Source organism: Asterias rubens, chromosome 10 (assembly GCF_902459465.1).
Source record: "Asterias rubens chromosome 10, eAstRub1.3, whole genome shotgun sequence".
Taxonomy (NCBI): Eukaryota; Metazoa; Echinodermata; class Asteroidea; order Forcipulatida; family Asteriidae; genus Asterias; species Asterias rubens.
Genome location: NC_047071.1, coordinates 9106339 through 9249001, shown reverse-complemented (window position 1 = coordinate 9249001; position 142663 = coordinate 9106339). Strand labels below are relative to the sequence as shown.

Genomic DNA, 142663 nt, shown 5'->3' with positions numbered 1-142663 from the left:
GAGCTCAATCTGTCATCAAAGTTGCGAGATAATAATGAAAGAAGAAAACACCCTTGTCACACGAAGTTGTGTGCGTTTAGATGGTTGATTTCGAGACCTCAAGTTCTAAACCTGAGGTATCGAAATCAAATCCATGGAAAATTATTTCTTTCTCGAAAACTATGGCACTTCAGAGGGAGCCGTTTCACAATGTTTTATACCACCAACCTCTCCCCAGTACTCGTCACCAAGAAAGGTTTTATGCTAATAATTATTTTGAGTAATTTCCAATAGTGTTCACTGCCTTTAAGGTCGTTTTATATACCCGGATCCGGCTTCGGAACCGGCTACGATTCCAGCTACAGCTTAATTTTTCTTTTTGAAATGTACACTGTCTGTATTGTAATTGGATTCAAGTAGACGCGAAGTCCCAAGCCGGATCCGGAACCTCAACGCCGTGGTTTCGTAAAGGACCCGGGACGCAACCATCTATATACGTTTTTGTAAGGATTTGCAAAATTATCTCAATAAGTAGTTCTTATATAGCACTTTTCACATTAAATGTATCGATGCGCTTTACATTTTAATAGTGCACTGGGCCCAATTTCATAGAGCTGCTTAAGCACAACATTTTGCTCAAGCAAAAAAATCATTGCTTAGTAAAATCAGATAACCGGCCAAGACTCTACTTAATTGTTATGTTAAGTAAGCAACAGCTAAATACCAGTCACAAGCAATGTATATGGCATGAAATTTTTGCCAGTAACATGTGTAAAATAAGCAAGCTATATTCATGCTTAAGCAGCTCCATGAAATTCGCCCCTGGTCATTGGGCCAATAACATTCATTTAATCAGTCCTCTGGGGAGTATACAACCAAGGCAACCGTAGTGCTCTAAAGGTTGTTTCCATACACAAAAATCAAGCTCTACCCTCACATGTAATCATTAATACCCCCTGGGTACAGGGAAGTAGTATAGTCAATCTTGCTCAGGGACCCAAGTGTCCAGACCGAGATTCGAACCCACGCTCTGATGACTTAACCATCATAACTTGAATTCGGTGCTCTGCACAACCCAGCCATAACACCCAATATGTTACATTTGTACACGTCCGATTTCAAATACGGAGGAGGTTGTGATTTAAGCCGAGTCTTGGCACGTCTCTATTTTGTTGTGTTAGTAATACGAGCATTTAACTCAAGGTGGTTAACAAAAACCGCAAAATAGCCAAATATAACCGATATTATGCCGTATTAAGCTGAAAACATTGTGTTCCAAGGTGTATGAAGAAAGCAAGTCGTGTACTTAAAAGGGTCCCAAAATATCGAAAGTACATTATACTTTAGTGTCAATCGGCCACGAACTTGTTAGTTGTAGGCCTATACCCTTGGCCAACGCGTTACAATATTTAAATGCGCATATTTGACTAACGTCCAGAGTCAAGACTAAGAAGCAACATAGAGTGCTAAGGTGCATCAGACTGTTTCAGGCGGTGGTCAGTATAATTGTCCATTCGGATAGTTGGCCACGTATTGAAATTCGCCAGGGTGGATAGTTGGTATCAAGTTTGTAGTTGACAATCTGTGGGCAAGTTGCAAGTTAACCGTTGGCCATGAGTGTGCAGTATGTCGTGTTTGAACAGTTGGTGACTGGATAGTCGGCCAAAGTGGACCGGCGACTCTTTTATGGTTGAGAGTCCACAGTCGGGAAGAGCGGACAGGTTTCTATATTTTGCCAGATATGAGGAAGTTGTCGTGAGTAGAGAGTTGATTATGAGTTGCTGACAGTTGGTGCTGAGTGGACAGTTGGGGTTGGGTGGATAATACGTTGTGAGTTGCCATTTTGGTCATGAGTGGACAGTTGGTTATGAGTGGACAGTTGGTCAAAGGTGGACAGTTGGTCATGAATGGACAGTTGGGGGTAGGTGGACAGTTGGTCATGAGTGGACAGTTGGGGGTAGGTGGACAGCTGGTCATGAGTGGATAGTTGGTCTAAGGTGGATAGCTGGTCATGAGTGGACAGTTGGGGGTAGGTGGACAGTTGGTCATGAGTGGACAGTTGATTATGAATGGACAGTTGGTCATAGATGGACAATTGGTGGTGCGTGGATATTTGTTTGTGAGTGGACAGTTGGTTATGCGTGGACAGTTGGTGGCAAGTCGATTGCTGGTCATAGGTAAATAGTTGGTAGTGAGTGAACAGTTGGTGGTGAGTGGACAGTTGATTATGAGTGAACAGTTCGTCATATGGACAGTTGGTGGTAAGTGGATATTTTGTTTGTGAGCGGACTGTTGATCATTGGTGGACAGTTGGTGGCGAGTCGATTGCTGGTGAATAGTTGGTGGTGAGTGAACAGTTGGTGGTGAGTGGACAGTTGATTATGAGTGGACAAGTTGGTCATATGGACAGTTGGTGGTGAGTGGATATTAGTTTGTGAGTGGACAGTTGATTATGAGTAAACAGTTGGTCATAGATGGACAGTTGGTGGTGAGTGGACTATAGACTGGTTATAGACATTTTGTCATGAGAGGGCAGTCGGTCGTTTGAACAGTTGGTGAGTGGATAGTCGGACAAAGTGGAAAATTATCTGCCAGGTAGACAACAGTTTGGCTGTTTGCGGGTAGTCTACCTGATAAAGTCTTCCCATTGGGTTTGCTGCATTTGGACAAATAAATTGCACCAGCAACGAGACCGAAGAAAATTGGTCCATTTAGTCGTCACTCTCTCAATAATACAGCTCTCTGCTGGTCTAACCACTATTCACCAATCAGTGACCAGCAATTGCTCTGGATTTGTAATTCCCAGTACAGATTATATACAGTCCACCTGTTTGTGTTTATAATAAAAAGACGTGAATATTTACTTAAATGTCCATAAAGTCGACGTAAAGAAGTTGTCTTTCTCCCGGTGCACTTTATGCATACCATCGTATAAAGTAGCGGATAAACGCAAAATAGAATATGAAACTGAACTTAAGCAATGTCATCCAGAAAATGTTAGGGCCTGAAACTAACAAGGAAGTTAGATTAATTACACGGTTATTATATGACCCCTTTGAACTTCCGTGTGTCTAGGTAGCCAGTCAGTGTAAAAAGACATGATACGTATGGCGTGTTCTGGCTGAGATGTTAAGAGCACCAGACTCAAGCATTGGTGTTTCTGATCAGAAGAGTGTGGGTTCGATACCTGGTTGAAGCACCTTTGTCCTAAAAGTTTGCGGGAAGCCTCTATTCTCAAGCCCATCACAACACCCTCTCCCCCAGCTCCATTAACCACAAGCTTCACGGCAGTATTATTGTTTTGGTTCTATTATAATTATTGTCCAACTACGTAAAGCCGGCCTCAGGTCGACCCTGCGTCAACAAAATACAGTCGGCGACTGACTTTTCAGGATCACAGTGCGCCTGAGCTAAGACCATCGGAAACCTTTCAGTCGGCAATTATTAACGACCTGAGCGTAAAACTGCGATGAAACAGTCACCGCTCGAAAAAAAAAACCAACAACAGTCGCAAGAGTAGAACAATTTTAACTAGTACGACGTGATCCCGACGGTCGAGAACCAATCGCAGGCGCACGATTTCTCAGTGTTGCTGTTGTAACCTGAGCTAAATTTGACGGTTTGTTATGCGGGCGCCAGAAAATTGTAGCTCGACCTGAGGCCGGCTTTACGGCCCGGTCCCACTACAGCGATAACGAGAACAGAACGAGAACGACGCAAAGAGAACGCATGCGGTGTGACTCGGCCTTTAGATTTTGCAACCACCCTGATCTGAGCTTCTTATGATTCCCAGCCTCGAAAAAGTGATGTTTGTTTCATATTTGCCGGCGCAGCCATTTTGATTTGTTGTTGTTGTGATTTACACTAACAACAATTAACAATCCGAAGGGTTCATATTTATGTTAATACTGTTTAATGCCTTGAGGGTGCCTCATGCCAAAATTTGTTTTTCTTTCTTATACGCCGAGCAACTGTACTGTAACCTCTTTTACACTGCGAAGCCATCTGACTAACAAAAGAAACTCTAGTGAAACTCGTTCCAATTATTCAGACATCACTCGCATTATGTTAGACTCAGTTTAGTTAAAATTCTCTGACATTGCCATGTCTGACAGTCATCACTTGTACACACTCCATTACGAGCATCCTCCTAAAACAATTCACATGACAGCTACTATGTTTAAGCAAGATTATTGGTGCGTTCGATAAGCTTCCCTGGGTCGACCCCGCAGTGCCCACTCGGGGGACCCCCAGACAAGAGCTAATCGAGCGATTACACTCGCCCTCTCGTGGTGACGCCATGCACCTCGGGTTACCCCCAAGTGACCCACTCCACAAGTAGGGCGCTTAGGGCTGACCCGAGTGAGCCCCGTCAAAGCTATTCGAACGTACCGGGGGCAGGCAGACCGGGGTCGACACAGGGAAGCTAAAGAACCCACCCATACTTTGCTATAATTGCCTTGTCTTTCGGACGGGACATCATCAATCCGTAAGTCCCGTGGTCTATAGGGTTTGGTAGTGTACGCGAAAGAACACACAACACTTGTGGCTGGGTGGCAGAGTAGGGGCTTATATGCGAGCTCAGACATTATATCTATCATTGCATCTGCAGTCTGCTTTTTGTTTTGCATTACCTGTTGTCTTTACTTGTCTCCATGTTTGTAGTTCAACTCTGTCTAGGCTGTTTTCAACAAGCCTTGGATTTATCAGACAGCCTCATACTCTCTTATATGGCAAGCTATACACATTAATGTACCCTTTCCCCCAATTTTCTGTGCTTACCATTCGCATATCCACACTGTGCACATGTGTTGACTGGAGAAGGATAGTAAGAATTAATATTGAATTGAATTGAATTTCGTTTTAAGCCATTGGACCCTTTCGGTAAACAGTGTTGTCCAAGGCCCACACTTTGTGTACCACAACTTCTATATCATTAATAACAAACCTATGAAAATTTAGGTTCAATCGGTCATCGGAGTCGGGAGAAGACAACGGAAAAACCCACCCTTGTTTCCGCGCGTTTCGCCGTGTCATGACATGTGTTTAAAATAAATCCGTAATTCTCGTTAACGAACATTTATATTGTTTCGCTGTTTTCTCAAAAAGTAAAGCATTTCATGAATAAATATTTCAAGAGAAGTCTTTCACCATTGCCTTCTGTAAACCCTGTAAGTTATTTGTAAATCTGTGAACTTTTTTTTTTCTGAACCGAAAGGTTCCACTGGCTTTAAAGACACTGGACACTCTTGGTAATAATTTTCAAAGACCAGTCTTCTCCTCACTTGGTGGATCTCAACATATGCATAAAACAACAAACCTGTGAAAATTTGAGCTTAATTATTGGTCGTTGAAGTTGCGAGATAACAATGAAAGAAAAAACACACCCTTGTCACACTTTATAGTCGTGTGCTTTCAGATGCTTGATTTTGAGACCTCAAATTCTAAACTTGAGGTCTCGAAATCAAATTCGTGGAAAATTACTTCTTTCTCGAAAACTACGTCATTTTAGAGACAGCCGTTTCTCACAATGTTTTGTATTATCAACAGCTCTCCATTACTTGTGACCAAGAAAGTTTTTATGAGTAATTACCAATAGTGTCCACTGCCTCTAACTGAATTGAAGTACCTTGGTGGTTCTGGTTCCAAGGCAAACAACCTTCCCTGTAGGTTGCTAGGCTTGAGAGCTACAGTGATTACGTTCAATTATGAAGCATACTTAATATGGACAATAAAAGACGCATCGATATAGCCGATATACTTAAAAGGCACTGGACATTATTGGTAATAGGTAACTTTTAAACGATAGGTGCCGGGCAGCAGACTTACCGGATAGATTCCCAGTGTTTACATAGTTATGAGCATGCACACATTACTAAGAACATTGGATTTTACCTGGTAAGTCTGCTGCCACCAAGCGTCCCGAAAGTCTCCCATTACTATCAATAATTGTTAGCATAAAAACTTTCTTGGTAACAAGCAATGGAGAGCTATTGATATCGTAAAGCATTGTGAGAAACGGCTCCGTCTAAAGTAAAGTAGTTTTTTGAGAAGAGTTTAATCTCTCACTCAAGTGTTAACGACTTCAAGCCTGAAGCTTATTCTAGGCATCTTAAAAAGCACACATTTTTTGCAACGAGGTTTTTTTTCTTCTCGGAATATTCTCTTGCATTTTCGATGATAAAATTGAGTCCAAATTTTCACAGATTTACTATTGTGTGCATATTTTAATTTAATTTAATTTTAAATCTTTAGACATACACAATAGTTACAAGTTGTACAGGGGCTGTCAAGGTTAAAACAAAAGTATAAAACTGTCATCAAAAGATGTGTAAAACCAGACCCCTATTATACCATATAAAAAGGAGATTACGCTGAAACATTTTAGAATCACACAATAGAAATCATTAAAACACAAGCAAAACCAGACTATTGAAAACAAAAATTACACCCACAACAAAACACCGCAGCGATAAGAGGAAGGGACAACAATTGAAAGTAAAAAAACATAGAATGGACTAAAAACCCTCAGAAAAATAAAATGAAAAACAGCAAATAATAATAATGGAAACTTTTATTGCTCAGGGTGTACATGCCAGCACACTTCCATTGTTGGAAGATAGTAGGGTATGAGTAGCCCATCAGTAAACTATAACAATAGCAATCATAGCGTTATACCAAGAGCAACCATTGTAACCATAGCAACCAGTGAGCTATGCACATAGCAACAGTAGCTTATTGTAGAAGTCCAATACATGTAACTTTGCATGCTGGGAAAAATATATGGAAAGGTTTGCGGTAACATCATGTACATGTAATGACCATCTCTAAAGAATGCTCTGATCGTTAAACTCTCTTGCCCTAACAAGGAAAGTTCAGAAGACGATCAGAGCATACTGATCGAAAAGTCAAGTTGTAACCAACGGTTCTTTTAAGAAACACCCCAACTCATTTTGAGATAGTCATTACATGGTGTTTATCACAAAACTTTCCATATAGAAGAAGTGTACGTACACATTGAATGTTATCGTAAGGGGATAACATAGTAATCAATTATCTGTACACTAATCAAGCTCAGCCTTGATACTTCAGACGGAGGCAATTGCCCACAAATTAACAATTTCCTTCATGAGTTTGCCCTTTAAAGGCAGTGGCGCTATTGGTAATTACTCAAAAATAATTATTAGCATAAAACCTTATTTGGTAACGAGTAATGAGGAGAGGTTGATAGTATAAAACATTGTGAGAAACTAGCTCCCTCTGAAGTAACATAGTTTTCAAGAAAGAAGTAATTTTCCTCGAATTTGATTTCAAGACCTCAGATTTAAAATTTGAGGTCTCGAAATCAAGCCTCAGAAAGCAAATTTTCAAAGGTTTGTTATTTCATGCATATGATGAGATACACTAAGTGAGAAGACTGGTCTTTGACAATTACCAATAGTGTCCACTGTCTTTAAGCTATGTTAAACTCTCTTGCCCTATACAAGAAGGTACTATACAAAAATCTAGATTATAATTATGTCTGGATACAAAGTGGAGATAATGGTTTTGTTAATGGACCCTTCCCATGAAATATGCATTTACGCATGCATACATACCCTATTGGTTGGCTAACGCCACACGCTTTTCTTAATATTAATGCATGAAGTACGTCACGATGCTAATCCAAAACGAGGCGATGGGCGCAGCAACTGCAAGTGATGGGGAACGTGCGCCCATAGCCTCATTTTGGGTAAGAATTATGACGTTTTGCATAAATATTGGCACTAAGCAGACGCGCAATCGCGTCTGGATCGGGCAGCCATAAGCCGTGTACAAAACAGTATGACGTTCCCCCTTTTTGCAAACCAAACTGTTAGTGCGCATGCGCTGTGTGCAGTTTACATATTCATGGGAAGGATATTACCAAAGGTGTCCAGTGCCCCTAGCAAAGGTTACATATTAACATCTCATGTCGTCATGGACATATCCAGTATCCTTTTACATTTATTGTTGTGACCTGGCCTGGGCTCAAGCTCATGGAGCTGCATGCTTGTCTGCCGATTTTGTGCTTACTGTCTTATTTCCATTTCATAGCGCTGATAACCGTATAAGCACTTGACAAGGCATGCTTACCTTCCCGTGCTTACTGCACGAACATGAACGACGTCACAATGCAAATCCATTGTGAACGTGTATGACTGCCTTCTTTTCTTGCTAACCTGTGAAAAGTTGTCGCACCTCAGCAAATTGTTCTGCTACAGTAAGCACGGAAATTTGCTTACTGGATCGCTTAGTTGGCGAGGCTTACTGAATCGGTGTATTGTGCCCAGACGGACGCGGAGGGCGTCTACCGTATATGACGCGCTTCCCTCTCTGACGTCATAGAGCATAACCTAAATCAAAGACCGTTGGGAAAGCAAAGGCTCCCATGTGTTGCGTCTTTGTCTCCGATTGATCCATGATCTAACAAACACAGGTAGGCAGAAATATGATCTTACAGCTGCAACGGAACAACTCTCTCATCAACATTTTGAATATTGTACTCTACTGTCTGGTATCCGCCCTTGATTCCATGCTCCTTTTCTAAAGTACTGGCTTTATGTTTCTTGTTCAGCCCGCCTGAGCTTGACGTCTTAAGGAAGTTAAACCGTCTTGCGTCCAATCTAAGACTAGACGCAGCCTAGCCCAATTCTGTCTGGATTGATCGCACTCGTCAGTTCAGCAATTTTATCGTAGTGAGCCTTAAAAAAAAAAAAAAATGCATTTATAAAGCGCATTAATCAGGGTTTCTAAGCGCTGAAACGTACTAAAACAAAACAATTATAATGTTAAGTGGGATGAAATAGCTGAAACTGAACAAGCTTAGATGAATTTAAATAGGTGGGTTGTGGGAGCGGTTTTAAAAAAGTCCATTGTAGTTAATGCACAGATGTGGACGGGAAGATTGTTCAAAAGAGTGGACTATAGCCAGTATAAGAACGGATAATTGGATCTGCCCTCACAGAGACCTATTTACTCCTGGCTGAATAGAAGCCCGTTAGACACAAGAGTCATAACCGGGACCTGAACCCCATACCCATGTTACAGGATCCAGAACTGGTCCACTGGTCCCGGTTGTTACACATTACGAGCGTATAAATGAGGAAATAAAAGGGTAGCGACGAGTTCTTCTTTCTATGACTCAGACGACGGTTTTCGGACCCGTTCGTTTGCGTAGTCTTGGTACAAGACGTGTCTCGTTTTCCTTTCACACACAGCGCGAGCAACTCACCGACAGCGCCCGCATCACCCGTAACGGGAAACGTCTTGTACCAAAACTAGCGCGCAGTATCCGAAAACAACAGGTTCTCCAGAGAACCAGCTGGTCATTGTCAACCGTGTGAATGCGTAGGCAAGGCGGGAAATAAATATTAAAATGTCTTACTTAAAGACTTCTGGTCTTTTAAACACATCTCTTTACTATTCAATAGTGAGAAATGCTAAGTGTGACACACTTTTAGTTGTAATATTTGTTTAACCACGCCCTTAGCAATGACTGGCAGCTGCCATCCAGATGATTAAACTGTCTACATTGTTCTTTGAGAATGACGTCAGTGTTTCTGTGATCACCCTGCCTCGTGGGAGTGAACGTGAAAGTCCCGGAAACTTTCAAATCACTTGAGCTTGGCATTGACAGACAAATGCGCACAGCTCAAGCAGATAAGTTTGGAGGAACCGTTTACAAGTTTCTTTAAGAAAGCATAAGCTGGTGACAAGATTGCTGTAGTAAATGCTAATAAACCACAGACGATTGATTTTAATGCATGTACCTCCAACCACAAACACATTGAACATCAGTTTTACGGGACTTGGAAATCTGTACAGTTATTTTAATAATGCTATAGGTTTTCTCAGTCAAATTCGGCAAATGAGCAGCCAATTTCATTTTCATGCGTTCGAATTAAAGCTGCTTTGCCCCTCCAGTTGTTACTGCGTTTCAAATTCAGAATTCGGCCATTCAATTTCGTTTTGAGTCGAGTCAAATTCCTTTAGCACTATGTTCAATTTAGTGTATCGTCATTCTTTTTCGAGACACACACGCCTCAAGAAGCGACGGCGAATTTGACTGCTGCTTTGATGACGTTAAATTGAATGATTATTTTGTTAAATCGAATGATGCAACATAACATTTGACTAGTCATAAAACGAAATCGAATGACCCATTTCAGTAGCATTCGATTTCGCGTGAAATAGAATAGCTTGACGGTTAAATGGGCTGCTCTTTTTCCGAAATTGGCCGAGAAAATCTATATTATTAACTTTCTTGGCTATAGTAAACATCACGTTTGTAAATACACGCGATAAAACTTGTTAGTGAGAAAGCTAATAATTTAATAATTAGCTAATAAACATTCTAATTTTGATACATTATCACAAATTTGTAAAGCTTGAGTTTCGATGGCATTCGTCATTACGCTTTTTTTTTGTTCTGGTGTTTTTTATTAACACTCCTCGGAAGATTTGAATCGATGACCTCTTCCGTAAACAAACTAATGTGGAACGTACCATTGTAAGTTGTACCCCATTACAACAATTCGATACAATTTTGTTTGTGTAAGTTATCCTTTCATGTAGAGACCATGAGTGTGGGCATGTCTACTATTGACAACCGATGACCTTAACAAACGGGATCCGGGAAAAAGTCACACCGGGGACAGTCCTCGGAAAATTTTGTGTACAAAACCAATGGGGACGTCTGAAGAACTATGTCCAAATAATGGGAGAACAACGATAAGTCCTCAGTCTGCACCATAAACATGGCGGGGTGTGCGTGCGTGTGTGTGTGCGGGGGGGGGGGGGGTAGTAGGCTGGTTGCGGTTTCTAAAACCAAATTCATTCACACATTTTATTTTAGCCTTCAAAAAGACTCGGTTGGTCGAAACGTCAGGCTTTTATTTTTTGTTTGCATTTGCGCATTTTTTTGTAATCTAATTAGCTAATTATAGTTTCGCAAAGATATCTTAAAGTTAGAGATGCTATGTCAGATGTTTGGCTCCAAACATTAAAAAATAGATTTTTTTTTAGTAAATGGTATTTCAAAGAGTATCACCCGCTCTAACGAAAACAAGTTTAACTTTTACTTTTAATGGCCAGGAACCATGACAAAAGTTTAAAACGTTTCTTATAAAACACATACGAGTTGGTCACGTGACATATTGTCGGGATCCCGACAAAAACTAATTTGGAGCACTTGATTTCACTGCTACTAATAATTGGCGGACTTTTTCGAGCAATGGCTCAAATGAAAGCTTGTAACTTTCTCGACCCCCATCAAAATACCTATTGAATTTTAAATCTAAATGTTTAGGTCAAATCGGCCAAAAATCTGACATAGCATCTTTAATAATTAAATCCGCATTTCCGATCATGCCTCGCAGAAAATGACGCACCTCTTTCACCAAACATTTTTGATGAATTTCCGGGTAATTTTCCTACCTTGAATCAACCGACGTTTGTGGTTGACAATTGATCATGATTCTAAAAACAACCGCCAGTTAGCAAACCCTAAATATAGACCATGACAAACCAGCAATTCAGTTGTTGAAATAATTAAACATGATGTCAACTTCCTAGTATATAACCTCGAAACGTATAATGCCGACTTTGTTGGCGTGACGTGGCCGAACAGCCAAGCACTCAAGCAATGGTATTTCTGTTCTGCATGGTGAGGGTTCGAGTCCCCGTCTTGGCACTTGTGTTCATCAGCAAAACATTAGAAAATTAGCCACTTTGAAATAATTTCTTCACAGTTTTTGTTTTTTATATACAGATAATGTTTACCCAAACGTATCGGTGCATTGTGTAAAGTTAAAGACACTGGACAATAAAGGTTATTATAATAACTCCCCGTTACAAATATTCTGCCTTTTAATTGGTTAAGAGCGCGTCACATGATATGTCTTAGTTTTACTAGACGGCGGCCGTGTGTGATAGTGCATCGTTTGCCGTGTGATAGGGCATCGTTCGCCGTGCACTGATATACCGACGACTATCACACCGCGTGCAGTACCCAGACGTCTTTTTACCCACCTTGAACCCAATCAGTTGTGCACCTGTGTATCTGAAACGTGCGTACGAACGTTACGTGTAAGAAAATGATGATATGAATAGTCTGTTGGGGTGTTATAAAACAAATATTGACTGATTTAACTCGTGCTACGGTTAAAACTACGACTCCCGCGGTGATCCCTAGAGCGTTTCATTTTCCCTCCGCCTCGAGAAAATAGAACGCTCCGGGGATCACCTCGGGAGTCGTAGTTTTAACCATAGCACTCGAATAGAGTTGCCGGCAACAGTGGTTAGGCAGGTGCCTTGACTATCCGTCAGACCATCAGGCACTGACCATAAAACAAACATGAGGAAAGAAATATGTCTCTGGTGGATAAGTTTAAACTTGACATTGGATTCGCAACAGACGTCTGCCAACTACCAATAATTGATTCAAATCTTTACCAGAAAGGTACTAGACTATTTAAAGTAGCCACTCTACAATATTGTACTCATTGTAAACCACGCCCTCTAGTGTACAATAAACAACAATTAAACGTGTCATTGCATAGACTACTCCCAAAATTACAGGCAATGGTTTAATTGCATACAATGATTTCATTGGATAAACGTTTAGTGACGTAAGATTTCCATATGTTTGGACCGATTGATGTGTGTCAGCTTGTCTCTCAGTCGTTTGTATGCAGCGTGCATAATGTTTGGCATGTAATCTTTTTGTTATTAATTGTACGTAGGATTTGAATGCGAATCTCCATGCAAAATGGTTGCGAAGTCAAAGGTACATTTTTAAGGATCCAAACAGCCGCTCAAGGCGGGCCGGGTATAAGGCGTTATTCGCGAGCCTCGAAGTGTCAAGTCAGATGTTCAGGCTTTCTCTATAGTTAGTATCGGCCGAGCAGCCTAGTGCACCCGGTGTCAAGTTCTGTTGGCCAAGTCATCGGACTGTGAGTTTTAATCTCGGTCATGACACTTGTGTCCTTTTAGCGAGACAGGTATCGCTTATATTCACCCATGCAGGGGTATGCGTACCTGCGGTTACCCCCTCCCCCATAACACACAGTACTGTCACTGTCAGTCTGCTACAGACACAGTCTGCCCAGAACCTCATCATCCCATGAACAACTTTGCCATCTTTGTACCGAAACACTTACAAGAACGGGTTCAAATTCTACTGAAGAGGGTGTGATCATTTCCCATCACGTTGATTCACTTTGATTTAATTCACGGAACAAAATGTATGCACCGATCTTTAGGTACACAGGTGAGATCACGCCTTCAGAACTTTGATCACGCTACAAAAGGTGTTTCTTTTTAAGAGCCAATAAATTGATAACTTCCCCACGCTGACGGTAATCCAACAATTGACGTAAGATTTATATGAACGGGCTCCAGGCAGCACCAACGGTTCTGAGTCTGATGACTCAATCGCCCTTCAGCGAAGTTCCGTATACGGTAAAAATATACTACCGCTGAATGTAAGGTTTCATTTCTTGAAGTAGGGTCTACTCAACCCGATTTAGAGGTCCGATAACCTACAAAAACGGAGATTGTCAGAGGTGGTACTCTATTTGTGTATTGCACGATCCTGTGGGTTGGACGGTGTCATGCTGGACGGGTTTCACAATTCCGTTTTTGGCGTCTGAATTATTTCGGGTCTTTTCAGGAATGCTGTGATGGATTATAAAAACACCAGGACGGTAACTGTCAAAAAAACAATTTTCTCACTTGGTGTATCTCGACATAATATGCATCATACAATAACAAACCCGTAAGATAATATTGAAAGAAAATTAACCCCTGTCACACGAAGTTGTGTGCTGTTAGATGCTTGATTTAGAGACCTCGAATTTAAATCTGAGGTCTCGAAATCAAGTTCGTGGAAAATTACTTCTTTCTCGAAAACTACGTTACTTCAGAAGGATCCGTTTGTCACAATGTTTTATACTATCAACAGCTCTCTACAATTCGTGACCAAGTATAAGTTTTGCTGAACATTATTTTTGAGTTATTACCAATAGTGTCCACTACCTTAAAAAAACACAAAAAAAAAACAAAAAAAACATGTGGTACTGATAATGGTTCTTGGAGTTGTAAACTGTCACCCAGTCATTGCACGCGTTTGCCCTCCCCGTATCAAGTCTACGGAGAGCGCCCACTCACTTTGTAGTAAGGTAAGCGTTTAAAATAGAACGCCTTGCATAGAGCTCTATAGCGGTGCAGCCATCTTGAATTTCTCACATTGATATCAGTGTTACCAAACCGAGGCTGCGGACACGCGGAACATGGCCACGATGTATGCAGCATGATAAGGTATTTTGGCCTGAATCGTTGATGAAGACTCACGCCTGAAATGCTATAGACCTTTGTCATGATGCCTCCATTTTGGCCATGTCCATCATATCAAATAACAATCAAGTTTAAGACAGTGGACACTATGGATAATTGTCAAAGACTATAGTCTTCACACTTGGTGTATCTCAACATATGCATAAAATAACAAACCTGTGAAAATTTGAGCTCAATCGGTCGTCGAAGTTGCGAGATAAAAATAAAACAAAAGAACACCTTGTCACATGCTTGATTTCGAGACCTCAAATTCTAAACTTGAGGTCTCAAAATCAAATTCGTGGACAATTACTTCTTTCTCGAAAACTACGTCACTTCAGAGGGAGCCGTTTCTCATGTTTCATACTATCAACCTCTCCCCATTACTCGTTACCAAGTGAGGTTTTATGCTAATAATTATTTTGAGTAATAATTACCAATAGTGTCCACTGCCTCTAATTCAACATTAACTGTTATTTCAACATTTCTCAAAAAATATTCCTTGAAATTGATGGATCATCTTTTTAAACATTAAACTGGAACTTAAATGCTGACTGATAACTTTAAAATGCTGGATTTCAAATATAAAATGCTGGATCAAACAAAGTGTATAGTGTTGTCACTAACCGAAGTCATGCAAGTGTTGGGTTCAACTCTTAAGCTTTTAGAGTGAACGTGACCAGCAGTACACGATATTCAGAGCTGCAAATCTCCGTATCAGGCTGTAAAACGAGTTAAAAATTGCACCGTTAGATTATCTTGAATAAGTGGCGAGACGTTTGCTGTTTGAACCATAAATACATTGCACAAACAAACCCACCAGCCGTAATTGAATCTGCCATTTCCTAAAAGTTTCTTAAATCCAACCGTCGTTTTCACTTTTTGTCTAATGTGCATAATTCACGATTGAAAGCTTCAATTTCTGTTTCCGATGATAGCAGCACCGTATCTAATTTCCTTAATGGTTGGCCTTAACTGAGTACACAGCGCCCTCAGTGGCCGAAAATGTTTGCTCAAACATTTTGGATGAATATTTTGAAGAATTCACAACCCGTCCTTCAACAGAGTCACAAAACGCGATACTTGCGCCCTCTATCGACATTAAACTAAACTTCAGAGTCGACGCAGTGACAACATTTTCAACATTAACATGACGTTGTTCAATGGCTTATCCCAAACCCCATTAAGTGTACGGAATATTGGAAAACATACCAAGTGCCGGCGAGTGTTGCTCGTGTAATAGTGCACTCGTAACATTAGTTTACCGGAAAAAAAAATCAGAATTCAAAATAGTCGCAGGATTTTACAGGCAGACTTAAACACATCAGGGCCCAAACTCATAGAGCTGCTAAGTACACCGTTTGCTTAGCATGACATCTTTGCCTTGATAAAAACAGGATTACCAACCAAATTTCCACTTGACTTTCAGGATTTGCAAACAACAACAACATGCAACAACTGGAAATTTGGTTGGTTATCCTGTTATTACAAAGGAAACAATTTCATGCTAAGCAAATTTTGTGCTTATATGAAATTGGGCCGAGTTATGTCAAACGGTAATATTTGGCTTTTCCTCTCCCTATGCAACCATGCATGTATATATTAGGTAAGACGTTTCTGTTGATAACATCCATCCCATTAACTAAAAATGTCGCCCAGGCATGCGTATAACAAAAATGTATGCAATGTGCAGTCAATTAATGGATCTATGGTCACTGGTACCTGCAACGCCACAGCCCGGGGCTTTTGCCAAACCTGGTTGGAAAACTATGGAAACCTAGACAGGTAGATCGAAAACAGATCGCTAGTGTTTGTAACAATTTTTACCCAACAAATATTATAATTGTGTTGATTTTGTTGAACACAAATCAACTCATTATGTGAGGTACTTTTTGTTTCATTGAAAGTTTGTAGAATTTTGGTGACAAGATCTGTTCATACGGGTGTTTTACTAACATTCGGCCGACCATGACAACCGATGTGGTTTGTTTATTAACAAAACAAAGCTCTATACGGAGGGCCACTTCAGGGTGTGAGCTACAATTATTTTATTCCAGAGGCTGTTGCCACTTACTTCTAGGGCTAAAACAGGGTTACAGTCCATACGGATGTAGGCTTGGGTATCATCAATTCGAAGCCTGGCCGGTAGAGCAGAAAGCACTACCTCTACAATTTTACGTAGCAAGTGTCACGACCGGCGGGGACTCGAACCCACTCCCTGATAATCAGAAACACCAAAGCTTGAATCCGGTGCTCTTTAACCGCTCGTCAATGACACGCCACACTTGAGGGTATCCAGTGCATTTATTATAGCAGAAGGGAACATTATTGCAAACTTAAATACGCCATGTTTAGGTTATTTTCTGCAGAGTCAACGCATAGCCGGTGTTTCACTTTAACATCACTCTCCGTTTTGTTGTTTCACGGGTTGACTTCGAGTTATTTGTATGATATTGTTTCAGACTTCATGCAATTTTGAGATTCGAACATCAGTTAAAGCCACTGGACACTGGTGGTAATTGTCAATGCAAGTCTTCTCACTTGGAAATCTCAACATATGCATAAAATAACAAACCTGTGAAAATTTGAGCTCAATATTGGTCGTCGAAGTTACGAGATAATAATTAAAAATAAAAATAAAAAACCCTTAAAGTCACCTGGAAGTGGTATTTTTTCAAAATAAAGCTATTGTCACTAATATATGTGTTTTGATGAGTGGAATGTGAATAAACAGTTAACTAAGGTTTTACAAAATCAGTTCTTATTTTATTTACAAATTTACGAGTAGACCCCGATCCGAGAGGGCGCTGTTCGTGACGTCAATCGAGGCATACTTTGCCTGTAATGCGTAGAGTAAACACAAGTACATGTACGGACCAAATTTTTTTTTCGGCAATGCCGACCAGGTGTATTGCCGCTGAATGCAGAAAAACACTTTTTGAAATGTACCAACTCACGACTGGGACGTACATGTTCTTTGCACGTGTGTTTACTTTACGCATTGCAGGCAAAGTCTGCCTTGATTGACGTCACAAAAGGGGCAGGCGGAGTCAGCCCCCAAACAACTTTATATATTTTTTAAACATATAAATCGTGACAAACAATTACTAAAAAAATTGTTTTATTGTTCGTAAGCATATACTCCTATGTTTGAAAGAAAACCATTATATTTCCAGGTGACTTTAACACGAAGTTGTGTTCTTTCAGATGCAAGTTGATTTCGATACCTCATATCTGAGGTCTCGAAATCAAATTCGTGGAAAATTACTTCTTTCGCGAAAACTACGTTAATTCAGCGGGAGCCGTTTCTCACAATGTTTTATACTATCAACCGCTCTCCAGTACTTGTTACCAAGTAAGGTTTTATGCTAATAAATATTTTGAGTAATTACCAATAGTGTCCACTGCCTTAAAAAAACAAAAAAGGTTAAGCCCCCAAACAACCCATAATAAACCATATTGAGCTTCCTGTCTGGCTGATTGTTTTATGTTGTCGAAAGGCATTTTGGGAAGGAAAAGGGGTCTTTGCAGTAGCGATCTTAAAGAAAGCAAACGTAAATTGAAACACAAGATAATAAAGTCATAGAAACAATTATTTTCCTCCAATAAAATATTTCATTTACTTTTTATTAGCATGTATTTAAAACTATTATATTACAGATCTACATTTTTATAAATGAAAACAGATTTAAGACAGGAAGTGTCAACACTCAAGGCGCTGAAGAAATCCATTAATTATGACTCGCGGTTACTATTGAATTTTCAGTTAGTGCAACTTAAATGGAACATAGGCCCTTTTCGAAACCACGATTGTTTTGACATTAATTGCGCGTGCTTGGCGGTGGCGCTCGTTTTTTTTTTTAGACGAGAGAACGGAGCCTGAAGCCGAATCCAAAGCCGAAGCCGTGGATTCGAAAAGGGCCACACTCTCACTGCATAGTTTGTTTGGGCGTCATATCATTGAGATGTGCATCAGTAAATTATTACCAACTAGCCTATGAACTTATGCCAACAATATTCGCAATGTGCACGGAGTCTTGCGAAAACGGAAAAGATGGCTCATTTTGTCAGAATTATTAAGGGAAAATTGTCACCGGGGCCAGGCCTCGATCGGGCCAGCTTGGCGGGCTGTACGGGTCATCATGACATGGAAAATTGAGTCAAAGACCACTGATCCGGATGCCTTGGGGAGTTTCCAAATTCGGCCTGGGCTTTGGTTCCGGCTCCTGGCTCCATTTGATCGTAGGACACACCGTAACAAAATAATGTACACTGTTCCAGAGATGATGACGGAGCCAGACCCGGAACTGGAGCCCAGACCGACGTTTGGAAAAGGCCCCATGTCATTTGGACCCAGGAAATGAGTCACCCTGACCACAAAATGGCTACAGTGGTCACCTGTTTTTCTTTCACGGGTAGATTCTGACTATTCAATAAGTTGAGTCAAGAATAATCTCCGTTTCAGGACACAAAGGCTACGAAAAAAGTCACTGGTTCCAGACCCAACAGTTCTACCACGAGAAATTTTTAAAATGAGAGACTTTTGAACGCTAGGTGGCAGCAGACTCATCAGGTAAATTTCAATTTTGTTGTTGTTCTGAACATGCGCACATTAACGAGGACAATAATCTTACCGGGTGAGTCTGCTGCCACCTAGCGACACAAATCTCTCCATTATGATGTACCCGCTTAGCAAATGCAGAGTCCTCACATGAAACACGAATTGAATTGAAACTCGTCAATATGATACTATGAGAAACGCTGCTTGAAGCTTAGACAAACACCAATGATGTGCTGTTGCACAAAGTGTAATATTCGGGAGTTTTTAAAAGCGAGTTGAAGAGGGTTTTGTTTATCATCTACACGAATACCTATTCCTAGGACTGGATTATGTACAATCGAAACGTCTTGGCCTGCAGACGTAATATATAACTATATCGTATTGTTATTGATATTCTGCTGAGTGTCCAATGTAAGGATTTGTAGGATATGAGTGTTATAAACAAATTTATTTCTAAAACTAAGAAATAAAAGCTAAGCGGAAAGAAAGGAACTTGAGCATTCGATGTTTATTTTGAAATGACAAACAAATTTAAGCGACATGTTTGAACGTACCTCAACTTTAGTGTACGTTTAACTGCAGCTATACTTCTAGAAAAAAAAAAATGGGATAAGAAATTGCTGTGTACTGAAATGTAACAGGACAACAAGACGATGTCGGATCAAATTCATACATAAACAAATTCAGGCAAATCATAATTTGCATAACATACAAATCTGTGAAATGTTCAATTATTACAAAAAATACTGATTACAATAGAATTGGTCTCCATTCGGTTATCTGAGGAAAGAACGTGACTCTTCGACGACTATTCTCCCGGGAGCGTCTGCAAGTTCTCGATGCTCCTAAACCATCAACAATTCAATTCCTCCTCTTGATGACGAAGATTGCTACACCAGCAGCAACACCTACGAGGGCTACGACACCGATCACGATACCGACCGTAGTGCCTGTGGACCCGGCACTGCCGACGATCTGTCCGGGGTTCTTTGCCTTCTCCTCTCGTGTGTTGGGGCTGTTCACGGAGTCTCCTGCTCCGTATGGTCTAGCTGGTCTCTGCTCGACTCTGGGCCTGTAGGATCCATCACCGCCTGCCCCGTAGCCGCCAGTACCGTACCTCCTACCATACCCGCCAGTGCCGTACCCGCCACCGCCTGGGTTGGTACCGTAACCATCGAAGCGGCCGGTACCTCTGTAGCCATCACGGCCTCCTCCATAACCATGGCTAGTGCCTGAACGTCCGGCATAACCATTATACCCTCCGTAGCCTCCGTATGTACCGGGGTCAGCACCGTCCGGTGTGTCGCCACCACCGTCGTTAGCGTTACCGCCGCCGGCTGCTGCTGCAGCGTTGCCTCCCGCACCGATGACTGGACTTCCCATACCGTCTCCGTTATTGGAGGTGCCGCCTGCATCGAAGAACGGGTCCCCCAATGCGGCTTGTTTTTCACCAGAGCTTTGTTTCAAAACTCCAGCCTCAAGGAACGCCATGCAACCTGCAACATAAAAAAAAAAAAAATATTTAAGGCGCTATATTAATGTTTCCTATTATCATTAGTATTCCTTGAAGATTTGGCATCTTATAAGCCTCCGGTGTCGTGATCAGTTGAGAGTTGATTTGGAGTACTTGAATTTAAACGTATGCCAGTATTAGTAATGTTATGGTTACATTTAAGTTGTAAGAAACATTTTCATTTAAGTAAAACAATTTGAAAAGCTGAAGACAAACATCAACGTTGGTGGTGGTTAAGGGGAGGGGAGGGGGGGGGGGCGACCCTCAATAAATACAACAGATGACGTGAGTGTTCTGAGTTCGATCTGGTTGTGCGCATGTGCAGCCAAAGCGCCCCGAACAGGAAATGCTGACACATTCCGATGTGCGCATTTCCTTCTAATTAGCTAAAAGGTCAGGTTTAAAGTTCACAGACTGAAGAATCAATGAGTTTACCACTGTTGCTATGCGATCAATCAATGTTCATTAGTCTAGTTTTCATTTGGTCTCATGATGGGTGGGGCTGGTCGGGTTAGGGGTTTGGATTAGGGTTTGAGCCAACGAGGCACATTACATCAAGTGAGATTAGAGAGAAGCAGTTTGGATTCTGAACCATGAGTTAGCCTTCTCTAGACACAAAGAGGACCTTCGCCTGAAGAAAAACGAAGTAGAAAACGATTTAAATCACCCTTTAGCTGGGTGAGGCGGGGTACTTATTTGACAGATAAGCAGGCCACATGTGACCGCTCTTGGACAGACAGCGGATGTAAGTTATTAGCGGGACTCTGTGAGTCAACCAAATCACGGACGATGGCAGAAACATATGCTTTTTAGAAAGTTATCTGGGTTTGTTTTATTGTCGATGTTTCTGTCAGAAAACTTGGTTGAATATGAAGCAACTGCCGCCCGCATATGACTGATCTAATTTAGGGTGGTATAACAAAGCTTTTTAGTTCCATTATTAAAAAGCTCAGTAAGAATATGTTTGAGGTGGACCCCATTCTTCACATAATAATAATCGAAGTCTTATAATAAAGTGCCGGTATCTGCCATTGCAGGCGCTTATCCTGACGCTTGCTAAAAACAAACGCACTCTAGTAAGCTGAGCTCCAACTGCTCTTGAAATACCTCACCCCTCCTTTCAATCCAAATACGATGACAGACCCTCATTATACAGTTGAGTTATACAATTTTCCTCAAGAAATTGCACAGTGGCGATTTGAATATGTTTGCTGCTGAAATAACACTGTGTCCAGTCTATAGGCACCCGTTGATTTGTAAGCCAAAATTCCCCAAATGCAAAAAGAGGTACCTAAGAACAAAACCTCCCGGCACGTAGTGAGGTAAATCAGACTTTACCTCTTTTGTATGGGGAAAGACACTTGTCTTGTTTCAGGTTGGGGGTAAGTACTCCCAAAGACATTTTGTAAAAAAAATTCAATTCTAACTAAATTTTCATGGTAACTTTTTAACGGTTAAAGACTCCCTGATATCAAACGAAGTAACAAGAAACGTGTGTGTTATAAGTGGAGCTTTTGCATGTGTCACAATTATCTTTAAAGCGTATAGATTTCGACAATGATTACTGCTGATGCATTCTGCTCTTTGAGAAAACATACTTTGCTCTTTCCTACCCAATAGTATACGAGCAAACAAAGCATAATATGGCCTGGCATTTCAACCGAGGCAGAGTCTTTCTTGAAGACTAACTCGAGAAAGACTCTGAGGGTCGAAACGTCAAACCATTAACTAATTTTGCCCTTTATTCCCCTCTAAGAAGTTATCAAAGGACACAATAAGAAAATTCATAAAGACTCCTCACTAACATTCAAAGGGTTAAACCTAACCAGACTTACCCATGATAATGGTGATTGCTAGAAAAGACTTCATCTTGCTGTCTTCTGTCGCTACTACTAGCCAGAGAGTGAAGTTCAGACTGACAGCGGGAGACAAGTGTGAAACCGTTCGGCTGAGATTCAAAAACGATGACTGAACTCCTGAGATACCGTCAACTATAAACATTACCCGTTGGTGAACGGGAGGAGGGTTCTCATTGGCTAGAAAGTCTCCTTGACTTCCCAGGGATGTTGAAAAATGCTAGGCACCTATATTTGGGGTGGTGACTTGTGACGGCTTTGTAACTTTGGAGATTGCGTTTTCATGTTTAGACAACGAGCAACCGAGAATGTATTTATTTTCGGAGACTTTATGAATGTATCCTGAATTAAAGCAAGGGATGTGTTTTATGTTGATTGAGCCGCATTGGAACTTGGATTGGATCAGATAAGAGTTTCCAGATATGGAGGAGGTTTTATTTAATGCCATTATAACATTGAGAAGCAATTCAATCATGATGCTTCCCTTACACTATGGAACTTGTTTCATCATCACATCATCTCAGGCCACGATGAACCCAAAATTGAGCTTTAACGAAAAAAAAAAAAAAGACAAAAAACGAAATTGAGAACGCGGGGAAAACGTAACAACATAGTTGGGGTGATTCCCGATAAATGAAATAAAAATCCCGGAAATATAGCTTGTTGATAAATAATTTTGTTTTGATTTGTTGTTAAAATTTCAAACATCTCTAACTGGTTTAAAACTTAAATTTTTATACTGTTTATTATTATTTTTTTCCCTCGAAAACTGTCATCCTCATTTCAAATTTGACTTTTAATATTGTACTTTATTTTGTCTTAAAGACATTGGACACTTTCCGTAAACAGTGTTGTCCAAAGGCCCACACTTCGTGTATCACAACTTATATATAAAATAACAAACCTGTGAAAATTTAGGCTCAATCGGTCATCGGAGTCGGGAGAAGTTAACGCGAAAACCCACCCTTGTTTCCGCACGTTTCGCCTTGTCATGACATGCGTTTAAAATAAAATCGTAATTCTCGATGTTTTCTCAAAAAGTAAAGCGTTTCATGGAATAATATTTCATGCAAGTCTTTCACCATTTCTTTTTGTAAACCCCTGTAAGTTATTTGTAAATCTGTGTTTTTGTTTTTGGGTTTTTTTTAATACTTTTTAAAACTTTTTTTTCTGTTCCGAAAATGTCCAATGGCTGTACCTGGATGGACAATGTTAATGACTGTACATTAGACTTTGGTTGAAACCAATGAGTAATCATCTCATGTCACACTTATTCAATTCAGATTCAAGGCCATAAATTAATAATCATCGATGACATGGTTTTCTTACGGCAGAAATTATGCGTGTATTATAAACGCAAATAATTTAGCTGAGCGCGTGGATGGGGTATAAAGTTGTCCCATACAACATTTTTTTTCTTTCTGTTCCGTCATTTAGACTCTCTCTAACATGGGTAATCATAGTTGTAAATTATTGTGCTGAAATATTATGATCCTTTCATTTGTGAAATAATATAAACCGTGTTCGTTTCAGTGGTAAGGTTAGATGTTCGTTTTCCCCATTTTAAGATCGGAATGATAAGCTTTAGAGTCACAGTGGTTAGGTTCACTTTTATAAATCCGGCCGTCGATTTCACAAAACTCTTCCTAACTTAAGACTAATCTTATGACTTAGGACCCTGCACTGTAGCATGCAGACCTTAATATTAATCCTAAGTTAGGAAGAGTTACTCGTCCTAACTCGAGATAAGACGAGTCCTAACTCTTTGTGAAAACGACGGCGGGCCATCTTAGAATGGGCTTGTCCTGTCTGCTTTTATAATTGTCTTGCTTGATTGCCAGTGCTCTGTCTCATTCAATCATTGGTTTACACTTGTTCTATGTGTCATAAGTTTACACTCATTGTTTCTTACACTGTTATATTTCTTTAGTACGGTAATATTATATTTTGTACTGTTTGTTGAAATCTTGGCCGAAAAAATAAAAATAATAACAACAATAATAACAACCATTTTGGACGCAACTAATTAGTCGTTAGTTGAGACGCATAATGAGATATGGCTTAAGTCAAGGCCAGTTAAGTATTCGTAAAAGGCCTTGTTAAACGCATAAATCAATGTTTACTTATAAAGCCAGCACGGCCACCTGCAAGTTCATGTAATTATGGAGTCGGAAGCTGTTCATTAAGTAAGGCGTAGAACTGAAGCAAATCTATGTCCTTCATGTTTCCCGTTGTCACTTATCCTTGTGGCATCATCAATGCCATTAATTATAATTGTACAAACTTTACTTTTTTAATCGGACATGATAAGGGGAGTCTGGGGGCTCATTTTTGAAAGATCTGATTAATATAGCCCAAGCTTTGCATTTGCCTTGTTTTGGCGCAAAAGTTACCTTTTTACTGAATCCACATTGAGCACATTTGAAAAAGATTAAAAATTAACTGAACATGGACGTTTACCACTTTACGAGTGTTTCGGGCTGTATTGACTATTAATATTTTTATGGAGTTTTGTATTTGCCAACAGAGGGCAGTAGTTGCACTCATTGAGTAGCACAATGTGTATTAAAAAAGACGTAAGATTGGATTCATTTGAAAAACAAAACATGAATGATTGTGATTCGTGCATAAGTTTTTGCTTTTACAAGTCTTCCCTTAAAAAACAGACCCGTCTGAAATACCAACGATGTTACGGAGACTTCTATGCAATTTTGTTATTTATGGTATTTCAAAAAATCAACTTTATAAGAAAATTCAAAAAGTAGATACTAATATTGGGTGTTTTCAATTTTCACTGAATTGTTTGTATGGTGTTAAAAAAAGTCAACTTTATAAGGAAAGCCAACTCGTTCTACAAAATAATCTTTTACACACAAAATGTAGACAGTAATTGGGTGTTTTCTATTTTCGCTGCATTGTTTTAATTAATCCAAATAATAATTGCAAAATAGATCTTTCCCTATGAGATGGTGGTTCTGAAAAGACCGAGTGGAGTTCAGCACATAATCTATGTGTATCACCACCTTTAACATTAAGACATTTTCAAATCCTATCCAGTATTGTTTCAGATGTTTAATGTGTTGTACAAACCACTGGTAATTAAAACAATGAACCCGCACAGAGCAAACAGTAACACAAACAGAATTCATACTTTTAACTGAAGCCTTTTTTTTAAAAGCCGCATCTGCAATTAAAGGAACACGTTGCCTTGGATCGGTCGAGTTGGTCTTTGAAAAGCGTCCTATATACTTGATATGGTTAGAAAGATGTTGTAAAAGTAGAATACAATGATCTACACAAATATGCCTCGAAATTACGTGGTTTTCGTATTACCTCGTCGACAAACACGGTCGGCCATTTGACTCCCATAAATGGCCGACCGTGTTAGTTCGCGACGTAAAAGGAAAACCGTGCAATTTTGAGTGATACTTGTGTGGATCATTATATTCTACTTTTAAAACATTTTTCTAACCATATGCATTTCATAACAAACTGTTTCAAACGCTTTTCATAGACCAACTCGTCCGATCCAAGGCAACGTGTTCCTTCAACACATAGTGATCACATGAACAATTTAGTGATTTTGGGGGGTAATATTTTTACGTGTGAAAAGCAGACGCTTTGGCAGAGTGTTATAGCTTCGAATCCTGGTCATTTAATGTGTGCCCTTGCGCCAAGGTACTTTTAAATGGTTCTGGAATGGCCCAAAGAGTAGGTGACAGGTGCCACTGGTGGCAGTTATTTTGGGCCAATATAACCCACATTGGTTCAGTGCAGTCCTCATCTTGAAGTGTTAATAGGCGACCTATCTTTGTCTCAAAAGGTTTGATGTTTTGCTTACTATAAAACAACCTGTTACACACCTGTGGAAATGAAGCTTCAAACTATTTCTACGAATAGTGTTAATCCGTGTCAAGTCCCACCTAGCACCGCCAACACTTTGACTGGATATGCTGTTAAAGCTCTTAATGAATTGGATTGCTTTGGACCCTTTTAAAGTTTTTTCCGTCCGAATACTTCTTATCTGTACATGCTGCTTAAAAAAAAATCGTACACGAAAATAGCGACCGTGGAAATTGAAGCAAGGTTCAGCTGTCGCATTTTAGACTTCTTAATTTCAGTGTAATTGACATTGAGAAAGCTTCCTACCTTTTCCCTTTTGCTCAATCATGGCAGAAACGCCGCCCCAAAATACAGATCATTGCACATCCCCTGCATGGTAAGAAGGGAACTGCAAAGATGTATAACATCTAACATGTTAGCTGCTACAAGTAATTTTACTTCACTAACTTTTATTTTTTATTTTTTTTTAAATGAAGAACTTAAGTAGTCCGGTCCTTGATGTAGCTCCAAGCATTTAAAGTATTGCAACTATTATATTAGCTAAATGTGGGTCAAGGGTTTATGCATGTATTCGGGGTTTAAACCGCTGTGATCTAAGTAAAAGAAACAGTGGTATATAAATGCATTTTGTATTGTATTTGATTTAGGTACATATTTCAGTTGGGGCTACATTTAAAGGCAGTGGACACTGTTGGTAATTACTCAAAAATAATGATTAGCATAATATAACCTTTGTGGGAAATGGCTCCCGCTGCGGTGATGTAGTTTTCGAGAAAGAAGTAATTTTCAACGAATTGGATTTCGAGACCTCATATTATATTTAGAATTGAGGTCTAGAAATCAAGCATCTGAAAGCACACAACTTCGTGTGACAAGGGTATTTTTTCTTTCATTAACATCTCCCAACTGCGACGACCGATGGAGCTCAATAATGTTCACAGGTTTGTTATCTTATGCATACAGTATTATGTTGAGATACACCAAGTGAGAAGACTGTTGTTTGACAATTACCAATAGTGTCCACTGTCTTTAAACATCCCAGCGTCTTCAAGTTAGGGTTACATTAGTGTACTTCAGGCTACGTGACAAAGCCTTCAGAAGCACATTCGGTACGTCAACAATTACTTAATGCCAATATTTATGTTTACCACTGGTATTCCCTCCCACCCTAAGAATGTATTATAGGCCTACAAATAGTTTTTTTTTTTTTTATATCCTTCTAGTGAAAATGTTCTCAAAGACCTAAAACGTCAACACATTAACGTCATGGGTCAGCACATTTTTGTTAAGGAAAAGTTTAATTTCATTCCCGATTTATTTATCACATTCAGTCAAAAAGGCATTAGACTTTGCCTCTGGACTGGACATTTTCATTTTGTTGCAGATTTTCAATGGCGTCATGTTTCAAAAAAAGTGGTCAAAAAGAGTAAAAAACATTTTGAATAATATTGTTAGATTTTGAATACTATCCTACTCCTTTAAGTACTCTGTATATTATATACTGAGTGCATATATGAAACATTAGTTTGACAATGGAACATTATAATGAAACAATTTCCGACATCCTTCAACCTTCATATGCCCTTAATCCAAAACTTTTGTAGGTAACAAGGGGGAACTTCTACATGGCTGCTCGACGTCCTCAACCTGAGTCCTATATCAACCCTCTCCGTCCGCTGGCTCTTCCTGTTCCCACCGCAATTCTCTGACTCACTCGAGGGTCACCGTGTGAACAGGGGGATGAACCCATCGAGCTGTTGGAATGACACCCATGGATGATTGAAGCTCAATACACCATCAAAATCCCATTACCCCAGTTTTTTTTTTTTTTTTTTTTTTTTTTTTTTAAGGATGTCTTCGTCATTGGAAACATTCTTGACAGGGTGAAGAGTTCTCAAGCCCAAAGAGGGACAAATTCTGCTAATGCCAGTTTTTTGATAGTATTTGAGGGTAGCGGCACGTTACTTCATATTGTTTTGTTATATGGTGTCCAATGTGTTTTATTTGTTTCGCATAAATTGGTACACTTTTGGCTGGAGATTTGCATCAGCCTACAGCTTTATCCAGCTGTCTGTGATAATCTACTGTCATAGAAAGTTACCTTAAAAAAATAAATATAATTCACAGAACTACTTTGTCATCCTTGACTTGTTATATATTGGACTGGTAGTTCTGTCAGAGTGTCGCTTCATCAAAACAAACCAAGAGCTTTGGACAACGTGCTTCCTTTTCTGAACAACAGTAATCATTGCCAGCATAAACAAAATATAGTAATGTTTCTAAAAATGCTCTCTGCAAAGTGTTTTTATTGCAATTAGTCTCAAGGGTGATTACCTAACGTATACTTTCCCTTTAAGTTAACGACTGAGAGGAAACACTCAAATTGACAAGTTGTCTTTAAACATGTTTAAGTTTGGAAATTGTCCAAGATTCATCACACTTTTGACCGTGAATCATGCGCCCCGGGAACTATATATGGAAACAATTGCATGGATACAATCAAGGGACATGGTGTCACATTTTGATTATAGGTGCTTGAAAGATATAAACAGTGCTTAGTATTTTAAAGAAATATATTACATAGTTGTTGTTGTTTTGCAAACAAAACAGTTGCGGGCATTGTAAGCACTTTTTGTTATCCACTATCATTCATAAACGTACAAACTTGTATAAGTTTGAGTTTGATCGGCCATCTGGGTCACGAGAAAATTATAGTGAACAACCGATCTTACACATTTTGCATGACATCGATGCAAAACAAAAATGAATATATTACGTTTTTATTGATAATTCTTAATTTTACTGCGCTTGGTTTCGAAACCAAAAGATCAACACAAAGCAACAACCAGAACAAATAATTGAAATGAAAAACCGTCAGTAGGGCCTACATTAACAAATCTCAAAATAGACGTACACAAAATTCGAAGTAACTGTGTCTTTTTTTAACATTTCAATTCTTGGCTGCAACATTTAAGTTGTAGATACCTTGGCAACTATCCATATACTTCAGTAGGAATCCATTAATAATCATGTCAGTTTGGCTATAAATAGAGCTCGTAGCAAGAAATGCGGAGCCGGTTGGGGGGGTCAATGTAGGTAATGCCTCATTATATTATTTTTTAATAGAAATGTAAAATAGATTTTCATGGTTTCGAAATAGGCTAACACGTCTACCCCCCCCCCCCTCTCAACTCGGCGTTTGAAATGGAAAATTTTATCACTATCTGATCACAATGCTTAGAGTTTGTAAACCTTTCAGGTGAATCTGGTTGACGACAGTTATTTCAGTAGAATTAGAGAAACTTGTCAAACTAGTAAGACCACCTTTTCAATAAGTATTTTTGTTTGTAGTGTGGGGCAGCGCGTGACCGTGTCAACAGCTTACTGAAGAGTTTCGTAACTCTAAGATAACTTTTATTGGGTTTACATTTTGTTGGTAGAATGTCAACATCAATTTATATATTTCTCTCGGGAGGGTGGACTTTTTTTTCTTCATGACATTTGATTCCCGAGATACTAATCTTGGAACGAAGCCAATTTATTTTCTCTCTGTAGGATGACTTCCCCGTGATTGGGATTTCAACAATTAAGTCTTACAGCACTTCTAGGCTTCCGTAGTTTCAATCTCAAAGCTGTAACATATGTTTCTGCAAGATCTCTCTAAGATCGCAACTTTTAATTTTGTAAATATAACAAACAAGGAAAACAGGTGTTCATTAGTTACAAATTGGGTGCATCCATTAGCCTTGACCATGTAACAGGTTTCTTTAAAGAGTGTTTACAATGTTTGTTGTCGTTTGTTTTGTTTATGTTTTTAAATATGTTTATGTTTATGTTTATGTTGCTGTTGTTGTTGTTGTTGTTGTTGTTGTTGCTGTTGTTGTTGTTGTTGTTGTTGTTGTTGTTGTTGTTAATGTTGATGTTGTAATGTTGATGTTGTTAATGTTGTTGCTCTTTTTTTATGTTTTCGTTCATATCAGTTCTTAAATTAAACAAAACTATTATAATCCCAAATTATAGAAACAAACAAGTTTTACAAATAATATAAATAATATGTCTGAAAAGATTTCATTTTGCCCAAATCGTGAGCAAAGTTGGACAAGTTTCAAGTCCTCACCGTGTTTAGCGATGAATCACCTTGAGGGACCGGATGATATAAAGAAAGGCTTTCAAGTGGGACCTGGACAGGAACTGGTGCTTTGAAACAACCCTTGTTGGGTTTTGTAGCCAAACTAATCAGGGACACTGTTTTGGAAAGAGTTAACGCTCGGTTTTAGTTTTTGGCACAGCACATAAATACTAGCTTGAGTAGTAATTTTGGAGGAAATGCACTCTGTTTGCATGCTAGAGCAGCCTTTATTTTCATAGGATCTCCCTGCATCAGAAAAACAAACTGTAAATGCATATGGCGCCATCTTTAGACCGGAAAAGGGGCAATTATTTCGAATGCGTCTCAAAAGCATCTTCAGTCAGAAATTAAAAACAGATTTTACCGTCCGCATGATAATGGTTCACAATATTTATATTGAACATATTTTACAAAATATTGTGTCCGACCATAGTTGTAAGTACTGAGTATGCGACAAGTAAACAGCAAAATATACTAAACTTCATTTTCGGATTATGAATCAAAATAAATGGCACAGAGTTATTTAAAACAGAAAGGAAAGCAAAAAAAAAGAAGAGATTTGAGAGTTCCACATCTCCTGAAGATTACGAGATAAATAATCTCGCAAAAATCGACTTACCGTGATGATTTGTCTCGAAACGTCGACTTACTGGCGATGTCGACTTACTTTGGTAATTTATTTTACAAATTAAATTGACTGAATGATGATTAAAATGTGGAACTAATAATATCGGACTTTGAGGTATTGCATGGTTAGGTATCATTGTATAGGTATTGTGTATGTTGAACCAACCCTGCCGTCGATTTCACAAAGAGTTAGGACTCGTCTTATCTCGAGTTAGGACGAGTAACTCGTCCTAACTTAAGATTAATCTTAAGGTCTGCATGCTACAGTGCAGGGTTGGGACTCGTCCTTAGGCATAAGATTAATCCTAAGTTAGGATGAGTTTTGTGAAATCGACGGCTGAACATTTATCTTGCAAAGTCGATTACTGAGGTGAAAATGATCACATGTGAATCCCTCAAACTTATAAGTTTACATATACCAACGAACTTCATAAGTCGATTTTTAAGTAAAAAAAAAACAACAATAACGATTGTATTTTTGAAACAGAGGACTTGAAATCACTACCACAAAGACAACCCAAGTGGGTGATTCATCCGGGACATGGTGTGGCTGAGTAAGGGTGTGGGTGGAGTGAAGATGGGAGTCATTGCGAGTCATTTAGTGGTAACAAGTTTGAAAAACCACAAGACGCACATTATTGAAAAGGTCAATTTAGAGATGCTCTCTAAATCTCAAAATTATGACAGACGGTACTTTGAAGAAGTCCCCTTTATCATACGTGTCAGGTTGATTAGATCTCTCTCCTTCTCACACGTATGACATGGTGTACTGTCGGAATTAGAGATCGAGGTTGTAAAATTACCGGAAGTTTTTGATCGAATGTATATCTTCTGAATGCACAAACAAAGAAAACATTAGGATCATGTAAACCTTTTCTTTTGTCGAACATATTTGGAAACCTAATACCGCTGCGGCTATCGAACATGTCTAGAAACGTAGGATTTTAAACTTTGCATGGTGGAAATACAAGACATAAAGGTTTTTGGTGACACCAAGTATTGATAACCTCTAAACGAGTTGGGGTGGTTCTTCAAACAAACGTTGCTTTCAGCTCGACGTTTCGATCAGTATGCTCTGATCGTCTTCTGGAGCAAGCTGTTTAGAAATATTTAGACACCTTCCACGAATTAATTTAACTGCATGCTTTAATTTTGTAGAGCACTGTGAAAAGCCACTTTTATGTTTACACACTTTTTTACTGCCCAATTTCTCAGAACCACTGATGTCGCCGTTATCTCTTGTTGTTGTTTTAATTGCTACGGTTCATCTGCCATTTTCAATAACTGTATTTAAATGTGCAAAACGAGAAAGTGATTTTCATGCTGGGCATGACGAATAAAGAATTGAATTGAATTTTATTGATCTCAGTGTTGTTTTATATATCAATACCAACAATCGCTGTGGTGTTAAAGCTGGATAAAAAAATTATATAATTGCGTTTATTCAATAAAATATATCAAAGAGTTACTCGATATTTATATGTTGTTCATTTTGGTGTCTTTGAAACAGCAACCTGGAGGTCACAGGTTTGTGTTGTGGTGTCTTGCCTCCCCTCCAACCTATGGGACCCTGGCTCGAATCCCACCATGGGTCATTATGTGTACCCACGGTTGTAGCAGTGCACACATGAAGTTTACACCGTCTATGACCTCTCATCAATCAACTCGTCTGTACACAAAGTCAAAGCCAACACAGACTTCACTGTACACGTTTGGTAATTGTCAAAGAACAGTGTTCCCAGTTGGTGTTTCCCACAGTAAGCATTAAATAACAAGCCTGTGAAAATTTGAGCTCAATTGTTCATCGAAGTTGCGAGAAAATGATGAAAGAAAAAACACACTTGTTGGACGAATTTGTGTGCTTTCAGATAGGAATAAAATACTTCTAGCTAGAAGTCTTTTAATATTTAAGTGAGAAATAACCTCTTTCTCAAAAACTACATTACTTCAGAGGGAGTCGTTTCCAACAATGTTTTATACTACCAATAGCTCTCCAATGGTCAATCGGTCCTAAGTCAGTTTTTAAGCTAATATTTCTTTTGAGTAATTACCAAACGTGTACCTTCCCTTTAAAACGTCTAAGATTTCTCAGACAAACTTAGGGGAAATGCAATCGTTATTAGGGCGTGCACTTTACACACGATTACAAACTTATCTGCTCAGTCAATTAACAATCTTAGAGAGCCTACATGGATAAACATCCTGAAACACGCATGTAACATCTTATATATATCTCCGGCCGGTGATCAATCTGGTCTGATACAGGAACTGCACTATACTGTTACCTTGGAAACGTCACATCAATACGAACTGAAGATCTCACATGGGTTAGTGTTTTTAATTTGGAAATGCTACAGACAGAATGGAGTTGAGATAAGGGCATGTACTATGATATTAAAATGCATAGCAAGCACTTTTAGAACCGCTCGATTCATCTAATCAAAATCCTTTCTAACATTTAATTTAAAAAGGTGGTCGCTTTTTGTTGTTGTAAAAATAATTTGCCGAAAAACCTGAATGCGGTAATGCTTCTCAGATTCTTATTTACAAAAAAAATCTGAAATCTCTCTACATAAAACGAGACATTATTTCAAAGTGAATTGATTCTCAAAATGCTTTTTACTATCAAATACTGCCGTGTATCTTTTCTAAAAGTCTTTTGTAATGTTGTGTAATTTGTAAGTGGTTACAACATGTGTAGGTTCCCTCTAAGACGAGGTGAAAGGGTGACCACCATAGACCTTATCGCAAATACCAATGCGCAAGCGCAGACTGTTGAATGAGGTGCATTGTGGGATAGATATGGATCAAATTTGGATACCAGCTAGACCACAATGCACCTAATTCCAAGCTTTACGCGCGCGCCCCAGTATTTGCGAAAAGGTCTATGCACTAACGGGCAGAAGAACTAAATACCTTACGGACAGTCGAAATAAAGGACATAGCGATGACTTAGACTGAGCTTGCAGGGTCAGACTGACTGTGGTAAGAGACAAAGCCTTCGGGGACGGTCTTATTCAATAGCTTGGGATGGTGATATTCCACCCGAAATTGTTCCTTTACACAATTAGGTAATGTCAGCCGTAAGGACGTTATAAGGTAAGGGTTTTCTTTTTCCGATCTTCGGATGACGCTTTTGAAATCACTTAAGTCCACAAATAAATATGAAATTACTATAAAGAACAAGGGTGAGGAGGTAGACTGGCGGGGTGACGGTGTGAACAACGGGTGGGCCTAGAGCGACTTTGATCTGATATCGAAAAGCACTGCCTCATTAGGGATTGTTCCCTTTGACAATATTAACAATCACGTCCACCTTTAAGATTGATTTATATAACCGATGATGGGACATGTCGTAGCAACATGAATACCATGGTGGGCATTTGGGCAATTTCGTAGTTACTTCATCTGGATATTCCTTCTGACACATGGGACTTCACTATATAGGGACTTTTAATTCACAGGATCCGTTGCACTGACATTCAAATCCAGACGTGAGACGGTACAGAATGGTATTTGCAAACGGGAAAAAGGTGGGGTCTAACATTTTAGTAAACCCCTTAAAAGCTGAATTATGTGCAAGACTGGTTTATTGGTTTCTATGACTGATCTGAGATGTTTAGGTATCAGAGATGTTTTTATATTCATCATCAGTGCGAACATTTACTGTGAAAAAGAACCCTTATTTGCATAATGAAGAATTCATAATTGATTCAAAAAATCTAACCACATCCACAGTTGGTCAAACCTTTTACTTTAAGAAGAACACAAAACCAGTCATCACCCTTTTTGTATGCACTGTTCTTTATTTATAATTAGTCTTTTACATTATTTAATATTTCATTTATTTTAATTAGCAGGCAGACCTCAATAACGTTATATACAAATAAATTCTGTTTAATTATTGACCATTAGAATGAGATTATGAGGGACCCAAACCACACCAAACTTGAACAAATCGCAGTGGTCCTTTACCATGATAAAGCCATTGGACACTTTCGGTAAACAGTATTGTCCAACGCCCACACTTCGTGTATCACAATTTCTATATAAAATAACAAACCTGTGAAAATTTAGGCTCAATCGGTCATCAGAGTCGGGAGAAAATAATGGAAAAACACCCTTGTTTCCGCACGTTTCGCCGTGTCATGACATGTGTTTAAAATAAATCCGTAATTCCCGATATCGATAATTGATATTGTTTTAATGTTTTCTCAAAAAGTAAAGCATTTCATGAAATAATATTTCAAGAGAAGTCTTTCACCATTACCTTCTGTAAACCCTGTAAGTTATTTGTGATTTTTTGTTTGGTTTCTGTACCGAAAGCGTCCAATGGCTTTAAATGATCAGCCGTCGATTTCACAAAACTCTTTCTAACTTTAGACTAATCGTATGACTTAGAACTAGTCTCAACCCTACACTGTAGCATGCAGACCTTAAGATTAATCCTAAGTTAGGACGAGTTACTCGTCCTAACTCGAGATAAGACGAGTCCTAACTCTTTGTGAAATCGACCCCAGTAAATATTGATTAGTACAAAATGATTTTACACTCGACTTTCATATAATGTTTATAAGGAGTATACTATTATTTCAAATAATCTGAATGTGGAATTGTTGTAAGATGTCTGGGTCTGAACCCTGGGTGATCCGTGGGGGGATTCCTGGGTGATCCCTGTGTGATCCGTGTGTGAGCCATGTGCGATCCCTGTGTGATCCCCGGGTAATCACTGGGTTATCCCTGGGTGATCCCTGTGTGACCCCCGGGTAATTATTGGGTTTATCCCTGGGTGATCCCTGTGTGATCCCCGGGTAATCACTGGGTTATCCCTGTGTATTCAGCAGTTTCAGATAGATTGGCTTCTGACTGGCACCCAAACAATCATTGGCAAAGTAAAACAAATGTCAACTATTTGGACAAGATAGCTCAGTTGGTTGAGCACTGACACGTTAATTTGGAGGTCACAGGCTAAAATCCAGCTCCAGAAGTTCCAATAAACAAACTACGTGTTTTAAATTAATTGTCTTGTATACACTAAGATGGGACGATAAGGACACTTATTTCATTTATAATTATTTTACGTTGAGTGCTGTTGTTAAAAGATATCGTTAATTTATGTTCAACGCCAAGAATTTATTTGTGTATCCTGCACAAAAAAATACAATATGTAAATCGTTCCTCTGTACAAAACAATTAGCGTATTTTAGTACATCACATTTTTTTTTTTTTTTTTTTTTTTTAGGAATAAGAAAAAGCTGAAGTTGGTTGCAGCGCACGATGATCAATCAATCAATCCAAGTGAAACAACAAATAAGAATAAAATGAAAATAACGAGATAGACCTAAGTGCAGCATTTACTGTAATGGTTTGTTGTCCTTTTTTTTAAGTTCAGTTTTTTTTTTCAAATTATTTACAGGTATTAAAAAAAGTTGCTTTGCCAAAAACTGGCTTCGATCTTTATTTTCTTTGAAGGCATCCTGCGCAGCTTCCAAAAAGTTTCTTGCATTTTTTTTTTCTTGTCTTCTTTTTTCCGTTCTTGCAGACTGTTTAAAGTTTCTCAGCATTATAAAGCTTTCATTGAAATGTTGTTGTTAAAAAGGCACGCACAGCTTGTAGGAATGTCAATAATGTCTGGTTAACATTGTTTTGAGATTATTAGCGTTCATTAATATAGGTCTATAGCTCACTGCTAGCCTGGGTGTAGAACCTCATAAACCCGTCTCTCTTCTTTCGGATAGCGAAGATGATACCGACGGTCGACACGGACACCAGGGCGAGCACTCCGATGGCAATGCCCACAGATTGCCCAGCACTTCCCGTGTGCAGCTGGGTATTGCCATTAGGTCGTGCCTGGATTTTGGAGAGGAAGGATGGGTCGTCTTGCAGCGAGCCTCCTGGCTTCTGCTCACCGCTGTTCTGGTCGGTGGATCCGGCGTTACCGCCCCCTTGCCCTCCACCCTGCGCACCGCCTCCCTGTACCCCTGCACCGGCTGCTTCGTTACCCGCCGCACCAGCACCGACGACCGGACTTCCGCCTGCGCCTGCCGTACCGGAGGGGACGCTACCGACAGGCACGCTAGAGCCCATGTCTGTGTCGCTCCCTTCCTCCTCGCTACTGGAGCTGCTTGCGCTATCTGCCTCAGTGGGGACGAAGTACGAGCTTCCAGCTTGAGGGTTGCCCTGGGGGTTGACGTTGGCACCTTGTCCGTCATCCTGGTCGTCTGGGGTGTCAATATTCAGAGGGTCTTGGAAGTTGTCCATCGTCCCTTGCGGGAAGCCTGTTGCCATGACAACTAAGAATTTCAAACAGGGAGATGTAAACAGTTAGAACCATTCTTTCAATCCATCTGTACATGTTACGTTTAATGTAATTATACACGATTTGCATTTTCTATTGTTTTGTAAACTAGAGGATTTTGGGGGTAATGTTGTAGAGTGTACTACACTGTGACAAGGTCCTGTTAACATTTTGTGTTCAACGATCACGGTGCAAAGATGGTGGATAAAACAAACAAAGGGATTTTGTTCTGTTTGTCTAGTCGTCTGGTACACTGAGCATGATGCCGGCAACACCGACCAATTATAAAAAAGATGAAGGTCGATATTTATGTGGTATAAACAAAAATGTATTTTTCTCAAAATTGAAAGCACACTAAATGCCATGGTTTTACTGGATGCAATGTTTGCAAATAAGGTATAATAAATACTACCTGAGAAAAAAACAAAATCACAACCGAACAAAATCACACCGTCAGTACAAAACCTTGGTCATTATTGATCCAGGTTCTGTGTCCTGTGGTCTGACCCTATTTGGGTCAGCCTGTTGAGGAAAGTGATTAAAATGAAACATTAGCTCGGAAACCAAGGTATTATGCGCAGATAAATTAGTTTTAATAAGGAGACACTCTTTAAACAAGCTAGCACCTGCTTTTGCCTCGTGGTAAAGGAAGCTAATTGCAAAGGCAGGCAGGAAAATGTCTGCCATCAAAAGGAAGCTTGGAAAGCCTCAGATTAACATAGCATTCTTAAAAAAGAAAATAAATGTGGCAATCTTCTCCTACGGTTAACTATAGGCTGATAATTAAGTTAAAATTAAAACGCACCGTAAAAGTTAAATGTAATATTTAACAAAATTGTTCACAACAGGAAGCCCAAAATAGCCAAGAAAAAACATGTTATGTTCCATCTTTATTAAAAAACGTGTTTGAGCTTGTGAAACCATTAGCTTTTATTGTCCATGACATAATGACTATCAATAAACTTGTCGATGGAGTCATGACCTTTAAACGGTTTATTTCAAGTTTATCTCGGTAAGCCCACTTGGGTTTTTAAAAGTTTGCTTATAGTTACTTGCACATCCTAGAGCCCGGGGGCCGAGCACGTGGTGACAAGTAAATCCCCAAAATAAATGTATAGCTATCTTTCAAAAGTACAAAATATTAATTTTGCGAAAATGATTGTTAACATTATTGGCACTTTGAAGGCACTGGACACTGTTGGTAACACTTAAATAATGGTTAGCTTGACATTTGATATGGTTATGAGTATGAAGAGAACTGTTGATAGTATGCAAAATTGTGAGAAACAGCTCCCTCTTATGTTTTTTGGTAAGAAGATATTTGTCTCTATCATAGTACATCAAACTTTAGGTATAAAGTCTTCAGTGGACATTTGGCAGCACAGGAGTGATACGAGTGTTTGTTCTTTCATAATGACCATTTGAGTTCAAATGTTCACAGATTTGTTTATTGTATGAGTATGTTGGCATAATCACACTGAGAATTATCAGTATTTGACAATTATTACCGAAGGTGTCAAGTGCCTTGCGAAATGTCATTCGTACCGAATCAGAACGTTAAAAAAGCGACCGTGACGTATTAAAGACACTGGACACTATTGGTGATTGTCAAAGACAGGTCTTCTCACTTGGTGTATCTCAACATATGCATAAACTAACCAACCTGTGAAAATTTCAACTCAATTGGTAGTCGAACTTGCGAGCTATGAAAGAAAAACACACCCTTGACACACAAAGTTGTGTGCTTCCAGATGCTTGATTTCGAAACCTCAAGTTGTAAATCTGAGGTCTCGAAATCAAATTCGTGGAAAATTACTTCTTTCTCAAAAACTATGTCACTTCAGAGGGAGCCCTTTCTCTCAATGTTTTTTACTATCATTCTCTTCCCATTACTCGTTACCAAGTAAGGTTCTATGCTAATAATTATTTTGAGTACTTACCAATAGTATCCAGTGCCTTTAACATTGTGCAATGGTTTGTCATAACCACACTTCGCAAATTAAAACATTCTCAATTTAATTCTAGTTTAAAAATAAAAGCGAGGCAGCAATAAGTCATGTTTAACATTGACAGTTCAAAGCATGTGGAAGTGCATCAATTACAGTGAGCACCCAGACACCTGCGCTTCTAGCATACTCGGGCAAAGGAAATAAGTTAACATGCAGTAACGTTTCTCTTATTTGTTAGCTGTAACGATATATCTCCAGCAACATAGCTGAAAGTGTAGCTTTATAAACATCGCCCTGAGAGCATTAAACGCATAAGTCAGCCTTTATTATTGCACTTACAAGATGCAACAAAAATGCATGAGCTGATCAAACATAACCTGTTTGCATTGCCAAGTGACTGTCTCAATTGCACGAAAACTTGACCAGAAAGGTAGAATACTGATTGTTTGTATGGTCTAAGTGACATTGGTTTTGCAGGGGGTGTTGGCGATTTTTAATGCACCTCAACCACAAAACGTCATCCACCAAAACCGGTTCTTCCACCGCAAACGCGCTGCACAATAGCTCAAGCAAAAAGTTGTACATACCCAAAGACAGGATGCAGCACAACATTAGTCTCATTTTCAGTCAATCTTATGCAAGTCCAGGAAGAAAAATGAGAGAGAATTCTCGAAGTTGCAGTTGTGTGATACTCTTCACCAGCACACCGTTTAAACTGATATAGATGAGAGTAGGTTTATAAGTGAGGGCTGGATACAGTTAATGCAGCCAAGGGGTTTTATTTTACTCGGGACGTCATACCTCCCTAGACATTCGGGATGTACTATTTGGCTAGCGCGCCCAGGGTCGTCATAAAACGAACTTGTCAGCTTCTTGACTCTAGTTGGATAACAACGAAAAAAAAAACCATGAGGTCACAACTCAGGGGAAATGTACGATACCGCTAGATTTTCGTAGCCCACAAGTTCATGATTGTTAGGTTATTTATTTCTAGTTTTCGTTTACATGTCTTCTTCATCGATGTCATTTTCAAAGGGAAACTGGGTCACAACTCTTGAGTTTTGTAAGTCAAAGTGACCTTGGGAAACATTTGTGTCCCTGTACAATAATTTTAAATAACTTTATGTTTTAAATTATGTATTACATGAACCATTACAGTATGAAATGCCTAGAAAAAAAAAGATATATTTTTTCATGGAACAATAAAACCTGAGTTAGCCTTGAAGTTTGTGCGCAGGTCTTTGGGAAACAAATCAGCATAATAGACCAATTTGAAGTGTCTGGCGACAATTCTGGATTTTATTTTGGCCGTCTTCCCGATAATAACATCGAACTTGGCTTCGTATCGAGAGAGTGTCAGAAGGTCAATCATTTCCATCGTGCCAAACTTCCTGCGTATACTGATAAAAAGTACAATCCTGCTATTTTGTTCGGAATCTGCAGGATACATTTTTTAAGAAACAAATGAAAAAGACAGGTACTTTCTCATCCCGTTTTTGGCGCAAAAAACCCATGTAGTTTCACGAACTTTGCTAACACCTTACTGGTCCCTTTTTTTTTTTAAACAAACTCTTAAAGCAAACATAACAACATTTTCTAAACATAGTATGAAGAGTCACTTTGTACCAACACAATGAGCTCAACCATTTACACAAATGTCAACACCAAGAGCCCTCTTGTTCAACATAAACAACCTCATGATCAAAACTGGGAACCTCATTGTCAACACCGAGAGCCTCGTGAACAACACACATAGTCTCCACTACCAATCACTAAACATCAACACCAACAGCTTCATAATAAAATACAGGAACCTCCCGTTTAACAAAACTAGCCTCGTTATCAACACCAAGAGCCTCATGATCAACAAAAATTGCCTCATGATCAACACCAGGAGGAATTATGATCAACACCAAGAGCCTCGTGATTAACACCAAGAGCTTTATGATCAACACTAAGAGCCTCCCGTGATTAACACCAAGAGCCTAGTGATCAAGCCCAAAAGCCTCACGATCAACACCAAAGCCTCGTGATCAACACCAAGAGTCCTATAATCAACACCAAGAGCCTCATGATCGACACCAAGGGCCTCGTGATCATCACCAAGAGTCTTGTGATCAACACCAAAAGCATGGTGATCAACACCAAGAGCATGGTGATCAACACCAATAGCCCCATGATCAACACCATGAGCCTCATGATTAACAACAAGAGCCTCGTTTTTAAAACCAAGAGCCTCGTTGTTAAAACCAAGAGCCTCGTGACCAACACCAAGAGCCTCGTGACCAACACCAAGAGCCTCGTGACCAACACCAAGAGCTTTATGATCAGCACTTAGACCCCGATGGTCAACACCATTAGCCTCGTCAGCCTCTTGAACAACACCAAGAGCATGGTGATCAACACCAAGAGCCTCGTGATCAACACCAAGAGCCTCGTGATCAACACCAAGAGCGTGGTGATCAACACCAAGAGCCACATGATCAACACCAAGAGCATGGTGATCAACACTGTCAGCCTCGTGATCAACACCAACAGCCTCGTAATCTACACCATGAGCCTCGTGATCAACAACAAGAGCCTCATGATCAACACCAAGAGGCTCATGATCAACACCAAGAGCCTAGTGATAAACACCAAGAGCCTCATGATCAACACCAAGAGGCTCATGATCAACACCAATATAATTTTGATCACCAGCAAAGCCTCTTGATCAGGACAGCCAACAGTAAACACCAGCGTTTTAAAACACCGTCAGCACAACCACTGGAGCACCAAAAACACCATCTCTATCAACCAATCGACCATTCAACATAGCACTCTTGTTATCACCACACAGAGTGCAACCACCGGTATTAGCATCGATCATCACAACTTCTGTACTCAACACCATCAACACAACTCCCTTAAAAACCACCAACACCACCGCTATCAACACCATCAACCAACCAAACACCATCAAAATCATCGCTATCAACACAGAGGGAAACCACTGGTCTCATCGTCAACAACACTTCTATCAACACATAACTAAACACATTCAACTCCTACACAAAAAAACAGTGACTACCATCGGCATTGGTATCAGTACCTCAACTCTGAGACTCGTCAACACATGTGCCTACCTGTACGACCAGCAATTCCACCGCAATCAACCAACTAAATCAAGCAACATTGCCGCTACCAACACCAACACAACATCCATGAACACTATCAGCACCACCACCAAGAAGGGCAATGGCATTAATGTGACGGGACTCGGCACCATAGGACAACCAGTGGTAACACCACAACCACCCTTTTTTAGCATCATCAGCAGACATTTCCACAGTCACTAGCACAGCAAATATCACCACTCAACATGCGTTGATGGTTCATCTCCCTACCACAAGGGACCTGCATCTGCTTAGCTACATCCAGTGACGCCATTTTGCTCCAGATACCACAATCCCAACAGCAACTGTGAAAACCTAAATGCCGCCAATTCTCACAAACGTAACCACCACAAACATGATAACCAACCAAAACCTTCACAGCCAATATAATTAATTGCGCTTGTTATAACTTCCACTGCCGCAACCGCTTTCGCCACAACATGTAACTGTTGAATCTCCACCCGAAAAACAATGGCCATCATCAACATCAACCATCAACACCATCATCCTCAGCCCCCCCCCCCCGCCAAAATCACCATCATCATAAACAAAAAAACTCCCAATCATTAGCACACTCCCCATCACCACCATCAACCCATCGACCACCAACATGCCCCTTCTCATCCACCACCACTGCTTTATTTCTCTTTCTTCAGGACCACGCCCCACCCCACAGTTCATGCGTATTGTTACATCAACCCAAAACCAATTACTCATGCTTCATCACCCATCATAAGGTACTTCAAATTCCTTGGAGGTTGCTCCTGCGGTAGATCTTTAGATTAAACACATTATGTTCTTGACTTTCTCTCCGTTGATATCGACTTCTGCACGTCACTTTACCCCAGTTAACTTTGTTGGCAGTGAGTCAAGTCATGTTTCCGTCATAATTGAATCCGATCCCCAGAAAGGCTTCAACTACTTCACATTACTGTCTTGCACAATATATATTATTCTCTGTAAATTTTAACATTTATGTGACGTAGACTTTGTTATGAAAAGTTTTACAAATAAACGCTCTGTACAATGATCGTGTATGTTCCTTTACCATAGACGTTAAGACGCATTGTCGAACCCACACTAGGTTTTTGAGATTGGATGCTGGCCTTGACCACATTAAAGGAACACGTTGCCTTGGATCAGACGAGTTGGTCAATAAAAAGCGTTTGTAACCGTGTTTTGTAAAATGCATATGGTTGGAAAGATGTTTTAAAAATAGAATACAATTATCCACACAAATTTGCCTCGAAATTGCGTGGTTTTCTTTTTACTGTGCTTACTAACACGGTCGGCCATTTATGGGAGTCAAAAATTTGACTCCCATAAATGGCCGACCGTATTAGTCGACGAGGTAAAAGGAAAACCGTGCATTTTCGAGGCATGTTTGTGTGGATCATTATATTCTACTTTTACAAGATCTTTCTACCCATAATTATGCATTTTATAACAAACGGTTACATATGCTTTTCAAAGACCAACTCGACAAATCCAAGGCAACGTGTTCCTTTACATATCAATGTAGGTTGTTGTCCGACAGACGAAACTCTGCTTTTCAAACTCGAGCTATTACACGGGTGTGCGGCACCTAAATGTAGCCTGAGCCCTAAATGTAGCCTGACCTTAATGTAGCACCAAACATAGAAGTGAAGTTGACCCAACACCATCCCCCATATATCTGTAACAGCATTGCTTTCATACAGTTTCATCTTATGCTGTATTTGCTCTTCACAAAGCATTATCAAGATGTTTCCTTTTGCATTTTTGAATTTTCCAGCTGTAGTTCAGTTAAGATCAGGTAAATATATGTATTTCTTTTGAACACTGAGACGCAATTATCACAAATACTTCAACCATTTTCTGCAGTACTCTCGTTTTGTTATAAATCCATCAATCATTTTCCCCCTTACAGCCTCTGCCGGTGTATTGAATTGAATTGCATTAATCATTAAGACACCAGCGCTAATCGAGCGTAAAATAACAACGTCACTAAATGTCTAGGTCAGGCATACACCAGCCGCACTGGCGAGAACTATACGCAGCAAATAAGGAGGGGGGGGGGGGCAATTTTATTTCAATGTATTTTCAAGCTGTTGATTGGCTTAGTATGGGAGAAACATAACAAAACACAATCAGAACCCCCCTTCCTGTCGGCCTATGGGGAGGGGTGGGGTGTGGCTCGTGGTAAAATGCAAAGTGAAACAAAACCTTTTTTTTTTGGGGGGGGGTGGGCTGTACCTCTCCTGCCTTAAGATTGGTTACAGTTTTAAATTCCTCAGTTTCTCTCTTTCTTCCTTTTTTTAATATTTTTGTTAGTGCCTTTTTGGTATTTTCTTTTATACCTGCTCCCTTGTGTAAAATGTGTCTGTTTAACAGAATTTTTTTTTTTTTTTACATTAATATCTTTATAATAATAACAATTGTATACTGTTTGTGTATATGCATCCGCAATTTGGGTTTTGGGCCGCGATGTTTGCATTTTTTTATAAACCAATAATAGTAGTACAAGAGCTCCCAAAATTTGTTTAGTATTTGAATGACGCAATAATAGTTTTAGGGAATCCTTATAAGATACAAAAATGTAACAAAAACAACCATACTGTTTAACAACAACAACAACAACAAACCACAACAGCAACATTACCAGTTTCAGCATCGACAGCTGTAGGGCAATATCAGCGGCAGCAGCTTACCAAGTTAAGATCGATCAACACCAATAATAACTGCTGTGATTGATGGTCAGTATTAAGTTGACACTTCTGCCCAGCCTATTTTACTCCACTGCAGGAGGAAAAGAAAGGGTATAATGATCCAAAACTGCAATTACAGATAATTCTAAGAATCGTTATAACTTAATTACAAGTTTCTTTTCAAAGCACTACCGTCCAATCTGTCAATCTTCATCATCGGGATTATAAATCATCCCCAGGCTCGGGGAAATTAATAACAACCTCATTCACGTCAAAACGGCAAGGACGTTTGATTTTACACCGGCAACTGCTCTGACCTCTGACCCGATTAAGACAGCCTGATCGGAGACCCGACATTGGCTGTGTTTGACTGTGGCTGCGGCCGTTGCTAAGGATTGTTACTAAAAGTACATCCTAGTATTTCAACGCATCTTAACGTGGTGATATTGCGTAGCCTTGGCCCTAACCGCAACTGCTAATTAGAAGTATGAAATAGTTGTATGACACACGGTGTGTTTAAAGGCAATGGAAATTGTTGATTATTGTCAAAGACCAGTATTCTTGCGTGTTGGTGTATCCTAACATATACATAAAATAACAAATCTCTGGAAAGTTGGGCTCGATTGATCGTCGAGTTTGTAAGAGAATTGCGAGAAAAAAAAAACGAAAAAAAAAAAAAAAAACACCCTTGTTGCATTTATACTTTGTGTGCTTTCAGATTTACATTAAAAGGCGTCAGCTGATACAAAAGTCGTTTGTTGTTTGAGTGAGAAAAAAACTACGTTACTCCAGAGGGAGCCGTTTCTCACATTGCCATATACTATCAACAGCTCTCCATTGCTTGTTACCAAGTAAATTTTAAAGCGAAGAATTAAAGAGTAATAATTAGAGTAATCATCACCACTAGTGTCTATATAGTACCTTTAATGCGGTGACCTGGCCTCAGCCTCGGCCATCACCCAAGCTGCTAATTATGAAACTGTGTAAGTCTCCGGCTAAATTATTGATTATGTATGACACACGGTATGTCTAAGAAACCGCATACGAAGAATTCATTTTCTTAACAACTCTCACAATGATTCTCGTGGTTTTGAAATTAAACAAATAAGTGCACAGTCACAACCATGTGAACACAGCTTGCGTGTGTGTCCACCTTATGGGCAACATCTTAAAAACCACTGATGAAGCAGTCATCAACATTCTATAGTTCCACTTAACAATCGCTGGGACAATGATGAAGAACAGGGTCCAATTTCATAGAGCTGCCTAACTGCAGGCCCCCTTTTTTTGCTTCACGTAGCAAAAAATAATTGCTTAAAAGCGTATACCTATTTCACGAGCGGTTGACGGCTTAAAATCACCTGGAAGTGGTATTTTGTCAAAATAAAGCTTTTGTCAATAAAATATGTGTTTTCATGAGTAGAATGTTATGAATAAACAGTTAACCTAAGATTCTAAAAAATCAGTTTCCATTTCATTTGCAAATTTAAAAGTAGGCCCGAACCGAGAGGGCGCTGTTCGTGACGTCAATCGAGGCGCGATATTTGAAGAGAAAATGTGTAGTCTGGCCCCGTACACTACGTCTGGGTACATGTCGGTATGATGCCAACGTACAGAACTACGGTCATTGAGAAGACTGCACGCACTGTATGTCCGGCTGTTGTATGGACGATCAACTCGGATTACCCAGCACGGTGAATCGCTGGAGTGCCATCGCAATTATGGTGACGCTTGGCGCAAGCTAAAAACATGCCCTCAAAGTTGAAACAATACCCGATTTTTTTCACGTTAGGCAAATGCTCATTGGGGTTCCTCACGTCTTTCAGGTATCTTCTTCGACTTCCCACTCGCTTGACAAATTGTTGGGATGGCGTCAAGTTTTAGAAAAGAACTTTTCTCTTCATGTCAAAATGTGTGGTGTATTCCGGATTCTCGAAGTACGGCGCCTCGAAGTGTTTGCTTTACAGCGCTGGAAAAGACGTCGGACCGGACCACTTTGCAAACTGACCCAATTTTAGTTGTTTTGCTGCCTCCAGCAGCAACACCCCTGGTCGACATTGCCGGAAAAATGCAAGAAATAAACTTTTTTTTTTCGAAACGTTCAAACTCACGACTAGGAATTGCATGTACTTGCACGTACGTGTGTTCGACGTTCGATCGAGGCAAAGTCTGCCTCGATTGACGTCTTAAAGGGAGTAGGCGGAGTCACCCCAAGCAGCTTTATCTATTTTTTAACATATAAATCGTTACAAACAAAAATTATTAAATTGTCAAAAAACATATACTCTAAAGTTTGACGATTTTTTTTATATATATTTCAAATCTAAAACGTGCATACTGAGACTAGTACAATCTCAACACTTTGACTCCCGAAAAAAGCAAACGTCAGTGCAAGGGGTCAATTGACCATGTGCCTTTGTTTAACTTGTAAACCGCCCTCTTGTGAAATTATTTGATGGCCACATTCTGGCAGTTTCATTAAATCAAGGGGTCCATAACCTCGCATGCCTCAAAGTAAAAAGAAGTGACGGTTTAACGGCAGTTGACACTATTGGTAATTACTCAAAATAATTGTTAGCAGAAAAGCTTACTTTGTAACGAGTAATGGTGAGCTGTTGATAGTATAAAACACTGTGAAACGGCTCTATCATAGTTTTAAAGAAAGATGTAATTTCCAAGAATTTGATTTCGAGACCTTGTGAACTTCGTATGACAAGGGTGTTTTTTCTTTCATTATTTTCCTCGCAACTTCAACGATAAATATTAAGCTCTCTTTCACAGGTTTGTTATTTTGGGCATTATGTTGAGATACACCCAGTGAGAAAAACATGGTCTTTGACAATTTACCAATAAAGTCCAGTGTTTTCAAGCTGATGAGAATCAGTGATACTAATGCTTAGATGTGCTAATATTACGCTTTTTGCCAAACATTGTCCGAGAAAATAAAAATTGTTTTGATTCTGGTGAAACTTTCCCTTAACAAATGTATGTGGTTTACATAATTTTTTTATTATAGATTTTGTAATCATCATTATACTATGCACAATAGTTATGACCATTACTACACGTGTTGCGACACAAATAATTTTAAAAGTGCTGTACACTATTATTAGTTTTTAACTGTTAACTAACTTAATAATTGGTAACAGGCAATGATAAGCTTTTGATGTTATACAACATTAAGAGAAACGTATCCCTCTTTAGGTAGTATTTAAGAAAGATGTAATTTCCGTCCAACTCAAGAAATACTTCACAGCTGTTGCATTGGGCCTATATTATATGCAACTGAAAGCAAAAACAGTTGTCCAAAAAGGGTGGTTTTCCTTCCATCTTTTTTTTTTTTTTTTTTTTTTTAAATTCGATGACTTTGAGCAAAATTTTGTTGTACACAGGTTCGTTGTTTTAAGGCATATGATGGGATACACCAAGTGAGAATACAGTTCGTTGACAATTACCAAAGGTGTACAGTGATTTTTAGATGTCAGTGATATCTTCAGTCGACACTTCAGTTCTTGTCATTCAATCATGACCTAGCTTTTGAAGACCAATCAAGATTAGTGACCACAACGACTATGACGAATTAAACAGATTTCTATGATTCACGATGACCGTTTCCACGATGACAGATGCGGACTAAGAATGACCTTGTTTTAGGGGTCAAGACCAACAGACATGACGACTAGTAATTGACTCAATGACAAGAGTCACTATCTCAGTCACAACATAATAACTCATCGACTTAAGGTCATATTGAAGGCTAAGAAGACAGGGGTGAAAATGCAACACCACACGTCCGGGGGATTAGTTTGCTATCTCCTTGCCTCTAACCTCGATAACCCTATGTCAGAACTGTTACGTTCAACCAACTGACCAAAGCCACACCTAGAAGTACTCTGTCTGTTTAGCTTCAGATTATAAAGACAGTGGTTTAGGCTTATATTACTAAAAATGTAGCATTGTACATTCCAGATACTTTCCTGTCAGGCAAGAAACACATCATTTTCTATAATACTATTCAACAAAATTTAAGAATGGTAACATTAGGCAAACGACTTGGTTGGATTATACACTCATGTACTTTTTGTTTGGCTGGCATTTTTTTTAAACCCTTGGCTTGAAAATGCTTCACATTAGGCTGGTACGACTAGGACAAATCACTGCACTTATGTAGGATTCGTTTTAATTTTTCAGGAACAGCTTTATTGGCTGGTTGCTTATGGCAGCCGGCCAATAGTTGTTTATGGAGTCCTAGTCTTGACAACTTTTTGAAAAACTACCTTTAAAATCAACAGCAAAACAAAACATTCTAGGACTGTGTGTAAAAGTCGACCGTCTCCTTGTGAACGTAGTCTCTATAGTTGTCGCTTGTGCAGAAAAGAATAAGATGCCATATCATCATGTTGGGTAGTTGCCCCTCTCATCCCAAATGAGTCGGAGTACAGCCAAACTTTATAAAAAGTAGTTCTACCAAGTCGAACTTAAAGACAGTGGACACTATTGGTAATTGTCAAAGACCAGTCTTCTCACTTTGTGTATCTCAACATATGCATAAAATAACAAACCTGTGAAAATTTGAGCTCGATTGGTCTTCGGAGTTGCGAGATAACTATGAAATAAAAAACACCCTTGTCACATTAAGTTGTGTGATTTCAGATGCTTGATTTCTAAATCTGAGGTCTCGAAATCAAATTCGTGGAAAATTACTTCTTTCTCGAAAACTACGTCACTTCAGAGGGAGCCCTTTCTCACAATGTTTTATACTATCAACCTCTCCCCATTTCTCGTTACCAAGTGAGGTTTTATGCTAATAATTACCACTAGTGTCCACTACCTTTAAACGTCAAGCGTTGTTTTGTTTGAGTGAGGGTGTACAATACGTAAATACTTAAATGCAGTGGACATTATTGGTCATTACTCAAAATAATTAATAGCATAAAACCTTACGAGACCTCGAGGTATCGATTAGCCTTGCTCAAGGCAGTCGCATTATTCGCTCCGAAAAGACGCCGCTGTAAACCCACCCGTATACCCTGTGTAGTGCGTGCAATCACACATCATGACCCACCCGTATACACACTGTCACATCGTACGACTACTGTGCACATAAGCCATCCGCACTCGTACCACTAACCGCATGCGGCCTCACGGCCTCCGCATGCGGATAGTGTACGGGTTTACGGACAGTGAATACGGGTGGGTTTTTATACAGCGGCGGTCTTTTTTTTTCGGAGGAAAATAATTCGACTGCCTTGAGCAAGGCTAGGTATACACCAAGTTAGAAGACTGGTCTTCGACAATTACCAACAGTGTCCACTGTCCAATGTATAAGTGTAAGATGAACATAAACTTGAGAGGCATTTCCTTGTAACTAGCTTTGGATTGTTTATTAACTTGTGTAATCTAAACTTACTAGCCCATGGGAGCTGAAGGTAGGAATTGATATTCCTGTAAAACATTCTAGATTGACGGATGGAGGACAATGGCATCAGACAACAGGTTCGAAAATGATGTCGTGCTTGGAATAATGCTTTTGGGTGGCTCTGTGATCAATCCTAAGTTTGGATTTGAACTGCCTCTAGCTACCGGGCAATCTCGGTAGTCTAGATGGCAAGACACTGCTCTAGAATTGAAAGGGTCGTGGGTTCGAATCCCATCCGAGTAACATGCCTGTGATATGTTTTCACATGACTCGGGAAAGTACTGGGTATTACAGTGCTAACACACATCAAGGTGAGATCAAACACGCGGACAGCCTGGTTTTAAGCTCTAACACCCCGATAGGAGGAACCGGGTCAGTTATGGAGGTACATTTACGAGTAAGGGAACTATTTGTAGAAAAAAAAAAAAAAAAAAAAAAAAAAAAACAGATGCTTGCTAAAGATACCTTTTAGATGGGAGAATAGGTTAAGCAAGTAATTCGCCAGGGAGAATATCCTCAAAACAGCTGTGCTGTCGTGTTTTTTTTTTTTTTTTTTTTTTTTTTTTAATTTCATACATTTCTCAGTAAAACAAACTGAAAATAAAGAGTTTATTTCATTTAACTGTTCAAGTTCATCGCAAAACATCCTTTTTTGAAACTGAAACAATTCGCTTGATTGAAAATGACCGAATGGTGAATTGTTTATATTTCTATTAGGCTACAAATTGGCGCCGTCTTTCTTACCAATGTTGAGGTCAGAGAATATTGAACCTTGACCCTAGATTAATCTGCATAATAACTGATTATCTTGGCATCATCATTCTGACACGTTGTTTCTAAACGCTGACACTGGAAACAACCACCAGACAAAACCAATAATTAAAGAAAGAGTTTAAAGCTTTGTGACAGAAAACATAATTGTTTATGTTATTTGATATCAATTGCCGCCCCCCCCCTCATTTGGCTACTCATCTAATGTACATTACCCCGCCCCCTTGGAGCACTGTCACGCGAAGATCCGCCCATTTTGATACATTTTTTAGAGGGCGCTCTTCACCGCTATTTTTCAACAATCATGTGATCATTCATCTCTGTTTTGGGGGCTCCTATTTCAAATGTGACAGCGTGTTCGTGTAGCCCTTTTTAGGGAGGTTTATTTAAGTTCACTTCGAAATCCCACAAAGTGTTTTGACATTATATCAGGGCCTACACAGAACGTAGACAGGGTGTTATGGGGTGACATCTAATCATGATTGAAAGTATCTTGTATGAGTGTTTCCCTCTTTTTACTTTCTATGCTGGTGCGATTAATGTTTTAATAACAATATAAACGGTTCATCAGTTTCACAGGCCATTTGATTCTATTGGATCACATGAAACATAGGGATGACCATACGACTCCGACCTGCAAAACTTTGCCTAAATTTGTTTTTTATTCGAACTTTGGTTTGCAGTGAATTCGCTGCAGAATGTCAGTATTCTTTGCTGGTTGTCCTGTCTTCTCAAGCAAAGAAGCTTTATGCCGCATCCGCATGAGAGCTAAACGGCTAGATGCTCGTTTGCCAATCAGTACTTGCATATGTTTTTGGTTGTTTAGTTGATCAGTCTAAAAAAGAACTATCGGGGTTCACAGTGCAAGTTTCAACATTACTACGTCGGTATGGTTATCAGTGATTTTGATTTCTAAGGCAGTAGAGAAGTCATCATTTCTGTTTGATTGCCTACCGAAACCGGTCAGTTTGAAAATGTTGTCTCTGTATGAGCTGAGAGGTTCTTGGTGTCAAAAACAAATTGACGACGACAACAAATGACTGCACTGCTTTCAGAGGTGCCATTTTATACATCCACCGGGTCACAGATTACCAACTGTGTCATTTAAGAGATCAGCCAATCAGGACACCGTATTACAAATAACGGCACATGCGCTCTTTGTATGAAATCCACCAAGTACTATAAATAACCTTAAGCAACGGTATCTAAAAATAGCCCTAACTTATTGTGATTTCATTCTGCGCATGCTCGTCAGATATCAATTGTATGTTTTGGATCTTTAATCGATAGTTGCCAGTTATAGAAACTGATTGCGCTTTTCACTATACCTTATTGATTTGAATTTGACCTGTACAAAAGATTAACCTTAAGTGAACACTCACCATGCCTCATCAACCGCCCTCCTTGTACCATGACCCCGCCCACCCCGGCCGTCCCATCCCGTCCTGGTACCGTTTGCCGATTCATAAGCATGCTCTTAGTCATTAATTGAACCGGTTTCCTTTCAATTAAGAGGATGCATTAGTCCCACATCCTTGAAGAAACAGGGGCATGATTGAGCTCAGGCAGGGGGACCCGCCAGTCTTCGGGTCAAGGAAGGAAGGTTAGCAGGTCAAAGGTCACGGTTTGAACAGTACACGCACGCGTGTTTGCAAGACACAGTATTACCTTTAACTGGTTAATCGAGGGTATGAAAATGACTTCGAACGATACGTGGTTGAGTCACAAATTGGGGTGACACGCCACTCCCACAACCATCATCCCCAAAAGATGCGCAATCTGCCTTCCCTTTGAGCTGGTTTTGCGCATGTCTAACTGTTTCTGACGCCAATCTGTTTCCCTCCCTCCCCTTCTTGTTTTTGGTCATTTTGATTGATGAAGTTCAGCGATCAATCAAATAAAACATGCTGGCTTTAGGATAACCCTGGGATGATTCTGATTAGCATCAATGCTTGTCCTTACAGAGACACCAATATAAGCTAGCAGGGCGCCCTCTTTCGAGAAAGTGCAACTTAGATACCAAGTTGGTAGGATAACCAAGTCATTATGGGTCGCGCAAACCCTTTCCGGGACCTGGTGATCACGAGCTACACTGTCATTGACTGTACTGCACAAAATACACCTTGTATGGTAAACGTTTTTTTTCCGTTTGTAGTCATGAAACTGGAACTAAAGATTCGAAATTGTATTATTGGTATTAAATTACTAATGTCTTGTAAAATGAAACAGAGGACCCTCAAAAGTTAACAGCACTGTGACTCGTTGGTCTGCAGATACAGTGTTCAGAGAGGATGATGACAGGTTCGGTTTTAGATGCGGAAGGAAAAACCTCACTTACAACACACAATACAAAGTAAGCAGACACACGATATAAATGACATAGACATCTTCAAAGACTTTGAATTTTTAATACAATAATATTTAACAAGGTGGTAATTTAATAATTCAAAATTTGTGAAAACAAATATTTACTTTCTTTTAATACATATTCCCTGGTTTCCGGATTATTTGATTTCCATATTGGTTAACAGTTCAAAATCAAAAATATTGCACAATGAAAAGAAACACACATGACTTTTGGCTAAAAGAGAAAAGAATAGACATTGAGTGCATTTTGGCGACACCAATTAGAGCCCAACCGAGTCTATAAGTCGGTTACGGGTTGGTCTGAACAACATCGTCACCGCGCTAAACCGATGACCAATGCTTCTGATTGGGGTCGCCAAAACGCACTCCGTATCGCAAATACTCGATATGAGTGAAATGCATGGTGGTCTAACTATCGATCGTAATTGCATCCCTAGCTATACCAGCATACAACTCATTTCAAAGCTAGTGCTTGCGCAATATTGGTATTTGCAAAAAAGTTTTAGCGGCAAGTGATGTGAGAGAGCGGCGCCCTCGCTCGTTGGAAAGTATTCAGCTTAGTCAATTCATTTATTCAAGTTCCTCACCGAAGACCTTTTTACACGTCATCAGCCGATATTGTAATTATACAAAGTAATACAAGATAATAATAGGGTTCGTTAGTCAGGCACTTTCAGTTCTTGATTGTTTCCGCACTGACGAAAATAATGTTATTAACTCTGTGACAAACGAAGTTCGAAACCAGGGTTGTAAAATTAACATTGCAACGATCATTACCGCCAGTTACACAATTCCTTTCCAATTTGATATCAGTCTTGAAAGCGATGCATGGTAAGTGACGTATTTTGGAGAAAAAAAACATGCACGCTCGAAGAGAGACTACAATTGGACGGCTCGCCTGCAAGCACTCGCGTTAGTCTCTTTACGAGTATGTTTTATGTAATATCTTAAGAAAGGATTCACTGACCAAGCAAAGCTAGAAGACTATTATTATCAATCGGTCTTGCTAACTTCATAAATCGCCCGAACAAGAGGTTTGCTTAAAGGCACTGAGACACTGGCAACAATTAAACCGATGTCGAAGAAAGTGTGCTTTCAGAGAGTGTCTTAAGTATGTAGAATGGTATTGTGTCCCTGATGTGAATAGATAAATTATTAAAAAAAAAAGGTTTAGCTCAAAGCAAAATAATTATTTCAACTTTCTGAGTGTGGCTCCAAACCCCCACTTGAAGTGGCATGGGAATGATCACACATTCGATCGTCCCATGTGGTGTCACGGCTGAGATCCGAACTGAGTTAAGATATTCCAAACGATGGGTGAATCTGTGCTTGCAGATCATTTTTGGTCCACAAAAAAAGAGACCAGTCTATACATCTCTATCGAGATGAATTTTGAAGCCAGTGAGGTGGAAGATTTTCAAATGATTTATAAACATTGCTATAATACAAGCAATGTATACTACTTCAACTCAATTTAACTTATAAATGTACTCTACAACCGAATATAGATAAAAAAAAAAAACGCTGCTACTCTAAGGAGTAAAAATCTGATTAAAAGTAAAAATGTCTGTCCACGGTTGGTTCTTAAACATTAAGACGTGTTGTACCGGCCGTGTTTCTCTGTTGCCTTTTGTAAAATATGTACATCCCGCCTGCGACTAGAAGGCCTCCGACGACGATACAGGCAAGGGTGACTGACGCTGTTTTTCCCGGGCTGTTCAACAGACCGACCCCGCCTCCAGCCCCGTAGTCATATGAAGAATACTGGGCGTTCATGCTCCCGTCGCCTGATCCCGAGCCGTCCATATCGTCCGAGTCATCGTCGTTGCCGTCGGTTGCGCCTCCTGCCGCTTGTCCGGCCCCACCGGCTACACCGGTTCCACCGCCGACGCTTCCACTGTTACCGCCCGGAAATGAGGCTCCCCCCGTACCACCGACTCCACCTACTCCACCGACTCCACCTACTCCACCTACTCCACCCACTCCACCCACTCCGCCCACTCCGCCCACTCCTCCTGGGTTTCCACCTGGTCCGCCTGGGCCACCTGGGGCACTTGGGCCACCGGCTGCCCCCGGTCCACCGGCTGCCCCCGGTCCACCGACGCCGTGTCCAGCACCACCACCACCGAAGGGTGGCATGGGGGGTTGTGTCGTTGACGGAGGCTGTGGGTAGTCTACATTTGGTATGTTCACGGGTACGTACTGGCAAATCGCTGAAAGATCACACATTAATTTTTGGATTAGTAACTTTAAGTCATCATCTTTAAAACTATGATTATACAACAAAAAGGACAATATGCAAAGCCAATTACATCCATAATTATGTCACCAATAACTTTGGATATTGTTATGATAATGAGAACTCCGTAAAGGTCAGAGATAAGGCTACCTGATTGAGGTTATTTATTTTAGTTGTTCTTTTTTTTCCAGGAAATTTAGTCACTTTTCAATCTAAATAAAACAGGAGCATTGGCAGAATATTACGACGATTCTCTATTGAAAAGTCAGTTTGAAAAGAGCAATTTTCTTCCCCAAAAGCTGTTCTAAAGAAAGCATCTGGCAGGAAGGGTAAAAGTTTTGTTGTCTTCTGAAAAATTACTTATAAATAAAATGTGTAATCTCTTTAAGTTAGTAGGCCTCACAATTTTGTTTTTTGATGCATCCAAATACATGTGTCTATTGATGAAAGCAATCTGGCTGTAGACATCTTTCAATTTATGACAGTTTTGTTGCTTTTGTATGTTATTGACAGTGTGTTCTAGTTAATTAAAACTAGTAATTATCATTCTTCTGAAGCAAAAACAAACTATTATTAAAAAAACGGTTAAAAAACATGCATATTTTGTGTTTCAAGTTAAGACGATAAATTCGTCTTAAGTTTCGACTATCACATCTAATTTTCCAATTTAGCCGTCTTTCCACATCATGGATCAGTGGTCAAGTCCGCTAAATCATTTAGAACAATCTGTTCACAAAGTAGGCTTTCAGTATTTGTGTTAAATATATTTTCTGATTAATCATGTTCTTAAAAAAAACATGCAAACAATAATAATTCCGATCAAATCGCAGTAGGATGTGTCCCCAATGTATTGCCACTTTGAATAAACAAATTAAAGAAACCAGTCATTATCTTAATTTATAAGAATGCCATATGATAGATAAACTGATATATCTTACCTGCTAATGGGCACAATGCCAGTATCAATAATAAGTATGTCATGTTTTACTGCCGGGAGATTCCTTGTGCCTTGTGCGCGTAGAAATGATATTGAGAAGTTGGTAGTTCGGCTCCCGATGGTAGAATGAAACCGATTGCCGCGCTTATCGCCGACTTTTGACGAGCATGCCCATATTAGGGGATTACTTTTTGTTAAGCCCCTGTGGCCCGATGGTACCTTGTCACACCATGGCTGAACTGTGTAGGGTCTGGATAATTGGATTATTCCGCCGCTAGTCAGAAAACCACGAACGATAGAACTAGTGATCTCTAAATCTGGAATGGGAATTCTAAAAATATCGTGGTGACTATTGCCATCCATGATCCGATCAGTTGACCCCCGTATGACGTCATCCGGCGAACCGCTCTTAATTAAGTCTAACCAATCTTATCCGTGAACACAATGGCAGATTAACTAGGCCTATATAGTATTTAAAGTAATTACTCCACTTTGTTTTGTTTACCCCTTTACACCTCTCACGTTTTCCCGTCTCAAATTAGAGCCACAACGGTATCGGTGCTCAGGTGATTCTCAACGAATGGTGGAAACTACTCACAATTCGGTAAAAATAGTTTCTTATACCATCTTCAAATGTATTTTGGCTGAGTGGTTGAGGGAATCGCATTTAAAGTTCTTGTGGTTAAGTCACCGGAGTGTGCGCTCGAATCCCGGTCATGAAACTTTGTGTCATTGGGCAACAAATGGTTACCTGCGAGGGTAGAGGTTTATACCGAGTATGAGAAAGCATTATGAGCACCACGGCAAGCCAGGGCTGTATACTGTCTGAAGGGAGCTGAGGGATTATTACAAGCACAGTGACCTGGGGTCGATTTCACAAAGAGTTAGGACTCGTCTTATCTCGAGTTAGGACGAGTAACTCTTCCTAACTTAGGATTAATCTTAAGGTCTGAATGCTACAGTGCAGGATTTGGACTCGCCCTAAAGTCCTAAGATTAGTCTTAAGTTAGGAAGCGTTTTGTGAAATCGACGGCAGGGCTTTAACGTTTAGCCAATATATTATACGGTTATTGCAAAATGCACTTAATAGCAACACGGTATTATTAATCAAAATGTTGAATAGTCTATAGTCTTAAAGTCGAACATGCAACGTTTTCCGGACTCTTGAAGAATCATAGAGATTAGTCCTTGTATAACCCCCCCCCCCCCCAGCGCACTGCGATGAAAAGAAACTCATTAAACAAAAACATGAGTTTGTTTTAAACCAACACCAAATCTGCCATAATTCGATAAAGGAATGTGAACAAATACCGGTGGAACAATCTTTACCTTATTTTGTCCCTTTTCACTAATTAGTGGCATTTTGACCTGAATGGCTTTGACCTTGTGTTGGGAAATTCATTTTGTTTTATTTAAAAATAAAACAAAATGAAGTTGATTGCCACATGTTTCCTTGGTTTCTACTTTACTAAAATAATCACATCGGTATACTTCGCAGAAAGATAGTAACCGCTGGTTGAGAGATGGGGAGAAAGTGTCATCGTTTGAAATCACAGAACATACAAATAGTAGAGATCTTCATTAACATTTTAATATCAGACTACAGTGACACTTTTTTCCTTCATGGTTTATTGTTTCAAAGTTTAATACTTGTGTTGTTAGCCTACGCAAGGTGTTGTATAGTAAAATCGTATCTCAAATTGTCTCTGTAAAGGTTACAACAAGTTAGGCACAATTTTCAATGATTGGTTACTTTTCACAAGTAACTTCTGCTATTCGTTGGAACAGGGAACTTTTTTTGACGCTTGGTGGCAGCAGACTTACCAAGTAAAATCCACTGTTCTCGGTAATGTGCGCGTGCTCAGAACTACGTTAACAGTGGACATTTACCTGGTAAGTCTGCGTTCCAAAGTTTCATATTTTCATCAACCGCCGACCTCACCGTGACAAAAACGAAGAACATTTTGTTTGCACTTCACCATGTCTTTAAAGAAGCACTCATGAGGATATACAATAACAATTGTTACTCCTGATCACCAATATTACCAGCATTGACTTTAATAAGTCTCAGCAACAGCCAATAACGGGATGTAAATACCGCTTTTTGCATTTTTGTTTAACACACTATTTAGTTTTGTGATTCAAATTATATAGGTTTTATTTTTTCGATAGTCTGAGATCATCAAATTAAATTTGGTCAAATCATGCAAATCATCATAACAATGTATAGCTGCAGGTGATGCTGTCATTTAGTCAAAAACGTGTAGCAACTACACCTTTTAGTAAATCATAATCAACTGTTCAACTTTATTTACGTTCTTTAAGGAACTAAAATGTCTTAGTGTTCCAATAGTTGTTGACGGTCGTCTCAGATCATTTCATTCAATTTGTCAAGTCTTACACATCATCATATCAAGGTATAGCAAGTAATGACAGCGAACATTTGCACTAGGAGCATTTTCCAGACCCAACCAAGCCTGATGGAAGACGCAGCAGAGTTTAAAGCGTTGTTCTTCCTCCTGTTCCTTGGTGGCACTTTAAAGTAAGGATTTAGAGGTATGTAGCTTCGCGATCCAGTGCCCTGGCTTCCACCCTGGCCCCCGCCCTGGCTTCCACCCTGGCTCCCGCCCTGGCTTCCACCCTGGCTCCCGCCCTGGCTCCCGCCCTGGCTCCCGCCCTGGCTTCCACCCTGGCTCCCGCCCTGGCTTCCACCCTGGCCCCCGCCCTGGCTTCCACCCTGGCTCCCGCCCTGGCTTCCACCCTGGCTCCCGCCCTGGCTTCCACCCTGGCTCCCGCCCTGGCTTCCACCCTGGCCCCCGCCCTGGCTTCCACCCTGGCTCCCGCCCTGGCTTCCACCCTGGCTCCCGCCCTGGCTTCCACCCTGGCTCCCGCCCTGGCTTCCACCCTGGCTCCCGCCCTGGCTTCCACCCTGGCCCCCGCCCTGGCTTCCACCCTGGCTCCCGCCCTGGCTTCCACCCTGGCTCGCGCCCTGGCTTCCGCCTTGACTCCAGCCCTGACCTCCACCCTGACTTCCACCAAGTCCGCCAGCCTGGCCTCCTCCTCCACCCAGGCCTCCACCACCCTGGCTCCCCCCTCCTCCGCCCCCTCCGGTACCAGCCTCGCTCTCACTCTCGGCGACGCTCTCCCCTTCGGCTTCCTCGACCTCCTCCGAGGAATCTCTCCGGACACGGTGGACTCTGTTCTCGTATCTCTCCACCAAGTCCTCTCGGAGACTCCGTAGATTCAAGCTGGAGCGAGTACTGTTGATCGCTGCTCCATGATGTTTAAGTTTGCCTGTGTGTTCGGCATCCGAAAGCCGAGCATTGGCTGGCCCAACTGTGCACACGATTAGGAAATAAACTATAATATGGGAGAAAAAATATGAAATTTAGTTATTAAAAAAAAAAACAGCATTTTGTTTTTAGAGCCGTTTGATTGTTTGATATTTTATAAGTGTAGATGTTGCGAACTTGTTACCATCAACATTACATATGGTATAAATGCAACCAAATCGTTAGTCGAAACTACAGGTTATTAAGTATGTTATGTGTGTGACACTAAATCTAACATGTAACATTTCATGTAAAGTCGCGTTTTCGATATAATCGCCGCGAGTTCGGAGCGATTATGAGGAAGAACATCGTTGATCTTTACACGCAATTTGAGAGGCGTTACGCGGTAACGCTTCTCAGATTCAAATTATTTTGAGTGCAGAAGAACTGATATCTTTCAACATGACTACATTATATCGAAACGAAATGTTTATAAATATGCCTTACGCACTATCGTAAGCTGATGTATGCTGGTAACAAATTAATGTTTTCCAAACGTACACCTTCTTTTTAAAGGCACTGGACACCATTGGTAATTACCAAAGACTAGTCTTCACTGTTGGTGTATCTCAACATAATGCATAACATAATATAACAAACCTGTGAAAATTTGAGCTCAATCACTCATCGAATTTGCGAGATAATAATGACAGAAAAAACACCCTGTCACACGAAGTTGTGTTCGTTTAGATGGTTGGTTTCGAGAACTCAAGCTCTAAATCTGAGGTCCCGAAATCAAACTCGTGGAAATTGCTTCTTTCTCGAAAACTATGGCAATTCAGAGGGAGCCGTTTCTCACATTGTTTTATACTATCAACCTCTCCCCACTACTCGTAGTTAAGAAAGGTCTTATGATATAGTTATTTTGAATAATTACCAATAGTGTTCACTGCCTCTGACTCAAGTAAGACATTTATGCAATCATGGATAGTCATTGATACAAACTGAATTTTAAACTACAGACAGTACTTACCAAAGCAGAGCCAAAACCTAGTCGTTACTGGACCCATAATTCCGAATTCTTCAATTTCCAAACGTCAAAGTGATAATGACCATTTGGGATGTTGAGTTTTTTTGGAGTTGGACTTAGGTGTGGCACCTTAAGACGGATAAGTTCAGTTATCTTGTTAGGATATGGTCAGAAATTCCCGGCCATTGTTTCAGAAATTGTTTACAGGAAAGCATCAGTTTTATGTAAGCCTAGTTGTTTAAATACTCGTAAAAACTGTGCATAAATGATCGTGTATAATATCAATATTACTTGTACCAAAATGTTGATAATATCGATAATAATCTGCATACAAAAATGAGGTGTTTTTTTCCAGTCCAAGTGGCTCCTTCAATCGGCTTCGCGGTTAACCAGTTCCGGGGCTTTCCAGAAAGCCTCTAACTCCTTTGAAGTATGACGCTGCATATTATTGATAACCACACATAAAAACATCTTACAACATTAGTAAGAATGGACACCAATTATGCAAAATCTGATTATTTAGAAAGCGAAACTGGAGTGTAGTGGAAATGGACTCAACTGTTTTTGAATAGACGAACACTTTAACAGATGTGTATTTACTCATTGTAACTCTAATCACAATGTCCACAAACTTACAACAAACTTTCACAGTTTGAAAATAATGGTAATAAAAGCTTACCAAGAAGGTTATTTTAAATTGAGATTCGAGTATCCTTACGGGCGAATATAATTGGAGACACTTATGTAACAGGCTTTGTTTAAAGCCTGTTACATATTTCACATTTCAAAGAACCACGTGGCACAATTAATCGTTCGACGGAAATCTGTACCAATTTTTAAAGGGCGCACATTTAAAGTTACCAAGAAATAAATTGTCAGTATTAAATTGATGCGATTTCCTCCTTATGTGAAGGTAAACATTGCTCAGTCATTGCTTTGAAGCTGTATAAAGGTGGGGTGCCTAGTTGGGGTTAGCAAGTTGTATAGGGTGAAGCGTTTCTTGATGTTAAGTTGTGTACATGTTGTAAATCAGATGTTTCGTCTAAGATGTGTTACTAACTGTGCGACTGTGTTTTAAACGCAGTGCGTTGAGCCACTTAAAACTGCACAATACGGGGAAATAAGCGTAAAAATAATCGTGAGATTTAATTATAAGTATTTTCTGTTTTCATATTCATAGTTATAAGCCATTATTGTACTTTACCGAAGATTTTAACGCATTTACTGCTCCCCATAGCTAGGTATAGGCATAAATGGACACACTGTGGCCTTTTCCAAATCAGTAGACGCGGCTTTGGCTTTAGCTGGATCGCTGAAATGTCCCATTTGTCAACGTTGTCACTTCAGCCGACGCCCAAAGCTAGCCGTAGCCGATGTGAGCACATTCGTCGAAGTTCTCATTTTTGTCTTACAATACCCTGTCACAGCGCCCTCTGCTGAGTTTGAGACTGTCGTGTTGTTGACCTTTGACTTCCATGACGTCACATGCGGGTTGCAATTGAGAAAGTTTAGCAAAGTCAGTACATTATACGTACTTCGAGGTACCTAAGCTACGATTAACATAATATTGGGGCAGGCTGTGCTTCTATGGACACACCCACGTTCAAGTTTGTTGTATTCATATGTTTCTCTAAACTATGCATTAGTGTTTTATATTGTACACGTTATTGTCACAATATTTGGAAATACAGTGTCAGTCAATCCATTTTTAAGATTCGTTTACAGGGCCTGATCCGACAGTATACAAATATTGAGTGGCTCAGAGTGGAATGGGAGGAATATTATCACAAGGTAAAATTTGTACTGTTCCATTTCACGAGGCGAAGCCGAGTGAAATGGAACAGTCCAAATTTTACCGAGCGAATGTCTTTTAATGTATTGTTTTAGGATTAAATCATAGATTCACGAAAGACGAAGCATGTCCGATCGACTGTAAACAAAAACATCTGACAGTATCCGGTTATGGTAAAACCGCAGTTACTATCATCCAGTTTTGGAAAAATGATGTCACTGTTTCATTAGGTGCACTCATGCAACAGCCGTCAGCACTTTCCGAGGTCACGCTCATGACCTAACCTTAGCGGAAGTATTTAGTCACATCTGACTTCGCTGAGAACACCCAAAGTTGGCCTTGCTTTGTAGGCCTATACAATTCATCATCTTGCAAACTCATGAACCATTCTTTATTTGTTATAAATGACTCCGTTCTAAGTTAGGTTCCATAAATATTTAGATCCATAAATTACTAGGAAGTGTTTATCGAAGGTAACACGTATAGCTTCTGATTTGTGCAGTCAAACCCAGTGCTATTTTAAGCTTTTCAAGTTATTTCCCTTCATTTACTTTTAATGTCAAATTATAAATAAGTTATTTTGTTGGTTTCACATGTCAACCTACTCCTTTTAAAATGCATATGCGTAACCTCCCCCTTTTGAAATACATATGCGTATATTTATATGCTAAGTAAGTTATTTATATCAAGCTAAACGAAGCGTTGAAATGTTTGACTCGAACGAACGCCAACCAACATCACGAGCCCGGCCTTCCCATGCGCCCATGTCAACTGGTAACATTTTAATTGTAAAGAACATGGAATCTTTTTCTTGTTTTTGATTCCAATTTCAAAAGTATAGTTGTGTGACTAGATATTCTATGTTGATTTATCTTTAAAGGGAAGGTACACGTTTGGTAATTACTAAAAGCAAATATTAACTTAACAAACTACTTGGTAACGAGCATTGGAGAGCTGTTGATAGTATAAAACATTGTGGGAAATGACTCGCTCTGAAGTAACGTAGTTTTTAAGAAAGAAGTAATTTCTCACTAAAATATTAAAAGACTCCTAGCTAGAAGTCGTTTATTCTCATCTGAAAGCACACAAATTCGTCCAACAAGGTTTTTTTTTTCTTGTCATCATTTTCTCGCAACTTCGACGACCAATTAAGCAAAAATTTACACAGGCTTGTTATTTTATGGTTAATATGATGGGATGCCCCAAATGAGAAGACTGGTTTTTGACAATTACCAAACAAGCACCTTCCCTTTAAGCAAGCTAATGTATACCGTGCACAAGCTCTAGTTTGTCACCCCTGTGCCAAAAGCAACACCCCTCTGCCGATATGGGACCTAGACGATAATGACGTAAAATCCGTTTCATGAAATGTAAAAAAGGATTAATGTTAGAAACTTGAGTGTCTGTTTCGGGGAAAGGATGTGGTGGGGCTGGGATTGAGTAGGTGGTGTTTGAATCCCCCCCCCCCCCGAAAAAAAAAAAAAAAAAAAAAAATGCATAGAAAGGTTTTTGTTTCTTTCCGATGAGTCCCCACTTGGTTCACTGTTTTTTCTTAATCTCAATATACCTTGTAGGAAATGAAAATTTGACTCGTTCTTTTAAAGAATTCTATGCACTATTAACATAATGTGAAAGGATGGTATAATTCAAAGATGAACCCATTTGCCCCTTCCTGGATACCGTACTCAAAACATAAACCAAGTAGTATAAACAATAAACTCATGGTCTTAATTTCCCTCCCACTCCCTTCCCTTCCGACCTCATTTCAATCTTCTGTTGGTCACTGTCTGCATCGGATGTTCACCCATCCCCTCATGCGTTATCTTAAGAGCCTCTGCAATGTGTACCCGATGATAGGAATGGGAAGGGAGAGGGAACTGATGGCAGGCCCGGATTGTGTTGAATTGTGGTGGCAGTTACACCCCCTACCTACCAGGTGTTGCGACCGTTGGAGGGGCGGAGTAGGGGGTGCAGCACCCCAATGTGCTATCCCCTCGGTCTGCATTGTTTGTGTCAGTCAGGTAATGAAGCACCAACTTCAAGTAGAACAACGGCATCAATACTAAAATGCAGTCGTAATTTGATCCCAAGCTGTGTTTTGTTTCTGCTACACACCAAGTGTTCCAACACCGCTGTGTTTCTACATTACTATGTTTCAACGCCCCTTATGTTTTTTCCTAACCCTTGTCCCGACCCTAACCCCCCCCCCCCCCCCAGCGTGCAGATCACAATGGGTGCGTTTGTTTAGCTTCCCTGGGTGTACCCCGCGGTGCTCACTCGGGTGAGCCCCTGACAAGAGCCAAACGAACGACTCACCGCTCTCGTAGTGACGTCATGCACGTGGGGCCTGCCCCCATGTGACCCACTGCACAATCAGGGCACTGGGGGGCTTACCCGGGTGAGCCCCTGGAATGACGTCAAAAGCTATTCGAACGCACCGGGGCAGACCGGGGATGACCCATGGAAGATTAACGAACGTACCCAATGATTTATCGGAACAAAGAGATGTCGAAACAAAGTGCAGTCATGTGTTTTTTTTGTTTCTTGCACAATATTGTCCACAATAAAATACAATTGTTTTGGTTTGATGTTTCAGTTATGTACCAAGGCTTAAATTTTTGACTTAGAACATAGTATCGCCCAGGGAAATTTGTTCTGTGAAAACCAGTAAAAAGATTGTAAGTCCAGATTTGTTTCCTTTCTTTTTCTAACCTACGAACAGTTCCGTTAGATTTGGAAGTCTACTACTTAAATATCAGTTCACTCCTAACAACCACACCCCAGTACGTCATTGTGTGACGTAAATTCCACATAAACCCATGCCTACTTTACACAAACTTGCTCCTCTGAAAATTCCAGTGAGTTCGTTTTCTTTACTAATGCAAGACAAGTAAAACAATTGGACGTTAACACCTTCTTCAAGACTCAAGGTTTTCAAAGAAATGCAAGTTCCCATAAAAAAAATATGCTTTTGGACGATGGGACGGATGATTTTGGTCAACATTACCAAAATACGTATGCAAGCCATGAAGCCAAGGAGGATCTCACGTTTGACACAATACCTTACCAACAGGAGAGCCAACAAGTAGGGGTACAAGGTTAACACACAACGAATAGTGTGAACTAAAGGGTTTAAAAGCCCAACAGATTGAAATTAAAATATTTTATTTCCTTTATATTATTTAATTGTAAACTTCTGGTTTGTCATCATAATAGTGTACATAAAAACATTCAACGAACATTGAAGACATTTATTTGTTAACAAGAACTAATAATTCAATGTTTTTTTGTGAAAGGCTTGAGAAATATTTTCAAGTACAACAATTTTAGGGTGAGTTGATTAGTATGTAAAAGCAACGTCAACAAAAATCAAAAATAGCAAATAGTGTTATCTTTCCTTCATTACCATACAGAACTACCATTATTATTTTGTCAGATGCGTTGCATTATTTTATGCTGCATTGTGGTTTACCCGCATGCGTACTCAGAATTCTTTGTGAACTTTTGGGTTCTTTGAAAACCCCCAGTTCTTTGGGAACCATTGGTCCTTTATGAAACCCCTGGTTCTTTGATGATGTTCTGTGTTCTTTGGGAACTTTGAGTTATTTGAGAACCTTGGATGTTTGGGAAACTTTTTTTGTGAGGGGGGGGGGGGGATGGACCGTGAGTTGTATGAGAAAGTTTTGATCTTTGAGAACGTAAATTTATTTAAAGTTAGGGAACCATAATCCACACATTTAACGTTTAGATATTAACGGGGCCAGCGCAGGATATATTAAAAAGAAAAGAAAATTAACCTATATAAACTTAGAAAGATGCATGTACATTATATAAATTTAATAATATATACAATTAAAAGCTTGTGTAAAATAACTTCTTAGTAAACGAGTCCTGTGCGTTCGATTTTATGGAAGAACCATTTTGCTTCAAACAACTGATTTTATGAATCTGTGTATAATTTGATTATCAGTTTTCATAATAAATGCTAGAAACAATAAGCTGAAAAAGCCATATTGTCTTAAACTTGACTTTTAAATCAAGTTTGGTGGCGGTACGAAATAGTTCATTGTTCTATAGTTCAAGAGATCCGTACCCTTGTTGCTACGAAATAAGCTACGCCTCCAATGGCTGTGACGACGACAACCCCACCAATTACTACAACGGCGAGTATTGCTGGGAAGGGTACAGGCTGTGTACGTGGGGCTTTGGGTTCATCTTGTGAGATATGAGCAATGTTATTGGAGATCGTAGGAGACTTTGATTTGGGCCGAACATCTTGTTTTGGTGGTTTAAATCCCGCCCCATTCATCCTCGGGTTGAACGCCTCCATCCCGATATCACCCCTCGTGCGGGTGGTCAGGGGTATCGCTGCAGGCCACTCGGTGGGTGCAGGAGGTGGGATAACTGGTGGGATCCTTGGGTTACCAACGGGATCAGCTGGACCAATATCTGGGTACTTTGGTACCGCAACTGAGTGATACCTCGGAATCGCAGCGGGGGCTCCTCCTTCTCGGCCCGGACCGACTGGGTTCACAGGACCCGGGTTGACCGGGATTACGCCGACGCTGGGCCAGGTGTTTCCCGCGCCTACCTCCTCGGAGCTTCCACCAGTCTGTTCGGCACCATCGGTCTGGCCTGCTAACTCCTGGCTTTCTTGATCGCCAAAGCCATTTGTTTGTTGCTGCCCTCGTTTGCCATCTTCCATACTAATTGGGAGTGACTCAATGACAGATGGAAGGACAAAGAAACCTGTAAATAGGTCAGAGACAAACAAAACAGGAAACAAATATTTTAATGTCGATGAATACAACAGGTTGATCCAATTAATCAATCAAAAGTAACATAATTGTTCTGTTTTAATTCGGACAATTCACTAGGACGCACAGTTGTTCATGCTTATTAGAATAAATATATCAACAAATGTTGGTGTCTATATTAAAAGTAATGAGGAAGTACATACTAACGGAGTAATTACGTTTATAAATGGTTTCTAGAACTATTTTGGTACATAAATTTATCGTATTCAGCGAGTTAGCTGCGTCTGATGCAAAGGATAAAGTTCCTTCCTTCCGACCATTGAAAGGAAAACAATATACCTTTTGTTTTGTTTAATTGATTGTTTTAATCCCATCAACGTACATGTGTACATTGCGAAACAAATGTGACAATTTCACTAACCAAAAGAAATTGTGGAAGCGTTTTTTATGTGTAAGTTGACGAATCTTACTGCATTGTGAAATATAAATCAAAACTCCTCGAAACCGAGTCTTAGTTGTCATTGCAACAGTTTATACAAAGATAACATATTTTCATTTCAGAACAAATTCGACGTCGTATTCCATTATTTTTTTTTTTTTTGCAATAAACTATCCCAGTTAATTGTTATCAGCGTAGAAACAACTGTGACAATACCGTTTGATTAAGAAACGATCCTGAAAAAGGGTATACGTTTGATTATCACAAATACAAAATAATTGGCAATACAAACTTATTAATAGGTTGGAAGTACATCAGCTTGCGATTGTGTAAAACATTGAGTAAACATTGAGTATGATAATATAAACAACATTCAACACAATCCGAGAAACGTTACTATTTACAAGTTTCTCAGAATGTGTTATCCAATAACGTTTTTTCCTGCGTGGACCTAACTGGATTGTGGGCGGTATCTATAAAAGACGCTTCAACCTTTTTCATAACTTCGTTTTATTGTTCAATGGGTATATAGTAATATTATGAAATGTAAATAAACAAAAACAGTTCCCAAAACAAAAGTTGCACGTTCCCTTTGATGTCAACAATATTCAGAGCGAAGAGTAGTCGTGGTTGAGGCATCTGTGTTTCGCCATAATCTACAACAGACCTAATGCTATACAATGGAAACAACAACTCCAGTGTGACCAATACATTGATTAGAAGTATAACAATTTAAAGTCAAACTTAATGAACTTATTAGCAATGACAAACCACAATCCTACTGACCGGGAGTGAGTCAGAGTGCCGGTGAATCTCCAAAGTTGCCATCACATCATCACATGTGCCCGGTTATAAAACTAAACAAACAATATTTAAGACTTACCTATCACGACAACTAAGAAAAGGCTTGCTGTCGACGCCATCTTGGATTCAACGTCAATTGGTTTCCACGAAGTTCTTGAGACAAAACAAAATCTTGAGTCACATGAAACAAAAGTCAAAGCTCTTTCCTACAGGCATGAATGACTCCCACAAGAAACAAACTCATGTTGAATTGGAATGTCACATGTGTACGTCCAACTACCGTTTCAAGGGTCTGCAAAACGGATGAATTGATTAGCATCCAGGAGAGTCACTAGAGTTGCTAGTTAAGTGCAACTTAAGGGCATCCAGTGTTGATACTCTCTATACATGAGTCAAAATGGCAATCTAGAATCTGTAATCATGTTAGCTGCATCAGCTGTACACGCTATGAAAATAAGAGATACAAACTGACTGGGAACAAACGAATACCAGGCTGTCTGTGCTTAAGAGCATTCGGTGACTGAATAAATGTGCAGGAAATTCTGTGAAATGCATTTTGATCATCGTCATGAATAACGTCATTAGATCCACGAGAGAGCCATAGATGTACCCAGACGTCATTCCTTCCACTTGTGGCTTGTTCGTATAATCAAGACTTCCTTTGCATGAGTTTCGGATCCTAAAAAGTAAAAAAAGAGTAAAACCAATCACTTCATTGTTTTTGTTGACGTGAACAGCTTTTGAGTATGTCTACGTGCGTTACGGGAGACAGGGTACATTGGAAAAGCTTGACTCTGGGGGAAATGGGGTGGACGGGGGTAGGTGGGGTCGGAACCACATCCTCATTTCTTCCTGATCTTAGATGTTTTTTGTTTTTACACATTTTGCCAAGTAAAAACATGAAATGCAGTTAATTTTCATTTGCTTTAAAGGCAGTGGACACTATTGGTAATTACTCAAAATAATTATTAGCATAAAACCTTTCTTGGTGAGGAGTATGGGGAGAGGTTAATGGTATAAAACATTGTGAGAATTGGCTTCCTCCGAAGTGGAGTAGTTTTCGAGAGAGAAGTAATTTTCCATGAATTTGATTTCGAGACCTCAGATTTAGAATTTGATTGTGGTTTTGTTTCAAAGAACTCGAGAAAGAAACGGGTATACAGTGTTTAAAAACATCGGTTATGCGGTAAAACCAAAACAATATTCTTGCAAAAAAAACTAAAAAAAAAACGGTATGCCTAACTCTCAGAATCAATTTTTCTCCTTGTGAGCGTTTTATAATAGTTATTCCAGAAATTATGTTACTATTTTGTCTATAATCAACACCATGTAATGCTCAAATCATCACCCACATGGTATTCGTTTGGACTTCACTATTGGTAATTACTCAAAATAAGTGTTTAACATAAAACCTTACTTGGTAACAAATAATGGGGAGAGGTTGGTAGTATAAAACATTCTGAACGAACGTAGTTTTCGAGAAAGAAATAATTTTCGACGAATTTGATTTCGAGACCTCGGAATTAGGTTTGGAGGTCTCAAAATCAAGCATCTGAAAGCACAAAACCTTCGTGTGACAAGGTTGTTTTTCTGTCATTATTATCTCGCAACTTTGACGACCAATTGAGCTAAACATTTCACAAGTTTATTAATGTATGCATATGTTGAGATATACACCAAGTGAGGAGACTGGTCTTTCTCTGTGTCGCTATGTGCTCGCCTTTTTGTTTGTTGATGTTATTTTTTATTTTATTTATTAAACACCCTTGTCAGATTTGTTGTCTGCCACGCTTGACATGTTCTATATCATGTGGACTTCGGTCTTCTGAATCGACCGATTGACTACCTCCTGTCCAAAAATAAACCGACCCTGTTCCGATGAATTTCAATAAACAGTTTGCAATTTGCAAATTTGACCGTGAACGTCAACGTGGCGGCACGCACCTTGCACGAGCTAATCATAACCAACAAGACGAGTTAAACTAGGCGCCAAAAATAACGAACGCTTGGTCTTGGTATACCAGTTTGTGCACAATTATTCAAATAACTATAAATAATTGACTTAATTTCCTACGTCACTTGGTGACTTTCATTCTGCTCTGTGATTTCATCAACATTAAATAACATGTTTTATTTTTTTGCGTTATCACCAATTTACAAAACCCTTAATTCACCCAATCTGGTTTTAAGATAGTAAAGTAAGATAAGTTCATACAAATCAGATAATTGTTTTCAAGTCGAAATAAAAACCCAATAAAATTGATTTATTTTTTATTTTTTATTATTTAATACACAATGTGTGACAAGCCAACATTATAAAACTTTGGTATAGAAAATAAGAGTCCTTCGACCAAAAATACTTTCATCTTGAATAATTCAAATATTTAGTTACTTATTAATATGTTTTAATTAACAAATTCACAATAAAACTATAATATGTGTCTATATCGAAGTATAACAATGCGAAATGCCATTCAGGAAACCGGACTCGGCAGAAGAAGTGAGTGAGATGTGTTGACCTTCTGATGTGCGAGCTGCATGTTGGCTTTGGTCTCCTGCGTCCGGATACAACAAGTAACTACATAGTTTGGGAATATTTTGATTGGTTTTCCTTCATTTTTATAAACATTGAACACTTCTATGAACTTATGAACCAAGATCAATATACATCTTCTCCATACAATTATTTAAATTAGTTATCATTCACACACTAGTTTTAGTCTTAGACGTGAATTTGGCTTAGACCAAGAACACGCGCAATCCATCGGGGGGGGGGGGGGGGGGGGGGGGGTAGTGCTTTAATCTGCTCTACCGGCCAAGCTTCGTACTGATCATACCCAAGCCTTCATCTGTATGGACTGTTAAATGGGTAACCCTGTTTCAGCCCTAGGAGTAGGAGGCGTAGGCCACTGGGAAATAATTATAGCCCGCACCTTGAAGTGGCCTTCAGGCCTTGTGTGTCTGGCGACTTGCATAAGATCATGTCATGACTCGGTGATGGGGAAAAATTGTACATCGCCTAGTGTAGCAATGGGGACAAAGTAAAATCACTATGATTTTCTTACGGAACTTGGTAGTCTATCATTGTTTCCATGAAATCAATGGCTCGTGAACTGATACAAATATATTAAATACTATCTTAAATTGAATAACTCCTCGATTGAAGCGTCTACGCCGTTCCATCACCTCGCAGAGTCCTGCCTGGTGGCGTTGTCAGTACGGCTTGCGTGGTCGTCATCGCTGTCGTGGTCGTCATCGCTGTGGTCGCCACCGTTGTCGTTGTAGGGGGCATGGTCGTTGTCGCCACCGTTGTCGTTGTTGGGGGCATGGTCGTGTTCTTGACCGATGTGGTGGCTTGAGTCGTAGCTTGAGTCGTCGTGGCTTGAGTTGTGGTCGGCGATGTCGTGGTCGTAGGTTTCTTACATGGATTCTCATTGCTGTCGTCTCCGTTGTCATCGTCCCCGTCATCGCTGTCAACGTCGCCACTGTCACCGCACTCGGAACTTTCATCGTCGTCGCTGTCATCCTGGACAATTCGCTGACGATTTTTCATGCGACGGAATTTTCTCAGGGGGCGACTGTCAGAGATCTGTGCTAAGAAGAGCGCTGTGAACAAAACAGGAATGTGATAGTATTATTAGACAAAATGCCGTAGTTGTTTACAAAAGCTATACGCACAGAACATAGATCAAGCTGAAAGAAGAAAACAAATTAAAGCTCAAAAAGAAAAAGAAAAAAAAAGTTACGATGAAGTCACCAACTGGTTTAATGACGTCACCTCGAAATGTAAGTTTTTACCGGATTACAGAGCAGTAATTGCTTAGCCAAGTTGAGACTTAGCTTTTGGGTTTCAACCGGGATGTGTTAGTTGAATGTCGTGCCCATTTTTATGGTTTTTTTCCGTTGTTTTTCCCAATCTATTTTATTTATTTATTTTATTTTTTTAAGAAGAGAAACTTAGGAATGAAATCTGTCAGCGGACAATTATCAGCTCACAGATGGCATAATAATTAGGATTGAACTTAGTGCACTTAATATCTATTATAATAACAGATGTATGGTTGACTCGTGAATTCCGGCGTTCCGGCCTTGGAAGACAGGACTCTGTTAGGGGAGTTCCCGAATTCCGGTTGTAATTAAACGGCGCTTCGGATCTGACGCTTTGGGCTACAAAAAGCGTTTATAATGAAATGGATACGGTTTAACAAAGAAGTTTAGACGGAAAATTAATTGACATTTTGCGGTATTGTGCAACTCTCATGACAAAACACTGTCCACTATTTCGTAGAACCGAAATGGTTGACTACACAACAAGGCGAACCCATTATTGCCGTATAATTCTAGAGGCAAAAATCTTTAATGGCAACCTACTCATCAATACACACCGGTGTGTTTCAGTGCTTGAAAAACTCTATCCAAATAGAGAGAGATTTGAAGGTAATGTGCCTATTTAATGCAATCGCAGAACATCCCAGTAATTATCCCCGTAAAGTTTGAAATTTCTCCTTCGTACCCAATTCCGGCCCCACTACTTTCCCCAAAACATTGATTCGAATATGAACTTAGCTGACTCAAATAAACACATAATTGAAAAGTTGTAAATTCTTATCTGTTCATCTCAAAGACATGTTGGCTAAACAGTTTTTTTTTTTTTTCCCCTGTAAGATATAGGCCTAATGAAAGCTTTTGTTGCGATAGTTTTTTTTCATTGTTATGATACATGTCAAAATCATGTTTGTTTTCATCGAATCATCATTGAGTATGAGAAGATGTGTCGATATTGCATTATTTCCCGAATACCTTAAATGATGAACTGGTTGTTGTTTTCTACATGTTGGTTGACTGATCAGTTTCTAGAAAACAGTCCTATGATAAATAGTTTTGGTTAGCAAAAATAATGGTTTAACTAAAAACAAATAACTGTACTTACTCAAAGCTGCGACCAGCAAGAACGATGTAATAATCTTAGCTGAAGACATTCTCGTAGGTCAGTTTACTTCACGACTTATTTTCGTACCACAATTAAATCTCAGCGAACAGAATTTTGTTTTCCCACGTCCTGCTGCAGTCACTCAATCTTAACAATTAGAATCACAGGACTTAAAATTCATCCTTTTATGCTGATCCGTTGGTGTCCGTTGTGTTTTTATTTGTATTTGTCCGTGGCTGTTAAGTAAAATCGAAACTAGAAAACGTCACTGTATTGTTCCGTTAAAGAATACAAAGCTGTAATGGCGGACGTTCGCTTAACAGGATGTAAAGTTATATAGTACACCGTTCTGGTAAAAGTTAATTGACTTGTCAGATGCGCGTATGCTGATTCACAAAATGATTACGTCATGATTTTTTAAAACAGCCTTGGTTATTTACCGAAAGTTAAAGTGTGAACCATTAAACGTGTCAGAGTTTCCAGAAACATGTCATTTTATGTAAGATTATGCTTAAAGCTTAATTTTGGGGATGAAGTAAATAACATTAAAAATAGGTTTTAATCGGGCGTTCTAAAACAATTAAAGCAACAAAAAAAGTTAAAGAATGCAGGATGTATGAAGTAAATCTTTAAAATATTCAAACTTGTTGCCGTGCACAAACAAATCAAGCAATAAAGGCATCGTATGAAACAATATAATACTAATACTAATATTGAAGTCTTATAAGGCGCCGCTCATATCCACCAGACTAGGTACTCAAGGCGCTGAGTATGTACAAACTTTCAGAAAGATCTATAGGTTATTGAAGTGATGATTTCTGAGACCCTATTATTTAGCACATTCTAAGGGTTTACAAGGTGCTACGGCGCATACAGCAGCCACAGCCAGGAACAGCGGGGCGAACCCCTTCTCTTTTCAATAAGTGGAATGGGTTATTTTACATGCGTTTCAACACACCGGACGCAACGACCTTACGTCAAATCCGAATAAAAGTTAAAACAAACAATCACATTAACGTAATTTCCTTTAAACTAGAAATATATTTTAATGTTGTTTGTCTTTATGTCCCTAATAAATATGCCTTTTTGAGTAAAATTAAACTAAAAAAATCATACAGTTTATTGAAAATCAAGATGACTATATGGTTAAACCCAAATACTTATTGCAATATAATTATTATTAATCTGCTTATAACAACAAATATAAGATGATAACATGGTATCATCGAAGTTGCAATTTTTGACCCTTTAAAGGCAGTGTATACTTTTGGTAATTGTCAACAGTATCCCATGCACAATGAGTAAACCAACAAACCTGTGCAAATTTGGGCTCAAACCAAGTTGCTTTAAGATGCCTAAAAGGGGGCTTTATGTCTGAAGTCTACCACGGATTCAATTTAAGGGTTGTGACGTACCTATTTCTCTATTACAGTAATGTCAGTTCTTAAAACGATTTATAATAATTTTTTTAACCGATGTTAAAAACGATGGAGTTTTTTATAGAATAAGGTACATTTCCAGTGCTCTTTTTTAATTGAGTGTTATGGTCAATAATGGCTGGAGTAATCACAATGCTGGCGATGCTAGGGAATTCAGATTTGGAAAACAAACCAATAATAAGAATGACAAGCTTCAAAACTCACTACATAATCGTCCGAAACGATTGGTATACTTTAAACAAGTGTAGACAATTGCTTTATCATTTTAATAGATGTTAAATTTGCATCGGGGATAAAGAATATTAATTTTGGTTTTTACCCATACACCGATGTGTGTTAGCACTGTATACTCAGTACTTTCCCGAGTCCTGTGAAAAAATATCACAGGCATGTTACTCGGGTGGGATTCGAACCCACGACCCTTGCAATTCTAGAGCAGTGTCTTACCAACTAGACTACCGAGGTTGCCCGGCAGCTTTATCATTGTTCATAGGCTTACTTGAGTCCTTGAATGGTCAGAGCAGGCTTGTGGCTGTACATGGAATTATGAACTGTCACCAAGTCATTTCATGTGTGCACGTACCCTTCACACAGCCGTCGATTTCACAAAGAGTTAGGACTCGTCTTATCTCGAGTTAGGACGAGTAACCCGTCCTAACTAACTTAGGATTAATCTTAAGGTCTGCATGCTACAGTGCAGGGTTGGGACTCGTCCTAATAAGTCCTAAGATTAGTCTTATGTTAGGAAGAGTTTTGTGAAATCGACGGCAGCTGGAGTAATAATTCAACGTTCAACCTTTGGCCTGCTGTGACCATTGAACTTGTGCCCCTTGTAAAACACTAACATTTCAAGTGTTCAATTTATAATTAGTTTATTTACTGGAATTTTAACTCAACATGGTACTTTTAAAGGTAACAACTTGATACTTTTAAAGGTAAAAAGTCAACGGCGGTTTTATAGCCGAACATTCTTAATCTTAATTTAAAGGGTGGGAAGGGACGGGGTGGGGGTGGGATGGAGGTGGCGGGACGGGGATGGGGGGGGGGCAGAACATTATTATGTTTGTGCACTAGACTGCATTTTGCATATGTTTATTATAAAATGAAGCAGCTTTTAATAATGAGGAAATTGGCGTCTTTAGGTCCTGGTTGCAGAGATTTGCCGGTAAAGTGTTTTTTAATCATTACCTAGTTCTTAGAATGCGCTATTTTCCGGGAGTGTCTGTTTCCGGGTAAGTATGCTGCCACCATGTGTCTAGAATTGTATTACGTTGCTCTATTTTCATGGAGGGCTGGGGCGTGAGAAAATAATAATATGTTCGACCATTACAATTTGAGGTTCTACTACTTAGAAGTGTATTCGATAGTTAATGTCACTTGACAAAATATGTTTATCGAGTTGGCCAATATGTTTCTCAATCATGCACCGTGTCCGAAGTGACAGCTACGGCTACGGTTACGCTTCAGCTAGATCACGGCGTCATCATGTAATGAAGTTTAGTAAGTCCTTAGCAACAGCAGAACAACAGGTAGCCATAGCCTCCAATTCTGATACGACCACACTACTCCCCGCAACACAAACAATACTTTAAAAAGACGGTAAGTCTGATTACTTTTGAATTTGTGTATTATGGTCTTCTAACACCGTTGTAGACATGAGCTCTGACAGCAATGGCTACCGATCAACGTTGGGTCTAAAATGACGTGTCCAATTTAGCGGCTACAGCTACGGCTACAGCTATATTTCAGCGTCGTCAAGCTTTGACGCAAGATACGTCCTTAGCAACAAACGTAGAAACAGCCGTAGCCGTAGTTATAGCCGCCAATTCGGACTCGGCCTATCAATACTAAGTGTAATGCCATACGATCTATGCTGGTGGTCCAGAGTTAGGTCGTCGTTGTGTATGCTTTCCAATAGCCATAGCGATAACACCTACCAGTGCCACGGCTCCGATGGACGACACCGATATTGCAATACGGGTCTTGGTGGCGTCACTCAGCCCCTGTGAGGTTTTATCATCTTTATCCTCTGTGGGTGGGGGCGTGGTGGCACCAGGCTGCTCAGTCGTGACCCCGTCAGAAAGCTGCTTTGCCTTTTCAGCAAGTTTGTTCAACTTGAGGTCAGTTGACTCGGTATCCTCTGTTGCCTTGTTATCCACCGGTTCCTCTATATCCACTGGTTTATTTTCATCCATTGGTGCCTCATTGTCAACTGATGCCTCTTTCTCCACGGGTACCTCTTCGACAGGGACCCCTCCGCTGGTGGTCATCACGCTTGAGGATTCATGTTCACTTTCCTCGGCAACCTCTGAGCTCTCAACATCAGCCTCACTCTGTTGACCGATGGCGGCTCCCTGCTCCTCCTCGCTATCCGTGGTAACTCCGGCTGTCTGTGCAGCTCCTTCGGAAACTTCAGAGCTCTCATCGCCAGCTTCGCCCATCTCAGCTCCCTCCCCGTCACCACCAACCATCTCTGGAGCGTCCATACCCTCACCCTCAGGTTGTCCTCCATTGATAGCGATGAAGGGATTAGTGCCTCCCGCCGGGGTCTCCTCGTTCTCCTCGCCGTCCATAACCGGCATACCTCCCGTTGATTCCTCACCATCAGCCTCCTCTCCTTCCATCTCTTCATTCTCCTCCCCAGCCTCAGCTGCCTCCGATTCTTCTTCTGGTTCGTTTTGCTCGTTAGTCTTCTCCTCTGTCTCCTCCTCCTCCCCATTCTGCTCTGCGACAGCAGCAGCTTCCATGGCGGCACCTCCGGCCTCAGTGCTCTCCACGTCGCCTTCTCCCTGACCGGTCATCTGTGGTTTGGGGACGACCTTCCCGCCGATGTTTCCGAAGAATACCCCCATCCCCTGCCGATCGACCTCACCTGCCATCCCACCGGCCGCGTTGTCGGTACCCATCTGAGCAGCTGCATCAACCTGTTCGTTGCTCTCGTCATTCTGGGCAAATGCTGTGCCTGGGGAGTAACACAAAATTATAAAATACAGTGATATTTTTCTTAAGAGGTTAAAGTGAATTTTTTTCAGTGCGCAAACACTCGTTTGTGTGTGAGTACACCATAAACCATAAAACAAACGCCGATGCACCTATTTTAAAGTAGTCACAACTTGTGTTTGTTTGTTTGTTTGTTTGTTTGTTTGTTTGTTTGTTTGTTTATTTGCTTGTTTGTTTAAAATTTAAAAGCATACCTTGCTCCTTCAATATTGAAACTAAACAATTAAGAGTGTCAATGTCAGCTGTCATGTGACTCATTATCAAGTGACTCATGGTCATGTGATTTATATATGTAAAATATGACGACATTATGGCGCCGGTGTTGATAAACAACAACAGACGTTTTACTTCTGTGCTCCACCGATTACAGAATTGAGGTGCGAATGACTTAAACAAAAAACGAAAAAAGAAAAAAAAAAAGAAAAAAAACAACAGAAAGAATAACATTCAAGTAACTCTACAAAATGAAGTTAAGGCCAAGTTAAGATCATGTTTTCAAACTACAGAAAACTGATACTAACAAATAAACACACTAACAGCCCTATGATCAAAAGGTGTTTTCAAAAGAAACTTTTGTTTTTATAACAGCTAACAATGCAATTGGATGGTCTGCTCAAGTAGTATGCGAAATCTTGCATTTCCAAGATGGCTGCCATTTTAAAATAATTGTCTAAGTATACCCATTACCAAACGGCCGATGTTTCCACCAACCCATAATCCTAAACCGTAACATAATAAATTAATTAAAAGTTGAAATATAACTAACTTACCGATAAGAACAACGATAAGTACAGACAATGTCTTCATCTTGGAAGCAGTTGTAGCTAATCTTGAGACGTCCTGAAGCCGGCTGAGTGACAGAGAAAAAAGGACCGAGAAACGTGGGTGTCTCACACCGGCTTAGACTGTTGCATGCCTAAGGATGTATAGAATCACGATACTAGCTGACTCACCACAACGTGTTCCAGGCCCCCTTCACGTGAGAAGTTGACAGACCCTGTTTACCACAAACTGTAGTTGGGGTCATTCATACCACGTACATTATTAAAAGAAACTGGTGCTTATGCTTACTGTAAAATATAAAAGGCAAGCTTACGTTGTGTTGTACGTTACGGTGACATCTTGACATCGAAATGATGTTTGAACTTCCGGTTCGAACCGGAAGAGACTCCATTAGAAAAATTAACTCCCTTGATGTTTTTAATTTTGGTTTGTAATTACGCCGAGCATTTTGGTTGGCTGTATGGTTTCATTAAACACAGACTGTGGCGTGAGATAAAAATATATCTTGGCAACACAATTGCTTCTTGCGGTTAAAGTTATTATTAACAAAGATGTCGTTGACAGAGTATAGGATGGGTCAATTAAGGACAATGGGTGGTGGACTAAAAGGTTTCAGTCAAGAAATCAGCAAGTGCCTAGAGGAAACCTTCAAAACAAATGTTGCCTCAAAGGGACGACAACACGCTTAATTTTACAGACCTATCAAATAATATGTTAAGGTTATAGAGTGATCGCTTGGTAAGTGGAACCCTACTGTTTGTTTAAATACAACTTAGCTGTAAGTATGATACCATAAAACTAGCAGTGGACAATTTAGTTGAAAAGGTGTTCGCGTTTGTGAGATTATAGCGAAAAATTGGGAGTTGTGACGTCCAAGCAGAAAACTAATCTGCAACTAGAATACACGATCTGAGAAACTTAACTGTCGGTAACGTTTTTTTTTTTTTTTTTTTTTTTTTGGGGGGGGGGGATAACAACATAAATATTTCCCAATAACCTTTCAACAGAGAAGCTCCTCAAAGTGCAGTACACTCACAAAAGCTGTAAAGCCCCCTCCTCCACTCATTATGCAATTTTGTCTACAACTTCCCCAAATGATTTATTTTTAATTACGCCATCTGCCATTGTTTGGGGTTTTATTTCATTTCAGAGAGGGAACACTACTGGGGAGGATTTGTGCCAGCATGACCTTCGCAGTCAGTGAGATTTTATTTTGACAGCATAACGTTCTTTTATAAATGCTACTGAGTCTTTTGTCTTCAAAGTTACGTGTACTTAAACAACCCCCCCCCCCCAAGAAAAAAAAAGAAAACAAGAAAAAAAAAACGAAAAAAAACAAAAAAAAACAGACAAACATCAAACAGTAATTCCCCACATACAATTATCATTTTAACCAGATTGTAATAGTTTAGACGTAGTATAAACTTTAACCTTTATGTAATCATTTTATAGAAGCTAACAAAATCGAGCCTTTATTGGAAACAGAATTCTCAAATTAAGTTGTGATTTCCTGGATACACGGTTATTTTCTTCCTGTCGAAATTACTTACAAACACAAACACATTATTAATGTGGCGCTCACTTTCAAACAGTTTTTGATTGAATTACTGAACGGAAACTGTTCATTCAGTTTGGCTTTAACCTTTAAATGGAGGGGCAGCTTACTTTAGTCTTGAGCAACATTAATGTCTCATTTCTGATTTTCTATGATGATTTTCCTTTAAAATTTGCTTTCTTTTACCTAAAATGGTTACAATTTGCAATGTTTAGGTTTAGAAACAAACATAGAGAGAGCCAGGTGGTAGACCTCGTGTTAAATAATGAGGTTATGTAAAGTTCCGGTCATTACTCACTGTCTGACCCGACTTCCGGTGACTCGAGGTCAAGAGGTTAGATTATGTAAGGTACAGTCTCGTGAAGAGTTTCTTAAAGTAGTGAGGTGGAAAAGAGTGTGGATTCCTATGCGCCCCATGGGTTTGTTTTCTAACTGAATGGATTAAATTGTTTTTGTGTGGTGTCTGGCTCAAAACTTACGCTGACTATAATTTGTTTGTCAAAATCCAAGATGGCCGCCAACAAGATGGCCGCCAAATGACGCCATGTACCAATTTATTCAACATTGGAAACCTCAAAATTAACTGGACACCTTCAAATAGTAAGTTAGACAAAAGTATCAATGGAGTGCGTGACCGCCCCCCCCCCCCCCCCCCCCATCCACCACTTCCAACCGGACTAAAGCTATTTCATAAAGTAAAAACGAAAATGACAATCAAGGAATGTAAATGGTTTTCATAAATCGTGCGCAAAAATGGAGAGTTGGCTCGCTCTTCGGTCACAATGGAATTTTACAAATTGTATCTCCCAGAAGAAGAAATTAGCTCGAGTAACTGGCTTTCAGACGTCTATGGTCCCCACCCCCACCCCTTATTCGGTTGATATTAGTGCTTGGGATTAGCTAAATAGCCGTTTTAAAAATCAAAACATGCGTATTGAACCATATTGGTATTATTAAGGGAGGCCATATCGTTAGGTTTAATTAAACGTATACCCATCTACCCACTTAAGTCTTATAAGTAATTTCCAAGATAATGATGTATACTAACTTTACCATATAGCGTCAAGCGGAAAAAAAAAAAATTGTAATGAATCTTTTCATTTTTCACAAAATTTATAGGTCTCTCATTGAAGTAATTGAAACCAACGCGAGGTTAAATGGTAAACTATTCTGAAACCATTTAGTAACGCACTAGTCATCGCACACAGGGAGAATGACGAGATAAAAATCTGCTTGTATACTTTCCTGTACGTCAGAGCTCCTATTTATAAAACATGATGAGCAACAAACATTTCTTATACGTAAAGCCGACCATGCACATGTATGTGTATGTCTCTGATGTGTTATCCCCAAACCCACCATTGCAACCAAGTCCAAAATAGGAAGACCTAATTAGTGACGAAGGCAATGAGTCAGTTTCCGCAAGTTAACAATTCAATTTATCAGCCACGGGTTTGAACTGTATTGTTACTGAAAAAGTATAAGACTTATGCAACTTTAGTTGTTGTTATGCAAAACAAGTAAATGAGCATCTCACAATAGATTCACCGCCATACTTTAAGGAATGGAGACAAGGTTATATCGTACACTTGTGTGTGACTCCTAAACTAAAGACACAATAAGGAGACTGCCAAAAAAGGATTGATGGTTCAATTCGTGTTAGGTGATTCGGAGGTCGCAGGTTCAATTTCCGCTATAGGCAAATGTGTATGGCTGCAAACCCGCTTTTATTAACATTCACTCAGTTTTCCTCTTGTACTTCGTTACTTGACAGAGAGACACGTAATTATAAAAAATAAAAAAACAAATTAAAAAAGTAGTTAAACACACCCATTTCATGTTTAAATTGTATACAAATGGTTCATACTCCACGACAGTAAGCGTTGAAAGTCGTTTATATTACAAATTAAGTACCGAATGTGTCTGAATTGTCAAATGTATCGCTCCCTGAGCGTTTTATTCGTATTAGTTTTTGCAACAATGTCCTGCAATTGTGTAACCGGGTTTTCAATATTTTCTCGTGACCCAGATGGCCAATCGATCTCAAACTTCAAGAGGTTTGTCAGTTGATGTATGTGGTGTATTACATAAAGTGCCTACACTGCCAGCCACCGATTTGTTGGCAAAAACAACTATGTAATGTCCCTTTAAGCAAAGTTTGCGACTTCAATGGAGGTTCCATTCTTATAACTATTGAATTTAAATTTGTTCTCCCATCCAGTGACATTCTATTAAACAGCTACCTGAGCGGAATGTTTTCAACAGAAATTGTATTTTTACTTGTTTATAATGCACTTGTTCACCATTTTAATGTAATTTTGATATGTGTACACTTCTGAACTTTTCGTAATTATCGAGTAAAAAATAAGGTTTTTCGAAAAACTAAAAACATTCAATAGCAATTGCTGTCTTTCTGTTTTTTTTTAACACTTCTTCGTTTGCTTTACTGCTAAAGGAGTTCCAAAATGATTTAAAACAGACAAACAGAATAAAACAAACATCGCTTTAACGTTTGTTAAGTTTTTTTATTTGAGTTTTTAAAACCTGCACGTTACTTTTCTTAAAATGAAAAATACCAGGCAATTTTATATACACATTGTCAAGCAATTATGAATGACAATACAACTATTCTATACATTGATATTAACGATCATTTGTGTATTTTGTTTTTGTTTTATTCATTGCTGTCCAATGCATCAACATAGGAGCATGGTCCAATCAGGGTTTGAATCATAAAGGCCATGTCACGCAAGCGAAAAGAAGCACTTATAATTCAGCATGCATTTTTGTTTGTCTTACTACCCTACTGTACATTCAACCAAATATATTGACATTATCATGTGGATTGATGTTCACCCTGTCTGTAAATTGCCTTGATGACATGTTCTTTAAACATTCCTACGAATACCAATATGTTGTGCTGCAAAGCTCAGTGGATATATGTTTTCCGGAATATTGTTTTAAACCTTTGTCCTGCGAGACGTTTCCATCCCCTAAAAATCTTCAGTTACCTTCACCCAATATTTGCCCAACATTTACACGTTGGTATAGACTGGTGTAGCATGGTACCGGTCACAATTGGGTGAAATTGGCGCTACATAATTAATAAGGACCGGTCAACAGAGGCCGCATACGCGTGCTAGTGTCTTATGTAATAACTTGCCCCATCTCCAGAGATCACAGGTTAAAGTTCAGTGCAATGAAATGACCTAAGCCAATGACCTTAGTCAACCAGTCTTTTAAATTACAATAACATGACATTGAAAAATTTAAATAAACGGACCGAAGGTAATAAACTGTTTCACGATCTAGTCCGCTATTTTGAGAAAGCGATATTTTAGTTTTACATATACCTGGCTGTGTTCTATGTGTTCAATTCAAAAGAACAACACAATGGATTTAAGGGACCATTTTGTAGAATATAATTACATTCTACTTTAAAACAGTAATTTTTTGACAAACATTCTTTCTGAACATTCTAATAGACAAGAAAGCGCACAATCCAAAGGCAATGTACATATTTGTTGGCTTCAGTTACCATGTAATACAAATCAATCTTGTTACGGGCAAAATTCTTCTGGTTTAGCTCTATCAACCTTCATCAATGGCAATTGACAAACGTAAATAATTACCTTTTTTACAAGAGAGCATGTTTTTTTAAATGTTCGTTGATGTGCCCTCTTTTTTACAAGAACCTTCATAATTTTAAAGCAAAGTCTAATGATGAAAACATCCTTCCTCACTTGGAAATTAGTATATTTTTAAAGGTAAAAAATGTACAACAATTGTGTGAAATGTATCCGAATGAATACACTTGACTGCATGTTTTTATGTTCGTAGAAAGACAACCAATTAAACGTCTGGTCTAGTACTCTAACTAAATGTCCGCAGAGTTTTTCTGATTTATTTGGGGTCGTTGTTACGGGAGGTAGTTTTCTTAAAGAATCTAGACACGCTAAACATGATGAAACTAATCAATGCACCAACTCCGATCGCTGCAGCAAACATAACCACCGCCATGACACCCGAGCCTGGTATGCCGCTGCTTTCACTGGTCTCATTCGGCTCGTTAGGCGTCCCGACGCCCCCCTTGACTCGGCCTTCGTGATCCCCAACCTCGTTCCCAAGTACATTCGAGATGATGTTCAAGTTGTTACTCTCCTGTTCGCCAGACTCAATCGGGCTGTTGCGTACACCACCGGGGATGGCGTTGTCGTCAACAGACGTTGTCGTCTCGGCTTCTGTTGGTGTGACATTCATGATTTCATTGTCGACATTATCCCCCTCCTCCTGGTCAGTGCCAGGCTCCTCCCCTCCTTCCTGACCGACTTCATTCCCAGCCCCACCGTCCAGGTCAAAATCGTTATCGTCTAACTCCTGCCAAATCGTCGTCGTCTGAATCAGTATCGACTCCTCGTTATCGACACCGGATTCTTCGATCACAAAATCGGAATCGCCTTCACTGGATGTGCCGTAAGCCTCGGCGGTGTCGGAGCTGCTCAGAACTTCGCTTGACGGTTCAAGACTACTCGACTGCGAGAGAATATCCGAAGTCGATGAGAACTGTGACGCTTCGGACTCGCCACCACTTCCTTCCTGGTCTATGACGATTTCAGACCATCTTGGACTGAGAGCAACTCCGCCTGATACCAGCTGGGGAACTTGACTCCCAGAGCCTTCAGCTAAAGGGGCGGCCTGGAAGCATTGCAGCAACACTGTCAATGAAAACAAAGGACATAATGAAAATGGGTGTTTGTTTGAGTTCGGTACACTGCAACATTGACACCATGGTGTTGAACTACACAAATGTACTAATTTTTGAATTGTGTTTGTTGTGTATCTATATTTGAGAATAAACCATGGAGTAAATGTGTACAAACCCCGTTTTAAACGCATTGCACTCGCCCTAAACCATTTCTGTGTCAGGTTGACCACGAAAACAAGTTTAAAAGAAATGCAATTTTAACTCGGATTCTGCGTATAGTTAGATCCATTTATGGGTCAAACAATCTATAGGTCGATAATAACTCAGATCGGGTCAAGCCTCAAGGTTCCTGGAATCTCGGTTATTTGTAACACGGGCGTTTTGTACAGAGAGTAAGTGCTTGTGAGTCCAGTATTAACAACACCATCGATTATACAGTGAATAATCATCTAATATTGCGTCTGGTATGAACCCTAATAAAAACAACGTACATGGCAAACGAGTTTCTATCATCTGGGTTTAAAGGGAATGTACACTATTGGTAATTGTCAAAGACCAGTGTTTGCACTTGGTGTATCTCAACATATGCATAAAATAGCAAACCTGTGGAAATTTGAGCTCAATTGGTCATCGGAGTTGGGAGAAAATGATGAAAGAAAAAACACCATTGTTAGACTAGCTAGAAGTCGTTCATTATTTTAGTGAGAAATTACCTCTATTTCAAAATCTATGCTACTTCAGAGCGAACCGTTTCTCACAATACTATCAGCAGCTCTCCAATGCTCGTTACGAAGTCAGTTTTTAAGTTAGTATTTGTTTTAGTAATTACAAAACGTGTACCTTCCCTTTAAATCTCCCACTAAGCAAACCTGAAATTATATTTCTCACGTTTATCTTAATATCTACTTTGGTTTCCGGTCTGGGATACTAGACATCCAGAGTGTTCCTTCCAAGGGTCTACCCGCACCAAACACTTTAATGTAGGCCATCCAAAGGTTCGAGAGGAAATTAGCCGTGTGAATGGGGCCATTAAGTTTCAAAAAGCGGGATGTTGCAATTATTAATATAGTGGATCTTTCAAGCCACTTCCATTGTCAACAGTCCGGCAAAAGGATGAACCTAATTGTGATGTTGGCCTAGCTTTTAAGAAAGCAAGTTTTTGTTTTCATGGTCACCATTTTATGTTTTGCAAATTTATTTGGATTGACAAAAACGAGGGACAGATTTCTTGTATAACCCGTTCTTTATCAAGTTGTAGTTTACAAATCAAAATCGTCAACGATCGATTAAAAAAAAAAATTCATCTTAAAATAAGTCATTATCACCATAGACATCACACCTTGCTTGAAGACACTGGACACTATTGGTAATTGTCAAAAACCAGTCTTCAACAGAGGGCGGTTAGGATGTAAACCTAAGTTTGGGGTGCCCCCCCCCCCCCCGGCTTCCCGCAATAATGACCTTGTTAATAAACTGGACGGAAATAACAATGAAACATCTAATAGGTATTTCCAGGTCTTGTGTATGACCTTTTGTAGACGAATTGGAACAGTAAACAATTTAGCTGTTCTCTGCAGAGCCGAACCAAAATCTGAAAATATATAAAACTCATAAGTACCTATTCTTAATAATCTGTTTACCATATGGGGTTGAACTCAAATCAGCTTGGGATGTGATGGAGAGTCACTATTTAAAAAAAAAAAAAAAAAAAAAAAAAAACTTACTTTCAAGATTACCTTTTTAAATACAAAAACTCTCGTCAGCACTTATGTTGTAGTTGTTTATTTTGAACAGTTACCATACGGCCCTTTTCTTATTTTGGCTAGTTCATAATGGTCGTAATATCCCTAATAACTGTGTGAATTTCTGACAGGGCTTTTCTCATAATTTCTGGTCGACTAAAATGACTGGCATCTCGTGGCCAGAAGGTATCTCACTTGTCTCTTCTCTCAGACCAACCTCCACTCGCAGTATACACGCCTTGCCACATCATCCCATCCCTTCTGCATCTGCTCCCAAGGCCGACCGATACTGTGCAATACTTGCCTTCTCCCCTCCTAATGCTCAACTTCTGAAATGCCTTGAACTGTATCATGCTTCCCAACCATTGTACTAATGATTATTCCAGTTCGAAATAACTGATATGTTCATGCCTAAATTAAGACATTCTACCCCCCGCCCTCTTTTAGTGTTAACTATGCTGCCTTTGTATGATCGTGGTGGGGAATTTGGTATTGTTATCAGATTATGGCACTCTTTCAATGGTTGGTATGTGAAATACCGTTACTGCAAATAGCACACCATTGCTCTAATCTGTTCAGATTATAGACAGGAAACAAAACTTTATACAGTTTGTAATTGTATATAATTTGTAGGAGTAGGGGGATACCAAGTATTGGCTATGATAGCATCACATATTTGATAATGAAGTTGTTATTATTATAATGATATGAACAGCAGACGAACACGTCGTTTGTTATGTTGGTGTTCGGTCTCCGAACGTTGAGTGACCTTTTAGTGAACGATTTAACAAATGTTGTCTATCAGATGGAATTGTTCATCCAAGGTCACTGGAATGTTGCTAAGGTCTCCGTCATCTCCAACCTCAATATGCTATGTTATTTTCCCAGAAATACACCACTAAGGATCGATGTGCATGTACAACTGTTCAACAAACCCTAGTCCATACTTGGTCTTATTTTAAATAAACAAAACAAAGCGAAATTACGTTTATACTGAACCGAGGAGGGTGCTAGATTAAACGAAAGTTGCCAGGCGTTTGCATTTGTTGATTCGGTTATGTTACGATAGCTTAATCAAACGTAATGAATAAACAATAACATGTGAGGAACTTGTTCTAAATTTGTTGATGATGTTCTTACTAAAATCAGTTATTTATTTTATTATTACATCTTGTCTGTAGTAGAGTTCCTATACGAAATATAATGCAATTATATACGGTGTTATGACATATGCCTTATAAAAATGTTTTGTTTTTGTTTTTATAATGGGGTTCCTTTTTTGAAATGATAGGGTGAAGGAAAAACGTTACGTTGTATTTAAACACAGTGGACACTGTTGGTAATTACTCAAAATAATTATCAGCATAAACCCTCACTTAATAACGAGTAATGGGGAGAGGTTGGTTGTATAAAACATTGTGAGAAACGGCTCCCTCCGAAGTTACGTAGTTTTCAAGAAAGAATTAATTTTTCACGAATTTGATTTCGATACCTCAAGCTTAGAATTTGAGGTCTCGAAATCAAGCATCTGAAAGCACACAACTTCGTGTTTCATAGTTATCTCGCAACCTCGAAGACCAATCAAGCTCGAATTTTCACTGGTTTGTTATTTTATGCATATGTTGAGATACGCCAAGTGAGAAGACTGGTCTTTAACAATTACCAATAGGGCCAGTGTTTTTAAAGACACTGGACGCTATTGATAATTGTCGAAGACCAGTCTTCTCACTCTGTGTTTCTCAACATATTGCATAAAATAACACACTTGTGAAAACTTGAGCTCAATTATTGGTCGTCGAAGTTGCGAGATAATAATGAAAGAAAAAGAAACAACCTTGTCACCCGAATTTGTGTGCTTCGGGATGGTTGATTTCGAAACCTTGTAATCTAACTGTGAGGTATCGCAATCAAATTCGTGGAAAAAAAATTACTTCATCCTCGAAAACTACGTTACTTCAGAGGGAGCCGTTTCTCACAATGTACTATCAACAGCTCCCCGTTACTCGTTACCATGTAAGGTTTTATGCTAAAATCATTTTGAGTAACCAATAGTGTCCACTGCCTTTTAATAGTTTTTACAAGTAACACAGAGACTATGGACCTACATGTTTGTACGCACAAGTTTACTATTCTTATTCTTAACACCATGCGGGGCTTCAAACATTAAACAACACAAATATTGACAAAAAAAGGAGAAAGGGGAAAGCTAACAATGGGCTGTAGTATAGCTCACTCTGGAAGCATGTCGCCATGTTAAACTGGGGGTCGCGGGTTCAAGTCCAAATCTAGTCACTTGTTCTTTGTTCAACCCAAAATTATTTAAACGTTATTCACGTCTTGCGGTTGAGTTGGTTTATAAATAAGAACATATCGTTAATACTCTCTTCCTGAGGTCTCTGAATCATGCTCAACCATGCTCACGTGTCGCGTTTCCTTACCCAGACGTTTCCCCATTTGCGTCATTCACTTAAATTTAACCCCCATCCCCTTCTTACTCACGCTACGCCCAATGGCGCTGACTGTGAATGACTGCGTTAAGCATAGGGGATGAATCGCAAAAAAAAAAAAAAAAAAGTCAGCATTGTTGGCTAATAAACATGCCAGACTTACCCATCAAAATCACCGTCACGAGGAGAGAGGTTTGTCCACGGGAAGACATGTCGGCTCGATTCCTGTCCTATGTCTGGACCTCCCGAAGCTTTGAAAACAAAAGAGAGTTTAAGTGGGTCTCTACCACACCAAGTGCGGTTTATGGGTCGTCCACTTGAAAAAAATAGACGGTCCTTCCGCAGCTTGAAGTTGATCCAGAGCGCCTCACCGTACACGAGACCTAATCGAATTATAGTAGTCTCTTCATTATTGGGAGCGTAGTTTAGTTGCTGCTGTCGCTTGCCGGCCAGAAGAAGCCCCCCGAGTTAAGGTCCCACATCCGCTGTGTTTTGTTTTCCTGTCAGTGGATCTTGTCTTGCAGGCAGGAGTCCCCCCACAGTTTGCGTAGAATTAGAAGAGAGATGGGGTCCGTGTAGAGTTGAGCACCTACAGGGAGCCGTCACGTCTTTAAGACAAGCTTCGGGGAAGTGTTAAAGGCCAAGGAGCAAACTTATAAGAGCAGTCATCTGTTTCTGTCTTCCACCTTCACTCTCAACGGGTTAAAAGAAATATAAGAAAGAGAGGAAAAAGATAAACTTGAATGTCACATGAAGTAACCGATAGTTATGCATAGTTCACGCGTCGGTCTCCTGGTTGAAACTTCTATCGAATTTGTTCGATCACATTTGACATTTCCCCTTATCTGTTTCAAAATGATCGATTGGCATTTATTGGGCTTTGTTATGCGTCATGACAAACTGTGTCTTCACATATTTGCGGTTCACAGTTTAATGTTTAAGCTATTGAGCTATCATGTTATTACTATTTTTTGTTTTTATTAAAATGTTAATTATTGTTATGAATTTTGTGCGTATCTGTTCTTCGGTTCTTTGTTAAACAGTTTTTTAGTCAGACATTTTGGCCGTCAGGTCAGGTCAATACGCCTAGTAACAAGGGTTAATGGTTATTCGTTCGTCGCAACAACATGCGTTTCTCTTTGTGTCTCTTCAATTTTTGTTTTGTTTTTACTCAGTAGTTCATCCGCAACTCACATAATAAGTTTTTAATTCATCTGAATACATTCTTTTTTTTTTCACTCATATGTTTTTCTTTAAAAAATACATCATTTTTGGGTTTGAATTTGGGGGTTCGCTTTGTTATGTATAATGCTTCTTCTTGTTTGGTAACACTCCACATGGAGCACAATTTATTAAAACTGGTATGTTTTCAATAATAGAAACACTTATTTGTGTGGTACTTACAAATAAGTTGTTGACTGATACCTGAATGTAGTCCGAGCTACAATCGAGAACAGGTGCAAGCGGGATTGTTTATTTTTTTTTGCTCTGGTTATAATTCAGTGTACATTATAGTCGGCACACAAATACACAATGTCTTACGAATAAGTTGTGGTTCTAATAAAGGTTGCATTCTTTTATTCACGTGTTTCCAATCAAATGTTCCACGTGGGGTTAAAGGAACACGTTGCCTTAGATCGGTCGAGTTGGTCTTTGAAAAGCGTTTGTAACCGTTTGTTATAAAATGCATATGATTAGAAAGATATTTTAAAAGTAGAATATAAAGATCCACACAAGTATCGCTCGAAATTGCGTGGTTTTCCTTTTACCTCTTCGACAAACACGGTCGGCCCCTTATGGGAGTCAATTTTTTGACTCCCATTAATGGCCGACCGTGTTAGTTCGCAAAGTAACAGGAAAACCACGCAATTTCGAGGCAAAGGTGTGTGGATCATTGTATTCTACTTTTAAAACATCTTTCTAATCATATGCATTTTAAAATGAACGGTTACAAACGCTTTTCAAAGACCAACTCGACCGATCCAAGGCAACGTGTTCCTTAAACTAATTTAGTGATGTTTCAAAAAGGCGTGGTTTCTCGCTACATAGGGCGTGGTTGAGTGTCATTTAAAGTTACTGGTCATATTGTTTGCCATACGTTTGTATCGAGTGTGAACTGTATGATTTTGTTGTCGTTGTTTTTGTTGCTGCTGCTGCTGGTACTGCTGCTGCTGCCGTTGTCGTTGTTGCTGTCACTGTCATTGTCGGTGTCACTGTCACTGTCACTGTTGCTGTCACTGTCGATGTCATTGTCGCTGTCGCTGTCCATGATAATGACGTTGCTGTCACTGTCCATGTCATTGTCATTGTCATTGTCGTTGTCGTTGTCGTTGTCGTTGTCGTTGTCGCTGTCGCTGTCGTTGTCGTTGTCGTTGTCGTTGTCGTTGTCGTTGTCGTTGTCGTTGTCATTGTCGTTGTCGTTGTTTTACAACTAAGTTATTCACTTTAAAACCTATGAGGCGACTGCAAAACAAACACAATCTTTAACTCCATATAATATTTGACTGAAAGAAATTTATTGCCGAATTGTCACAGTTAATACAACGTTCCACAAATAAACTCTGTTAGCGTATTTGAAGTTATTTATTTCTGGTTCCACTTGCACTTAACTTGTTCTCTAACCAATCGGTATTATTTGTTTGTTTACTCTTTAAGAAACCACCGACAAGGACTGATTGACCAGTACTTTTGAGCTGCCGGGTCCAAAACATCAAACCTGGGTGGGTCGCAGTAGCCCCTACTTCACTCTAAAACATTCATGGTCAGTGTTGACCTGGATCCTGGTTCAATGTGGCCTGACTCAATCCGGGTCAGATTAACCTGAACCGTTTTCTTTAACTGTCTTCCAACTCGGGTTCTGCGTTATTTTGACCCCGTTTATAGATTCTGGGACAAACTAACCCAGTTCCCGCTGAACAGAACTAGGACCCGGGTCAGTGCTGACTCGGTAGTTTTTAGAGTTGTAGTTACTTTGATTTGGTTTATTGTCACACCGAATACGATCATTGGTCTACAGCCGATAATACTCCAAAATCAAGTTCGTATACTATGCAGTTCGAACTCCAACCGTATGGTCTGTAATTAAGTATGGTTTACTTATTCAGATCAGGAACAAAACAGAAAGGGTAACTTATAAATGTGTCATATGGAATTATGTAGAGATGTTCGTGTTCTTAAATACGGGGCCAATAGAAAAATTAATCTAATTTCCCCCATAAAATGATGCACAAAATCGCATGTGTATTATACAGTGTTTCTATGTGCATTGTTAAACATAGCATAACTACTTCACACTTATTTTATTATACAGTTCAAACTGATACCTTTAAATTAGTTATTTGTACAATCAAAACACTATAATGTCAAAACCGACAATATTTTGACAATTTCCTCAACGTTAACAAACACCGTCACTTAAAAAATAGCAGTGATTTTAAAAGTACGTCAATATTCACAGCGATATTTCAAAAACAATTATTCGTATTATTATTATTATTTTTTTCAGGTTGATATCACATTTTTTTCTACAAATCAATGTTAGCTTTCAAGTTTTTTACATTGTAGTCAAAGCAGTGATGTAATGATCTAAATATATTTGTCAGGGCCCAATTTCATAGAGGTGCTTAGGCAAAACAATCTGATTAAGCAAACAATTCCTTGCTTAGTAAAATCAGATTATCGGCCAAGACCCCACTCAATTGTTATGCTAAGTAAACAACAGCTAAATACCAGTCTCGAGCAATGTATATGGCATGACATTTTGGCCAGTAACGTGTGTAAAATAAGCCAGCTATTTTCGTGCTTAAGCAAATTGTTTGCTTAAGCAGCTCTATGAAATTGGCCCCAGGTCTCATCGGTTTTGAATCATTTTGAGGTGTCCTTTCACCTGATCACAAATACTCGGTGCCAGTGTGTTCTCGGTACGGCGTGGAATGAGGTGCATTCTGGCCTAGCATGCGCCCCATTCAACAACTAGCGCTTGCGCAATGGGTGTTTGCGACAAAGATATGGGTGCGTTCGTTCAGCTTCCCTAGGTCGACCCCGCAGTGCTCACTCGTGTGAGTCCCTGACAAGAGCTAATCGAACGATCACACTCGCCCTCCCGTGGTGACGGCGTGCACCTCAGGTCACCCCAAGTGGCCCACTCCACAAGCAGGGCACGGGGGGGGGGGGGGGGGGGGGCTGACCCGGGTGAGCCCCGTCAAAGCTATTCGAACGTACCGGGGCAGACCAGGGCCGACTCAGGGAAGCTACTCGAACGCATACAACTATAAGCACTTACGTCGCTTAAACGTGTGATAAAAAAGTCTCCCGCACTTTCACGGGCACCTGCGTTCTATGATACATTGACGGTGTGAAACCTGAAATTAGCTTTGAAATTGTACAAAATCAATCAAAACTTTGCTGTTTAATTATTCAATTCATATAACTTTTCTATTTTTCGTTTTAATCATTTCTTAAAATACATTTTTTTTTTTTTATCAATCCAAGGGGCTGCAGAAGTTCCTGTGTTATCTGTGTTTCCTGGTTTCCATACGAATTATTTAACTAGGTTCCAATGGCAACTTGTCATCGTGATTCCCGTGCTAAATATTTAACTATTTATTCAGTAGTTTGGTGTCAATACAGGATTGGTAAAGGTCAATTTTAAGTTAAACAAATTGACTGATAGTGAAGTTCTTAAAACAACCCTTTCCCTATGCACTTTCCTCGAGATATGAATTATTAGTCGGGAATTATTTTGAAAAACTGAGGCAAAACTGATTCCAACCAAAATCATTTAGGCCTTAATGTGTATACTATTGACAGTTACACATGGTTATAGACTTCAGTTTTCTCAGAAGAAAAAAATCAATGTCTAGTAAAATAATGTCTTCTATACCTTGTCAAGCAATGATATCGATGCACATTTCAATGTAAAATTCTGGCCCAATGCAACCGACGCCATCATCAATGATCCTAAAAATGACATTAATACGTTGGTTGTGCAGTGCACATCGTGGACGATGCATGCTGAACTTGCATTTTATTTAATGGTCTTTACTATGACTTCGGTTTTAAGTCTGGAAACTGAGGCAGCAAAGTGCGCAGTATTTACGAAGTGCTGCGGCTATTGAAAATATATCACTGTTAACTCCAGAACATTTAAGTGTAAAAAAGCGTTACCGCGGTAACGCTTCTTTGGGTGTGTGTTCCCATTTAGAGTTTCAATTCCTGCTTGGACATTCGCTCCGGATTTTTGGCGATACAACATAAACACGACCACCATTTGAAATGATATTTTCATAGGTTAGTTTCATAGGATGGAAACATTCAAAGGTTCTAACAACTAAGAGGCATAGCCTAATTTGCCTTTGACAAAGTAGTTTTTACTCCAAAAATGTCAAATTAAGTGCAAAGTGTAGCCGCATGTGACGTTGGTGAAAGAGTTTTATGTTCGTTATGAAATAAAAGGGTTCAAAAATTACTCTAAAAGTAGAATGTATGATCCACACAAGTATCACTTCAAACTGCACGGTTTTTCTTTTACGTCGCGAACTAACACGGCCGGCCATTATGGAGTCATAATTTGGGCTCGACAAAATGGCCGACCGTGTTTCTTCGCGACGTAAAAGGAAAAACCTTGCAATTTCGAGGCATGTCTTTGATGATCATTATGATCTACTTTGAAATTATCTATCTAACCATTTGCATTTCATAAAAAAAACTGTTTCAAACGCTTTTTAAAGACCAAATCGCCCGATCCAAGGCAATGTGTTCCTTTAACTCAAAATTACTTTGTAAACCCAATAGTATATTGGATGGATTGTTAATTGATACCCATAAGAACAGTCTTAAGGGTGTTGTAATAGACTACCCTTCGGCTGTTTCCAGTGGAACCGAATCTCTTTGTGTGCTCATCTCGATTGTTTCATACGTTCCTGCTTTGTTGATCAGTGGCACATTGGTACGTTTCTTTTTGATGAAGTAAACTCCAACAGCCGCTCCGGCTATCAGTGCGAGGCCCCCGACTACGCCACCGATCGCCCCGCCGGTAATCCTTCCCGATGTGTCATTCTGTCCATTGACGTGGTTGACGATACCCCCTACCGTAACACTGGGATGTGTTTCGTCGTAAACACCACTTGTACCGTGCTTGACACCTCCTTGCCCCGTCCCCCCGCCGATACCTGGCTGGTTTTGCCCGGGCAGGTTCGGGCTCTGTCCGCGTCCCGACGGAATCCTACCGTTCCCGTCAACTGGAAGACGTGTCAACCGATCTCTCGGGCTAGGAGTTGGTATTCCGACAGCGGTTCCCCGTCCAGCTGGAATACCGAAGCCTGGCCTTCCACCAGAGCTAGCAGTCCCAGTCCCTGACCCGGTAGAGCCTGATGTTCCGGTTCCAGTTCCAGTACCAGTTCCTGTACCGGAGCCGGTACCAGTGCCTGTACCCCTGCCGGTATCAGTACCAGTTCCGGTTCCAGTTCCACCGTAACCGCCTCTCCCATCAGTTCCTCCATTGCCATAGGTGCCTTCTCCGCCAACTGATCCCTCCGACCCAAAATCCACACCGGGCCCGAAAGGCCCAACTGAACCTTCTCCTGCCATAGTTCCACCTGTGCCTCCCGTGCCACCCACCCCTCCCGTCCCTCCCGTCCCTCCCGTCCCCCTACCAGCTGCTCCTCCGGCAGCTCCGGTGCCAACTCCCGAACCTCCAGTACGACCTTGCCCTCCACTACCCGTACCAGTAGCTCCCGTTCCCCCAGTTCCCCCAAAACCCCCGGTGCCTCCTGGGTAACCGGTTCCCCCGGTCCCGCTTGATGTTCCAGTGCCCCCGGTCCCACTCGAAGTTCCAGTTCCCCCAGTCCCACCTATTCCACCGGTCCCGCTTGAGGTTCCAGCTCCTCCAGTCCCACTCGAAGTTCCAGTTCCCACAGTCCCACCAGTTCCCCCGGTCCCAGTTGAGGTTCCCGTTCCCCCAGACTCGTCTGAGGTAACAGTTCCGGTCCAACCCTTTTTCCTTTTGTTCGTTTCTGACTCTTCTGAACTCTTGCTATTTTCGTCTCCTTGTTGAGGAGCAAAGGGTTGTATTTCGAACATTACAGGTGTGGGTAGTAGAGGTTTATTCATTTTAGTCACAATTGGTGATAGAGTGACAGCACTTCCGCCATTACCTCCATTGGTCGGGCTACCCGGAAGCCCGGAGTTCGGATTTCCATTACTAGTGTTCACTCCTGGGGTTCCTGCTGCTGGCCCATTCACTGGGGTTCCCGGAACGTTTGGTGATCCAGAACCAGGATTTCCAGATCCCGGAACGCTGCCTCCTGCCCCACCAGTCGGAACCCCGTTAGCCGTTCCCCCACCACTAGGATCAGTCGCGCTTGGATTTGTGTTTGTCGTATTTCCGTTCACGCCTGTACCCGACGTTCCATTCGTTGTTCCGCCACTCGGATTATTTACACCCGGATTAGTGCTAGATGTGCCTCCGCCAGGGTTTCCGTTAACTCCAGGATCCGGAACTCCAGCTGCTGTACCGCCACTTGGATTTGTGTTTGTCGTATTTCCGTTCACGCCTGTACCCGAAGTTCCATTCATTGTTCCACCACTCGGATTATTTACACCCGGATTATTGCTAGGGGTCCCCGCACCAGGGTTTCCGTTAACCCAAGGATCTGGAACTCCAGCTGCTGTTCCACCACTTGGATTTGTGTTTGTCGTATTTCCGTTCACGCCTGTACCCGACGTTCCATTCGTTTTTCCACCACTCGGATTATTTACACCCGGATTATTGCTAGAGGTTCCCCCGCCAGGGTTTCCGTTAACCCCAGGATCTGGAACTCCAGCTGCTGTTCCACCACTTGGATTTGTGTTTGTCGTATTTCCGTTCACGCCTGTACCCGACGTTCCATTCGTTGTTCCACCACTCGGATTATTTACACCCGGACTATTGCTAGAGGTTCCCCCGCCAGGGTTTCCGTTAACCCCAGGATCTGGAACTCCAGCTGCTGTTCCACCACTTGGATTTGTGTTTGTCGTATTTCCGTTCACGCCTGTACCCGAAGTTCCATTCGTTGTTCCACCCCTCGGATTATTTACACCCGGATTTTTGCTAGGGGTCCCGGCACCAGGGTTTCCGTTAACCCCAGGATCTGGAACTCCAGCTGCTGTTCCACCACTTGGATTTGTGATTGACGTTCCTGATTTAGGATTTCCGTTCACGCCTGTACCCGAAGCTCCATTCGTTGTTCCACCACTCAGATTATTTACACCCGGATTATTGCTAGAGGTCCCCGAACCAGGGCTTCCGTTAACCCCAGGATCCGGAACTCCGGCTGCTGATCCACCACTTGGATTTGTGTTTGACGTTCCTGATTTAGGGTTTCCGTTCAAGCCTGTACCAGACGCTCCATTTGTTGTTCCACCACTCGGATTATTTACACCCGGATTATTGCTAGGGGTCCCTGCACCAGGGTTTCCGTTAACCCCAGGATCTGGAACTCCAGCTGCTGTTCCACCACTTGGATTTGTGTTTGTCGTATTTCCGTTCACGCCTGTACCCGACGTTCCATTCGTTGTTCCACCACTCGGATTATTTACACCCGGATTATTGCTAGAGGTTCCCCCGCCAGGGTTTACGTTAACCCCAGGATCTGGAACTCCAGCTGCTGTTCCACCACTTGGATTTGTGTTTGTCGTATTTCCGTTCACGCCTGTACCCGACGTTCCATTCGTTGTTCCACCACTCGGATTATTTACACCCGGACTATTGCTAGAGGTTCCCCCGCCAGGGTTTCCGTTAACCCCAGGATCTGGAACTCCAGCTGCTGTTCCACCACTTGGATTTGTGTTTGTCGTATTTCCGTTCACGCCTGTACCCGAAGTTCCATTCGTTGTTCCACCACTCGGATTATTTACACCCGGATTTTTGCTAGGGGTCCCGGCACCAGGGTTTCCGTTAACCCCAGGATCTGGAACTCCAGCTGCTGTTCCACCACTTGGATTTGTGATTGACGTTCCTGATTTAGGATTTCCGTTCACGCCTGTACCCGAAGCTCCATTCGTTGTTCCACCACTCAGATTATTTACACCCGGATTATTGCTAGAGGTCCCCGAACCAGGGCTTCCGTTAACCCCAGGATCCGGAACTCCGGCTGCTGATCCACCACTTGGATTTGTGTTTGACGTTCCTGATTTAGGGTGTCCGTTCAAGCTTGTACCAGACGCTCCATTTGTTGTTCCACCACTCGGATAATTAACACCCGGATTATTAGTAGAGGTACCTGTGCCAGGGTTTCCGTTAACCCCGGGATCCGGAACTCCGGCTGCTGTTCCACCACCTGGTTGTGTGTTCGTTGTCCCCGTCCCTGTAACCCCTGAGTCCGGAGCTACTCCAACGTTTGGGGTATTTGGGTTCCCTGCTGGGATTATAGCGCCACCTTTTGACATTCCAGTGTCAGTTGCGCCATTTGTCCCCGCGTTCCCGCCTTTTTGTGTTACACCAGCACGTCCGACTGGTTCTGTATCTACCAGCGGTCCGTTTGTGACACTTGACCTCACAGTCGGCAAAATGAATGGTGTGGTCGGTTGAGCGCCACCAGCGTTACCATTAGGAAATGTTATAGTAGGACCTCTTGGTAGAAAGCCTTTCTCTGTGTTTATTATACTTCCGACCGGCACACTAAAGCTGTGAGTTCTTCCTGGTGAAGGGGTGGGTGGCCCGAGGTTGTCATTTGAGCCTGCTGTTGGGACTGTAATTAAATGAATAAAACAAAATAAATAAATAAACACGAACTAAAAAAAAGTATTGTGAAGTGACTTTCACCAATAAAACTCCCCTTTTCAAGACTTCTAAAAAAAAAAAATCACCCACATCTACCCCAAGAGACAAAATAAAAACTATCGCCAACATTAATACAACATAGCATCAAAGTAACCTGTACGACCATCCACTCGCGACACATAAGTTTATGTATAGTTAGCAAAGTATAGTTACCTTGAATTTGATAACACTATTTTGAAAAAAAAAAAATGTCCAGTACACAATCAACTTAGAAGGTCAAGATCACAGTCATGAAGTTATCACAAGTTAAAATATCATTTAGCCTTCGAGAAAGACTCTGCTAGGGTCGAAACGTGAGGCCATTAACTATTGTTTGCAAGTTAAAACACGGGCACCCCCGAACAAAGATATTGACAAAATAGGGACACTGCCAATATAGGGCTAGATAGCTCAGTTGGTAGAGCATTGGTTCGAATCCCACTATAGTCAACTCTTTGTTCAACCTCAAAAATCAAATTAAAATATCTACAAAAATACTGGGAAAAAAATACGACGACGCTTGAAAAGTAGAAAAGTAGAAACTTATATATAAAACAACAAACCTGTGAAAATTTAGGCTCAATCGGTCATCGGAGTCGGGAGAAAATAACGGGAAAACCCACGTTTGTTTCCGCGCGTTCCGCCGTGTCATGACATGTGTTTAAAAGAAATCCGTAATTCTCGCTAACGAGAATTTATATTGTTTTACCGTTTTCTCAAAAAGTAAAGCATTACATGGACTAATATTTCAAGAGAAGTCTTTCACCATTACCTTCTGTAAACCCTGTAAATGATTTGTAAATCTGTGAACTTTTTTTGTTTTTTTCTGTACCGAAAGGGTCCAATGGCTTAAAGTTCCCTCATAAAGAAAAAACTTGTGCATTGTTTCCCAACAACATACCTATCCGGGGAGTAAGAACAACCCTGCCAGTAACAGGTGTCCCATTTTCATTATGCATCAACCTAAAGTCGCCCACTCAATTAATACCTTTCACAAATTTCTACAAAAAAATCACAATCAACATTAAAAAAAGGCAACAAAAATGTATCATGTCTCTTACCAGACGCCAGACTGCAGACAAGGAACAACTTCAGCAACCAAATCGCCGCCATCTTGGGCTTTATGATTCGCCCGAGTTCTTTTTTTATACAATGTCAATGCTTAAAGTAAGAAGACATGAGCCCGTACACTGTCCCTGTCTTTAAAGCTAATTGCTAGCTTGATACAGAGGTTTGTGTTCTAAAGAAGGAACGCAAAGTATGACAACACCAAGGCACCAAGCTTGCTTCGCCTGTCTTCCGTTCTACGTTTTTTTTTTTACAGTGTAATACTTGATCGTGAGCCACAGACGCGTGATTCACAATCTATCCTTTTGAAGGTCAAGGAATGACTCGTCTTAAACTCGTGCCAGCAGTTATTTTTTTTCCCTTTGTGGAATATCCTTTTTATCTTAAGCAAGGCAAGCTTGACCCGTTAGTTTGAAATTTCGTGTATCTTGTCATATCCAGGTTTAGCAGGTGGTAATTAATTGAAACTTGGGGATTTGCTGAGCGATTGTAATTGCTTCCGACAACTGGAATGATACAGGAGTGGTGTTCTAATATGAAATGGAGAAATAGTTTGGATGTGTCGTTTTTAGCGGTGACTAATTTGTACCTCATTTATCAGGGTGTTTCCTGGCTGGAACAGTTGATGAACAAATGTTGTCTGTTTTAAAATACCATATTTAATGAATGAAACAACGAGAATATCTGCTGCATGAAACATTGTGGACAGAATTTGTAAATGCTCATCAGATTGCTAGAATGAATGGGTACAAGTATTGGAAACCTAATTTCGTCGTCAAGTTCTTGTCTACTTCTTGTTTGTTTCAACCTCGACTGGTGTAGACGAATGCCATGTAGACTTTTTGTATTTAAATGGGACAAAACAAACGGCTTTTGGATGTACATCTGCCTTAAACAGAAAAAGGATCAGAATTGACCCGAAATCCTCATCCCAGGGGCTTGACTCATTTTTGGGTCAGGCTTACCCCGAAAAGTTTTAATTTTGAATTGTGTCTATGTTTGACTCACTCTGACAAAAAATGGGTCAGGCCCCACGGGACCCGGATCCAGGTCAACTCTGTCCAGGAGTCGATTTCACCAAAACTCTTTTTCTAACTTCGGACAGGTTTAGTTTGGTAATCATAGTCGTATGTTTACACCCAAAGTTAGGAAGCCCTAACTCGAGATGGGATTAACCATAGCGTTTCGTGAAATAGGTTGCTGGAGTATTTGAGAGTGTGGAGAAAACAACTTCTACACAATATTAAAATAACTATGGTAGACCAGGGATACACTATGCTATTGTTGTGATGGGTGCCTTCTACCCCAATGGCCGCCAAGGTTTAATTATAGCATTGACCTATTGGCCGATATCTGTCTTCAAAGACAACGTGGTGTGATGGCGTCATTCCGAGCATGATCGGACAGAAGATACCAAATCAATGTCATTAGTAATCAATCAGATTATGATCGGGTCATGATGTGAGAATGACTCCCCATGAGCGTTCCAACTTAGACATCCGAACAGATGTAAAACTAATTGCGGAAACAATGAACAGGGTTTAATAATTAATGCAAACATTATTTAAGCCGAAGTTCATTGGGTGGTAAGCTGTTGCTTCGATTTTTGTTTTAGGTCCTTAAAAAACGGAGAACTTCACATGTCGTTAAAGAAACACGTTGCCTTGGATCGGTCGAGTTGGTATTTGAAAAGCGTTCTGTAACCGTTTGTTATAAAATGCATATGGTTCGAAAGATGTTGTAAAAGTAGACTACAATGATCTACACAAATATGCCTCGAAATTGCGTGGTTTTCTTTGTACCTCGTCCAATAACACGGTCGGCCATTTATGGGAGTCAACATTTTTGACTCCCATAAATGGCCGACCGTGATAGTTCGCGACGTACAAAGTAAACCGTACAGTTTTGAATGATACTTGTGTGGATCATTATATTCTTCTTTTAAAACATCTTTCTAACCATAATTATGCATCTCATAACAAACGGTTTCAAACGCTTTTTATAGACCAACTCGTCCGATCCAAGGCAACGTGTTCCTTTAAGACGAGTTGCATTTTTATTCATTGGTTGATCTATTTTTAAATAAAGTTTCATTTGTTTCATAGCTATAGTGACTACCCCCCCCCCCCTCACCCACTCATCATGCTACCCCAGCACAGCCCCATCACCAAACACACACGCGTATGACTTGAAATCAACCCAACTTCAATAGGTAACAAGTGATGCTAAATATGACATGTTTCTATTAAAGCCAGTTGACACTATTGGAAAATGTCAAAGACCAGTCTTCTCACTTTATGTATCTCAACATTATGCATACAATAACAAACCTGTGAAAATTTGAGCTCGATTGGTTGTCGGAGTTGCGAGATAACTATGAAAGAAAAAAAACACCCTTGTCGCACGAAGTTGTGTGCTTTCAGATGCTTGATTTTGGGACCTCAAATTCTAGACTTGTGGTCTCGAAATCAAATTCGTGGAAAACTACTTCACTTCAGAGGGAGCCGTTTCACACAATATTTAATACTATCAACCTCTCCCATTACTCGTAACCAAGTTAGGCTGTATGCTATTAAGTATGTTGAGTAACTACCAATAGTGTCCCTGCTTTTAAGCCGGTTTCATTTTGATTCAATGATGATCTATTTTTAAATAAAGTTAAAATATGACATGTTTCTATTAAGGCAGATACGAATTTCGCCTAAAACGCACTTAAAATTAAACATTCGATTACTCAACGACGTTGCAAGAACGCGTGAACGAAAAAACATCCTTGTTGCTGTGTGCTTGCAGATGCATGGCAAAGACTTTCACGCCCGAAGCCTTTCTAATATTCAATTATGGCGTTAAAAACTTACTTCTTTTTCTAAAATTATTTCTTCAAAAGATGTCGCTTCTAGCCATGTTTAATATTGTCAACAGCTCTCCTTTAGTCTTAACCATGCGTTTTAAATGTCGTTCATTTTTTATGAGTAATTACAAAAAAATAGACGATGAGGGCCTACCCTATTTTAATATTATTATATCACCGTTTGCCAAGGGGAGGTTGGAAGTATGTTTCGAACTAATTTCGTCAAATGTTCCTAACTTCCTGTACTCTTGGCGACCCCTTTACCCCCCCCCCCCATCCATCAACCCCACCATAATCCTTTGCAACGGCAGGTCTCTTTATTTGGCAGTGATACAGGAGTGTCTATTTATACCCAGCTTATATCAATCTCAACATGCTCCGGCGTCTTAGGATACTTTGTTTCGTTTTCTATGGCATTTAGATTGATCCGGTACAAACCTTAGAGCTGTCCCTTGGCGAACATGGCTCAAACTTCCCCCTTTTTAACGAGTTAGATAATTAAAACATGTACTGTTTCCGCACTTCTTGACATTAACTGGTTATTGTAACATACGTTTGAACAGCTTGGTGTTTATTTTTAGACTTCGTGAAAGCATTGCATTTTTCGTGATGGTGACATCTAAATTTAAACTATGGTCTGTATAAGGGTTGCTCTTTCACGCCTTGTTTAAACTGATGACTTCATGATGTACTCCAAAATAAAATTAACATAAATTAAGTTTAAAAGAGAAAATAAAATGCAAAATGCTTGCCAACAGAAGGACCTGTGGTATAATGACCCGAGAAAGACTTTGCAAGGGTCGAAAAGTCAGGCCATTAAAACATGTTTGCATTAAAGTAAAATGGAAACACAAGAAAACGGTCCGTTTTAACAAGCACGAGTACAAGTTCCACCAAAACAGCACTTTGGTGTCGGATACATCTCTTTGGACCCCGGTTTGAATCTCGCCATAGACCGGAGCCTCCCTATAATAGGTTGGGTGTTTCAGTCCAAAAATGTGCGTGAGTTCTCCGTTGAGGGTTTTCTGACTTCAAAATAGCGAGTGGTGTTCGGGTATTTTTACGGAGCATGAGTTCGAGTGCCATTTAAACAGAACTGGCCGTGGTACTCGAGAACGTGGTACCGAGCACGACACATACTCCAACACCGGAAACAAACCTGAAGCCGCTGCGTTAGAGACGCCAACAACCCATTCAAAGACAATGGACTCAAAACAATTGTTAGCATAAAACCTCACTTGGTAACGAGCAATGAAGAGCTGTTGATATAGTAAAACATTGTGAGAAACTGCTTCCTCTGAAGTACCAAGTTTTTGAGAAAGATGTAACTTCTCAATCAAGCATCGTCTATGCATTCAATCGATAGCACACACAGTTGCACGATAAGTTTTGTTTTCTTTCTTATATTCCTCTTCTGCAACTTCAATACCAAGTTGAGTCCAAATTTTCAGAGGTTTGTAATTATGTACGCATAATGCTAGTATACACCAAGTCAGAAGACTGGTCTTTGAAAACTACACAAGTTGTCCTGTTCCTAAACGCTGTGCCATCGTCTTACATTCGAGAAGGTAAAACGTCTAGACTTTGTTTCCTAAAAGATCCACGCCTACTAATGTGCATGAATGATTGTATTCAGTTTGAGTCATAAAGGTATCTTCCACCGTTGACCGCTGTTCGAGTCCAGCCTGGGTGTGTCCAGTCGGGTTGTGTTTTAAGTCCCTTAGGCGTTGCATGTTATTTCCAAAGTCGAGGTTTGTTCCCATGCATGCAAAACCAGGCACTTTCTTTAGTTGTATCTTCAGGCCAACAGGTCACTGAACTTGCCGATTTGTATAACCATCAGTTTACATCAGCAAGACGTTGTAATAATGTATACATTTAAGTTCCACTAAAAAAGACATTCTCAAATAAATTGTTCATTTTGTTACACTTGTTTTTTTTAATTGACTGTTTTTTTGCTTATTAGTATTTGTATAACAATATTACACATTTGCTGGTCTTTATATAATTTATTAAAATTGAATATTTCGAATGTCCGTTTTCAGGTTTATAGTGTACCAATGTGCATTTTTTTTTAACAATTGCGCGTGTGTTCGTAATAAGGACTTGGAAGCAAATGTGCTCGGCAGAAGGTCGTTGGTGAGTTTATGAAATTGTGTTTCTAGAACATGGCAGTTTCACCATATTTATTATGGATTGTTGCCAATGTGGATTATTTTATTGTTTTCAAATTCAAGTGAACAATGAAATACTTCGTTCAACAAACACAATGGGAACTCATAGGTGACCATTTTTTTTTTTTTTTTTTTCTCATGTCCCATGTATTTCACCCTTTGGGTGATAAGGCACCCTATCACATCATGATGTGTTTAAAGGATTTGGGTACTTTTTCAAAATGTCCAAAGATTTACATTAAACTTACAGGGTTTGAAGATAATGAGAGTGGAAAGCTTCCCTTCAAATGTTACTTACTGAGGTGCTGTAGTTTTTGAGAAATGAGTAAAACAATGTCATAAAAATACGTTTGTAAATGATTAAAATAATGTTGGTTTCAAGGTCAACGGTTTGTCATCCTACCATCCGGGGTTGTGTATCCCTTTTCAACTGCATCAAAAAGTGCACGTCTTACACAGCTTGCCACCCGTATCTCTTGCTTGATGCAGGTGTGACGCAATTTGCCGAGTAAACTTTAAACAAAACAGTTTACGATGGTGGTCAGCAACTGCTATAATTTATTATTTTAAAAGAAGTCACTCCAGACTATTCGATGGATAGAAGATTAGCGATTTTCAAAAGTATCATAAAGAGAGTACGGGAAAAGTGAACAAATTCGAATGTCATGGATTGCAACCGAAGCTGCTACCTTGGAAACTGTGCCTTAAGCACTTTATTAAATGATGTGCATGGAACAATGGGTTCAAGCCTCATCGTGTACTCATTATCATGGAGTGCCACGAGGTCAAGTTATTACTCTTAGCAATGCACGACAAACTGAATGGCTGGACCGAACTCACTGGTAAAGTTTTTTTTTTTACAAAAGTGAAACATGACTCAGCAAGTTAAGGCTCTTGACCAGAGGTAAGCCACAAGTCCTTCCAGAATCTATTTTAGAATGTGTACCTGATCTATTTTTGAGCGAGAGGAAATTACTTTTAATTCGTTGATGGTTTGTGTGGAGTTAATAAAACAGTCAGATTGCTCGTGGCGGGGCACGCGCTTCAAATGCCGCCGGAATGGGGTGTGATGCTAGTAGAGGAAGCACCAATTTACGTCTGAACTGTTCACAATTTACAAAACAGCATAATTTTCAAAGGAAAGTGTAAAACAGGTGCAAAATGTTAATGTGTCGTTTAAACTTAACTGATCGTAAAGCTCGCAGTTATTACTTTGACCACCATCATCATTAAAGACACTGGACACCATTGGTAACTGTCAAAGACCAGTCTTCTCACTTGCTGTATCTCAACATATGCATTAAATAACAAACCTGTGAAAATTTCAGCTCAATTGGTCGTCGAAGTTGCGAGATAATAATGAAACTAGACATGGTGTTTTTTGTTAATTACAAGAACACGGTGTTCGGTTGGACGTTACGTGATGACGTAGTTCAAAAACATTGAACCATAAAGATGTTTTTTATACAATGTGTCGTTATTTTATAGTTAAACTTGTATCACACTTTTGAACGCCTTGTTTCTTCACAAATGCAATATGTTTGTGTGAGATTGGCATAAGTTTTTTGTATGCAACTTATGAAAGCCCTTTAAAAATCTAGCTCACCCCTGCACTTGATGCTGTACACAGATTTGATAATCAACAGCGCCCTCTTTGGTGGGCAAAAAGAGAGCGCTGTTGGGAATTCCCCCCAAAACTTTCGCGCCATATGATTTTTACACATTTTATTGTTATTCAATACCTGATGACGTCATTATGACGTAATTAGGCCTGTGTTGTCTTAAAAATACTAAGGTTCAACTATCTATTGAGTTTCAAGGTTCAAATCGATCTCAATCTTGAGTTATGCCGTAGATAAGCTCAAAAGTTTTTTTTTTATGAAAAAAACACGAAGGCGAACTTTGACCCAGGGTAACGACCCGGAAGTTAAGGTGGTACGATTTTGACGTTAACTTTTCAAATGTTGTCCAAGTCTTTATCTATCCGATGCCCAAGTATGAACATCATAGCTTTTATATTCGTTGAGATACAGCAACAAGCAAATGGTCATTTTTTAACATTAAAAACCCTGTCATGACGTCATCATTCTAAAAAAGTGGCGGTTTCATCAACTCACTGGTGCCTATGTACATAGTAAGTTTTAAGTTTATACAAGCTTAACTTTTGTTTAAAATTGCTTGGGAAGGTTCAGAGGTAAAGAAGAACACGAGGAAAATTAAATCTATGAACAGATTGTTGATAGCTTTTTAATTTTCACAGAAAGTAAAAGTGTAAATCTATTACATTTATACCTTTCTTTGCACAGAAAACAAATGCTAAGTTTAATACTTGTTAAAGCGATGTATTTTATTAGTAAAGAGCTAACTATGTGCAAAGTTTGAAGGTTTTGTGATCCTTGTGATGTTTAACTCAAGAGTAAACTTCTTAAAAGGTTAACTGGATTTGGGGAAACTTTATACGAAACAACAGTTTACTAATTTTAGACTTGTGAAGTAAATAACTGTAAAAGACTTATTTATTAAGTATTACAGAGGTTTCGCAAGTGTACGACACGGGAACAGATACAACTACGATAACTGGGATGCACGTTAGATTTTGTTAGGCATTAAATAAACACTTATTTTGAAAAGCAATAATTTGTACACAAAGCTTTACCGTGTAGCGCGCTAAACACTGCCGTGAGTGCCGGATAGAAACACCCTTCACGAGTCGATGTCACGAATCCGGCTCCCGGTGTTTGATCAAAACATAACCAATGTTTGTCTTTTTCTGGTTGCATTTTCTCACATAATTAAAAGTCATACGTATCACTGAAGTAGGTGGCCATCTCAGCGAAGCTTCGTCTTTAATTCCGTTTTGATAATTAAGCCATGAGAAGGGCGAACAGGGGAACAATTTGACGCCGAATATGATATGAGCGGACTTCAATTGTAAAATGTTGGTACACCATTAAACTAGCGCTACGTTGTAAGTACAATGACCTGAGACTTGTCAAAACATGAATGGAAATCACGCGTACAGTCAAACGATGCACTATTCCAAGCAGAACACACAGGCCTCGTGGACTGATAAAGGTGTGATCAATGGAGCGGAACGGCCAGCCAAAGCGCTTTTGCAGTGTACGCAGTTATCACGCGGGTCAACACATCCGTGGGCTTTATCGTCCGATTTCGACCAGAGTTTCAGGTCAAATTGGTATCATCTCTGTGGGAAAGTTTTAGCAGGATCACTCATCTATAACGGGATGCAAAATTTATGTTGAAATGTTACGTAGTTTTAGAGATCAAAAATTGTAAAATTGTTCAACTTTTGGTTTGAACCGGAAGTCAAGGTCAAATGGGGTCATTTTGTGTGTAGCGTTTTTTGAAGTTTGATCGACCTGTCCGATGATATGTAGATTGTCAAAATCCACCATGTGGTTCAGGAGTTATGATTTCTTTAAAATATTTAACTTTGATTTGTTGTAATTCAAAACCTGATGACGTCATCATGACATCATTAAGTTTGTGTGGTCTTATTATTAAGGTTCAATTGTCTGATGAGTTTCAATGTTAAATTCCATATCAATCTTGAGTTATGACAACAAATTGTCTTTTTTCACAAAAAACACAAAAAACACAAAGGCAGAGTTTGACCTTCCGGTACGACCGGAAGATGAGATCATACGATTTTGGCGTTAACTTTTCAAATGTTGTACAAGTCTTTATCTATGTGATGCCCAAGTATGAACATCATAGCATTAATATTCGTTGAGATACAGCGAAAAGCAAATGTCGTTTTTCAACTTTAAAAACCTTGCCATGACGTCATCAATGACGTCATCATTCCAAAAAAGTGGCGGTTTCATCTACTCACTGGTGCCTATGTACATAGTAAGTTTTAAGTTTATACAAGCTTAACTTTTGTTTAAAAGCTCAAAAGTTGTTTTTTGATGAAAAAACACGAATAAAAAAACACGAAGGCGAACTTTGACCCAGGGTAACGACCCGGAAGTTAAGGTCGTACGATTTTGGCGTTAACTTTTCAAATGTTGTGTAAGTCTTAAACTATCTGATGCCTAAGTATGAACATCATAGCTGTTATAATCGTTGAGATACAGCAACAAGCAAAAGATCATTTTTGAACATTAAAAACCCTGTCATGACGTCATCATTGACGTCATCATTCCAAAAAAGTGGCGGTTTCATCTAATCACTATAACCTATGTACATAGTAAGTTTTAAGTTTGTACAAGCTTTACTTTTGTTTTAAAGCTCAAAAGTTGTTTTTTTGATGAAAAAATGCGAAGGCGAACTTTGACCCAGGGTACCGACCGGAAGTTAAGGTCATACGATTTTGGCGTTAACTTTTCAAATGTTGTCCAAGTCTTTATCTATCTGATGCCCAAGTATGAACATCATAGCATTGATATTCGTTGAGATACAGCGAAAAGCAAATGTCGTTTTTCAACTTTAAAAACCTTGCCATGACGTCATCAATGACGTCATCATTCCCAAAAAGTGGCGGTTTCGTCTACTCACTATTGCCTATGTACATAGTAAGTTTTAAGTTTGTACAAGCTTTACTTTTGTTTAAAATTGCTGGAGAAGGTTCGCAGGGAAAGAAGAACGCGAGGAAAAAAAAAAAAAAAACAGAACAATAACAATAGTTGTTCGGCTGTTGGCCGAACACCTAATAAAAAACACCTTTGTCACACGAAGTTGTGTGCAATTAGATGATTTATTTCGAGACCTTCAATTCTAAATCTGAGGTCTCGAAATCAAACTCGTAGAAAATTACTTCTTTCTCGAAAACAACAACAACAACAACAACAACAACAACAACAACAACAACAACAACAACAACAACAACAACAACAACAACAACAACAACAACAACAACAACAACAACAACAACAACAACAACAACAACAACAACAACAACAACAACAACAACAACAACAACAACAACAACAACAACAACAACAACAACAACATCAAAGCAACATCAACATCAAAGCATCAACTACAGCAAAACTATATAGTTATACTTCATGAAAACAATTGACACTTCTACAACGTACTTCAGGCGGTCAAATCTATTTGAAAAAATGTGACTAATTCAACAATTCTAACCACAAAAGACTGTTGTCTGAAGTATATCTCCCAGTGTCGTCATTAAAGAAAACTATGAGCCCAAATGAAAAATTATTTTAATATCCGTTAGTCCAGCATAAAATTATGTCTGTGATTTTGTGGTCAACAAAGTATAACGTCATCGTGAAACTGCTTATTTTTTTCAATCAGGTGCATGTAATGGATGAATTGACTCTTGACCTTTCGAAATAACTCGGTGATTTGACTTCTAATCCGACATGGCTCCGTTTTCCTGTTTGAGTATTGGCCGGAGCCGCAGTGGAATCCGTGGTTTCGAAAAGGGTTTTAAACGCAAGTTCGATGACATGTTGTTGCTGTTTTATTTACGTGCAACCCCAGCCACTACCCATGAACCTTGGTCTGGAAGGTTTTGCGTGAGGGTGAGCAAAGCTGAGAAATACATAACAGTATTTCTTAGCCAACTCACTATAGTCTTCCCAAAGTCAAAAACCCTGTTTGGTTTGCCAAAACTGCCACGTTTAGTTTTTAGTCAGTATGATCGTGCTTAAAGACACTGTTGGTAATTGTCAAAGACCAGTCTTCTCACTTGGTGTATCTCAACATATGCATCAAATAACAAACCTGTGAAAATTTGAGCTCAATCGGTCGTCGATGTTGCGAGAAAGAAAAAACACCCTTGTCACACGAAGCTGTGTGCTTGCTTTCAGATTCTTGATTTCGAGACCTCAAATTCTAAGCTTGAGGTTTCGAAATCAAATTCGTGGAAAATTACTCCTTTCTCGAAAACTACGTCACTTCAAAGTGAGCCGTTTCTCACAACATTTTATACTACTAACCTCTCACCATTACTTGTTACCAAGTGAGGTTTTATGCTAATAATTATTTTGAGTAATTACCAATAGTGTCCACCGCCTTTAATAACATGCTGACAACGATCGTCAAATACAGTTTAGGCGGTATATTAATTTGCTTAGGATTGGAGACAAGGTAGGTGGTGAAGGACCGATGACCTAATAATCTCTAAAATCATGAAGAACTTTACGTAATATATTCCTGAAGGTTCAACCACGTTTAAAAGTAAAGTGAATACAGGACATACGTGTCGTTTTAGCTAATAAAGCAAATCTATGCACTAGCCATCTCATAGTATTATCGGAGAAAATACAAACTACAAAGTTACTTATGAGGGCGTACTCTTTAACGTAAATTAACCATCGGATATTAATTTAGGAAACTCTTTTGATTATCCACTGATTATTTCAAAAAGTTGGTAAAGCCAGTATGTTGTTGAAGAATGATTAATTCACTCTTTTTTTTTTAGACCAACCCTGCAAAAGAAAACTGAATCCAGTTATTATTGTTTGTGGAAGACTCGATGGTTTATAAACATCAACTCTCTTAATTTATTCAGAACTGGCAACACGAAAAAAAAACAAAGAACAATTTCTTCAAATTAAATTGAATACAACTGTTTGTTATTCAGTTCTGTTTGAAGCTTTGCATGGTGTTGAGACATAAGAAGAAACCATAAATAAACAGTAAACCTGTGGGTACAACCATGTGTAAATCTCTTAGGGTGAGTGTTGGCTCTGAAAAGAGCCGGTTGGGTCTCGACGTTTCGAACAGTATACTCTCCTCGTCTTCAGGAGAATGCTTTGTTATTCATCCAGATCAAAAACAAGACTGGACAAAAATGTTTTTTTTCTTCTAAAATGTAAATGGAAACTTGTTGTGATAGCAAAACCAAGAGGCCCTCCCAGGCACATTAACCAAAAGGCCTGAAGATACGATTATTGTGGGAGTAACGGTCCGTCTTTAAAGTGAATGTTGGCCACGAATAGCGAACAACAGCGAAGCAAGATTTGTACTGAACATCCGATCCCCAAGCAAGGTTTCGGGTTCGTTGAACTAGGCTACACAGTGTTAACATCACTATACCGAGCCAAGCTGTGGGTGCTGCCGCTTCTTTGCGCGTGTCATGGCCGAACTGTGTAGTGCATCTGATCGGTTCTGATGGCTGGATATCAACGTGCGGGTTCGAATCCCGGTCACAACCGCGGCGTGTCCATGATTGCTTTTTGTGAGAGTGTTCATATGGGAACCTGGAAGGGCTGAGCTAGTGTCGTGGTGTAAGCTATATATATAACCAGAAATTTGAGAAAGTTTGTAATGGTGTACAAGTATTTATTTATTTTTTTTATTTTTTTATTTTTTTTATTTTTTTTTTTTGGGGGGGGGGCATTTACTTGTGTTTGGTTAAATTATTAGGCAACACATTAATAATTAGTCTGTTACATCAATCCCTGGAAAATAGTTTTGACTATTTTGAAGGTTGACAATTAATAAGTTAAAGTCACCTTGAAATATAATTGTTTTTCTTTCAAACATAAGAGTATAATGCTTACGAACAATACAACCATGTTTTAGTAATTGTTTATTAAAAAATAAATAAAGTTGTTTGGGGGGCTGACTCCGCCTACCCCTTTTGTGACGTCAATCGAGGCAGACTTTACCTGCAATGCGTATAGTAAACACACATGCAAAGTACATGTACGTCCAAGTCGTGAGTTGGTACGTTTCAAAAAGTGTTTTTCTGCATTCAGCAGCAATACACCTGGTCGGCATTGCCGGAAAAAAACACAATTTGTTTTTTTGAAACGTACAAACTCACGATTTTGTCCGTACATGTACTTTGCAATTGTGTTTACTCTACGCATTACAGGCAAAGTCTGCCTCGATTGACGTCACGAACAGCGCCCTCTCCGCTCGGGGTCTACTCTTAAATTTGTAAATAACATAAAAACTGATTTTTTAAAACCTTAGTTAACTGTTTATTCACATTCCACTCATAAAAAGCTTTATTTTGAAAAAATACCACTTCCAGGTGACTTTAAGTATCTTTCGTATATTAACGGAGTCCGCTTAAAAAAAATGATAGCATGAAATAATTATGTACAAAAGGCTCCATTGATAACACATTAAGAATTAGTCCATTATTATAATCATCTGTGATGAACTAAAACTCGTGGGCAAACCTTACGTTTAAACTAAATAAATTGGTGGTCGAGAAAAAAATATAAGTCAATGTGTTTCTCTCAAACATTCATCGGTAACTTTTTGTTTAATCCTGCAACTATCAGGTTCTATAAAATACATCTTCTAGATAATATGCACTAATCAGTCAACAAAATCGTATGCACCATGCAAGTTCGTAAAGTTACGCAGAGCCTATGATGAGTCTAGAATGCAGTTGACGTCTTTGACGTACGAGAATTGTGGCCACAAGTGCAAATACCCCAACGACAATAATGACAGCGACAATCACACCAACTGCAGTGCTAGCAGCGGTTACGAATCTCGCTTTGTTCGCTTCCATTTTCTCATTGAAAAGTTTGGGATCAAATTCACCACCAGCGATAAGTCCCGGAGCTTTACCACCGTCTAAGTCAACGAATCCATTGTTTTTCCGTCCTGATTTCGTGTCCGTGTTACCAGCTGACGGGGCTTTCGGTGACTGGCCACCGTTGAAATAGTCGTGGCCTCCGAAGCCTGCCAGGCCATTTGACGAACCGCCTGATTTACCCGGGTCGGCATTGGCACCCTCCACGGGTTGAAGTTGAGGGTCACCCATTGCTCCAGCGCCACCAGGAGGCTTGGTGCTCGAGGGCGACTCGCCGATGGGTACCGGCCCCAGGGCATTTCCTAGGGTACCGAGGGCAATCGGCCCACCGTACGCTGGCTCGGACCATGGTGGCAAAGTGTCGTATTCATGTTCAATATCACTGAAGAATCGCACGTTGCTATTGTCAGGTAGTGGACCACTCATCTGTCCTTGGATCAACCCTAGAAAGGCAGAACAAAATTAGACAATTGGACGTAAAATTCAAATATTGCGCAACCCTACCGTGGCCGTACAACAACACAAGTCATGGCAAGCGGTGACACCGTCTTCCAATTACTGTATTATGTTTATGTATGCGAGCTATTATGGAACATTGTTAATACAGAGTAAATGTTGTTGTTACCATTAACAAGTATTACTCCACAAGGGAAACTGACTGATTGGGCAATTTTGTAATAATCTGGGTTTGAATAAAGAAAATGCAGGTGTGATTTGAACCAACGACCCTTGTTCAAAGTATAGGCGCTCTACAACTGAGCTATCTAGCACTAATAATATGTACAGTGGGCTGGGTCATTTTTCCAGGGTTCAATGTCATTTAGTGTTGCTTCAGCAGAAAATAATGTTACAAATTGTGGCATTGTATTTTGGCTGGCAAACAAAGTATAACTGCATTAGTTTGTTGTGCTTATAGCTGCTTTTTCGGCTAATGCAGCTCCATGAAATGAACTTCTGCGTGAACTTGGTATAACCATTGCTTTGTCAAGCACAAAGGACTGTCTTGTGACACGTTGTCAGCTATATCATGGTATTTTGTATTGTGACATCACACCTTGCTGAGCAGTTAAGGCTGAGTCACATCGTTAGATCGGTCTTAACCCTCTGTAAAATTAACCTTATCTGCAGCAAATCAAAAATAAGTAGTTTCATGGCATGAACACAAATCTGGCGTATTGGTCGAAACGTCGAGTTTCTACAGCGATGGTTCTTTTAAAATCCACAACACCACATGAAAGATAATCCAGAATGTTGTATTGCAAATTTACTGGATATTATCTCCGTATGAGAAAATTAAAATACTATATAAACGTTATGGTATGATTACCGCAAAACAATTAAATCGCGGATAATAACGTTAAGGTTTTGTGTTGTAGCAGTACCAATAAAAACAATGTGTAATTCATACGTTTTAAAGATTCGGTTAAAAAGATGTCAGCATAATTTCTAAAATTGTAATCAACAAACAAAGAGTTGATTTCCCTACAGTAAAGCAAAAAAATTGTGAAAGTCGCTTTGCTTATCAAATTGCATCAGAACTTACCCCACAGTGGAAGAAACACAACAAGTACCTTCATTTTGAGTTGCTGTTTTCTTGAGTAGAACAACTTTAGCTTAAGTTCTTAAAGTAATGTTTGTCCTGCAAGTCAAATGAACTTAGTATTGTGGCGACATGTATTAAATTACATTTATATATAAATGTCACGACAAAGACAATGACTTTGATTCCTGATTACCGGTAGAGACGAGGAACTGAATATTCAAAGTTCCACACGCTGTAACTCCATCAAGTTAAAGTATATTTAAAAACCATCTGTCAGGTTTCAAATTCAACAAATTAAAAGTTTGCAGAATTTAGCATATAAGACTTAAGTTTGGTAGCCCCCCCCCCCCCACACACACACACACCCATTATAAACTTTTTGAACATTCCAGAATTGGGCTTCATTAAAGAAGGCATGACATCAGCAAAGATTAGATTTGTTTGATTTCACCTGTTGCATCTTCATTAAAATCACTTTAAGCTTAAAGACGAGCGGCAACACTAAAGGAAAAACTTACTTTTTGTGAGCCTATTTTTTCTATCTTTATTTTTCTCGTTTGTGGCACCTGTAAATCCATAATGGAGGTAGCTCAATCAGTCTAAATGTATGTCTAACATCTTTCTCAAATTCAAATTACTGATGACAGTGTCGACCGAAAATACTTTTAGCACTTGACGAAAGTGTTTCCCTATAGTTTCCATGCTGATTATGTTGCCCTGATGAGTAATCACTGTACTTGCATAAACCGTGACCAATTGTCTGAGAAAACAACAGAGTTTGTCACTGTTACCAGAGGTTTACCGGGTACAACTGTTTCGCTTCAGGTAACGTTTATAGTTTTTGATCTACAGTGACATCTACATCTACATCTGTGATTCTGTGATTCAAGTAATTCTTGTCAAAGCCTTTCCAGCATCTAGACAAGGTGAGAAGACAATGCAGAAATTTAAATTTTTAAAGTAGGAGAAAAAAAACCACAGAGAATGGTTTGAAAGGGAAGGTAAACGTTTGGTAGTTACTCGAAACAAATATTAACTTAAAAACTGACTTGGTAACGAGCATGCGAGAGCTGTTGATAGTTTAAAACATTGTGGGAAACAACTCCCTCTGAAGTAACGTAGTTTTTGGGAAAGTGGTAATTTCTCACCAAAATAATAAAATACTTCTAGCTAGATGTCTTTTATTCCTATCTGACAGCACACAAATTCGTCCAACGTATTTTATGGATACACCAAGTGAGAAGACTGGTCTTTGACAGTTCCCAAACGTTTACCTTCCCTTTAAGGAAATCCCACGAAGTCAAGTAGGTACTGAAAAACCCAATCCACGTAGTGCCCCCCGGTAGGATTTGAACCGCGGTCCTAGAGGTGAGTCAAGACACCACTACACCAACCTGACAACATGGGAAAGATCAAAATAGGACTCCACAGAGATGCTACAAACAGAAATTGTGTAGTGAAATTCACTAGAAGAATTAAAAAAAAAAAATATATATATATATATAAAAAATAAGGGAAAATGTTATGTTGCTTTGCGTAAAGTTGGTGAACTCGGCTGCTGATCTCTTTAACAAAGGAGAGCCAGATGATTGAAAGCTTGTCGGGAAAAAGAATTGAACAAAGGCTCAGTGATTTGGAGGCATAAGAGCTAAACCCTAAAATGTCCCAATCATTAATGACAAATGATATGGGTTCCCATTGAGCCCGACCCACTCCCGTAAGCCCGAAATCTGTGTCAAAATAACCCAGAAGCAAAACAAAATGGGCGCAAAACCCGAGCTTAAATCCCATTTTTTAGTTTTAAATCAATTTCCAGGTCAGCATGACCCAGAAATGAGTCAGGGCCCTGTGGGACCCGGAACCTAGCCCGAACAACTGACGTCACCCTTCAAGACCTACACCCGGCGTGAATATATGCACCTTTGACCCACATTCATGTCACATAGAGATATGCAGTCAAATTCTAGGGCGGATGTGATAGGAGTGTGCTGTTTGGGCTTCTATGGAAAGCTCCTGTCAATGCACGTTTATGTAATGATTTCATTGTATCCAATGGAATCACTGGATCTGAGTAGTAGGTACCTGTTGTTGTGTTTATCCTTGCGGAACTACCCGAAACCTACCCTGAACATCTGATGTCACACTCCGAGGCTCGTGAATAACGCCACAGACCTGCCTCCAGACCGGCGTGCATTCTCACCTTTGAACTTCATGCATTTCACTTTGAGATACGTTTATGCAGTCAAATTATATTGCGAACTTGACAGCAATCTATGTTTTTGGCATAGAAAGCTCACGTCACAGCACGTATCCAATGCTATCATTAAATCCCATGGAATCACTGATCTGAGTAGCAGGGACCTCAGAAGACCAGTCTGCCCGGAACCATGATTAATTGGAGACTTTTGGGGACTCTAGGTGGCAGCAGATTTCCATCTAAACTCACTGTTCTTGAAAATGTGAACAAATCAAAACAATGAACATTGTAAGTCTGCTGCCACCTAGCGTTCAGATTTCTCCAGATGTGAACCTGATTATGTTTGTTATATTGCATTACTCTTACTATAACTCTATAACACTATACAGGTCTCACAATTCGTAAAGTTCTTCTTCCTTGGTTTAGTTAAAACCAGAACTATCAGAACACATTGACTACCGAGAATTAAAGGCAGGTGTACTTTTTTGCCAAAAGCCCAGTATCCTCACTTAATTTATCGCAACATAATGCACAACGCAACAAACCACCGAAAAAACTGTCTTAATCGGTCAGAAAATATTGATTGGAAAACACTCTTGTTACTCAGAATTGTGTGCCTTGGATGCATGAGAAAGGCTTTATTCTGAAGCCTGTCCAGGTTGAAACATTGGGTGAAAAACCACCGCTTTCTCGTACTATAGGTGTCGTTTTTAACATATGCTTTATTTATCAACAGCACTTCGGTGCTCCTTGCGATACAAAAATGTAGAGCTACAGTAACTTGCGGAGTATCTAACAAAAGTATACCCTGCCTTTAAGTCACCTAGATATTTAAAGGCAGTAGACACTATTGTTTATTACTCGAAATAATTATTAGCATAAAACCTTACATGGTGACGAGTAATGGGGAGAGGTTGGTAGTATAAAACATTGTGAGAAAAGGCTCCCTCTAAAATGACATAGTTTTCGAGAAGCAAGTAATTTTCCACGAATTTGATTTCGATACCTCAGATTTAGAATGTTTAGGTCTCGAAATCAACCATCTAAAAGCACACAACTTCGTGTGACAAGGGTATCTTTTTTTCTCGCAACTTCGATGATCAATTAAAGATGCTCTGTCAGTTTTTTGGCCCCATACATTAAAAAAAAAAATTTCAGAGAGTATCACCCGCTCTAATGAAAAAAGTTCAACTTGTTTGTTTAATGGTCAGGAACCATGACAAAAGTTTAAAACGTTTCTTATAAAACACATACGAATTGGTCACGTGATATTGTCGGGATCCCGACAAAAACTAATTTTGAACACTTTATTTCATAATTGGCGGACTTTTTCGAGCAATGGCTCAAATGAAAGCTTGTAACTTTCTCGACCCCCATCAAAATATCTATTGAATTAAAAAAACAGGTTTGTTATGTTATGCAGGTGTTGAGATACAACCGAGTGAGAAGACTTGTCTTTGACAATACCATCAGTGTACTAAACTATTCCCGTCTGTACCACCTCGAATTTAAATACAACGTATGATCACCAGTTACAAAGTAAAAGTTTTTATTAATTTTTTCAACGGCAAACAGAAAAACGAATGAGCAAAAGACATTACACTGAGACAAAAAAAAAAAACAGAACAGACACGATTTTCAGAAATGTGTTTTATGTTCAAATCAATGCAACTAAAGTTCTTAGTTTACAAATACAACTAAAACTAATTTGACAAACAAGAAACTCCTTTGGGTGCTTTACAAATCAATAAATAATTTAAGAAAACTGTTAGAATGACAACACCGTTGTTTTTAAATTTAAATCATGTTTCGGTCAACGAGACTCATAGTAACATTGTTTTAAAATTGATAACTATTTTTGTCGCGGTTCTCATTCGGACGGCATGGTACAGTAGTGTTTGTGCGAATGAGAGAGAGGGGCCAGTTTTTTTGGGAGGGGTCACGTGGCTGCTGGAGGCAAATTTGTCTCCAAATACAGCACAACCCAATTGGCGGACTAGTCTGGCACCTAGTATTCGCCAACGCGTTCTGGGGACACAAAATTACATCTAATCGCAAGGTGCCGTTACTCTCTCAATATACGGCCCTGCCCTTCCCCTATTTTGCCTTCATTGTGCGCTTGGATTCTCATAAATTATTTAGAGAATTCTACGGGGGTACTTCTGAACAGGAGGACAATTGTGTGTCTAAGTGTGGACACATTAGGAGAGAGGTTAACGTCTGTCCCCATAACCGTCTGGCAGCTAGCCTGGTTCCCTGTCTTTATCTGTAAGACATGTACCGGTCTCACGAACCCATTGGTTTCACTGGGTAGATTCATGCAATTGTGACACGATGAAGCGATGAACGATTTTTGAGCACAGTATGGATGCAAGGTCGAGGTCGATGCGGCAAGTAACTGCATTGTTCTTTAGGCCAGCATCTTGATTTAATCACTAGCCTCTAAGTGTGACGTCAGATGCAGGATATACCTTCTGACGTCACATTCGAGGCTAGTATTCAGATACCAGCCTAAATAAAATGGCAGTTACCGACCAAGGTGTACACTTGACCTTGCCTTTCATAATGCTATGAGAAACCGTCTCATTTAGTAGCAGTCGTGTAGTTATATGTTAATGCGTGTGTTAGGTAAAAAAAGTGCATGTCCATAAATGGGAGACTTTTAGGACGCTTGGTGGCAGCAGACTTATTAGGTAAAATCCATTGTTCTCGGTAATGTGCACAGGCTCAGAACTACGTAAACAATGGAAATTTACTTGGTAAGTCTGCTGCTACCTATCGCTCAAAAGTCTCCCATTGCGGATAAAGACAGAGGATCGTTAGGTTGAGGAACGCTAGGTGGCAGCAGACACACAACATAGTTTTCCACTCTTTACATATTACAAAAATGCACAATACTTTTCCCAGAGTGATAACAAAATGAGCCCAAATTGGTCCTTTATTAAACAATATAAGTCCATCTTAATAATAATAATAACAATAACAAAGACATATCCACCCTGCTGGGTGTTTCTTATTTGTTTGCTGGTTTGTTTGTTTGTTTGTTCGTTTGTTTTTTTGTAAAGTTTTTGTTTATGTGATTGCAGACAAATAAGCATGACCAGAGTGGATGGTTTGCACAATATGTTCATTTTTGTAACTAGCTATAATGTGCTTACCATGGAGCAATGCTGAACAAATTATCAAAGTCTCTGTGCTGAATTTGTGGGGTTAATATAAATGTGTTTATGCGGAGTTAATTAGTCTAGAATGCTTTCTTTTCCTAACTACGAAAAAAGCGATAGCACCCACGGCAGCAGCAACTATTAAAGCAGCCGCCGCGATACCTGCTCCGGTTGCTGCACCCCCGCTGGCGGCTTTATCTTCCCCTTTCCCTTGACTTTTAAGATTATTTCCACGGCCATGACCACCTGCACCCATCATCCCCCCGTTGTGTGCCATACCCCCATGCATACCCCCTTGCATACCCCCGCCGGCCATCCCAGCGCCAAATCCGTTGTTACGGCGTTCAGCCGACGTTCTACCGGGATGATATGGGGCTCCAGCAAAGCCACCCTCGGGCTCCGGAGCACCAGCCGTGCCGAGGTCGTTGAAGCTGCCGTGCCTTCCCGAACTCGGTGCCGGTCCTGCCCCTTGCCTGCCACCTTGCATGCCACCTTGCATGCCATGACCCCCGCCGTTCGGACCATGGTTTGCCCCACGTCCTCCAGCTCCATTGCCGGCAGCACCTCCGAAATAGTCTGGGTTGATCCTCTCGCCTGAGGTTCGTCCAGCGTGTGTACCGGGTCCAGTGCCGATGCCGATGCCTCCACCCAACTCTCCCGGTAGAATGTTGCCGTTCTGCATGGTCTGTTGCATCAGTTTGTGGGCGGCTCCGTAAGTACCAACGGGGATGTCGCCCTCACCGATTCCATAAGGACCTGAAATGAAACAAGTTGACAGGAGTTGCCATTTTGAGTTTGTGTGGCATTGGTGGTGACGGGGCTGCGCTATATACATAATTATTGCAAAATTAAATCATAATCATTACACTTTAGTAAAAGTCTCCAACAGTCAACTTTGCATGGCCATGACATCAGGTAATCACTTTTATTTATGTTTAGTTAAGTCCAAAATTTGCAACAGCAATCAATTTTAGAAATTGTAATGTTACAACCTCACTGTGATATTGCATTTATCGTATCTTTTCAGAGAACATGATAACATAACAAAATGATAGACATTATCTGAAACTCCAATGTATGTGTCCGCGGTGATTAGTCATACTTTCATCTACTTGTTAACTTCACACTGAGGAAATGGCATATTACCCCACCCTTTTTTATGTTGGGGGTGGAGGATAGGGGGGGGGGGTGTTGAAGCCGGTACCCGAACCATTTTTAGTTTCCATTTATGTTAACTTACTGGGTTGGGGTCCGCTGCTATTCAGCATACGCAACAACAGAACATTTATTAGGGCCGTGTTTTGTTTAGGGGGTGGGGGCAAACAACCTTTCATTATTTGACTATGCCAAGAGCGTAATCAGCTGAGGCCTGGTTGAAGATTGGTTGATTTGGCTGCAGGATATACCTATGAGTCATTCCAGCTTGGACAGGCCATATTTGTTCTTATGGAGCAGCGCCCTCACTAGGCGTTAACTAATAATTTATTTTTACTGGACACCCACGGGCATTGGTACCCTGCACCAACAGGAGAATTTAATTGATTCTTCCTGGTATCTATCTGTTACAACACCAACATAGTGTTACTTATCCCCATTACTAGGGAGGTTTAGCTGCGCGTTCCGCGTGTACGTTAACGTCAGAAAATGGTGTCGTTGAAATCTCACGTTTTTAGCGCACGTGAGGTTACCATTTTTTTCACGTCAGGTACGTACGTGCTCAAAGTGGTGACGTCACCCAGAAACAACACAATTTGTTGACGCTCTCCTTCACATTGCTCGCGTAACGTGCAGCTACACCTTCCTACTGAATCGTTGGTGAAATTAACTCTGTGTCGGTGTTGTCACTAATGGTACCAAGAGATTTTTGCAGTGTAGATGTTACGTAAATTTGACATCTTGGATCATTCAAAATTGCTCTCAGGTCGGATATTTACAAGGAGGTGTTTATACCTATGAAAAGGGGTGGATGTGTGGTGAGAGTAGAGGGGGTAGTTAATAACTATGGACATTAAAGGAACACGTTGCCTTAGATCGGTCGAGTTCATCCATGCGTTTTTAAACCGTCTGTTATCAAATGCACATGATTTGAAAGATGTTTTAAAAGTAGATTATAATGATCCACACCAGCCAATGTCTCGAAATGGTAGGGTTTTCCCTATACGCCGTGAACTAACACGGCACGCCATTTTGTGGAGTCAAGTTTTTGACTCCATAAAATGGCCGACTGTGTTAGTTCGAAAAGTATAATGAAAGCCACGCACTTTCGAGGCATGTTTGTGTGGATTATTATATTCTATAAAATATTTCTAACCATATAAATTTCTTTAAAAAAAAGGTTTCAACTGCTTTTCATGGGCCAACTCGTCCAATTCAAGGCAACGTGTTCCTAAATGCCGTTTTACAGAAAATCAAACATATCTTGGCGGAGGCTCGGGCTTAAAGAAACCCTTTACAGACACTGGGCAGTATTGCATGGTAATTACTCAAAATAATTGTTAATATGAAAGTTGCTTGTTAACATTGGGAGCTGTTGGTAGTTTTAAACGGCTCCCTCTGAAGTAAACTAGTTTTTGAGAGGAGCTCAAATGTTTGTAACAGACTTACGGCCAGTAGTCTTGTTTTAGACATCTGAAAGCATTTTGTGAATCAATGGCGTTTTATCATTCTCTTGCAACTTCGACGACCGATTAAAACCTAGTTATGTGACATTTTATGTGTTGGGATCCACCAAGTGTGAACAATAGTTTATGACAATTACCAAACGTGACCAGTGCCTTCAAAGGCAACGTATACCATTTTTTTTTTTTTTTTAAATCGGTTTAGTATTAAGTACATTATGCAACGACACTGAACATGTAAATTTCAAAAGGTGGTCGCGTGTTGAGATATCGTCGAATTTCCATGGCGAATAATGTCCACGCAGAAAAAAAGACTAATCTGCAATAGGAATACACAATCTGAGCAACGTTATTTTATAGTGAAATTTCCCAAATTTAAAACGCTGTACTGAAAGCTTCTGACAAAGTTTGTAATGCCATTTGTTTTTGAGTTATTACCAAATGTATATCCTCCCTTTACAACAATCTGTTTGTTTGGCTGTGCCCAGGATTATTTCGGATGAACGGGCAAAAAAACAAAAAGAGTGAAAAAAAAACACAACAAACAAAGATTTTGGTTCTGTCCACCTACAGGGTGTTATGGGTCGAGTTTGAAGAAGCGCCACAAATTAATTGGCTTTCCAGAAAAAGATTTAATGACTGATGTACCGTTTTCAATGCTACGCAATTATTATTATAAAAAACATTTTTGCTTAAGCAGCATAATGAAATTTCGGGACTTGACTACCGAAACCCAGCAGTAGGTAAAGGAGAAATTAATTTAAGGGTCAACTCATACAACAACAAAAATACAAAAAATAAAAAATATATATATATGTTGATTCGCTAAGAGATGAATATCAATTGACAAAAATAAAACAACATGAACAAAAACAATGCAAAACAAATGCAAATCTGGTTAAGGCACTGACAAACAAAAAACAATCAATCAACAATATAAAACAAACACAAACATTTCGAAAGGGTGGCGATGGTGGCAGTGGGGCGTGGTGACGGTGGGTCGTTGGCGGCGCCCTTCTAATGAAAGGGATGCAAGAAGAACCGGTTACACAATACTAAGAATACTAAGTTCACATTTTTATTCAATCAACACAGATGTTAGTACAAAACCTACTTCCAATCTCAATTAAGCGCTCCGTCTTTTTTATCTTTTCTTCGTGTCATCAAACAAAAATATGTATTTACAGTCCACACCGTAAGGGTGCCACGTCTAACAAATTTCGCACCCGACTGCTCTTTCATGAGGCATAATTTGGATAGATACACACATTGCTGATTTAGAACTAAACAAAATAAAACTGAACTAGCAGAGTGTATTATGGTAGGCTGTTGTAGTTATAATAATCAACCACACATGGTCGATACCTTTGGACTAGCCAACGGGTTTTCAAATTGCTTGATTAAAATACTAATTACTTTTAAAAAGAAACATGAAACTTCCTAAGGCTGGAAAGAAGGGCTAGAAGATCATTGACTCAAATTTTGGAAGAAACGAGAAATGAGAAATGAGAAATGTTGAGACCGTCAACACTCTCCAAAACAGGCACTGTACAATCCCCTGACGTATTCCACAAGGTGTGATACCCAGAAGACTATGGTAATGAACAAGGGAAGAGGAGCGCCATAAAGTTTTACTTTGTGTAGTATGTTCAAGTTAGTGTATACACATGACTGCAATATTGGAGTTTTGCTGTTCAGCACCATTTGTGCATAATAAATGTTGAATTATTGTATGTAGAGAAATCGATTGTATGAGTCTAGTCGAAATTGCCATGCAGATAATTCGTTGGGAGACTTAAACAATATTGATGCGAAAAACAAATTGTCAAGACATGGTGTTTCCTCTTTGATTTGTACGGAAGCTCTTTAAGTTCAGAGCTGACTGAAGCCTGTGCTTTCAAAATAACAGAGAGAAAGACAATAATGTAGTGGAACATTACCGAAGAGACATCTGCATAAAATATTAACAACTCCTATTGCACACGTCATGGGGATATCACGGAAGATAATTTTTTTTCAGAGTTAGAAAAAAAAGCAAAACAGATTAAAGACAAAAAAATTAAAGTTCAGATAATTGTTCATTGGTTTTACACGGAGCCGATGACCACTCTAGACTGGCGCCTTTGCCGAACGAGGAAGACAGCGACCAGTGCAAAGATACCAATCACGATGATGACAGCGACGACAACACCGACTACAGTTCCTGCAGCGGCACCAGCGTTCCCCACTTCATCGGCGTTGGATTTATCTTGCATGTCTTTTGACTCGTACCCTCCGTGACCATGACCGGCAATGAGTCCAGGTCCCATATCATAACCACCGCCGCCACCATCGACACCGAAAAAGCCATTCGTTTGCTCACCTGAGTTTTGATTCGTGTTTCTGCCCCCAGAGGGAGCCGCGGCTTGTGGGGCTAGAACATCGGGGCCGGTTCCGCCATTGTAATAGTCGTGGGCTCCGAAGCCGGTCAGGCCACCCGATGAACCACCTGATTTACCCGGGTCGGCATTGGCTCCTGCAACGGGTGGTAGTTGGGGGTTACCGATCGGGGCGACGCCATGGGGAGGCTTGGTGCTCGACTGAGATCCACCCAATTGGCCACCGACTGGTACAGCTTGCTGTGCAGCTCCTCCACTGACCCCTGATGCAGGATGGGCCCACGGTGGTAAAGTGCTGGTTGACTTCCCCATGTCATTGAAGAAGCCACCTCTAGTGTTGTCATGCCCTTGGCGTTGCATTTGAGCTGCGACCAGCCCTGCATCAAGAAAAGGGAAATAGCATTTTGGTTTTATTAATAACTGTTAAACATTTGTGTGTAATCGATTATGATAAAAAGAGAAAGTTTTTTACAAACACAAATAAAGGCCAATACGTGCCAAGACAACCCCTGCCGATGTTTTTTATAAACGAAATCAATGCATAAGACGAAACAAAATCATTCACATTTTGCTGGAAAAAATAACCCACACAACATGATTTTATTAACAGGCCCCCCATTCTTCTTCAATTTGCTAATGCAGAGACAATATAGGATGACTTACAATTGACTCGAGAAACAAAAACGAGAAATGGCTCTTAAGCTCAATATCCTGACCGGAAGTAACTGCTGATTAGTTCAAATCCCCTTTAAGAAGGAAAACTCCCATTGTTTCTATTTTAAAATCGTTGATCTTTGTAATGACAAGGAGGATTGATGACAAGCTTGAGAAGGGAACGTTTCAAAGGTTCTTAAAAGTTTCTCGGAGGAAGTTCAACTTTCAGAAGAAGTTAAACTTTTCTGATTAAGAACTAAACAATGACTGTCTCGAAACGCGAATGTTTAGAGAGTTGGTCGATGAAAGTTGCGTCTAGAAGTCGTGAACGGCCGCACATAACATGAACACCCGATAAATTTAACCATACTGAATACAAATCGTGGTATAAAACTCAAAGAGAAGTTTTTAAGGAAGTATTTACGACTTATCTTTCATTGAACAAACAATGTGTGTTTCTTTCTGAACTGTACGTAGCATTGGGGAAAACAAGCCAGCAATTTTTAAATCGGAACACAATTAAACTCTTAGGAAGTAAAACTTTGTTCAAAAGTGTTCTAAAACAATACACTGAAAAAGGCAAAGTCAGTCAATAAATATACAAAACTTACCCAAAAGGGGGAGTAAAGTTAGCAGCATTCTCATCTTGAATTCGTCTTCGGAACTTTGTTATCTGTAGCCGGGTTGATTTTGTTGGTTTGAGGAGACGAAGTGTGTTTTTTGCAGTTCAATCGTCTAATGCCGACTACAAGATTCACTGTGTCTACTTATACATGCCGGCAGTGGCGCAACAAAGTAGTTCGTCCTGATGTCCTGCTGTTCGCTGATCCGTATGTTGGTTCTGATTGGCGTTAAGTCTTTCCGGAAGTAACTGGATGACTGGGGTGTAATATCACTCCGCCCTATGAGACATGCGTAAGCGATACTGACCCACACGTAAGACCTTTTTTTACATTGACGTATGTATAGTCTCTTTTTATAGCGCACGTCAAAGCGATTTAAAAAAAAATTCACCCGTCATTAGTAATAATACTTTTATTTTTAACAACTTCATGCGGTCGGTTTAATGTATCTTACGAATATGACATTTAGCCTTCTTTAAGACTCTGCTAGGGTAAAAATATCCTACCCTTAATACTACGTTTTGGTTCCTCTTGGGCAATTTGCAACAGCTTCTATTTTCTCACGAAAAGACATGATGAAGACACAACGTTCTGACATATCTGAAGTTATCTAAAACATTATTTCCGAAAATCTAAGATTTGTGCGTGTGCTATTGATCAATAATTTAAACATTTTGTTTTATTATTATTTTGCATAAAATTAACATTTCACAGAAACTCGAGTTTTGTTTCGTTCTTATTTTTATATTTTAATATTAAATGATGAGCCTAAATGTAGTCCGATACCCGAGCAAGAAGCTTTAATGTAATTGGTTCACGACATGTTATGAATAGGTACCTCCGAGGGTAGCGTTGGATACTGTCCTAGAAAAGGGGCTCCGGAGAGCCACACAGCTCGTGGCTGTATTTTTACTCCCAATGGAGCTGACAAAAAAAAGTTAAAAGAAAATGATACATGCCAATGGCCAGGGCACTAACGTAATACACCCTGATACGTCTTTGTAAAAATAAATGTGATATTTCAAGATCTAGCTGTTATTATCGAATAATTTTTATCTGACTAAATGACTCAATAAATTCAACATTCTTTTGTCACTTGATGATTATAACTTCGTCCTGCTGGATCAATCTTGTCTCCTTCTCCACAAATCGTTAAAACCAAATCGATGCTTGGGAAAAATTTGTTTAATTAGCTCTATACTAGCACATCTCACTCCTAGAAGTTTGGCCCAATTTCATAGAGCTGCTTAAGCATAACACGTAGCTATAAGCACAACAAATGTATGCTTACCAGAATAGCGTTACCTGAAAAACTATCATTCAAAATGTTCAACATGTGACTGGTATAATAATAATAATAATAATAATAGTGGCAATTTATAATGCGCCATGTCTGTCTAAAAGACACTCCTTGCGCAGGAGAGATGCCGAAGCCAGAATGCAAAGAATATAGTTAAGCACACAAATAGTGAGTTGTCGGAGTTTAGGGGGGAGTTCGTTCGTTGTGAGAAGGAGCGGGCTCCCCATGAATGGCGTGTGCGTGGAATGTTTAGAAGTTTGGTGGACGATGATCTGAGGTGCCTGGGTGGAGCATGAAGATGTAGCAGGTTCTGGATGTATGTTGGTGCCGTGCCCTGGAGAGACTGATACACAAGAAGGAGACATTTGAAGTGGATGCGCTTTTGAACCGGGAGCCAGTGCAGGGCCTTGAGGATTGGAGTGATGTGTGTTGATCTTTTAGTAAGGGTGACAAGTCGGGCGGCCGAATGTTGGAGTCGTTGGAGACGCTTGATCCGGTTCATTTTTGCTCAGCAGACAGTATTGTTAAGCAAGCCCCTGACCGGGCTAAACAGGGGGAGGGGGGGGGGTCTGGGTCAGTAAAATTAGGCGGAAGAAAACAAAGTTCAGACACTATAGAGATCACTAGTAAAAACCCAAATTGACCTGACATTAGTTTCAAGGAGTAACCTTATTCAGGTCAATAAGATGACCCGTAATAAAAAAATTAATCGAAGGTGACTAAACTAATTGTGTTATTCGTTTGATAGTGTTGAGCCAGAATTCCCCAAAGTGGCATGTGCACAAACATTGTGCGAGGGAAAACGCGGATTCACTAGTGACAGTGCCCCCGTCAGATGTCATTGATTACAAGTTCATTGGCTGGGAGTGATCAGCATCTCTTGGGGTCGTTCATGAAGTGTCATCCCCTAGGCTTTTCATGTGTTGGATTGTAGTTCATTGTCTTTCCTTAAGGAGTGACTGTTGCATCTGCTATAATGGGGGAGTTTGATTTTACCTCGCCCTTTGGAAAGTTGATTCATACTGATAAAAACAAATTAGAGAAAAAAAAATCATGCAAAGACTCAAACAACACAGAAATGGGTGACTGTCTACGACTACGGCCAGAACACCGTGGATTTGAGCGACTCGTCCCTTCATTGTGATCTTGAGACAATGACGAGGACATGTTGGGACACCGATCACTCAAAACGAATAATCTTAAGCAGTTTTTTGTCAACAAAGGGGACACAAATAAACATAATTCTATAAGTAAATCACTTAAAATAAAGTATATCTAAAAAATAAAAATAAAATAAAAAAGTGTAGATGGGAGCATTTCGTGGCTACAAATGTCTGTCGAACCCAGGCCGATCTTATTTGACCTAGCACACAAAGTTACTTAGCACAAACGTTTTCTCTTACTGAAAAAGGTGGCCAGTCTTCACCCCTGCTCAGTTTGTGACAGCTCTACACTGCGAATTGTTTTATTAACAACAATATTTGTGAAGCAATACTTTCTGCTTTGCAGCTCATTGTACCTTGGCGCTATAGACCTTATCGCAAATACCAATGCGCAAGCGCAGACTGTTGAATGAGGTGCATTGTGGGATAGATATGGATCAAATTTGGATACCAGCAAGACCACAATGCACCTAATTCCAAGCTTTACGCGCGCGCCCCGGTATTTGCGAAAAGGTCTATGGCGGTTGAATCATCGCACAGTGGGCCAGGTCAAGGTCAAACTGCGCCAAAATAGGCAACTGGTGATTGTTTCAAAAATCAGTACTTCCATTTTGTTATTGTTCTTAATAGTCCAGGGGTATGTTAAAAGAAAGAATTAATGAAAAAAAAAATCTTTAAAATTAGGGTTATGACTTTATTTAGACAACAAATCGTAACAAAGTGCGGCGAAACCGTTGAACTTAATGGGTATTTTAACTTGCGACCCTGAACGGCTCATAAAAGATAATGCCATGAAAACCGTGTCGATGGTTGTTTATAGTTCATATTTCATGAAAATTAAATTAATAATCAGTTTAATTTCTGTTTACTGTTTGAAAAGGTCTGATAAATCCCATAAAATGCCTCTTAGTTTTCATTTATTACAATCAGAGACATAGGAAATATAAAATGCCGCCGATTGCCGCTTTAATTCTAACTTTTTTCAGTAGCCTGAACCTTCAGGAACAGTCTAAAACCAAATTTGGTTGCGACATTTTGCGACTTTGGAAATTATTCAATTTTGAAGTTGTATACCCCCATGAGAAACGCCTGTTTTGACTCAACCACCTGTAACGACAGTGCGTGTGTCAGCGGTCATATTATTTCTCTGTTTAGCATCAAAGAAAGACCACCCTTTATGAGTACCGCTTTTAGAAACCCTTATGAAAACACACTTTGCATCGCAAAACATTTGTTCACAAACTGTTTCTTTGATATGCCTAGGGGAAAAAATGAACAAAACGATATTAGCAGTTATTAAACTCTTGCCGACCAATCACGATTCAGGACTATGATGACGTCATAGACCTTTAAAACCACGACCATCAAATTCTACGTATCAGAAAACCCCTTACAACCAACTTTCCATCATAAATATGTTTAAATATAATTTTCACCAAAAATATGTTGAGATATAATTTTGGCACACTTGGATTCAATTCTGGCCCACTGTGCATCGGTGAGTGTGGGTTCGAATCCCGACCTTGAACCTTGTGTCATTGAACGTGACATTTTCACTCGCAATTGTCTCTTACCTTCCTAGAGTAAACGGGTACGCGTGAATTGTGAATAAGGGAATCAATGTGTGGTGAAGAGGTTTTCAACTAGTGGTTTAAACCCAACGAGGTCTGGTTCTTGATAATTTTACCGAGACGAAGTCAAGGTACATTATCAAAAACCACTAGTTGAAAACCTCTCTAACACACTTTGATTCCCATTCATAAATACTTTTTCGGTCAAAAAACATCAACACTTTTTGATGCAAAATGTTGTCAATTATTTATTTCAACAAACACCCCTCCAGCTATGAAATGTTTAGGCCCTCGGGTAAACAACTCCTTACAAGGAGATGCTGCGCGTCGGGCGTATCGCTTGATGTGGCACAACTGTCTCGTCGGCCGTTGCTCTCGACCAGTAGGAATGAAGAAACTGTCTTATAAGCACAGGTGCAAGCTCAAGGGTCACGCCCATGTTTCAACACTTTTTACTGGTCATAAACAAAGGTTTATACACACCCACGTGACGCGCTCTCCACCAATAGGAATAGCGAAACTGTCTGAGGTATTTACGAGTGTAGTATTTAGTTCCTTCAACTAAAGGTGTTGAAATAGTTGGTGTTTAGCTGTTAATGGATTTATCTGGCTTGGCAAGGCGCTTACAATGTTTTGTTTAATAACCACAACCACCTCATTCGGATTTGTTTTTTCTTTTTTGAAAAAGTAATTATTTGCAATCATCTTTTGTTTATCGAGGAGAAATAAAGAAACAATTGCGCCTTATACCTAATTAAAACCACACAAAAGCTTAATTATGAACAAAGCAACTGCCTAATTGAATAGAAAAATTCTATAAATACTTCGATTTTAATTTTTGCCAGATCAGGATGTGTCATTCTATAGACACACGTGTGGCGGAAATACAATGATTGTCCGGGGGTGGAATAAAGTGGCCAACTGGCATTTCTCACTACCCCCAGGTAAAAGGTTGCTGTCAAGCATCTGTGACGTAACATAGTAACTCACTTTTGCACCATGTCTCGATGCATCATTTCCCCCTTTTGGATAGTTAATTGAGGGGGAAGGTAATAAAAAGGTTATAATTATACGACCTCATTCCGGTCATGCAAATGTCACATCAGAGGGTCAGGAAATAAAGCACTTGACACCTTTGGTATAAAAATTGTCAAAGACCAGTGTTCTCACCTGTTGTATTCCAAGTTAACACTTGGATAAAATGCTGGGTACAATTTTGGCTCATTTTGGTAAATACATTAATTGCAAGAGAACAATGAAAGAAAAACACCCTGGTAACGTTTTATCCGTGTATTTTCAGATGCATAATAAAATGCTTCAGCTGGGGGGGGGGGGGGGGTTAAGTTGAACATTATCTCTACCTCAAATTTTTATTTTTTAGGGAGCCGTTTCTCACATTGATAGCCCTCCATTGCGCGCCGCCAATCAAGCTTTTGTGTTAAGAATGATTTTTTAGTAATGTCCAATACAATTGACTACCTAAAGATTTATACCTGAACAAGAGACGGCTGGCTTCTATTTGTTCTGTTTTTAATGTGTGTCCTTTGTTGTTAAGCTTGGTGTATAGCAAATAAATCCAAATATAAATAAGTATTTGAAGTCACTTCTTCTTGGGTAAAGAAGGTTATTAACAGAGTCGGAAGGAAATGTCTCTCTTCTTGCGGTTTTAATGTGAGTAGTTTGACTTGAAGTGAAAAGACACTTATATATATTGAACAAGTGTGACTGTACCGGTGATGACGCCATTACGTCAAGAATAATGAACACAGCTGTCGATGACATTGACCTTTAAGAACTGCTCACAGTTAAGTCACTCTTTCTGTATAGATATAGTCTTTATTAATATTCATAATGTCGTAAAGTGTCACTTCTTATTTATGTATAACCATTTTCACAAAACACCATTAAGTTACAACTATAAGATATTTTGAAAACTAGTATTTGCATATAATAAGCATATACTCTTATGTCTGAAAGAAAACAAATTCTATTTCCAGGTGACTTTAATAGCAAAAAAAAAGTACTTTGTAACGAGCATTGGGGAGCTGCTGATAGTATAAAACATTGTGAGAAGCGGCTCCCTCTGAAGTAATGTAGTTTTTTTTTATGAAGTACTTCCCTCACTAAAATAATGAATTGAATTCGTGACGTGACCTCATCTGAGGTCTCGAATTCAAGGCATCTGAAAACGCACAACTTGTGCGACAAGTGTGTTTTTCTCCCATTATTCTCTTGCAACTTCGACGTCTAATTTAGTTCATATTTTCACATAAGGTTTGTAACTTTATGCATATGATACACCATTTTCTTTGACAATTTTACCAAAGGCGTCCAGTGCCTTTAAAATTCGATAAAAGGATAGCAACTTCATCGGAGATGTAATGTTTCCACCGAAAACAACGTGACACGCTTCTTCTTCTTTTTCGGGAGATCGTCGGGGGATGGCATAAATTTAAGACGTCCTTTGGCCAGGGCCGACAGGATCAATACATTTAAGGTAACCATGGATACGTCTCGTGACTGGTTCCCCGCGTGGGACGTCTTTATATTCATTTGAATTTAACAAACGGTGATCTATTTAGCTATTTTTTTTTTTTAATCGATTGTTCCAATACTCAAAAGGACAACTAATTATTGTTCGAGAGGTCACGAATTCGACTTCTATCTGTATTCATCAAAAAATTGGGAAATTTCCACGAATGCAAATAAGTAAGCACTGTACTCTGTTAAACCTGAATGTAATAGTTAGCATCCCGAACAAGGTGTGAGCTAGACTTGACTCAAGTCCAAATCCCGTGTCATCGCCGGAAAAAAACCCCGATTGTTTTGTGATCCTCTGAATCCCCCCTCCTCATATTATTTACCTGTTCCGCAATCTCGAGACCACACTTTGACGGCGAGCGCGCAATGTAGAGCTTGTTTGCTAGTTAGCGCGATACGCTTGGGGACCTCTTACACGAGAAAGGGACTTGAATCAAGTCTAGTTGTGGACCTGAAAAGAGGTCCACATAAAGCACGGTTTATGTTGTCAATTTGTATCATTTAAAACTGCTTTCACGATGACACTGATTTCAAATACTTTACATTTAACTAAACCCCAACCTGTAATTCCGTCCATAGTTGCGTGTTTTGTTTGGTTTGTTTTAAATTTTGTTTCAATATTATTATTTTAATGTCAAGTGGCGTCGTAGCTCCACTAAGTACGAGATGGCTGAGAGCCACGAGACCCGGGTTCGAAACCTGTTAGTGTATCTTTATTTTTATTTTGCTTATAGATGCTAGTGAATTATATAAGTAGTACGAAAAACCACCTTCAAACACCAACGGGCACTGTGGCGACACGGTGCACTGGATCGTTCGCTTGCGTGCGTTCCAGAGCTGGGAGACCCGGTTCGAATCCCGCCCCGTACCAAAGGGACATGACTTTTACTGCTAGCACCAGTAAGTGATTGGGGTCCGTCATGTCTCTCCCCAAATTAGGGTAGGATGATTATTCCGGGTCGGAAAGTAAAGGAGGGGCCGGGACTAGCCATCCCTTAAGGGTTCTAATGGGTGATCACCACGCTGGTTTCGATCAGACTTTGAGTCCCCTGAATGCCTGGTCTTCACTCCGACTAACTTTCTGCACAAATTTACTTTGATTTTAAACTCTACGATTTTAAGTGTTGTTACGTGATTTCTAAAATACAATTTCACGGGAAATGTACAGCATAAACATAACATTTTGGCTAAACAAAAAGTAAAAACAATCTTAAAGAATCCGTTCAAAATTTGACACAATTGTTGGACATGTGAACTGTCTACTTGTGGGCTCGCTAAAGCTGAATTTTACCACAGTTTATTTTTTTCCCACATTTGGGGTAAAATATATTAATTTTGAAATTACCACAAATTGTATATAAATGCTGGACTTACCATAATTTTGTTTTATTGTTGGTCCAAATGGATAAATTGCTTGACTATGTTGATTTATTTTTTTATTTTTTTTTATTTGGGGAAAACATGTATAAATAACCATGGACTTACTCCCTGTGAACGTTAAAAAGAAATTGCCCAAGCTAGATAAAATTGCTTTGGGATTTTTTTTATTTTGGGTTCAAATTTGATAAAAATGTTGGATGTGCCCCTTGTGACTGTTAAAATATTTGGGTTCAAATTGGTAAAAAGTGCTGGACTTACCCGTTTTGATTGTTTAAAAATTTGGCCCAAATTTGACAAAATTTTGCCAAAATTGTATACCACTTGTGATTTGTTGTTTAATTACGTTCAAATTGGGAAAAGAAATAACTGGACTTAGGCATTCTACTAAAATTAATATTTTGGGAAAATAATGCTGAAAATGCTGAACTTACCCTGTGTGATTGATAAATTTGCTGGGCTACCCTTTTTGTTCTTCAAAATTTGAGAAAATATTAGATTAATGTTACCCCTGCACTGGACATGAGAATTATAAAATGATTGTCGATACTGTTGTCCAATTTGGGCAAACAATTTAAACAATTTAACCGGGTAAGCCAGGCAATTATTATCAACTTCGTACCTAAATCGAAGAAAAAGAGGGATAGTCCAGCATATTTATCAAATTTTGACCCAAAATTTTGAAAAACACAAGGAGTAGGTCGTGTATTTTTATCCTATTTGATTCAAGTATGTTTAACAATTACAAGGGGTCAATCCAGCATTTATATCAAATTTAGGCTGAAACTAAAAAAACGCTAGTTAAATCCAGCATTTTAAAATGTCTAAACATAAATCGCAATGTATTCAACTTGGGCCACAATCACAAAGGGTCAATTCAGCATTTATATAAATGTTTTGCCAACATTTGTATTCAATCTGAACACAAAAAAAATAAAAATCACAAGGGGAATAGTCCAGCAGTTTTAATCAATTGGAGCAATTTCAGAAGGGATAAATCCAGCATTTAAATCAAATTCAGGATTGGAAAAAGGGGGTTTGTCCTGTACTTGTATACATTTTAAACACAAATTTTAAGAAACAAAAAAAATAAATCTAATTTTTAACAATTTTGGGACAAACTTGTAAACAATCACAAGGGGTAAATCTAGCGTTTACCTAAAAATGTAGACATAAATTTAAGAAGAACAAAAAACCAAGAATAAACAGGGGCTTAGACAAGCATTCTTATCAAATTTGAAACCATGTTTTAAAAAACACAAGGGGTTTTATCAAATTTGACCCGAAAAAAAAGAGAACAAATCAAAAGGTTTTTTTTTCCAACAGGGGCCAAAATTTCCAACTATCACAAGGGTTAAATTTTGAAGAAGAAAAAAAAAGAAAACAAAGGGGTTAGTCCGACAATTTTTCTCCAACTGGAGCCAAAATAGTTACAATCACAAGGGGTAAGTTTAGCATTTAGGCAACATTTAGGCCGAACAATTTAAAGGAACACAAGTTCTTGGTCCAGCATTTGTAAGTTTAGCATTTATGGGTAAGTTTAGCATTTAGGCAACATTTAGGCCGAACATTTTAAAGGAACACAAGTTCTTGGTCCAGCATTTGTATCAAATTTGAAAACAAACTGAAAAATCACAAGTTTTTTTTCCAACTTGGGTACAATTTTCAACAACCACATAGGGTAAATCCAACAATTAAGTAAAATTTGGAAAAAAAAAACAAGGGGTTAGTCCGACATTTTTATCCACCTACAATCCACAATCAAAAAGTCCAAAGTGGTTGGTCCATTTTTTCTTTTTTTCAACTGGGGCCAAAATTGTTAACAGACAAAATATAGGCCGAAATCGAAGAAAAACACAAAAGGATAGTTTTGCATTTTTATCCATTTTGAATCCGAATCGAAAAATCCCAAGGGGTAAGTCCAGCTTTTTTATCCAGCATTTTATTTAACTTGGGCCAAAACTGTAACAAGGGGTCAATAAATGTTTTGCCAACATTTGTATTCAATTTGAACACCAACATTTTAAAATCACAAGGGGAATAGTCATTCATTTCGGGCAATTTCGTTTAACAATCAGAAGGGGTAAATCCAGCATTTAAATCAAATTTAGGATTGGGAAAAAAAGGAGGTAGGTCCTGTATTTGTATACATTTTAAACCAAAATTTGGAGAAACAAAAAATAAAATAAAATTTTCATCCATTTTGGGACAAAATAGTAAACAGTCACAAGGGGAAATCCAGCGTTCACACAAAAATGTAGGCAGCAAAAAACAAAAACAAAAACGAGGGCTTAGACAAGCATTCTTATCCAATTTGAATCCATATTTAAAAAATCACAACAGGTTAGTCCAGCATTTGTTCCCAACTTGGGCCAAAACTGTTAACGATCACATGGGGTAAATTTAGCTTATAAAATTAAGGCCGCCAAACAACTAATATAAACACAAGGGGTTACTCCAGCATTTTTTTTCAAATTTGACCCCCCCCCCCCAAAAAAAAAGAGAAGAAATCACAAGGTTTGTTTCCAACAGGGGCCAAAATTGCCAACTATCACAAGGGATAAATCCAACAATTAAATAGAGTTTTGAAAATAAAAACACAAGGGGTTAGCCCAGCATTTTTTTTCAAATTTGACCCCCCCCCCCCAAAAAAAAAAAAAAAAAAAAAAAAAAAAAAAGAGAACAAATCACAAGGTTTATTTCCAACAAGGGCCACAATTTTCAACTATCACAAGGGTTAAATTCAACAATTAAATAGAGTTTTGAAAAGAAAAAGAAAAAAAAGTGGGTTCGTCCGATATTATTTCTCCGACTGGGGCAAAATTTGTTTACGATCACAAAGGGTAAATTTAGCATTTAAGCAATTTTTTAGGCCGAACAACTTTGTATCAAATTTGAAAACAAATTGAAAAAAATCACAAGTTTTTTTTCCAACTTGGGCCAAAATTTTCAACAACCACAGGGGGTAAATCCAACAATTAAATAAAATTTGGAAAACAAAAACAAGGGGTTAGTCCGACATTTGTATCCACCTAGAATCCAAAATCAAAGAGTCACAAGGGGTTGGTCCAGCATTTATTTTATTTTTTTTTCAACTGGGGCCAAAAATGTTAACAAACAAAATTTAGGCCGATATCGAAGAAAAACACAAGAGGATAGTTTTGTATTTATATCCATTTTGAATCAAAAATTATGAATCCAAAATCGAAAAATAAAAAGGGGTGTAAGTCCAGCATTTTGTCCCCAACTTGAGCAAAAATTGTTAACAGTCACAAAGGGAAAATTCAGTATTTAAATAAAACATAGGCCGAAATAAAAAAAAATAAAAAAGCGGGGTTAGTCCAACATGTTTATCAAATTTATCAAAATTTAAAACAAAATCACAAGGGGTAAGTCAGTATATCAAAATTAAAAAAATCAAAAAGGAGTAAGTCCAGCATTCAGATCTAATTGAGGCTGAAAACTATAAAGGGTGGGCCAGCATTTTTACTAAATTTAAACCAAATTTTTATCCAATTTGGGAAAAAAAATTAAAAATCCCGGTTGGTAATTTTAGCATATGTATTCAATTTTATCCTAAAGTGGAAAAGAAAAATTAGACCAGGGTTAATACAACGTTTTTAATGATATTTGAGCCAAAACCTATAAATAAACCACACAGAGTAAGTCCGGGCTGTTTATCAAATTTTACCCCAATTGTTATCAAAACTACAAGGGGTAATCAGTATTGTTAAAAAAATGTTGACTTACATTGAAAACAAAGCCAAATGTGGGTAAGTCCAGCAATTGTCGGCCTATCCAATTAAAAATACAACCAGGGGTTAGAGTTCCAATATTTTGTTATTCCTATTTTAAACCCCAAAATAAAATATAAATAATCACATTTTTTAGTAGTTTGAGCCCATAAGTGAACAAATCAAATGAATCAAAGTCCGACATTTGTATAAAATTTTGGACGAAAAATTTAGATTTTTTTGTTTTTTTTTCAGCCCAATTTTATTATAAATGCTGTACTAAGGCCTACCCAATGAAATTGTATTGTAAAAATCAGGTCTCGATACTTAAGTCAACAGTTTATAATGTTCAATAAAATAAAACTAAAGTCAATTTGTGCAGAAAGTTAGTTAGAGTGAAGACCAGGCATTCAGGGGACTCAAAGTCTGATCGAAACCAGCGTGGTGATCACCCATTAGAACCCTTAAGGGATGGCTAGTCCCGGCCCCTCCTTTACTTTCCGACCCGGAATAATCACCCTACCCTAATTTGGGGAGAGACATGACGGACCCCAATCACTTACTGGTGCTAGCAGTAAAAGTCATGTCCCTTTGGTACGGGGCGGGATTCGAACCGGGTCTCCCAGCTCTGGAACGCACGCAAGCGAACGATCCAGTGCACCGTGTCGCCACAGTGCCCGTTGGTGTTTTAAGGTGGTTTTTCGTACTACTTATACAATTCACTGGCATCTATAAGCAAAATGAAAAAGAAAGAATCACAACCGGGAATAGAACCCGGGTCTCGTGACTCTCAGCCAATTTTCACTTCGTGTAGCCACGACCCCCGGTTGACGTAATTGGACAATCACATTGAAACCAAATTAAGCAAACCAAATCAAACACGCCACTATACACGGAGTTGCAGAGTTTATAACAGGCTTGTTATTTTATGCATAAGTTGGGATACACCAACTGAGAAGAATGGTCTTTGAAAATTACCAACAGTGTCCATTGCATTATTGTCAGATTTGATATAAGAGTGTATACATATTATTTTTAGTTTACCTTCTCTGCAGTGTTTAAAGACACTGGACACTATTGGTAATTGTCAAAGACCATTCTTCTTAATTGGTGTATCTCAACTAATGCATAAAATAACAAGCCTGTGAAAATTTGAACTCATTTTGTCGTCGAAGATGCGAGATAATAATGGAAGAAAAAAAACACCATTGTCACACAAAGTTGTGTGCTTCAGATGTTTATATATGCTTATATATACCAATAGTGTCCAGTGTCTTTAAACACTGCAGATAAGGAAAACAAAAAAATAATATGTATACACTCTTTTATCAAATCTGACAATAATGCAGTGGACCTATTGGTAATTGTCATAGACCAGTCTTCTCACTTGGTGTATCTCAAGATAAGCATAAATTAACAAACATGTGAACATTTGAGCTCAATCGGTCATCGAACTTACGAGAAAAAAAACACCATTGTCACACGAAGTTGTGTGCGTTTATGGTTGATTTCGAGACCTCAAGTTCTTAATTTGAGGTCTTGAAATTAAGTTCGTGGAAAAGTAGTTCTCGAAAACCATGGCACTTCAGAGGGAGCCGTTTCTATACATCAACCTCTCCCCAGTTTTATGCAAATTAACTATTTTGAGTAATTACCAACAGTGTCCACTGCCTTTAAAAAACAGTAAAGTTCATTGTATGAACTTAAATGAACATTAAAGCCCCCAAAACGTTCGTATAACTGATATTTTCTGGGTTTTTCCTGTAAATTAGCCGTTTCCTAATTCCCCAGAGGGAAAAAAGTGTCGTTTTATTTATAAGGAACGTATGATATTCATCAAGGTCAGTCTGTGGGGAGATGGTGTAGGACTGTGTCGTGACATCTCCATCTTAAATAGTCAGAGAAATAGTCCCTCCTGTATTATACATGAGGCACAGTGAGTAACAAGTCCTCAAACCGATCCGTCACTTGTGAAAGTATCGCCCTCAAGAAAGATTAAGATGCTCTTGTTTTCCTTATATCGTTCATTGCACCCCCCCCCCCCCCATGCACACATGTAGACTTGCTATCCAATTGTTTGGACCATTTTGGACATAGTTTATTATTTCCAGACGTCCCCTTTGGTTTTGTACAACAGAGCACCAAAGACTGTCCCCAGTGTGACTTTTTCCCGGATCCCTTTGGTTAATGTCCTCGGTTATCAATAGTAGACATGTACACAAACACAAACCCCACCCCTCAATAAACAACAGACTCTACAACTACGGCCCTTTTCGAAACAACGTCCTCGGCTTCGGATTCGGCTTCAGGCTCCGTCCTCTCGTCTGAATCCTTAAGTGCGTACGCAACGCACGCGCCAACTGTCAAAACAACCGCGGGGCCAAGCTAGCCTGAGCCGAATCAAGGCCGAAGCCGTCGTTTCGAAAAGAGCCTGCGTGTATATGAAAAGATAACATTTCCGAAAACAAGATTGTTGTTTTCTATGAAGGGTGTTATTATGTATGGAAATCCAGTTGCTGATTGGGGCTTAAATATGTTTACCTTTTCGATGGGTTCCGCGGAAAATTTAAAGAATCAACACTCGACTGTGTTTGAGACTTAGGAAGTGACCTAATGGGCGACTTCAGAACGCTAGGTGGAAGCAGACATACTAGGGCCCAATTTCATGGCTCTGCTTACCGTACGTAAGCACATAATTGGGTACGTAAGCACACAAACGGGTACGTAAGCACCTAATCGGCGCTTACGGAAGCAATCAATTATGTGCTTACGGCAATCGTATTTCACGGATTAGCGGTGAAGTTTAGCTTCTGCGCCTGCGTACTACGTAAGCAACTTGTTCATTTCTGTCGCACCATGCAATACAAAAAAGATAACCAGCAAATTTAATATTTCACTTGAACAGCGTTCAAATTTGCAGTTGTTTTCGCAAAACTATGTAACTGCATTAACTCTGCTAAGTTGATGGCGATTTTAGCACGTCTTATTAGTTAACTAAATACTTTACTCTAATATAGTCTAGTTGGTTTATGTAAATCAGTGTGCCCAATGTGAAATTTAATGACAGTTTCATGCTAACGTTAATCCCTTTATAAAGAACCGCATGGCTGTTGTTTGAACTGAGCTCAATGGTAACTAATGAGCCATAATGACACAATCAGTTTTACATTGAGTTTGTTATAAAATTAACTGCTTCTTTATTCACCATACTATATTTAACAAACATTATACCAACACGATGCATTCGTTCTCTCTTTTTTGTTTTAAACCCGATGTCCATACACACATTAACGGTGGGGCACACTTCCTGTTAAAAAGTTGTGGAACGTATTATTATAAGAATAAACTTCAAGGAAGAAATTATTTAACATATTCATACATTCGATCTATACCATTTCACAGAAGTATAGTTTCAAATGTCAATACATGTATATTGTTTTCGTCAAATCGGTCCGATCCGGAAACAATTGTGCCTCATATAGAAGGCTATACATAAGGCTACCATTTATTAATCCATTTTCACTGGCACCATCTGGACCGGTTTCCTGCTTAGATTTGCTTAGCAAGAAACATTTCCAGCACTAAGCCAATCTGTGAAGTTGTATCAAGCATTATAGGCATTAATTCTATGTAGACAATGCATGTTAAAAAAACATAACGTAAAATATCTGATACAAAATAGGTGTATATACACTACTATTGTTGTATAAACCTTTACTTACAAAACAAAGATTTTCCAAGCATTTTACATAATATAAAACTGTTGTACAGCCAGTATTCGTATTTACTTTTTTGTACACGTCATCATGTATGCAAAATAGAACATATAATTTGTTATTCATAAGTTTTATAAATATGTAGCATGATGTTGCACCTTGACGACGCAAGCACCACGTATGACTCACCCCCAAAATACAGTCACGTTTTACTAATCACACAATATCAACTTCTGTCAGATAAATCCTAAAGTTTCCATGTTCACATTTTGTTTAAACATTACACAATGATCATTACATACTTCAACTCTCGTC

The 142663-nt window shown here is 39.5% G+C and overlaps 12 protein-coding genes across 12 annotated transcripts; all 12 read right to left on the bottom strand.

Annotated features, from left to right (window-relative positions):
• Positions 1-17935: 17935 nt before the first annotated feature.
• On the bottom strand, positions 17936-22390 carry LOC117296135 (putative glycine-rich cell wall structural protein 1). Its single transcript, XM_033779011.1, has 2 exons — positions 22244-22390; positions 17936-20391 (listed from the first exon to the last, which is right to left on the bottom strand). The coding sequence occupies exons 1-2, from the start codon at positions 22275-22277 to the stop codon at positions 19757-19759; spliced, it is 669 nt and encodes a 222-aa protein (XP_033634902.1). The 5' UTR covers positions 22278-22390; the 3' UTR covers positions 17936-19756.
• A 13580-nt stretch (positions 22391-35970) lies between these two features.
• LOC117295316 (uncharacterized PE-PGRS family protein PE_PGRS54-like) lies at positions 35971-39915 on the bottom strand. Its single transcript, XM_033777889.1, has 2 exons — positions 39698-39915; positions 35971-37156 (listed from the first exon to the last, which is right to left on the bottom strand). Exons 1-2 carry the CDS (start codon positions 39729-39731, stop codon positions 36540-36542), a joined length of 651 nt encoding a protein of 216 aa, XP_033633780.1. The 5' UTR covers positions 39732-39915; the 3' UTR covers positions 35971-36539.
• A 1149-nt stretch (positions 39916-41064) lies between these two features.
• LOC117295636 (ribosomally synthesized cyclic peptide ustiloxin B precursosr-like) lies at positions 41065-42539 on the bottom strand. The gene is made up of 2 exons (XM_033778343.1): positions 42432-42539; positions 41065-41733 (listed from the first exon to the last, which is right to left on the bottom strand). The coding sequence occupies exons 1-2, from the start codon at positions 42537-42539 to the stop codon at positions 41065-41067; spliced, it is 777 nt and encodes a 258-aa protein (XP_033634234.1).
• A 10974-nt stretch (positions 42540-53513) lies between these two features.
• On the bottom strand, positions 53514-56801 carry LOC117295294 (glycine-rich protein 23-like). Its single transcript, XM_033777852.1, has 2 exons — positions 56687-56801; positions 53514-55722 (listed from the first exon to the last, which is right to left on the bottom strand). Exons 1-2 carry the CDS (start codon positions 56727-56729, stop codon positions 55094-55096), a joined length of 672 nt encoding a protein of 223 aa, XP_033633743.1. The 5' UTR covers positions 56730-56801; the 3' UTR covers positions 53514-55093.
• A 2291-nt stretch (positions 56802-59092) lies between these two features.
• LOC117295635 (keratin, type I cytoskeletal 9-like) lies at positions 59093-64836 on the bottom strand. Its single transcript, XM_033778342.1, has 2 exons — positions 64713-64836; positions 59093-60045 (listed from the first exon to the last, which is right to left on the bottom strand). The coding sequence occupies exons 1-2, from the start codon at positions 64834-64836 to the stop codon at positions 59093-59095; spliced, it is 1077 nt and encodes a 358-aa protein (XP_033634233.1).
• Positions 64837-66366: 1530 nt separating this feature from the next.
• LOC117296156 lies at positions 66367-69258 on the bottom strand. The gene is made up of 2 exons (XM_033779039.1): positions 68859-69258; positions 66367-67528 (listed from the first exon to the last, which is right to left on the bottom strand). The coding sequence occupies exons 1-2, from the start codon at positions 68896-68898 to the stop codon at positions 66858-66860; spliced, it is 711 nt and encodes a 236-aa protein (XP_033634930.1). The 5' UTR covers positions 68899-69258; the 3' UTR covers positions 66367-66857.
• A 109-nt stretch (positions 69259-69367) lies between these two features.
• LOC117296157 (coiled-coil domain-containing protein 80-like) lies at positions 69368-74013 on the bottom strand. Its single transcript, XM_033779040.1, has 3 exons — positions 73710-74013; positions 71966-72385; positions 69368-69458 (listed from the first exon to the last, which is right to left on the bottom strand). The coding sequence occupies exons 1-3, from the start codon at positions 73756-73758 to the stop codon at positions 69397-69399; spliced, it is 531 nt and encodes a 176-aa protein (XP_033634931.1). The 5' UTR covers positions 73759-74013; the 3' UTR covers positions 69368-69396.
• A 2184-nt stretch (positions 74014-76197) lies between these two features.
• On the bottom strand, positions 76198-79086 carry LOC117295885 (sodium/potassium/calcium exchanger 1-like). Its single transcript, XM_033778671.1, has 2 exons — positions 78919-79086; positions 76198-78110 (listed from the first exon to the last, which is right to left on the bottom strand). Exons 1-2 carry the CDS (start codon positions 78953-78955, stop codon positions 77017-77019), a joined length of 1131 nt encoding a protein of 376 aa, XP_033634562.1. The 5' UTR covers positions 78956-79086; the 3' UTR covers positions 76198-77016.
• Positions 79087-82990: 3904 nt separating this feature from the next.
• On the bottom strand, positions 82991-89979 carry LOC117295846. The gene is made up of 2 exons (XM_033778621.1): positions 89544-89979; positions 82991-85201 (listed from the first exon to the last, which is right to left on the bottom strand). The coding sequence occupies exons 1-2, from the start codon at positions 89590-89592 to the stop codon at positions 84390-84392; spliced, it is 861 nt and encodes a 286-aa protein (XP_033634512.1). The 5' UTR covers positions 89593-89979; the 3' UTR covers positions 82991-84389.
• A 3585-nt stretch (positions 89980-93564) lies between these two features.
• LOC117295633 (uncharacterized PE-PGRS family protein PE_PGRS54-like) lies at positions 93565-100292 on the bottom strand. Its single transcript, XM_033778338.1, has 2 exons — positions 100241-100292; positions 93565-99108 (listed from the first exon to the last, which is right to left on the bottom strand). The coding sequence occupies exons 1-2, from the start codon at positions 100290-100292 to the stop codon at positions 95234-95236; spliced, it is 3927 nt and encodes a 1308-aa protein (XP_033634229.1). The 3' UTR covers positions 93565-95233.
• Positions 100293-113479: 13187 nt separating this feature from the next.
• LOC117295260 lies at positions 113480-115389 on the bottom strand. Its single transcript, XM_033777805.1, has 2 exons — positions 115313-115389; positions 113480-114212 (listed from the first exon to the last, which is right to left on the bottom strand). Exons 1-2 carry the CDS (start codon positions 115344-115346, stop codon positions 113587-113589), a joined length of 660 nt encoding a protein of 219 aa, XP_033633696.1. The 5' UTR covers positions 115347-115389; the 3' UTR covers positions 113480-113586.
• A 4896-nt stretch (positions 115390-120285) lies between these two features.
• LOC117296070 (glycine-rich cell wall structural protein 1.8-like) lies at positions 120286-127055 on the bottom strand. The gene is made up of 3 exons (XM_033778939.1): positions 126935-127055; positions 125654-126046; positions 120286-121429 (listed from the first exon to the last, which is right to left on the bottom strand). Exons 1-3 carry the CDS (start codon positions 126966-126968, stop codon positions 120735-120737), a joined length of 1122 nt encoding a protein of 373 aa, XP_033634830.1. The 5' UTR covers positions 126969-127055; the 3' UTR covers positions 120286-120734.
• Between the last annotated feature and the right edge of the window lie 15608 nt (positions 127056-142663).

Bases quoted from the DNA above. Each gene is read 5' to 3' on its own strand.
- LOC117296135 (XM_033779011.1), bottom strand. From the start codon at position 22,277: ATGAAGTCTTTTCTAGCAATCACCATTATCATGG. The intron at 20,392-22,243 runs GTAAGTCTGGTT...TTTATGTTGCAG, and splicing joins AGCAATCACCATTATCATGG to GTTGCATGGCGTTCCTTGAG.
- LOC117295316 (XM_033777889.1), bottom strand. From the start codon at position 39,731: ATGAGACTAATGTTGTGCTGCATCCTGTCTTTGG. The intron at 37,157-39,697 runs GTATGTACAACT...TGAAATTCTTAG, and splicing joins GTGCTGCATCCTGTCTTTGG to TTGTCATGGCAACAGGCTTC.
- LOC117295636 (XM_033778343.1), bottom strand. From the start codon at position 42,539: ATGGCGTCACTGGATGTAGCTAAGCAGATGCAGGTCCCTTGTGGTAGG. The intron at 41,734-42,431 runs GTCTGCTGATGA...GTTTATCACTAG, and splicing joins GTGCTAGTGACTGTGGAAAT to GCTCTTGGTGTTGATCATGA.
- LOC117295294 (XM_033777852.1), bottom strand. From the start codon at position 56,729: ATGACATACTTATTATTGATACTGGCATTGTGCCCATTAGCAG. The intron at 55,723-56,686 runs GTAAGATATATC...GTGATCTTTCAG, and splicing joins GGCATTGTGCCCATTAGCAG to CGATTTGCCAGTACGTACCC.
- LOC117295635 (XM_033778342.1), bottom strand. From the start codon at position 64,836: ATGCCGTTGTTCTACTTGAAGTTGGTGCTTCATTACCTGACTGACACA. The intron at 60,046-64,712 runs GTAGGTAGGGGG...CCCATATTATAG, and splicing joins TCCAACGGTCGCAACACCTG to TTTATTTCCTAATCGTGTGC.
- LOC117296156 (XM_033779039.1), bottom strand. From the start codon at position 68,898: ATGGCGTCGACAGCAAGCCTTTTCTTAGTTGTCGTGATAG. The intron at 67,529-68,858 runs GTAAGTCTTAAA...ACCTATTTACAG, and splicing joins TTTCTTAGTTGTCGTGATAG to GTTTCTTTGTCCTTCCATCT.
- LOC117296157 (XM_033779040.1), bottom strand. From the start codon at position 73,758: ATGTCTTCAGCTAAGATTATTACATCGTTCTTGCTGGTCGCAGCTTTG. The intron at 72,386-73,709 runs GTAAGTACAGTT...TTTTGTTCACAG, and splicing joins CTTGCTGGTCGCAGCTTTGA to CGCTCTTCTTAGCACAGATC. The intron at 69,459-71,965 runs GTGATGGAACGG...TTTACTTTTTAG, and splicing joins ACCAGGCAGGACTCTGCGAG to GATCCGAAACTCATGCAAAG.
- LOC117295885 (XM_033778671.1), bottom strand. From the start codon at position 78,955: ATGAAGACATTGTCTGTACTTATCGTTGTTCTTATCG. The intron at 78,111-78,918 runs GTAAGTTAGTTA...GTTACTCCCCAG, and splicing joins ACTTATCGTTGTTCTTATCG to GCACAGCATTTGCCCAGAAT.
- LOC117295846 (XM_033778621.1), bottom strand. From the start codon at position 89,592: ATGTCTTCCCGTGGACAAACCTCTCTCCTCGTGACGGTGATTTTGATG. The intron at 85,202-89,543 runs GTAAGTCTGGCA...TTTCATTGACAG, and splicing joins CGTGACGGTGATTTTGATGG to TGTTGCTGCAATGCTTCCAG.
- LOC117295633 (XM_033778338.1), bottom strand. From the start codon at position 100,292: ATGGCGGCGATTTGGTTGCTGAAGTTGTTCCTTGTCTGCAGTCTGGCG. The intron at 99,109-100,240 runs GTAAGAGACATG...ATTTAATTACAG, and splicing joins TGTCTGCAGTCTGGCGTCTG to TCCCAACAGCAGGCTCAAAT.
- LOC117295260 (XM_033777805.1), bottom strand. From the start codon at position 115,346: ATGAAGGTACTTGTTGTGTTTCTTCCACTGTGGG. The intron at 114,213-115,312 runs GTAAGTTCTGAT...CTGCCTTTCTAG, and splicing joins TGTGTTTCTTCCACTGTGGG to GGTTGATCCAAGGACAGATG.
- LOC117296070 (XM_033778939.1), bottom strand. From the start codon at position 126,968: ATGAGAATGCTGCTAACTTTACTCCCCCTTTTGG. The intron at 126,047-126,934 runs GTAAGTTTTGTA...TTCTTGATGCAG, and splicing joins AACTTTACTCCCCCTTTTGG to GGCTGGTCGCAGCTCAAATG. The intron at 121,430-125,653 runs GTGAGCAAACGA...GTTTCATTTCAG, and splicing joins AAACACGAATCAAAACTCAG to GTCCTTATGGAATCGGTGAG.